The 116,973-nt window shown below is 41.3% G+C and overlaps 4 protein-coding genes across 11 annotated transcripts; 1 reads left to right on the top strand and 3 right to left on the bottom strand.

Moving 5' to 3' along the window:
• Nucleotides 1-556: 556 nt before the first annotated feature.
• On the bottom strand, nt 557-32,900 carry LOC139576305 (phosphatidylinositol 3-kinase regulatory subunit alpha-like). Its single transcript, XM_071402253.1, has 16 exons — nt 32,720-32,900; nt 31,538-32,136; nt 30,821-30,913; nt 30,632-30,706; nt 29,761-29,877; nt 29,322-29,523; nt 27,894-27,976; nt 9,982-10,087; nt 9,735-9,833; nt 8,378-8,558; nt 8,057-8,182; nt 7,832-7,974; nt 4,702-4,878; nt 4,528-4,602; nt 4,209-4,379; nt 557-3,555 (listed from the first exon to the last, which is right to left on the bottom strand). Exons 2-16 carry the CDS (start codon nt 31,863-31,865, stop codon nt 3,366-3,368), a joined length of 2,166 nt encoding a protein of 721 aa, XP_071258354.1. The 5' UTR covers nt 31,866-32,136; nt 32,720-32,900; the 3' UTR covers nt 557-3,365.
• A 15,855-nt stretch (nt 32,901-48,755) lies between these two features.
• On the bottom strand, nt 48,756-62,579 carry shld3 (shieldin complex subunit 3). 6 transcript variants are annotated; one of them, XM_071400092.1, is made up of 3 exons: nt 62,457-62,579; nt 52,119-52,395; nt 48,756-51,566 (listed from the first exon to the last, which is right to left on the bottom strand). In XM_071400092.1, the coding sequence occupies exon 3, from the start codon at nt 51,540-51,542 to the stop codon at nt 50,784-50,786; it is 759 nt and encodes a 252-aa protein (XP_071256193.1). In that variant the 5' UTR covers nt 51,543-51,566; nt 52,119-52,395; nt 62,457-62,579; the 3' UTR covers nt 48,756-50,783. The 6 variants fall into 6 exon arrangements, with proteins under 6 accessions (XP_071256193.1, XP_071256194.1, XP_071256192.1 ...); XM_071400093.1 differs by lacking the exon at nt 62,457-62,579 and adding an exon at nt 62,302-62,446; XM_071400091.1 differs by lacking the exon at nt 62,457-62,579 and adding an exon at nt 61,825-61,959.
• Nucleotides 62,580-71,617: 9,038 nt separating this feature from the next.
• Nucleotides 71,618-75,493, bottom strand: LOC139575090 (serine/threonine-protein phosphatase 2A catalytic subunit beta isoform-like). The gene is made up of 7 exons (XM_071400087.1): nt 75,013-75,493; nt 74,427-74,636; nt 74,127-74,300; nt 73,878-73,967; nt 73,626-73,787; nt 72,863-72,981; nt 71,618-72,733 (listed from the first exon to the last, which is right to left on the bottom strand). The coding sequence occupies exons 1-7, from the start codon at nt 75,112-75,114 to the stop codon at nt 72,661-72,663; spliced, it is 930 nt and encodes a 309-aa protein (XP_071256188.1). The 5' UTR covers nt 75,115-75,493; the 3' UTR covers nt 71,618-72,660.
• An 8,483-nt stretch (nt 75,494-83,976) lies between these two features.
• On the top strand, nt 83,977-113,677 carry LOC139575081 (interleukin-6 receptor subunit beta). Of its 3 annotated transcripts, XM_071400070.1 has the most exons (17): nt 84,733-84,796; nt 84,939-84,992; nt 85,251-85,301; nt 95,747-95,848; nt 97,490-97,613; nt 97,848-97,981; nt 99,140-99,273; nt 99,762-99,921; nt 100,179-100,261; nt 102,333-102,549; nt 103,111-103,296; nt 103,405-103,506; nt 103,772-103,915; nt 104,171-104,311; nt 105,286-105,370; nt 112,518-112,599; nt 112,724-113,677. In XM_071400070.1, exons 1-17 carry the CDS (start codon nt 84,781-84,783, stop codon nt 113,021-113,023), a joined length of 2,115 nt encoding a protein of 704 aa, XP_071256171.1. In that variant the 5' UTR covers nt 84,733-84,780; the 3' UTR covers nt 113,024-113,677. The 3 variants fall into 3 exon arrangements, with proteins under 3 accessions (XP_071256173.1, XP_071256171.1, XP_071256172.1); XM_071400071.1 differs by lacking the exons at nt 84,733-84,796; nt 84,939-84,992; nt 85,251-85,301 and adding an exon at nt 94,782-95,123; XM_071400072.1 differs by lacking the exons at nt 104,171-104,311; nt 105,286-105,370; nt 112,518-112,599; nt 112,724-113,677 and adding an exon at nt 103,584-103,684 and having other exon boundaries at nt 83,977-84,796; nt 103,772-103,897.
• The last annotated feature ends 3,296 nt before the right edge of the window (nt 113,678-116,973 follow it).

Below are 116,973 nucleotides of genomic sequence, written 5' to 3'. Positions count from 1 at the left end.
AGGTGTGCCAAGCTTGTAGCCTCCTACCCAAGAAGACTTGAGGCTTTAATCGCTGCCAAAGGTGCTAAAACAAAGTACTGAGTAGTGTCTGAATACTTACGTAAACGTGATGTTTTTTTTATTTTTTATAAATTACCAACATTTTCTTAAAACCTGTTTTCACTTTGCATTATGGGATAGAGTGTGTAGATTGAGGATTTAAAAAAATAATATATTTTAGAATAAGGCTGTAACGTAACAAAATGTGGAAAAAGTCAAGGGGTCTGAATACTTTCCGAATGCGATGTAGCCCTCGTCCTCAGAGGCTCTCCTCGGTTGCTCAGACTAGCTATGCTCGAAGTGTGACAAAAAGGTGTTTAGCTCATCGGGTAGGGCAGCTTTATTTTTGAAAATCCGATATTGTTAGAAGCCCTCGTGTCCAACCCGCTCCTCCACTTTGTCCCTATACTTGTGTCTGCCATATTGATCAATCTGCGTAGGTCGTATTTGCACTGTTGAAGCATAAAATTGTCCCAATTGGCAAATACATACAAAGTAAAAACATAACTCATTTAAATGATATTTCATGAATTTGGTGCTTTAATGTTCACTATGTCATATCAAGTCAGGCATGGCATGAATTACACAAGAATAAAAAAGATTTAACAGTTGCAACTAAAGAATTCAAAGTAAAGATTTTCTGATACAGAAAATACAGAATCAAGGAATGACATTTTCTCTCAGGGACACAATACTTCACTGGCCTTTCTATGAGGAAATCGGGTGGTTTATATGCATTCACAATAGGGAATATTAGTAACACAATAACACGACATAAAATTAGAGAAACAAATCATCTTTGCACAAGGTTTCTGAGTCAAAAGGAAATAAATAAAACCAAATATATATATATATGCATACCAGTCAAAAGTTTGGACAAAGCTACTCATTCAAGGGTTTTTATTTGAACTATTTTCTGCATTGTAGAACAATAGCTTAGACAAACTATGAAATAACACATGGAATCATGTAGTAAGCAGAAAAAGTGTTAAACACCTCCAAATATTTTATATTTGGGATTCTTCAAAGTAGCCACCCTTTGCCTCGATGACAGCTTTGCACACTCTTGGCATTCTCTTAACGAGCTTCATGAGGTAGTCACCTGGAATGCATTACAATGAACAGCTGTGCCTTGTTAAGTTAATTTGTGGAATTTCTTTCCATCTTAACGCGTTTGAGCCAATCAGTTGTGTTGTGACAAGGTAGGGGTCGTATACAGAAGACAGCCCTATTTGGTAAAAGACCCAAGTCCATACTTTGGCAAGAACAGCTCAAATAAACAAAGAGAAACGACAGTCCATCATTATTTTAAGACATGGTCAGTCAATGCGGAACATTTCTTCAAGTGCAGTCGCAAAAACCATCAAGTGCTATGATGAAACTGTTTCTCATGAGGACCACCACAGGAAAGGAAGACCCACAGTTACCTCTGCTGCAGAGGGTAAATTCATTAGTCAGATTGCAGCCCAAATTAATGCTTGAAAGAGTTCAAGTAACAGACACATCTCAACATCAACTGTTCAGAGGAAACTGTGTGAATCAGGCCTTCATGGTCAAATTGCTGCAAAGAAACCACTACCAAAGGACATCAATAAGAAGATGAGAAGAAATACAAGAAATACAAGCAATTACATTAGACCGGTGGAAATCTGTTCTTTGGTCTGATGAGTCCGAATTTGAGATTTTTGGTTCCAACCGCCGTGTCTTTGTTTGACACAGAGTAGGTGAACGGATCTCTGCATGTGTGGTTCCCATCATGAAGCATGGGGGAGGAGGTGTGATGGTGCTTTGCTGGTGACACTGTCAGTGATTTATTTAGAATTCAAGGCACACCACAGCATTCTGCAGCGATACGCCATCCCATCTGGTTTGTGCTAAGTGGGACTATCATTTGTTTTTCAACAGGACAACGACCCAACACACCGCGTGGCTGTGTAAGGGCTATGTGATCAAGAAGGAAAGGGAGATACCTAGTCAGTTGTCCAACTGAATGTATTCAACTGAAATGTGTCTTCCACATTTAACCCACCCCCTCTGAATCAGAGTGGCGCAGGGGGCTGCCTTAAATCGACATCCACGTCTCGCTCAGGGGCAGAACGACAGATTTTTACCATGTCAGCTCAGGGATTCGATCCAGCAACCTTCCGGTTACGGGCCCAACACTCTAACCACTAGGCTACCTGCCACCCCTAAAAAGGAGGGTGATGGAGTGCTGCATTAGATGACCTGGCCTCCACAATCACCCAACCTCAACCCAATTGAGATGGTTTGGGATGAGTTGGACCGCAGAATGAAGGAAAAGCAGCCAAGTGCTCAGCATATGTGGGAACTCCTTCAAGAATGTTGGAAGGCATTCCAAGTGAAGCTGGCTGAGAGAATGCCAAGAGTGTGCAAAGCTGTCATCAAGGCAAAGGGTGGCTACTTTGAAGAATCTAAAATATATTTTAGATTCTTCAAACACTTTTTGGGTTATTACAAGATTCCATGTGTTATTTCATAATTTTGATGTCTTCCCTATTATTCTACAGAAAATAGTAAAAAAATAAAGAATGAGTAGGTATCCAGATTTTTGACTGGTACTGTGTGTGTGTCTATATATATATATATATATTTCTAATACATTTAAAATTACTCTAATGTGAATGCTTTTAACATTTTACAGACAAAGTCTAAACCAAATAAGTCTTGTGTGTAGAAGTAGAGAATGAAAAATGTCCCACACCATGTCTAGCTAATAGGTAGCCTACATTGATGGCCAATAATCATGACAAAAAAAAAATACAAATATATTTAGGGTACATATTAATTCTGAGGACGCAGACAGCATTGCATAGCACAACAAAAACTTACACTTGACAGTGTCAGGATGTTGAATGAAGATTTTGGTATTGAAAGCCAAACATTTCAGTTAAATGCAAACACTGAAAATGCAGTTTCCCAGACACAGATTAAGCCTAGTCCGGGACTAAAAAGCCATTTCAATGGAGACTTTCCATTGACCATGCATTTTAGCCCAGGACCAGGCTTAATCTGTGTCTGAAAAACCTGCTGCTTCAAGTCTCTCCTCCTTTTTTCAATTAGTAGGCTTGACTGCACATACCATGTTCACTCACACATACGTAATCATGGCTATCCAAAGGAAAAAGCTATATATTAAAAAAAAAAAGTTTAAACGAGGACCATCTCCTGATTTTTGAAATTTCCAAAATGTCAAATACCTGTACCAATGGTTCCCTAATTGAATTGATACCATCCTAGGCATTTGCATTTCCAAAGAAGTCATCTTGATTGTCCATCATGAAGTCCATGTCCTCACCATGACTTCATCACCGCCTCTTCTGTGTGTAAACTGGGTAGGCAAGCGTGACATTTAAAGAATCATTGTGCTGTACGAGGGACGTGTGGTGGTAGTGCAGGACTAGTTCTTTTAGGGAGCCATACAGGTTATACGGCTCTGCAAATCCATAGCCCGTATGACTCTTGTTGATAACACAATGCTTCACCTCACCCTCCACACTGCAAAGAAAGACATTTTAAATGAGAATACATCAAGTTCAGAATACATCCAAATTCCATGTATGGACTATTTTACATGGTTCCGAAAATAAAGAATGGCCTGGTTTTGTTACATGTTGTCAATTTGATCATTTAGAAACACACCATGGTCAACTTTTCCTTCTTCCTTCAGTCTCTCTCAATATGTAGCATGAGGTTAATCAGTTTGTTTATTATGAATATGATCTAGCATGACAATTCTAATCAATATGCTAATCAAGTTGCCAATATACACTCAATACTAATGCTGCAAATTAACATCATAAAATCTGTCAACACGTTAAGACTGAATAATCAGATCTCATTAAATAAGATGAATTAACTCTATGAAACGTGAGTGTTTAGGTCTTAAATTATCATGACGCTAAACTCAAATCATGCGTCTTCATGTGGAATTTTTTTCAGGGTGATTAGGTAGCCTAAAAATCTGTCGCTATGCCCTTGGGCAAGGCACTTAACCCTAATTGCAACAGCGGTGCTATACAATAGTGACCCTGGCCGTGGCCCCACTCCTTGCGGGTGTCTCAGGGGGGAGTTGGGATATGCAAAAAAACACATTTCCATTAACAGGACAAATATAAGCACCCCGCAAACTTGTATTATTAGATACATACACAACACTGCAGGCGTAGCAGCCAGCTTTGCTACTGTCCCGGACCAGGAATGTTCCGTCCTTCTTCCCCCGGAGCAGAGCTTCTGCCTGCAGCCGGTTGATGTTGCCTAGCCTCCACGAACGTTCATCATGATGTGGGAGGTCCTCGTCGTCTTCAACCATTGAGTACTCACTGCAATACAATAATCACATTAGTTTTATACAACACTAACTTGTGTTTGAATTACTCCTTTAAAAAGAAACATTCAAAAGGAGTCAAAACTTTGAAGTGAATCTTTAAAAAACAATCCAAAGTAAAAGCGTGGGAAATGGATACTTACTCCTCTGGGTTTTCATTCTTGATACCCAACCATTCATTCAGCTTCTTCTGCCTCACTCCCTTTTGTGTCAGCCACCTACCATGAGAAAATAAAAAAGGTTTAATGTCAGTCATTTAGTAACGGGACATAATAGACAAGATATTTGATAACAGCAAAGACTGGTGCTATACTTACATTAGGTATTGGTCTCTGGTCTTGCGGAGCTGAATCAGATCAGGTTTGATGCTGTTCATCTTCTTATCGATCTCCCTGTAATCCGCTGCTTGCTTTTTCAGATCGTCCTCCAGGTGCCGTTTGCTGTCCACAATCTCACTTATTCTCGATTTCAGTTTGTCGTAGTTTCCCATGATTCTAGGAGAAACAATTCTTGTTGTCAAAAATATATCACCCATTGTCAATATATGAGACAGCTGTTGTACTTCTATAAGAATGGCACATTTGGCTTCTCCAACAGTGAAGCAATCTGAGTAGTTGTGGCATCAACAAAACCCCAGTGATTCTGTGGGTATACAAACTTCTACCATTAGTGATGCACCGATATGACATTTTTGGCCGATACCGATATATTCCTTGCCAAAAAAACAATACCGATATTTAAAAATTTTGCGGCCTTTTAAGCATTCTAGTACAGTTAAATAGTTAACACACACACAGTGGTCTAAGGCACTGCATCTCAGGGCAAGAGGAGTCACTACAGTCCCTGGTTTGAATCCAGGCTGTATCACATCCGGCCGTGATTGGAGTCCCATAGGGCTGCGCACAATTGGCCCAGCGTCGTCCGGGTTTGGCCGGGGTAGGCCATCATTGTAAATAAGAATTTATTATTAACTGACTTGCCTAGTTAAATAAAGGTTACACACACCACACTGATCAACAAGTTATTTTGTTGGCATTTACGTATGTCCCCATTACCAGTAAAACATAATAAAAAGCTAATTCTTTCACTTACTTGCTGCGCTGTTTCGTTGTTCATTTGTTCAACCGTTTCATTCTCAACCAGGATTTCTATGGAACACCATTAGGGCCTTTGCGTGTCAAATAAGCTTGTTGACCAATCAGGACCTGAATATGACTGCACGTCACATAATAATTTAACACGTTTCATTTTTTTACGTAGTGATTATACTATCACTCGTATTTAATATGTCACAACGATTCATCGATATATATGCTACGATGCTTGTAAAGTTGTCTCGCGCACCTACATTGCTGGTCATAAAAAAAAAAGCTAGCTAGCTCATGGATGCACACAATGTTCTTCCCCCAAAACATAGCAAAAAAGACAATCGGTTTCAGTAGCTATAGTTGGCTGGCTAACTATATAGCTAGGTGTCACCATTTAAAATAACCCTAATTTATAAGACAGTTCTTATTTGATTAATGGTGGTCGGACCCATCTAGCCACAATAAGGATTAGCCACAATAGTGGACTTTGCAGTTAGCCTTCAAAATAAAAGTATGTCATTGACAGTGATGCAAATGAATACAAATAGTAGAATTATTCCATAATTGAATAAATCATGCTAAACAAGGATGGAATGTTATATAAAACCAACAAAAGACAATTTGTTAATTTGACAAAAATCTGTTGAAATCACACAATGTATTTTACTTTAGAATTGCATTGGGGGGAGGGGCATACTTATTTCACTGTACAGTATTACCTATGGATTGTGGATCAATGACATGGGGTATCAGTCTACTCCGTGACAGCCAGAGAACATTAGTGTCGTAGCTCTTATTGCGGGACTCTGAAACAACTGTGAATTGAGCCACATGTATTGTCAACCTATGTGTATTGAACACTATTCCCAAGGAAAAACCATACTGTGTGGATATTTTGGAGTCCGATAACTCTGAGGATGTTGGGAAAAAATAGCTTGGGTATTGAGTAATACCCCATTTCATTGATCCCCAATCCTTACATAACGCTGTACAATATGAATGTCAATACACACAATAGGCTGACTGGGGAGGTGATTTCACACAGTCACAGTCCTGCGATAAGAGCTACAACGCAAATATTTGCGTAAACTCTTCAGTTGTGTTCTGTGTGTGTCACCGAGTAGACTGATACCCCATTTCATTGCTTCACATTCCAACCTTGTTTAACATTATCTAGTCTAAATGTGGAATGATTACACCAATTGTAACCTTCTGCATCACTTTCAAAGGAGGTACTTTTATTTTGAAGGCAAACTGCAAATTCCACTATTGTGCCTAGCTTAACAACACATAACCCGGTCCCGTCGAGACTAGCCAGATGAAGCTATCTGGCTGCTTATAACGTTAACTTTGGGCAACAGGGTTAAGTAGCTGGCTGGCTATTTATTTTCATGAACTGAGGTTCAATTTCAATAGGCGAACAACAAGTGGCTACCTAGCTAATACTTACCAGGATTCCTAAATCATTGCTAAGAATAATGAAAATTACTGAAGTTTCGACTGGTCACTGTTTTCAGGCTGGTTGTATTGGTGCTAGCTAGGTACCAAGCTAAAGCTAGCAAACTACCCCAGAAGTTGCGGTCGAACAAATAATGCTTTATTACCAACGCAGTGTTTGTACAGCTTTGACAGTGCTACTGATAGTAGTGGTGGCGCTTGGCTTGCACGTGCAAATTCAGAACACACAACATTCTATAATATAACTGTTATTTGACATGTAAAATTAAAAGCTTATTTAACGCATCAAATAGTGTTATTGTCAAATAGTGTTATTTGACACGCAAAAGACCCAAAAGGCGTTCCATAGTATGTTGTGAAGCTAATAGCAATGACGTTATTACTGTGTAACTCCGGTAGGGCAACATCTGAAAAATAGCGCACTTGGTAGTGTGTGCCGGTGCTCGACCAGTCGCGAAAGCCAACATCACCCACGACAGAGAACAGTTGATTGTCAAGGGCAATGAATTCCATCATCTTGGCGTTAATGCATTTCGCCTTTGAGTTGTCTCGCTGAAATGTTCTTACTCTTTCAAATGACTGCTCAAATTGAACTTGTTGGAAGTGTGCGCTTAGTATTTTTCTGCTTTTGTTCTGTGTAGCGCTGTATTTTTCGTGGCGTCATTACATCATCTACTTACGTTATATATAGGTATGCACGTCAGCTTTGACATCGGTTTTGCACATCGGCGTTAAACTAGACATCGGGCCGATGCTGGCATTTTTAGCTAACGTAGGCCGATTCTGATAGGATGCACGATGTATCGGTGAGCATAACAGATATTAACCACTATCATAGAACTGAGATTAGTGTTAGCTACATCTTTGGTTGAAAAGATAGATTTATAATGTTCATTATTACCTCTGGATTTCTTTATCGTTACCCTCTCTCCTGAACTTTTCAATGTACTCCTTGCTATAGCGCTCTTGGGTTTGGCACTGCTCCTCAAAGATCTTAATGGTTTCATTGAATGCCTCAATGGCCGTTCTCTTCATTTGAATTTCCTGAGGAAAACAAAGAACCGGAGGTTGGATACAGTACAATCAGAAACGATTCAATCACAATTGAATGACAATAGCAATTCACCTGTGATGTTCTTGTATACTCCTCGTACAGACGATCGTACTCTCGGTTCTTCTCCTGGAACTGCAGGTGGTACTCCTGCAGCCTTTTACCGACAGCTTCAATGTTGTCCTCTTTAACAACCTGGTCCTGCAGGAGACAACAAAGCAGTTAGAGGAACAAATCTCACTCAGTCATCTGGCAAAAAAAGTTCTGGGTGACACTCAAATGCCGGATATGAAAATGAAGCACTGACTGTGCTCATAGAATAATCTGACCAAGGGATCTCTTATCTTTGAATATGTGTAGCTTCCATTTGTGTTTGAATTGTGGAGGCACTCTTACCTGCTGGAGCCTTGACACTGGGTACAGCAGTCTCACGTCCAGCTTTGGGTTGTACTGGGCTAAGGACTCGTGTCTGTAGTGATTGATGAGCTCAACCACCGAGTTGAATGTCAGTGGGTCTGAGAAGCCGTATTTCCCATCCCGATGGAATATTTTGATCAGTTTGTTATTTCCTCCTTTCCTATGAGCGAGATCAAAAAGGCAACTTTGAAAATGGCCATGTGTCTTTAGGCCAGGGTTTAATTTTAAATATACCGGACATTTGAGAAATATACGGGGCCCATATGCATTGTGTGATTAGGGCGTCCACCAACGGTGCACAGAATGACAGAAATCACATTTAGATTAGGGTAATTCATCTTAACAGAACATGCAACTCTAGGATGCAACGGTGTGTCCTCCTAACCGAATTCTGATGCGCACTTTGAAGACGTTAGAATAACTGCCACTTTTCCTCAGCCAACAAGACGAACAGCAAAATCACTAGCCTATGTCAATCTACTATTCTCCATAGTAGAAAAGTTGACCTATTCTCTTGGTCAGTTTGCAGTTCTAGCCTATTCCAAACAGACTAAGACAGTTGTGGGATCCCTAATTTATACAACCAGTTTAGCTACATAAAAAAAACGTTAGAAAGCAAATCAGGCTGATGCAACAGATGTGAACATTTAGCTTAAAATGTTGATAAACTACTATTTCTTCGCATTATAAGCTCATGAATGCTCGTTCCATAATTCAATTAGCCGGATTAGCCAAAATTAGCCAAAAGCGCACCGCATATAAGAGCGGCAGAGATCAAAATATCCGTTAGAAATGAAGAAAGAGGGAAGATCTAATGATGCAACAACTAGGCTTCTAATATGACTAGGATTGTGCCTTTGGCTACTGGACAATGAAAAAGTTTATTTGAAAACCATTTGAACATGACAAATAAAATAGGCCATTGGTTTCAATGGCATATGGAAGTCTTTATAAAATTATTGTTTCTATGGCCAGATTTTGGCTAGGCTACTTCAAAGAAAGGTAAGACATGCCTCATAATATGAAGCAAAACAATCATGTTTAAATCAATTAAGTTTGTTTTTAAAATGCATACTGCTCCAAGCTCATTGCAAAGTGGTGTGACACGATGACTTGCATGACCGATAAGCATGACTGGTAAAATGTATTTCCATCGACTGGTATTTCCATCAATTAATAGGCTAAAAAGCATCATTTTGCTAAGGGATTTTTTATTTTATTTTCAATTATTTTATTCAAAAATCGGCTATTACCGACTAACAGAAACCCTGCATTAGACAGAGCAGGATATTAAGAGTTCCATATTAATTTAGCAGCCATGCGATTCACAACGTACCTCAGAGTCAGTGTGTAGTCTCCATGCATTTTGGTGGATGCATCTCGGACCAGAAACGTACCATCAGCTGTGTCTCTCAGCTTCTCATTCACCTCCTCCCTACAAAAAAAATGAAGGGTTATGCTACAGTTTCTTCACAAATCCAATAGGACTCATTATCAAACTGGAAACCAAGAGATTTTCATCACAAGACACTGACCATTAATTCATTATTAATTGAATTATCATTAAGATCATAAGGGCTTGCCTTGAGATGTCTCCCCAGTACCACTCCCCGTCTTGCAAGGCCATGTTGTTGTTGAACCCGTTGTTTGGAACTGGAGTAGTGGCCTTTGGTGGTTTCGGGGGCAAAGCTGCGGCAAGAAGAGAGAATGAAGCTGTCAATTTGCAGTCTCACAGTGCATAACTTACCTTTTCTGAACTTGTGAAATTGAAGTTGACTTGATTAGGTGAGTGAGGAGGATAGTTATCAGCTACCAGAAACAGGCTTAAAATTCCTCAAAAAAGTGCAACGGTTCATAACAATATGAGTGTAATGGCTCAAAACTAATACCTACATGTAGGTGTGACAGGTTAAAGGAAATACTAATAGCCTGTTATACATTAAAAAGTATTAGTAAATTCATAGTATGTGAATATCTTAAAACATCTAAGGTTAAGATCATGCAGTCAGTATTAGTTGATAGATTGATAACATTTATATAATTCTGTTAAAATCCGTCAAGCATACAAAGGGTACGAATTGTGAGAGGAATGTGTAAACGTTATGTTGATTCCTTTATGTTGTCGTGGATAAAAGTGCTAATCTGTGATCTACTAAATGCTCTTAATCTATGAGCCTGAGATCGATTGCTCTGGTCTCCACTCAAGTTCACGGAGAATTCGCGGTCTTTTTCTCATTGCACTAAACGTTCAATGAGTAAACATTCCGTATCACTATCGTGATTCTTTCTACCCTTTTTCAGAGAGTAATGTGAGCCGTGCTCGGTTGCAGCTAGCTTCGTACTGCTAGGTACTGCTACGTAGCTGCCATTTTATGTCGATTGTGAATGAACGTGTGCGCTGTTGGGGTGTAACATTTTTGGAGGCTCCGCTGAGATAGCTGCTCAGATGTCCAGTTTCCACATCCTGGTTGCTGAATTCCGAGCCAGCTAAATCCCCACATAATAACTCAGGCAGGCTGCAGTGAGGAAAGTGTTGCTGTTCGAGGAGAGCTGGAAGTTGGTGGTTAAGTACGTGTCAACTGAGGCCATTGATCGACCATCAGAGACAGTAAGGACCATCTAATTCAGAGTCAACTCCTGCACAGTAAAAGTTCCTCCTGTTCTGTCAACATGACAACCGCCTTGGAAGAACTACAGGAAGAGGTAGTAGGAGAATTGCACACCCTGACTAAAGATAAGTTACTAGAGATATGTGATTTCCTTGACATATCAGGCGAACAGAGAAGAGATGTTCAAGACAAATCCCGCATATCATTGATGACTCACATTATGAGGTTCCTTGAAAGAGAGGAAGTTGCGGAGTTAGAAGATGGCGGCATGTCGGAATTGTTGCTACTTAAAGAGACAATGACAGAGATAAGTGGCAAAGATAACAAAACATGGCAAACTGACCATGATATTGAAACAGACGGAATACATCACAGAATAGAGGAACTGAGAACTGTAACCCCACAACAAAGGGTGGGAACTGAGCAGATTACTGCAGCCAAAGCCAGTGATTCTCTGCGTCAGCCCCAACCCCATGCCAATCTTCAGGGGAGAGTGCCGCTCTCACCCAATGCACAGCCCAGCTCATTCTGGCGCAAAGAGTTTAAAATTTCTGGTCAGATAGGTGAACCGGGCCAGAAAGATAAACTGATTTTTTCCAGCCTTGCCCATCAGATCGAGAATGGACTTAACAGAGGCTATCCTGAGGTAGAAATAGTAGATGCAGTAGTCAGGGCTATTTCTCCAGGCTCACAGCTACGCAGTTACTTGGAAGGTAAACCCCAGCTAACTCTTACCACACTTAGATGTATCCTGCGTTCCCACTTCCAAGAGAAGAGTGCAACAGAGCTTTACAAACAGCTAGCTTCAGAAGCACAGCATAGCAAAGAGACCCCTCAAAGCTTCCTGATGCGCATCTTAGATTTGAGGCAAAAAGTACTGTTTGCATCCCAGGAGTCAGAATCAGGGCTTAAGTATGACCCTGCTCTAGTCCAGCGCATGTGTTTACACACAGTCCTTACAGGTCTCCAGAGTGACAGTATCAGGATAGACATGCAGCCTCTCCTGCTAGATAGCGAAACATCAGATGAGGTTTTGCTAGAGAAGCTTAACATTGCTTGTGCTAATGAGATAGAAAGACGAAACAAAAAGCGGTTTCATGCCCCACAGCCTGCTACAACTGTAAGTGTAGTCCAGTTTGAAGATACGCCATCCACAAAGTGTCCTGTGAAGGAAGCCAAAGCTAAGATACCCGCAGAACTGTTAACAGAGTTAGCTGAACTTAAGACAGGTGTAGCTTCTCTAAAAGGTCTCAGTGCAGAGATTGCTCAGATTAAGGAGACATTACAGCAGCCTATGTTTCGGTCACCGCCTTGTGCCTATGCCCCACCTCCAGTTAGGAGGCCAGATAGGGACCCCCAGCCACCTGTGTCCCAGCAGCAGTATTACAGCAACTACAGCCAGTCCCAAGCACCTGACCCTGCGCAGCATCAATATGCACCTAACCGGTATGCCAACCGCTCTGCTCAAGCTCCAAGGAGGTGTTTTGTCTGCCAGCAGGCCAGAACAGATGCACGCTGCACACACTGCTTCCGATGTGGGAGTGGAGAACATTTTCAAGCTGGATGTAAAATCCGGGGAGTCAGACCATCAAGGGAGGCCCATTTAAACGGGGAAAGGTTACCGCTGAGGGACGAGTGTTAACCGTAGCTACCAAAAAGTCCCAGAAATGTGCAAATTGTGCCAGAGAAGATGCATTTGAGAACCTGAAACAATGTTCATCATGTAAAGAGACACTGTACTGTTCCAAAGTATGTCAAAACCAACATTGGATTAAACATAAGGAAAAATGCACTCACCTGAAAATTAACTCTACCAGTGAAAGGTTTTCCTGCACAGAGGAAAATGCCCACTCCTTACCATCCCTAGCTCAAGGTCGCTACCCCCGTAAGGTCACCTCGCTAGTCGGCAGACAGTGCCTTATTGAGTGTCACCTGAATCGCCACCACCTCCAAGCTCTATGGGACACAGGCTCTCAGGTATCGGTCATTGATGAACGATGGAAAGAGGAATCTCTCCCAAACGCAAGGCTGAGAGATGTTTCAGAAATCCTGGACTCACCTGCTGATCTAAGGTTGACTGCAGCAAATGGGACTGAAATGCCGTACCTGGGATGGATTGAAACAACTTTTCGGCTAGCCTCTGAAACTGACGAAACAAAGGAACTGATCATCCCAGTGCTGGTAATGAAAGGCTGTCACCTATCTCATCCCATCATAGGTTTCAATGTTATCGAGCACATCCTGACAATGACCGAAAAGACTAAACGATACAGTACAATAAAAACAGCGTTCCCAAGCCTCAAAAGAAACAAGGTGAGTGCTTTTATACAGGCTGTTATCGCAGAACAGACAGATGAATACGCAGTGAAAACCAAGAAAGAGAAGGTTGCTGTACCAAAACACAGTAGCATTCAGATTGAGTGCCGTGTAGCTTCCCAGCCTTTCAAAGAGGACATGACAATGCTTTTCCAGCCAGACCTGAACCCGCAGTGGCCAGACGACCTTGAGTTCTTTGACACACTAGTCAGAGTCAGGAAAGGTGCTTTTCCAGTTATCAGGCTTGATGTCTCTAACCCAACTGACCACGACATTGCCCTGCTAGGACGCACAATAATCGGTACAGTACAAACCATTATGACTGTGTTACCTGCCCAAGTCTTTGAAAAAACTGTCACCCCAGCCACAGTGAATCACACCAGCGTTCGAACCCCATGTACTGCTACTGAACAGTGGGATCCACCAGTAGGCTTAACTCACCTAACCGAAGAGCAGAGAGAGGTTGTTAGGCAAATGCTTAGAGAAGAGTGTCACTCCTTCTCCAGATCAGACAATGACATTGGCTGCATTGAACGATTGAAAATGACTATTTCTCTAAAGGACTCTGAACCAGTCAAGCGCACATACATGTCAGTGCCCAGGCCACTGTATCAGGAGATGAAGGGTTACCTTTATGACCTCATAGCCCAGGGCTGGGTTAGGAAGTCAAACTCTTCATATTCTTCACCTGTCGTGTGTGTTCGTAAGAAGGATGGGACCCTCCGATTGTGTATAGATTACAGAGACCTGAACAGAAAGACACATCCCGACCGCCAGCCCATCCCTCGGGTCCAAGACATCATGGACAGTTTAGGTGGTAATTCCTGGTTCTCCCTCTTAGATCAGGGAAAAGCTTATCACCAGGGGTTCATCTCTGAAGAAAGCAGACCACTGACAGCATTTGTGACCCCGTGGGGACTCTATGAGTGGATACGGATGCCATTCGGCCTCATGAACGCTCCTGCAGCTTTTCAGCGGTGTATGGAGGAGTGTTTGGAAGGGCTCCGGGATGACATCTGCATTCCTTATCTGGACGACACGCTTGTTTTCAGTAAAACTTTCGACAGCCATGTGAATGATGTGCGAAAAGTTTTGCAGCGTCTCAGAGAGTATGGCATTAAACTCAAACCAAGTAAGTGTGATCTCTTTAAACCCCAGGTCCGTTATTTGGGCAGAGTAGTGTCTGCAGAGGGCAACCGAGTTGACCCAGCCGATTTTGAAGCAGTAAGAGCATTGAAAGAAATCAGACCAGAGACTGTGGGCCAGCTCAGACAAATGCTTGGTTTACTCACTTACTACAGACAGTACATCAAATACTTTTCTAGGAGGGCCAGCTGCCTGTATGACCTCCTGAAAGCAGATTCAGAGAAATTACCTGACCACCCACGGAAAAGAAAAACAAAGAAAATAAGTCATGTGGTGCCCTCAAACAAGCCAATCCTGTGGACTGACCAGCATCAACAGGCACTTGAACAGCTGATTGAGTGTTTGCTTCACCCACCAGTCTTAGGTTTCCCTGATTTCACTCAGCCATTTGTTGTACACACTGATGCGTCACACCAAGGCTTGGGAGCAGTTCTTTACCAAAAGCAAGATGGGAAGCTTAGGGTCATTGCTTATGGCTCTCGAACCTTAACAGCAGCTGAGAAGAACTATCACTACCACTCGGGCAAGCTAGAATTTCTAGCTCTAAAATGGGCAATCACTGATAAGTTCCATGATTATTTGTACTATGCTCCGTCCTTCACTGTATACAGCGATAACAACCCGCTCAGCTACATTCTGTCTACTGCGAAACTGAACGCAACCACTTCCAGGTGGGTTTCAGAATTGGCTGATTTCCACTTCACAATAAAGTACAGGCCAGGCAGAGAGAACGGTGATGCAGATGCGTTGTCAAGGATGCCACTGGATGTAGAGTCACTGATGAGAGAATGTTCTGAGGAACTTCCACCAGACACCATTGCCGCCACGATACAAGCAGTTGAGGTACAGAAAGAGGCTGTTGTACCTTGGTCACTTTCAGCTGCAGCTATGTCAGTATCAGCTGAAGGTGAGACAACCACTGCAACAACCAGCTCGATCCCAAAAGATGGGATAAGAGAAGCACAAGAATCTGATCCGGTCATCCGTCCTGTGCTCAATTTCAAACTGTCGGGTTTCAAACCGCCAGTTAAAGAGCAAAAGGAATTCAGTCCAAAGACAAAATGCCTATTCAGAGAATGGGACAAATTGACAATAGACAGTGATGGCATTCTGTACAGAATCACTACAGCCCGCAAGCAGTTAGTTCTACCAGAGCAGTACAAAGGTAAAGTGATGGAAGAGTTGCACAATAACATGGGACACCAAGGTACTGACCGCACTGTATCACTAGTACGTGACCGCTTCTTCTGGCCATATATGCAATCTGACATCGAGCACTATGTGACTAAAACTTGTAGCTGTGTCAAGCAGAAAAAGCCAGCCCATGAAGCAAGAGCTCCTCTGACAAACATTGTGACAACACAGCCATTTGAACTGGTATGTATAGACTTCCTTCATCTCGACAGATGCAAAGGGGGATATGAGTACATCCTCGTGATTGTTGATCATTTTACACGTTTCACTCAAGCCTACGCCACCACATCAAAGTCAGGTAAAACTGCTGCAAATCTCATCTTCAATGACTTTGCCCTGAAGTTTTTGTTCCCGTCCCGCATCCACCATGACCAAGGGGGAGAATTTGAAAATCAGTTGTTCCATCAGTTAAAGAAACTCAGTGGCATGGCGGGGTCCAGAACAACACCCTACCACCCGATGGGGAACGGTCAAGTGGAACGCATGAACAGAACATTGTTGCAAATGTTAAAGACACTAACTGAGACACAAAAGTCAAATTGGAAGGAGTCTCTGAACAAACTGGTTTATGCCTATATCTGCACCCGTTGCGAAGTGACTGGCTATTCACCATTTTATCTTCTGTTTGGGAGATCACCCAGGCTTCCAGTTGATATGCTCTTTGGATTGTGCACAGAGGCAGGTTCCAGTAACCATCGAGACTACGTGGAGAACTGGAAACGAGGGATGGAAGAAGCATACGCCATTGCAAATGAAAATGCTCAGAAAGCTGCTGAAAGAAGTAAGAAGTACTATGACGCTAAAGTTAGGAGTTCAGTGCTACAGCCTGGCGAGCGAGTTCTGATTAAAAACCTGACACCAAGAGGAGGACCAGGCAAACTCCGTAACTATTGGGAAGATACAATTCACACAGTAGTGAGGCAAATGGGTTCAGACCTGCCGATTTATGAATTGAGACCAGAAAAGGGTAGGGGACGCTCCAGGGTCCTGCACAGAAACCTGCTCATGTCCTGTGACCACTTACCTTTTGAGACACAACCAGAAATGACCAAAGATGACAAAAGTCAGAAAAAAAGGAGACATCAGCCTGCATCACATCCTCTAGATTCTGATGAAGACAGCGGGGATGAATATGACCTTCATGAGCCGCTACAGGTTCCCACATCTCCTACAGTACCTGATGAGAGGAATGCTGAACCAGCGAGAGGGTGGGAACACAGGCCCCCACCAGTGAAACAGACAGTTGCGGTGCCAGTCCCTGATACGCTACCAGCACAGCCTCTTGTTGAAAAGCGGCTGGAGGAGACAACAACAGTTCAAGACCTGCCTGCTGAGGAGATGAACTTGCCTGCTGGAAATTTGCCTGATGATCGTCCACCAAGTGCCTTTCCTTCATTAACTGATGCTGCTGAACCTGAGGAACCAGCCTACCAGCTGCCACAAAGAGAGAGACACCCTCCAAGTCGTATCACCTATGATCAGCTTGGTATCCCTTCCTGCTACAGTATCCAGCCACAGTTGTTCCCTGTCTACTCTGCACCAGGACTGGTTCCATGGCTGCCATTACTACAGCAATGTTACTTTCAGCCACCTTACATGTATGGGCTTCAGCAAACATGAGGCTACAGAGTTGACATGTTTGACCATGGACTACTGACTGATTTCACAGACTGTCACAAGAGACAATTTGCAGACTATGCATTTAGATCATCAAAATTGATGGACTGTTGATCAATAGTATGAGAAAGGACTGTTTATGTTATACAGCTGGTCAACAGATATGGACTGTGAATAACTTGTTAGTTATATTTGAACTGTGACCCTTGACCTCTGCTCAAGTACTACCTTACAGAAGAGGATTTTCTAGGTCCAGTGCATACAGACTGTTGAAGAAGACAATGTTGGGACAACATTTATTTTGTCGGGGAGAGTGTGACAGGTTAAAGGAAATACTAATAGCCTGTTATACATTAAAAAGTATTAGTAAATTCATAGTATGTGAGGATCTTAAAACATCTAAGGTTAAGATCATGCAGTCAGTATTAGTTGATAGATTGATAACATTTATATAATTCTGTTAAAATCCGTCAAGCATACAAAGGGTACGAATTGTGAGAGGAATGTGTAAACGTTATGTTGATTCCTTTATGTTGTCGTGGATAAAAGTGCTAATCTGTGATCTACTAAATGCTCTTAATCTATGAGCCTGAGATCGATTGCTCTGGTCTCCACTCAAGTTCACGGAGAATTCGCGGTCTTTTTCTCATTGCACTAAACGTTCAATGAGTAAACATTCCGTATCACTATCGTGATTCTTTCTACCCTTTTTCAGGTACATTATTGATGATTAAAAAGAGTAATTTAAATGTAATAACTTGATAACATGTCAAGAGTGTTTAAGGTTTGTTTAGTAACATGTTGAGGAAGTTGGTTGGGTTTGCAGAGAGTAATGTGAGCCGTGCTCGGTTGCAGCTAGCTTCGTACTGCTAGGTACTGCTACGTAGCTGCCATTTTATGTCGATTGTGAATGAACGTGTGCGCTGTTGGTAAGATGTTTTGCGGCGTTATTTGTGTGGTTGTTTTTCAAACACTTTGTTGCCTGTTGATGAATTGTGTTATGGTTTACTGAGTTAAAGCTTTGCTTGACAGTTATATTGAAAACAGTATTTGTTTCAGTGATGTACAGTGTATACTGTTATGATTTGAATAAGCCTTGTACCCTACAAAACCTATCGTTCCTGTAGATCTGTTGTTCTGTAAAATGTGTTATTTATGTACAATGATTGCACTAAACGTTCAATGAGTAAACATTCCGTATCACTATCGTGATTCTTTCTCCCCTTTTTCAGGGGTGTAACATAGGCTATTGTTTGGTTTATTTGTGTCAACTACTGCATTACCAGTTAAGTAGCTACACTTTTCTGCATTAACATAATGACCAGAAAAAAAAAGAGGAAATGTGTTATTTGGCCACGTTTTAATGTAACAATATCAAAATATTATGATGACAGACTAAATAAATAAAAAAAAGGAGAAAATGAGGCCTGAATGCAAAGACATTAAATCCAAAAAGAAATACGCCTCTGTACACCATAACTACTCCTGTGTGTAATAGTAGTACTTCGCTGCAGTTCATCTGCTCTGCCAAGCTGTCAATGTAACATAGCCTAATCAACACAATGCACATCCATGTAGAAATACCCACAATGAAATTACGTTATACAGCCTAATGGTAACATCTCACAAAAAAATGATGTAGGAGGATGCCAAAGAAACACACGCAAACCACAGATGGCGAACAGATGTTGCGCTGGAGGGGATGGCTCCCGTTTTATGGGCTCTTAACCAACCGTGCTATTCGTTATTTATTTATTTTTCGCATTGTTTGTAAATTATTTTGTACATAATGTTGCTGATACCATCTCTTATGACCGAAAAGAGCTTCTGGACATCAGAACTGTGATTACTCACCTTGAACTGGACAAAGAATGTTTCTTTAACGAGTTGGATGAGAGGGATTTACTCCAGACAAGGCCCTCATCACCGTCATTCGCAGGAGAAAGAGACATATCGCGGAAGGAGGCCGGGGTGCCTTGTGAGGATACGGCGGCGAGCGGCTAATCTGCCTTTACCATCGGTACTATTGGCCAACGTACAATCGTTGGATAATAAAGTGGACGAACTACAAGCACCCGGGACATTAAAAACAATAATATCTTAGGCTTCACCAAGTCGTGGCTGAACGACGACATGAATAACATACAGCTGGCGGGTTATATACTGTATTTGCAGGATAGAACAGCAGCCTCTGGTAAGACAAGGGGTGGCGGTCTTTGTATATTTGTAAACAACAGCTGGTGCACGATATTTAAGGAAGTCTCAAGGTTTTGCCTGCCTGAGGTAGAGTACCTCATGATAAGCTGTAGACCACAATACCTACCTAGAGAGTTATCTATATTCTTCGCAGCTGTCTATTTACCACCCCAAACCGATGCTGGCACTAAGACCGCACTCAATGAGCTGTATATGGCCATAAGCAAACAGGAAAACGCTCTTCCAGAGGCGGCGCTCCTAGTGGCCGGGGATTTTAATGCAGGGAAACTTAAATCCGTTTTACCTCATTTCTACCAACGTGCAACCAGAGGGGGGAAGAAACTAACTCTAGAAGACCTTTACTCCACACACAAATGCGTACAAAGCTCTCCCTCGCCCTCCATTTGGCAAAACTGACCATAATTCCATCCTCCTGATTCCTGCTTACAAGCAAAAATGAAAGCAGGAAGCACCAATGACTCGGTCAATAAAAAAAGTGGTCAGATGAAGCAGATGCTAAGCTACAGGACTGTTTTGCAAGCACAGACTGGAATATGTTCCGGGATTCTTCCGATGGCATTGAGGAAAACACCAGATCAGTCACCGGCTTCATCAATAAGTGCATCAATGACGTTGTCCCCACAGTGACCGTACGTACATACCCCAACCAGAAGCCATGGATTACAGGTAACATCCACACTGAGCTAAAGGGTAGAGCTGCCGCTTTCAATGAGCGGGACTCTAACCCGTAAGCTTATAAGAAATCCCGCTATGCCCTCTGTCGAACCATCAAACAAGCAAAGCATCAATACAAGACTAAGATCGAATTGTACAACACTAGCTTCGATGCTCGTCGGATGTGGCAGGGCTGGCAAACTATTACAGACTACAAAATGAAGCACAGCTGCAAACTGCCCAGTGACACGAGCCTACCAGACAAGCTAAATTACTTCTATGCTCACTTCGAAGCAAGTAACACTGAAACATGCATGAGAGCATCAGCTGTTCCGGACGGCTGTGGGATTACGCTCTCCGTAGCAAATGTGAGTAAGACCTTCAAAACTCTTAAGGATCCGCCCCATTGTTTTTCAATTTTCGCCTAAAATGACATACCCAAATCGAACTGCCTGTAGCTCAGGACCTGAAGCAAGGATATGCATATTCTTGGTACCATTTCAAAGCAAACACTGAAGTTTGTGGAAATGTGAAAGGAATGTAGGAGAATATAACACAATAGATCTGGTAAAAGATAATACAAAGAAAAAACAAACCGTTCTTTTGTATTTTTTTGTACCATCACCTTTGAAATGCCATAATGTATTATTCCAGCCGAGCTGCAATTTAGATGTTGGCCACTAGATGGCAGCAGTGTATGTGCAAAGTTTTAGACTGATCCAATGAACCATTGCATTTCGGTTCAAAATGTTGTTTCAAGACTGCCCAAATGTGCCTAATTTGTTTATTAATAACTTTATGATCAAACTGTGCACTCTCCTCAAACAATAGCATGGTATTATTTCACTGTAACAGCTACTGTAAATTGGACAGTGCAGTTAGATTAACAAGAATTTAAGCTTTGTGCCAATATCAGATATTCTTGCTACTTACAACCGCATGCTAATCGCATTAGCCTACGTTAGCTCAACCGTCCCGTGGAAGGGACAGGTCAACATTCACAAGGCCGCAGGGCCAGACGGATAACCAGGATGTGTAGTCCGAGCATGCGCTGACCAACTGGCAAGTGTCTTCACTGACATTTTCAACCTCCCTGTCTGAGTCTGTAATACCAACATGTTTCAAGCAGACCACCATATTGCCTGTACCCAAGAACACTAAGGTAACCTGACTAAATGACCACCGACTCGTAGCACCCATGTCTGTAGCCATGAAGTGCTTTGAAGGCTGGTCATAGCTCACATCAACACCATTATCCCAGAAACCCTAGACCCACTCCAATTTGCATACCGCCCCAACAGATCCACAGATGATGCAATCTCTATTGCACTCCACACTGCCCTTTCACACCTGGACAAAAGGAACACCTATGTGAGAATGCTGTTCATTGACTACAGCTCAGAGTTCAACACCATACTGATGAGCTTTGAGGGCATTAAGCTAAGGACCCTGGGACTAAACACCTTCCTTTGCAACTGGATCCTGGACTTCCTGACGGGCCGCCCCCAGGTGGTAAGGGTAGGTAACACCTCCGCCACACTGATCCTCAACACGAGGGCCCCTCAGGAGTGCGTGCTCAGTCCCCTCCTGTACTCCCTGTTCACTCATGACTGCCTGGCAAGGCACGACTCCAACACCACCATTAAGTTTGCCGATGACACAACAGTGGTTGACTTGGAGCCTCAACTCGGGACTCGACTGATGACTTGAAATGATCTGGTCAGGTTTTGTAAAGTTGTCACTCATTGTGGCACACAGTCTTCGTGGATTACTGGTGTTCTAAAATGGCAGACGGAAGGGAGGGTGGTGCCGCTTCTCCTACGAATGCTGTTATTTTATCTAAAACATCAGGTGTACGCCGACCCCAGCTAAGTAACTCATGCAAAGATTTAAAGCACAATTATGTGTTTTATCTCCAGTACATTGCCATGAGTGTCAGTTATGTAGCTGCTCTACTGATAATCTGAGTGCGTCCTTGCTGGGATGACACAATCAATCTACTGGCAGAGAATATCAACACCAAACACATTGGTTCAATGTTCCATGGGAGCACAGTACACAGCATACCATTATGTTCTGAATAATGGCCAAGTCTACCGCACTCCCTATTCCACTGAACCGCTTAGGCATAACAAACACAAGTCCAACATTTATCAGAAACTACCCTCCTGCTCTCCGGGGATGTGCACCTCAATCCTGGGCCTAACATCACCGAGCCAGCGATACTCAACGGAGTGGATAGCAGTGGATGGCCTTGTCCACTGATCGATGCCGCTAAGGAATTGGGTGAGTGCTATGGTCCCATGGTTTCACTCGACTCACCCGGCTCCAGGATGGAATTTAACTCTTCAAACATACCCAAGTCGCTATATGCAATCCCTGACTCTGCTTCTGGTACGCAAGCTGTTTTAATTAGTTCCCCGCATCCAGTGCAAGCGGGAGGGATAGTTAATTGCGCTGCCGAACTTCCCCTAATGAAAACTAAACAAAAACGGCCTAAACCCAGCCGTCAGAAAACACAGAAAATGTTACTTTTTCAATGTGTCACTCTCGAGTCATCTGGGACCCACGAGCTAAGCCCAAGGGACTACTAGGGGGGCACTTAAACATTCGTAGTGTCATTCCAAAAAGTGATCAAATTCAACATCTTCTCACAGACTCCGACCTTGACTTCCTCTGCCTTTCAGAGACATGGCTCCATAAAAACTCTCCATATGCTGCTTTGATTGTGCCTGGCTGCAATGTTTTCAGGAGACAGGATTGAAGGAAGAGGGGGTCTGATGATTTACATTAAAGAACATATCTGATGTAAACAAATTGAGTGGTCATGTGATAATGAACTAGAATGTATTGGCCTGAACGTTACACTGTCACCCCAAATGTCTTTTACCCTTATTGGAATGTATAGACCCCCTTCCACCAAAAGTGTGTTTTTTCGATAAGTTTAATAACATGCTTAGGGAATGTGATTTTGGGAAAGAGGTCATCTTAATGGGAGATTTTAACATGAATTATCAAGACAAGTCTTGTAGGAAAACCCTCAAACGGATCACTAATACCTTTGACCTTACACAGCTAGTTAAAGGGCCAACCAGGCTGACTTGTTGCTCTAAAACACAGATTGATTTGGGCTATCTGATCATAATCTGACACTTACAGCCAGAAAGCTTTCTAAGAACAGGTTTAACTTCTCTATTGTTAGAAAGCCGGATCAACTAAGAATACCTAAGAGTGAATTAAATTACTTTGAAAACGCAATTAAGGGAATTAACTGGAATGATCTGTCCTATACAGATGTGGAAGCTGATAGAAAAACCTATACACAATCCAGACTGACTACAATAAATGGTTTCCTAAAAAAATCAAATCCAAACCTGGCCAAAAGAGCACTCTTCCTTGGCTAAATGGAGAAATCTGGAAATAGATGGAAGAATGAGATTATGCTCTAAAAACAGCCCTAAAATCCAAATTAGAGCATGACAGACGTAGGTTTACCATGTTGAGAAATAAGGTGATGAAAGAAATCACAGGCCAAGGCAAACTTTTTTATTAACATAATTGGCGAAGCAAAGGGAAATTCTAAATTGATCTGGGAGAATCTAAAAACGTTAACAGGGAAAGACAATAGTAACACTGCAAAAAGACTAGAAATCATGGTGAATAACAATCTAACACAGGATGCAATCGAAATAGCAATAGCCTTCAATTCCTACTTTATTGACTCTGTCAGGGTACTGACAGAACCCTCCACTGGTTTCTTGGGCTCAGTGCTAGTAAATGACGCTCAACCTGTCTTCATCATAAGGGAGGTTTCTGAGTCAAAGGTGAACAAGGTGATTAGCTCACTAAAGAACTCAAAAGCCAAAGATGTGTTTGGGCTGGACTCTACCTTTCTTAACTACAAAGAGTCACTCATTGGCCCCATTACTAAGGTCACCAACACATCTATTGGTCTGGGGGTGTTTCCAAGGGTATGGAAGTCAGCCATAATAACGGCCATCTTTAAATCGGGTGACCCTGCTGACGTGAGTAACTACAGGCCCATTAGAATAAAAACATATATTTTTTAAGTGTGTAGCAGAACAACTGATTGCCCACCTCAACAACAGCCCCTTCACATTACACTCCATGCAGTTTGGCTTCAGAGCGAAACACTGCACAGAAACAGCCAACTGCTTTCTTCTGGAAAATGTGAAGTCCAAGCTGGACAAAGGGGGCGTTGTTGGGGCTGTGTTTCTGGACCTAAGGAAGGCGTTTGATACTGTTAACCATGAGATTCTCATCACAAAATTGTCCAAGTTCAATTTTTCCCCCGATGCCTTGAGATGGATGAAATCATACCGTGAAGGCAGAACTCAGTGTGTCAGAGTGAGCATTGAGCTGTCGCCCACTCTTAGCTATGATGTGGGCGTGCCCCAAGGGTCAATACTGGGGCCCCTCCTGTTCAGCCTGTACATTAATGATCTGCCTTCTGTCTGTACTGGGTCTGAAATTCAAATGTATGCCGATGATAGTGATATATGTGCATGCAAAGAGCAAACAACAAGCTGCACTACTGTAATGGTCCAGGTTACCAAGTGGCTCAGTGACTCGTGTTTGCATTTCAATGTGAAAAAAACTGTCTGCATGTTCTTCACAAAGAGGGCAACAGATGCTACTGAGCCAGATGTCTATGTGTCAGGGGAGAAGCTCCAGGTGGTATCTGATTTTAAGTACCTTGGCATCATACTTGATTCCAACCTCTCTTTTAAAAAGCAGGTGAAAAAGGTAATTCAAATAACCAAATTCAACCTAGCTAATTTCCGATTTACATGAAAATGTTTGACTACAGAGGTAGCAAAACTGTACTTCAAATCTATGATACTCCACCACTTAACATACTGCTTGACTAGTTGGGCCCAAGCTTGCTGCACAACATTAAAACCCATTCAGTCTGTCTACAAACAGGCTCTCAAAGTGCTTGATAGGAAGCCCAATAGCCATCATCACTGTTACATCCTCAGAAAGCATGAGCTCCTGAGTTGGGAAAATCTTGTGCAATACACCGACGCATGTCTTGTATTCAAGATCCTGACCTTCATGTCTTAAAATAATGATGGACTGTCGTTTCTCTTTGCTTATTTTTGCTGTTCTTGCCATAATAAGGCTATTTTCTGCATACCACCCCTACCTTGTCACAACACAACTGATTGGCTCAAACGCATTAAGGAAAGAAATTCCCAAAATTAAATTTTAAACAAGGCACACCTGTTAATTGAAATGCATTCCAGGTGACTACCTCATGAAGCTGGTAGCTATTTGATTATTTTTTTATTTGGGGTTACTACATGAGATATATATATATTATATACACATACATTACCGTAAAAAAGTTTTGGAACACCTACTCATTCAAGGGTTTCTTTATTTTTACTATTTTCTACAGTGTAGAATAATAGTGAAGACATCAAAACTATGAAATAACACACGTGGAATCATGTAGTAACCAAAAAAGTGTTAAACAAATCAAAATATATTTTATATGTGAGATTCTTCAAATAGCCACCCTTTGCCTTGATGACAGCTTTGCACACTCTTGGCATTATCTCAACCAGCTTCATGTGGTAGTCACCTGGAATAAATGTAAATTAACAGGTGTGCCTTGCTAAAAGTAAATTTGTGGAATTTCTTTCCTTAATGCGTTTGAGCCAATCAGTTGTGTTGTGACATGGTAGGGGTGGTATACAGAAAATAGCCTTATTATGGTAAGAACAGCAAAAATAAGCAAAGAGAGACGACAGTCCATCATTATTTTAAGACATGAAGGTCAGTCAACACAGAACATTTCAAGAACTTTGAAAGTTTCTTCAAGTCAAGTTGCAAAAACCATCAAGCGCTATGATGAAACTGGCTCTCATGAGGACCGCCACAGGAATGGAAGATTCAAATGAACTTATCCTCTGCTGCAGAGGATAAGTTCATTGGAGTTACCAGCCTCAAATTGCAGCCAAATTAAAGGTTCACAGAGTTCAAGTAACAGACATCTCAACATCAACTGTTCAGAGGAGACTGCATGAATCAGGCCTTCACGGTTGAATTACTACTAAAGGACACCAATAAGAAGAGACTTGCTTGGGCCAAGAAACACGAGCAATGGACATTAGACAAGTGGAAATAAGTCCTTTGGTTTGGAGTCCAAATTTTAGATTTTTGGTTCCCCAACCACCGTGTATTTATGAGACGCGGTATGGGTGAACAGAAGATCTCCGCATGTGTATTTCCCACCGTAAAGCATGGAGGTGGTGGTGTTATGGTTATGGTGTTGGGGTGCAAACCAGATACGCCATCCCATCTGGTTTGGGCTTAGTCTGTCTATCATTGATTTTTCAACAGGACAATGACCCAACATACCTCCAGGCTGTGTAAGGGCTATTTGATCAAGAAGGAGAGTGATGGAGTGCTGCATCAGATAACCTGGCCTCCACAATCCCCCGACCTCAACCCAATTGAGATGGTTTGGGATGAGTCGGACTGTAGAGTGAAGGAAAAGCAGCCAACAAGTGCTCAGCATATGTGGGAACTCCTTCAAGACTGTTGGAAAAGCCTTCCAGGTGAAGCTGGTTGAGAGAATGCCAAGAGTGTGCAAAGCTGTCATCAAGGCAAAGGGTAGCTATTTGATGAATCTCAAATATAAATATATATTTTGATTTGTTTAACACTTTTTTGGTTACTACATGATTCCACGTGTGTTATTTCATAGTTTTGATGTCTTCACTATTATTCTACAATGTAGAAAATAGTAAAAATAAAGAAAAACCCTTGAATGAGTATATGTTCTAAAACTTTTGACCGGTAGTGTATTTACATATTTTCTATTTTTTGAAAAACTTGTGACTCGACTTGCTCTTAGAATGCACAACTTGGACTTGAAGCACTCAACTTGAGACTCAGACCTTGTGAATTGAGATTTGCTTGTTACTTGAATAATAGTGCCTTGGTCCCACCTCTGGTTGGTATGTTATACACCTCGGGAATAGCAGTCCATGAACTTAAATTGTGCATCGAAACGTAAATGTGTCTTTTTCTGCATGTTCTTCCAAATCCACAACCCCCGGACATTAAATGCACACCTGAGAGGCTGGAAGTAGCACAGGGTCAGCCGCAGAGAAGCTCCACTTGAGCAGGTTAAGTGCCTAGCTCAAGGGCACAAAGGCAGTAGATTGCATCAGAGATTCTGATACCAGCAACACTTCAGTTGTCGGCTCACTCCAGTTTACAAAGTGAACTCCGGTAACTGAATCGTTCTCAGTACCAAGATGCTTCTATATAACAATAAACAGTCATCAGTCACTATCATCAGTGAGCCATGCTCTTGTAGCCTGGGGTGACAGACTATTATATTGAGCTTAAAATAGACTACATCTTTACCAAATACCTACAATACTGTATGGTTACAGTATTCGCTCTCCCTCTCTCGCAAACACGGAACAATCATTCAACCTTAAATTCTCACAAAAAAAAGATCCATACATTACACTAATACACATGAGCATCTCAGAAAACAGTTTGTGTACTTGATAGTTTAATCCAGCACTAGAACATATACTGATACTATTTAGTAATTACTAAATGAAAAAGTAACCAGCTATGGCCCATGTAAGAGGTGTCCATCTTCGAGATCTATAGTCAGCAATTAGTTCAGCAGACATGAAAATCACATTCAACTCCAAATTTGAAACATAAAAAAATATGACTTGTATTACCTGGAGCAGCCTGGGTTTCACTCAATTCACTGTTGACCAAGATCTCTATAATCTTGATAAGGGAATCCAGGCTGGCCTCACAGCTGAGAGATAGGAAATGGTTACATTTATTATCTGCTGCATCCTTAGTTCATTGACCTGTCAAACGCTTTCGATACTGTTGATCACTCACTGCTAATTCAGAGGCTTTCCTCAATTGGTCTAGACCAGGATGCATGTAAATAGTAAAAAAATTACTTGACAGATAGAACTCAATGTATATCTACTGATGGTGTTAAATCCGGCTTCCTGGATATTACGAAAGGTGTGCCGCAGGGGTCGATTCTGGGTTCTGTAGTTTTTACAGTTTACATTAACAATATTGACTTGTCTGTAAAAAGTTGTAACCTGTACTTGTATACCGATTATAGTGTTGTATATGCCATTGCCCCCACGGTTGACCAGGCACTATCTGAACTACAGTCTTCCTTCATTGTATTACAGAAAAACTTTATTGACCTGAAATTAGTTCTGAAAGCAGGTAAAACTAAGTATATGTTGTTTTCTAGAGCGCATAAAAATACGTTTGATGATTAAAGCATGTGTACTTTAGATGGTGTCCATATTGATCGTGCCCGTTTACAGATATCTGGGCATCTGGATAGATGAAAATCTGTCTTAAAAAGCATCTTGATGAGTTAGTTTAAAAATGGGCTTCATCTATAGAAATAGGTCCTGCCTCTCACTAAATTGTAGAAAGCAGATTATTCAGTCGACGTTCCAATCAGTTCTAGACTATGGAGACATCTAAATGAATGCAGCTGCCACTTCATTAAAGCCGTTAGATGCAGTTTATCATGCGCTTTATTACGGGCAACAATTGTTGTACTCATCACTGCATTCTCTACCAGAAAGTTGGTTGGCCCTCTTTGATGTCACGTAAGTTGATACATTACTTTGTTTTCATTTATAAAGCCCATTTACAAAAAGTCCCACTGTACCTAACATCATTACTAAACTTCAGACATACAAGTAACCACACTCTGGAAATTCCTTTGGTTTTCTTGCACCTTATTTGTGGAACAATCTTCAAAATGTTCTTAAATATGATGTTCTCGTGCCTCTAGGGCAATTCAGAAAGATGATTGAGGATCTTATTACGGATGAATATGTTTGTTGTTTATGACCGTGTTTTTTCTTTCTGCTTGCATTTTGATGTCTATTTTATGTAATTTATGTAATTCAGGGCTCATCTGTAAAAGAGACCTTGGAATCAGTATGACTCCTTGATCAAATAAAGGTTAAATAAATGTGGTATGTGTATTTAAACACAGAAAATTATCTGTTCACATTCTACAGTTACTGTGAGTGTTAGCATAAAGCATTCCTGTCAGCATAATTGCACCTTGTGGGATAAATAAAGTATTTCAATTGTAATTGTATACTGACCTTGCTGGTTGAAGCCTGAAAAGCACAGGGCTAAAGATTTCCGCCAAGTCTCTGACACAGAGTTGGTTTTTGCTGGTGTTCTGAGAAATTCGGCAGAAATGTTTGATGAGGCAGTAGAACGTGAGGCAGTATTGGGGCGGATGGGTAGGTGAGCTGGCTATTCTGCGCAACAACTGGGCACAGTCCTTTGGATCCTTTACCTCTGTGAGCATGAAAAGAGGAAACAGTCACACAAGGTAAAGATTAAATCAATGACAACCACTGTTAAAATGTACTGCACAACATTGCCCTGGAAAACTTGCCACAAAAATACTATAACTTTATTTGTATGGTGAGCCACATAAAACCGGCCTGCGGGCCGGATTTGGTCCGTGGGCCGCTTCTTGAGTATACGTTTGGTTTGAGGGATTCTATTAGTTTTATAGCCATCAGGTCTTACCCTGTGCTGCATGAATCATCTCACTTTGGAGAGAGGTGGGAACAACTGGATTAGGCAAATCCTGCAGGTATCTCCAAAGGCCATCACATAGCGACTGTAGGTCCAAAGGCTCCAAATCTGTAAATGCATCAATAAACTTAGTAGATGGTAGAGATGAACGCAACAAATATGACAGTTACAACAATCACTTGGTTAAGAAAAAATCATATTTCTCAAGAACTATTAAAAATGTGAGAAGTAGTATGGTGGAAAAATTGCAAGATTATGTTATAATACTTTTATTGCATCAAATGGCTGTTTTATGCAACAGAATAGAGTATTCTGTTAACTATTGTGTGTGTGTTCTACTGAGGATGGGCCTCTGGGAGATAACACTGACAGGAGATTTACAATGTCTTTTGGGTGATAAAACCTAAAGAGCATTCCAGAGCATGAGTTAATGCTTCTGTTCTATACGGGGCCAGACACTGGTCTCTATACAATGAAAACTGTTGACACAGCAGATACTGTCTGCTATGTATTATAGGTATCTTTTATACAAATCTTGACCTTGTGACCCATTCTATACATCTGTTGTTCGTCATGTAGGTTGGAAGGGGTGAATCTTGGCTATAAAATACCTTTGTACTTTTGTCTCGGGGCTCTCAACGAATCATCTGAGCGTAAATTGTCAACCAGCCATGACCAGCCATCATTATCGTAGAGACCTCAATCAATTCAATGTATATGTGTGCGTTGTATTGACCTGCTCCCTTATTAATAAGTGATTAAAGACTTTGTTTAAGTATAACTCTAACTCTGATAAGTTTGTCTCTCCTCATTTGATAGTAAAGAAATTAACCACATTAGGCACAATCTGCCACTCACTCACCACAGTCAGTGAACTGTCTCATATCCAGCCCACAAGCTGCTGTGAAAGTTCTATAAAGGGTTGGACATTCCAAACCTGCAGGACAGAAAACAGGATTAGGAGGTGGATTTGATTAACCATTTCAATGTAATAGCAAAACATTCACCATCGTTAACTACTCCCATGCACCAGGCCACAGTCTCTTCTTACCTTTGCCTTCTATTGCCTCCAGAAGCTTGACCAGGATGGGTGATGCAGTCTCTGGAGGAGCAAACTGCTCTGGCAGATCTGGCAACATGAAGCCTGCACAACAGAAAGATGACGTACCTGAAACTTTCTAAACTGCTACCGGACAGTTGATTGTTACCTGATAACAAACACCCATCTTGCTCACCTTTCCTTTATAGGCATTCAATTAAAATGAAGATATTTTATTTTTAACACACAGCAATGGTTGTGTCGCATCTACTAACAAGCCTGCACAGATATTCATTTCTCCTTGCGGAGTCACGGCACTATTGTAGGTATAGGCCTGCCTAAATTATTAGTATCAGATCACAGTTACACACAAGCATTTCCTGTTTTGCCTCTTAAGCTTCCTTTGCAAAAGCTTATGATGCACTAATCCTCCACATCAGCGTTTTCATAGATCCGTAATCAGCACAGCTGCTCTTCCTTGGCTTGCTGCACATCTGCAGCTCAGTGCTTAATACTAGTTGGAACCAACTCAAACTGATGAAACAGTAAGCCAAGGAAGAGCTGAAACACAAACTACAGCCTGAAATTCATGTCTATGCACAATAACATTCATAATAAACAGTGCAAAAAGATTGGTCACAGTAATTTAAAATCAAAATTGGTAGTACAGTACTTTAAAATCGACAAGATAAAAACATCAGCAATGTAACCTGATGTACAACTACTCACCCTCTGATTCTGAATCTGTCCTGGCTAGATCTGATGTGGAAGGAAGAGGCCTAGGTGGCCTTGGTTTTGGTGTTGGTGGTGAAATTGTTTTTCTTCCCACAAACTCAACGTAAGTCCCGGGGAAGTCACCTTTTTCATGAGTTGTCTCATTGAATCCTGGCAGCCACCCAATCTCATCTGGTTTTTCTTCAGCCCAATTAGGGCAGCCTAGGGCCAGCAGAGCACCCTTGCTCACCACAAGTATATCGCCTACATGCAAATCAATGTCCTCCTCCCTCTCCTTTTTATAGTCATACAGTGCTCTGTACTGGTATCCTTCTGAAGTCATCTTGATATATGATATCTGTTTCCCAATACACAATTTAAGACCAATAAGATTTGGCCTGAGGTTAAAAATGGACTATATTCTTTCTAACAACGCATGTTTCCTCCATCTTCATTTTATGCAGATCTTCTTCCCCCCAAAAGTATGCAGATTCAGCACCTCCAAATGTTAACATTAAGGTTCTGTCCTGTTTTTCAATACACCCTCATTATGCTTCATGCAATACAATCCCATCAAAGGCATCGGCATCTGTAGTCCCATGAAAGCATCGGTCCTGGATGGAGACAAAATTTATATTCAGAAATCAAAATTAAAGAACTGTGGTAGCTAGATTGTTGAAATCATTTGTTGGTTCACAAGCTAACGTTTTCAATGATTTCAATCACCAACAAAACGGTGATTGTCTATGAATAAGAAGCGTTCATATCTAGCTAAAGTTACTGTATACTTGAAGCTATATAAGTTCCACATTGGATAAAGCTGTGTGTCTTTGTTCGTGACATAGCTAGTTAGCTTGGACATACTGTACTAGCTATACACCAATAGTCTAGCTGGGGATTGGGGAGAAGGGAAGTAGCTAACGTTATTAGCTAGCTGGGTAGCTACGTCTATTAAGACACATCCACAAACCGGGTACACACACCATCCAAAGGACAAACGCAAAAGTAATTTAAAAATACAAATGATAAAAACATTTAGATTAAAGAAGCCATGTGTTGTGTAGCTAGTTAGTATGTAACATCAGTAGCTAACGTTAGCTAGCATGCACACAGGCCCGTGAAAATTTGGAAATTCCACTGCCTGATCAGATTTGGCAGATGGCTACTTTAGCTAGCTAACGTTAGTTGAATAGCTACCTTATTGTTATTTTCCTCTGAAAAAATCTTCAGAAAAAACAAAGATCAGATTTCATTGGGAAGTGCAGGATAGACGCGGTCTCCAAACTATGCGACATAGCTAGCTATGATATCGAAAATACATCCGGGTGCAGTAACAGCTAGTAGCACACCGCAGTGCAGCTAGTTAGCCGGTCGTCACTAGTTAACACAGCCACAAAGTCAAAGTTAAAAGTAGTGGATATTCGGTTCTCTCAACAATAGCTATTGAACCAAGCATGCCATGACAATAAAGATATTCTGAATAAAGGGAGGATGGACAACAATCCACAACTTTTTTTTAGAGACATTTCATTGTACTTTTTGTTGTTGCTTTCAATCTTCCATAGCTCTTACACAAAGCATGGCATGACTATGAAAATTATATATTCTGAAACGGGGAAGGATGGACAAAAATCCACAGCTTTTCCCCCTATATTTTTTTACCAATTGTAATGTCAATAAAATAAAATAAAATTGCAGACAAGTATATTTCTATAATATGTTTGAGATTGTAAATTGATCATGAAAATTACATTTGTGAAAAGACAGTAAAAAGAATAGTCACGAGCCTCTATTGAATAGGTGGCCACTAATTATTTCTGGTGATGTGGGAGGGGTTTTGTGGTCAAACAACAAAGAGAAGAGGTGCGTAACTTGCTACAGTATACAAACGTGTCGGTCTCACAACCTTCATGAGACAAAGGTCTAAAGTTGAATGATGGGGGGAAATGTAACCAAACTCTTAAACAGAGCTCTAGATGCAAGGACTGGCAGTCCCTGATAATGAATTACACTATGAAACATAAATCAAATTAAGATAAAGGGGGGCTATTAAGGAACCATTCAGCAATTGTGTGATTTTGTTAACAGAACCGCTTCACTCGTTCTGCTTCCACTGTGGGATGGAGAACCTGGAGGGCAAAAATATATTTGATTGGGTAAGCGGCTACACAAGTGTATATATTATATTGATGTCATTACATACAGTTAGGAAAGCAACAAATATAATTAATGAATCTTATAGAGAGATACTGTAGTTAAGGATAATGAGTATAATATTGGAATACAGTAGATAATCTGCAAATGTACTGAGTTCTCCCCTGCTTGGTACAGAGGGCAACTCTGATTAACCCAGGAAGCACACTAGCTGACATATACCACAATTTATCCAGGTACACTAACGTAGCCCATTGCCATTGCATTCTACCACTCTGGCGAGCATGGCAACAGGGTTATCTCATCCAGCGATAAAGCCAGTTACGGAAGTCTTTGAATGCAATATAAAGTCAGTTTGATTATCTTGTCTCTATGGTAAACTCAAATACATTTTTGTAGACCTTACAGTGAAATGCTTACTTACAAGCCCTTAACCAACAATTCAGTTTTAAGATAATACCACCAAAAAAAGTAAGAGATAAGAATAACAAATAATTAAAGAGCAGCATTCAATAACAATAGCGGGGCTATATACAAGGAAGTACCGGTACAGAGTCAATGTGCAGGGGCACCGGTGTCGAGGTAATATGTACATGTAGGTACATGGGGGGCAATGCAAATAGTCTAGGTAGTCATTTGATTAGCTGTTCAGGAGTCTTATGGCTTGGGGGGTAGAAGCTATTTGGGAGCCTCTTGGACCTAGACTTGGCGCTCCGGTATCGCTTGCCGTGCGGTAGCAGTGAGAACAGTCTATGACTAGGGTGGCTGCAATCTTTGACAATTTTTAGGGCCTTCCTCTGACACTGCCTGGTATAGAGGTCCTGGATGGCAGGAAGCTTGGCCCCAGTGATGTACTGGGCCGTACGCACTACCATCTGTAGTGCCTTGCGGTCGGAGGCCAAGCAGTTGCCATACCAGGCAGTGATGTAAGCTGCAAAACCTTTTGAGGATCTGAGGACCCATGGCAAATCTTTTCAGTCTCCTGAGGGGGAATAGGTTTTGTCGTGCCCTCTTCACCACGGTCTTGGTGTGCTTGGACCATGTTAGTTTGTTGGTGATGTGGACACCAAGGAACTTGAAGCTCTCAACCTGCTCCACTACAGGCCCGTCGATGAGAATGGGGGCGTGCTCGGTCCTCCTTTTCCTGTAGTCCACAATCATCTTCTTTGTCTTGATCACAATGAGGGAGAGGTTGTTGTCCTTATACCACACCTCCTTGCATCCCTATAGGCTGTCTCATCGTTGTCGGTGTCGCTGTTGTGTCATCAGCAAAAGTGATGGTGTTGGAGTCGTGCCTGGCCGTGCAGTCATGAGTGAACAGGAAGTACAGGAGGGGACTGAGCACGCACCCCTGAAGGGCCCCTGTGTTGAGGATCAGCTTGGCGGATGTGTTGTTAAATACCCTTACCACCTGTGGGCGGCCCGTCAGGAAGTCCAGGATCCAAATGCAGAGGGAGGCATTTAGTCCCACGGTCCTTAGCTTATTGATGAGCTTTGAGGGCACTATGGTGTTGAACTCTAAGCTGTAGTCAATGAATAGCATTCTCACATAGGTGTTCCTTTTGTCCAGGTGGGAAAGGGCAGTGTGGAGTGCAATAGAGATTGCATCATCTGTGGATCTGTTAGGGCGGTATGCAAATCCGAGTGGGTCTAGGGTTTCTGGGATAATGGTGTTGATGTGAGCCATGACTAGCCTTTCAAAGCACTTCATGGCTACAGACGTGAGTGCTACGGGTCGGTAGTCATTTAGGCAGGTTACCTTAGTGTTCCTGGGCACAGGGACTATGGTGGTCTGCTTGAAACATGACGGTATTACAGACTCAGACAGGGAGGTTGAAAATGTAGAAGACACTTGCCAACAAGTAAGTCGATAGGCTACTAGTGGAACTAACCTTTGGCCGTTGTGCCCTTGGGCTGAATTTAATAATTAGAATTCCCTTCTCCCAACTGCCGTGCTCCGAAGCACCTCTTGCTCTCTCAGATATCTCAATTCTTATTAGCTAACGCCCATCATGTGATGGGGTCCTTTTCAAAGGTATCTCAGCTAAGTAGGCTACACGTGAAGAAAGACACATCAGGGACGCAACTGTGTGCGTCCCTTGTATCGAATTCTGAGGTGCATATTGAAGACTTCCACATTTACTTTGTCAGCCAACAAGATGAGTAGGCCTAACGAACAGCAAAAGCACTAGCCATGTCAAGCTACTATCCCCCATAGTACGAAAGTTGACCTATTCTATTGGTCAACTTGTCCTTCTGTGCAAAAAAAAATATTCCAAACATACTCTGGGACAGTTGTGGGATGCGATAGATCCCAAATTAATACAACCACTCCCATAATTTTTTTAAAAAAAAGCAATGAGGCTGATGCAACAGATCAGAACATTTAGCTTAAAAGGTTAAACTATTAGGCTATTTCTTCACATTATAAGCAAGAATGTGTGAAAAATGCAATCAATTAGCAGGAAAACACTGTTCTCAAAAATGACCGCAAATGCCATTATGCATGCAATGCTTTATTATCATTGAGCATTTTTATGGTGAACATGTTCTTCCCCAAACTTGAAACTGTATGCCAGTAAGGCTCTACACCAGTTATAAAGTAGATTAATGTGCTTATTTGTAAGAAGTTATTTGGCCACTTTAGTTGTGATACAAACCTAATCAAAACATATACAGTGCCTTGCAAAAGTATTCATCCCCCTTCACGGTTTTCCTATTTTGTTGCATTACAACCTGTAATTTAAATGGATTTTTATTTGGATTTCATGTCATGGACATACATTTTAATATTCCAAGTTGGTGAAGTGAAATGAAAAAAATAACTTGTTTAAAGAAATTCTACAAAATTAAATGGAAAAGTGGTGCGTGCATATGTATTCACCCCTTTGCTATGTAGCCCCTAAATAAGGTCTGGTGCAACCAATTACCTTCAGAAGTCACACAATTAGTTAAATTAAGTCCACCTGTGTGCAATCTAAGTGTCACATGATCTGTCACATGATTTCAGTATATACAGTGGGGAGAACAAGTATTTGATACACTGCCGATTTTGCAGGTTTTCCTACTTACAAAGCATGTAGAGGTCTGTAATTTTTATCATAGGTACACTTCAACTGTGAGAGACGGAATCTAAAACAAAAATCCAGAAAATCACATTGTATGATTTTTAAGTAATTAATTTGCATTTTATTGCATGACATAAGTATTTGATCACCTACCAACCAGTAAGAATTCCGGCTCTCACAGACCTGTTAGTTTTTCTTTAAGAAGCCCTCCTGTTCTCCACTCATTACCTGTATTAACTGCACCTGTTTGAACTCGTTACCTGTATAAAAGACACCTGTCCACAACCTCAATCAAACAGACTCCAACCTCTCCACAATGGCCAAGACCAGAGAGCTGTGTAAGGACATCAGGGATAAAATTGTAAACCTGCACAAGGCTGGGATGGGCTACAGGACAATAGGCAAGCAGCTTGGTGAGAAGGCAACAACTGTTGGCGCAATTATTAGAAAATGGAAGAAGTTCAAGATGATGGTCAATCACCCTCGGTCTGGGGCTCCATGCAAGATCTCACCTCGTGGGGCATCAATGATCATGAGGAAGGTGAGGGATCAGCCAGAACTACACGGCAGGACCTGGTCAATGACCTGAAGAGAGCTGGGACCACAGTCTCAAAGAAAACCATTAGTAACACACTACGCCGTCATGGATTAAAATCCTGCAGCGCACGCAAGGTCCCCCTGCTCAAGCCAGCGCATGTCCAGGCCCGTCTGAAGTTTGCCAATGACCATCTGGATGATCCAGAGGAGGAATGGGAGAAGGTCATGTGGTCTGTTGAGACAAAAATAGAGCTTTTTGGTCTAAACTTCACTCTTCATGTTTGGAGGAAGAAGAAGGATGAGTACAACCCCAAGATCACTATCCCAACCGTGAAGCATGGAGGTGGAAACATCATTCTTTTGGGATGGTTTTCTGCAAAGGGGACAGGACGACTGCACCGTATTGAGGGGAGGATGGATGGGGCCATGTATCGCGAGATCTTGGCCAACAACCTCCTTCCCTCAGTAAGAGCATTGAAGATGGGTCGTGGCTGGGTCTTCCAGCATGACAACGACCCGAAACACACAGCCAGGGCAACTAAGGAGTGGCTCCGTAAGAAGCATCTCAAGGTCCTGGAGTGGCCTAGCCAGTCTCCAGACCTGAACCCAATAGAAAATCTTTGGAGGGAGCTGAAAGTCCATATTGCCCAGCGACAGCCCCGAAACCTGAAGGATCTGGAGAAGGTCTGTATGGAGGAGTGGGCCAAAATCCCTGCTGCAGTGTGTGCAAACCTGGTCAAGAACTACAGGAAACGTATGATCTCTGTAATTGCAAACAAAGGTTTCTGTACCAAATATTAAGTTCTGCTTTTCTGATGTATCAAATACTTATGTCATGCAATAAAATGCAAATTAATTACTTAAAAATCATACAATGTGATTTTCTGGATTTTTGTTTTAGATTCCGTCTCTCACAGTTGAAGTGTACCTATGATAAAAATTACAGACCTCTACATGCTTTGTAAGTAGGAAAACCTGCAAAATCGGCAGTGTATCAAATACTTGTTCTCCCCACTGTACATACACACACACACCTGTTCTGAAAGGCCCCAGACTCTGCAACACCACCAAGCAAGCGGCACAACCAAGCAAGTGGCACCATGAACACAAAGGAGCTCTCCAAACAGGTCAGGGACAAAGTTGTGGAGAAGTACAGATCAGGGTTGGGTTCTAAAAAAATATCAGAAACTTTGAACATTCCACGGCGCACCATTAAATCCATTATTAAAAAATGGAAAGAAAATCGCACCACAACAAAACTGCCAAGAGAGGGCCGCCCACCAAAACTCACAGACCAGGCAAGGAGGGCATTAATCAGAGACGCAACAAAGAGACCAAAGATAACCCTGAAGGAGCTGCAAAGCTCCACAGCAGAGATTGGAGTATCTGTTCATAGGACCACTTTAAGCCGTACACTACACAGAGCTGGGCTTTACGGAAGAGAGGCCAGAAAAAAAGCCATTGCTTAAAGAAAAAAAATAAGGAAACACATTTGGCATTCGCCAAAAGGCGTGTGGGAGGTACTCTGGTCAGATGAGACTAAAATGTAGCTTTTTGGCCAACAAGGAAAACGCTATGTCTGGCGCAAACCCTACACCTCTCATCACCCCGAGAACATCATCCCCACAGTGAAGCATGGTGGTGGCATCATCACGCTGTGGGGATGTTTTTCCATTGGCAGGGACTGGGAAACTGGTCAGAATTGAAGGAATGATGGCGCTAAATACTGGGAAATTCTTGAGGGAAACCTGTTTCAGTCTTCCAGAGATTTGAGACTGGGACAGAGGTTCACCTTCTAGCAGGACAATGACCCTAAGCATATTGCTAAAGCAACACTCGAGTGGTTTAACCTCTCTGGGATATGTGGGACGGTAGCGTCCCACCTCGACAACAGCCAGTGAAATTGCAGGGCGCCAAATTCAAAACAACAGAAATCCCATAATTAAAATTCCTCAAACATACAAGTATTTTACACCATTTAAAAAATAAACTTCTTGTAAATCCAGCCACAGTGTCCGATTTCAAATAGGCTTTACAGCGAAAGCACACCAAACGATTATGTTAGGTCAGAAATAGCAATTAAATTAATCCCTAACCTTTGATCTTCATCAGATGGCACTCACAGGACTTCATGTTACACAATAAATGTGTGTTTTGTTCGATAAGGTTAATCTTTATGTCCAAAAACCTAATTTGAAATTGGTGTGTTATGGTCAGAAATGCATTGTCTCAAACAAACATCTGGTGAAAGTGCAGAGAGCCAAATCAAATTACAGAAATACTCATAATAAACATTGATAAAAGATACAAGTGTTATTCATGGAAATATAGATAAACTTCTCCTTAATGCAACCGCTGTGTCAGATTTCAAAAACGCTTTACGGCGTTTGGAAGGCGCCAAGTCACAGAAAAACATACAGCCATTTTCCAAAGAAGGAGAGGTGTCACAAAAGTCAGAAATAGCATTATAAATATTCACTTACCTTTGATGATCTTCATCAGAATGCACTCCCAGGAATCCCAGTTCCACAATAAATGTTTGTTTTGTGGAGCACGTGATGCTGCGGAGCTGAGCAGACAAAACAAACCGAGCTCTTCAAAGTTATTCTATTATTACCTAAATAACAACGTTGAAACAATATTCTAACATCGGCTGATAAATTGTCAAGTACTTACCTTCCCAAAGAGCCATGGACCTCCGACCGAGAGGCAAGAAGGACGACCAAAACGTTGTTGATTCCCAAGATAACGATAACGCTACAGCTAGCAAGATTAGCATTAGCCTTCATAACTCAGACGACAGTTCCAGACTGTTGCTCTTGGCAGCCTCTTGCGAGCCTGCCGACATGCTGGCTACTCTCCTCCGGGAAATTCAGGATGGTAACAAAGGTCTTTCTATGAAAATTGATAAGAAAACGGCTGAACTCCATTCTTCCATTGAAGACCTGAAATCCTCCATGAATGATCTCCTTTTGAGAACGACTGAGGCAGAGTTGCGCATTAGCACAGTTGAAGATAGCATCGCTCGACATGACCAGGTCTTGATACAACTGCAAAAGGACAATGCCTACCTAAAAAACAAGGTAGATCAGATGGAGAACCAGAGCAGACGTAGTAATATCCGTGAGGTGGGATTGAAAGAGGACAGCGAGGGCCGTGAGCCGGTCCGTTTCTTCACTCAATGGATCCCGGATGTCCTAGGCATAATCAACTTCACCAAGCCACTGGAAATCGAACGCGCCCACAGATCAGCGCCGAAACCCCGGCCAGATGAGCCCCCACGGGCCGTCCTGATCAGGTTCCTCCGTTTCCAAGACAGAGAGAAGATACTGCAACTCGCAAGAGCCAAAGGGGACATCACCATCGATGGCAGAGGGTCAGCCTTTTCCCGGATATGAGCGTGGATCTCGCCAGACGTCGCAAGCAGTTCAGACCTGCCGCCAAAGCACTGAAGGAGAAGAACATCACCGGCTACCTCATCCACCCTGCGCGGATGAAAGTTCAGTACAAAGGCCGAAGCCATCTCTTCAACACACCGGGAGAAGTGTACACTTTTCTCAAAGAACTGAACAACGTCTGAGCCAGGACGGTCTCTCTAGGGGATAAGATGCAGTTTGTTTGTTTTCTCTTATCCGGACTGAACTGCTGATATCCTCCGGTCGCTATAATTGATTTGTACATCTTCAACTAACCGTATCTCTCCGGGGTGAGTTCTATTACATTTACAGGAGAGTATATTTTGGTTTAGTCCATATCCACTGGGCGAAGCAAATAAGTGGGTTTAGGCCCACTGCTTTCCCCCTCATTTATGTTAATCTTTCGAAAAGAGACTCAAGCAGCCCTTACCGTGGGCAGTAAATATTCAGCCATAAATGTCTATTCACAACGTTTGTTTTCAATTTTGAGAGCTCGCAGGTTTTAGTTTACGCCAAGGTTTAGCTAGTAAGAGCAAGATGGAAAGTGAGCAGCAACGTATCTCTACAAGTGTATTCATGTTTGATTGTTGGGATTGTGGTTTTAGTCTAACAATCGGGGTGGGTGGGATTCTTTCTTTTTCTTTTTTTTTCTTTATTGTTTCCTTCCTAAAGAGACACATAGGTCACTTCTGTGTTCAAACCAAAGTTGAAACATTTCCTAACTATCTACATATGATAGATTTCCATTCAGTTACATATTTGAAACCCAACCTATGCTTAATCCACTAAAATATGTCACATTCAACGTAAAAGGTCTTAACAGCCCGATTAAAAGGAAAAGAGTCTATACATACCTTAAGAAATTAAAGGCTGACATTGTGTTTTTACAAGAAACACATCTTACAGCCAGTGAACACAAGAAATTGAAGAGGGAATGGGTAGGACAAGTTTTTGCGTCCTCTTTTAACTCCAAAGCAAGAGGAACTGCAATTTTCATAAGTAGACACATCCCCTTCTGCGTCAACAACACCATCTCTGATCCCTCTGGCAGGTTTGTTTTGGTGCAGGGGCATATGTTTTCAGAGTCTTGGACCCTATTGAATATTTATGCTCCTAACTTCGATGACCATATGTTTATTCAGAATGTCTTCCTTCAGGTTGCTCAAGCACCACCAGGATGGCTACTGGTTGGAGGAGATTTTAATTTTTGTTTAGATACAGTTCTTGATAGGTCCTCTGATAAACCCTCACTTCTTACCAAAGCCAGCAAGCTCACCATGTCATTCATGAAAGATCTCAATTTACTCGACATCTGGAGACAGTTGCACCCACAGGATAGGGACTACTCTTTTTATTCACACCCACACAAGACACACACACGCATAGATAACTTTTTACTATCGACACAACTGTTAGATGTCGAGTATCTCCCCAGATTGCTTAGTGACCATTCTCCTCTGGTATTATCAATCTCCATTCCTACCAAGGTAAATGGAGCATATAGATGGAGACTAAATTCTACACTCCTAAAGCAACCAGAATTTTGTGCATTCATCAAAGAGCAGATCAATATTTTTAATTTGACAAACAAACCCTCCGCTCCTGGCAGTTTCATTCTTTGGGACACATTGAAGGCCTATCTGAGGGGACAGATCATTTCCTATACTAAAGGGCTGAAGAGAAAACACGGTGCGGAACTGAGTGCCCTTGAATCTGAAATCTCCGAGCTAGAGAAAACCTACCAAAGAGGCCCGACTAAAGATCTATACAGGCTTTTGGTAAATAAAAAACTGAAATATAATATTCTGAACACATATCAAGCTGAGAGGGCCATCACTAAATCAAAACAGAGTTATTACGAGCTTGGAGAGACAGCCCATAAAGTATTGGTATGGCAACTGAAAGCAGAGGAAAGTAAGAGGACAATTAATGCTATAGAAACTCTTACTAATGAGATATCTTTCGACCCTACTGAAATTAATAATACTTTTAAGAAATACTATGAAGACCTCTACACTTCCCAATCAAGCGATGATCTATCAGAGATCGACTCCTTTCTCTCCTCTCTCATCCTCCAATGCCTGTCAGGGGAAGACAGCGAGCGCCTGAGTGAACACTTCTCAGTTCCTGAATTCTCAGTTCCTGAGGCCATTAAGTCCTTACCTTCTAATAAATCTCCTGGGGAGGATGGCTTCCCTCCAGAGTTCTATAAAGAATTTAGGGAGCTGTTGGTCCCCTACCTTATCGAGGTACTTAAAAAAGCCAGGGAAGACAACTGCTTTCCAGAGTCTTTCTCTCAAGCAGTGATTACTGTAATCCACAAGAAAGGGAAAAACCCACTAAAGTGCGCCTCCTATAGACCAATCTCTCTCCTTAACACAGATTGTAAACTGGTCACCAAGATGCTATCTAAGAGACTGGAGTCATGTCTTCCCCTGTTGGTCAACCCAGATCAGACTGGCTTCATAATTAATAGATTGTCCTCCAATAATCTCAGAAGGTTCTTTGATATAATTCACCTTGCTAACAAAAACAAAATACCTAGTGTCGCAGTCTCCCTCGACGCTGAAAAGGCCTTTGATAGGGTTGAATGGCCATACCTCTTTCGCGTCTTGGAAAAGTTTGGTTTAGGTACCGTGTTTGTAAATTTGATAAAATCACTCTACAAATCTCCTAAAGCTAGGATTGCTGCCAATGGGATTACTTCCTCCTCTTTCCCTCTCTATAGGGGGAACAGACAAGGTTGCCCAATTAGCCCCCACCTCTTTGCCCTCGCCATCGAACCGTTGGCTGAGGCTATTAGAACGTGCCCTGACATACATGGCTTTGAGGTGGGCCCCCATACCCATAAATTATCACTCTTTGCGGACGACCTTATCTTATCTCTAACAAACCCAGAACACTCCCTCTCTCACTTGCAGATCCTACTACAGTGTTATAGTTCTTTCTCTGGATATAAGGTCAATTTTGATAAAAGCGAAATCTTACCGTTGTCTGTCTTTGACCATCATACCATCAAGCACAAGTTTCCTTTTAGATGGTCGCCTATGGGCTTCACATATTTGGGCATAATGGTGGATGGTAATCTGAACAACCTCTATAAACTCAATCTGGCCAGTTTGTTGCAAAAGGTGGAGGGTGACCTTTGTAAATGGATGGACTTACCTCTCACTCTACTGGGTAGAATCAATGTAATTAAAATGAATGTCCTGCCCAGATTTCTATATCTGTTTCAATCTCTCCCTATCCCTGTTCCCGCAGCATTCTTTTCCTCTCTCGACAAGCTGACCAGATGATTTATCTGGCACGGTAAAACCCCTAGGGTTGGCCTGGATAAACTGACCCTTGATTACAGTCAAGGGGGCTTAAACCTCCCCAATTTTAGAATGCACTACTGTGCAGCACAGTCTAGGTTTCTGGCTCAGAGGTTTGACAAGGGTCCCTCTCCCTCATGGTTGAACATTGAAAAGCTTGAGGTAAATGATGACACTGGGGCAGAATTGTTTTACAAATGGGACAGAAACTCTATAAAAACCATCACAGACAACCCTTTAATCATACATTCTGTCCTGGCATGGTGCAAACTGCATGAGCTGTTCGGACGAGGGGGATTCCTTTCCCCTAAAACCCCTTTATGGAACAATAGAGTGATTCCTATGTTTTTCCAGAATAGTAACTTTAGACCATGGTCTGATAAGGGGATCACTCTTCTGGAACATTGTTACGAGGAGGGAGTTCTTATGTCTTTTGATCAGCTGAAACAGAAATACCACTTGCCTAACAGGGACTTCTTTAGCTACCTACAACTACGAAACTTTATTAGGGTGTCTCTCAAGGGACAATGGAACCTACCTAAGATGTCACCTATTGAACAACTCTGCCACGCAGACCAACCACTGTTCAAGACCATTTCCCGTGTTTACGATGCTCTTATGTCAGGACTAACACTGCCTGGGCTAGATAAACCCCGACTTAGATGGGAAAAAGATCTGGGTATTGATCTTGATGAGGGTCTATGGAGTGACCTATGCAGGGATGGTGTTACATCCACATTGAACTACAGATACAGACTGATCCAGTTTAATTTCCTCCATCAGCTCTATATCACCCCATCTAGACTGCACAAGTTCAACCCTGATATCTCCTCCCTATGTTTTAGATGTGGCTTAGATGAAGGAACATTCCTCCATTCCACTTGGCAGTGTTCAAAACTACACGGTTTCTGGCAGGGGGTATGCGATACCATATCCTCAATTCACGGGGTTGCATTCCCTTTAGACCCGGAGGTCTGTCTACTGGGCAACTTTACTAACACCAATCTTAGGCAAAGCCATACTATAAAGCTAACAGAAATATTGCTAGCGATTGCCAAGAAATGTATTGCCTTGAAATGGAAATTGGATTCCTCCCTGCCAGTTGCAATGTGGCTATCAGAAGTTAATAGTTGTATCCCACTGGAGAAAATGACTTACTGCTTGAGGAATAAGTTAAAGACATTTTACAGAATTTGTCAACCTTTTATTGACTATATGGAGAATCTACCCCCACATCACATTGAATTAATCTCTATATTATCCTTATATAATGTTTCACACGTAATGTATAATATGTAGCCTACGGCAGGCGACCATATGATCCAATGTCTCATTATTATTTTTTTTATTGTATGTTTGTATATATAATTATAATTTGTTTGATTTTTTCTTTCTTTGTTACGCTCGTCTGTTACTGTCACTTTGTCCTATTGTTGTCTAATATCTTTTCACTTTTGTCTTGAATGTTGTTAATTGGAAAATGCAAAAATAAAATATAAAAAAATTAATAAAAAAAATGTTTGTTTTGTTCGATAAAGTCCATAATTTATGTCCAAATACCTCCTTTTTGTTCGCGTATTTAGTTCACAAATCCAAACTCAGGAGGCGCGGGCAAGTCCAGGCGAAAGTTCAGACGAAAAGTCATATTACAGTTCGTAGAAACATGTCAAACGATGTATAGAATCAATCTTTAGGATGTTTTTATCATAAATCTTCAATAATGTTTAAACCGGAGAATTCCTTTGTCTTTAGAAATGCAATGGAACGCAGCTAACTCTCACGGGCGCGCGCGAGACTGAGCTCATGGCACTCTGCCAGACATCTGGTTGAAACAGCTCTCATTCTCTCCCCCTTTACAGTAGAAGCCTCAAACAAGGTTCTAAAGACTGTTGGCATCTAGTGGAAGCCTTAGGAAGTGCAATGACTTGAAAAACTACAAACCTCATATTTCCCACTTCCTGGTTGGATTTTTTTCTCAGGTTTTTGCCTGCCATATTAGTTCTGTTATACTCACAGACATCATTCAAACAGTTTTAGAAACTTCAGTGTTTTCTATCCAAATCTACAAATAATATGCATATTCTAGCTGTTGGGCCTGAGTAGCAGGCAGTTTACTCTGGGCACCTTATTATCCAAGCTACTCAATACTGCCCCCCCAGTCCCAAAGAAGTTAAGGGGAAACATTTAAATGTCTTGGAATGGCCTAGTCAAAGCCCAGATCTCAATCCAATTGAGAATCTGTGTTATGACTTGAAGATTGCTGTACACCAGCAGAACCCATCCCACTTAAAGGAGCTGGAGCAGTTTTGCCTTGAAGAATGGGAAAAAATCCCAGTGGCTAGATGTGCCAAGCTTATAGAGACATACCCCAAGAGACTTGCAGCTGTAATTACTGCAAAAGGTGGCTCTACAAAGTATTGACTTTGGGTGGGTGGGTGGGTGGGTGGGGGGGGGGGGAATAGTTATGCATGCTCAAGTTCTGTGTTTTTTTGTCTTATTACATGTTTGTTTCACAAGAAAAACTATTTTGCATCTTCAAAGTGGTAGACATGTTGTGTAAATCAATAGATACAAAACCCCCAAAAACTATTTTAATTCCAGGTTGTAAGGCAACAAAATAGGAAAAATGCCAAGGCGGGTGAATACTTTTGGAAGGCACTGTAGATGCATTTAAGAATCAGCTGACAGAGCAGCTTACCGATCACTGTACCTGTACACAGCCAATCTGTAAATAGCACACCCAACTACCTCATCCCCATATTATTACTTACACTCTTGCTCTTTTGCACCCCAGTATCTCTACTTGCACATCATCATCTGCACATCTATCACTCCAGTATTAATGCTAAATTGTAATTATTTTGACTCTATGGCCTATTTATTGCCTACCTCCTTACTCTTCTACAAGCTGTTAGACAACTTACAAGTCCTCAACTGGCAGCTTCATTAAATAGTACCCGCAAAACACCAGTCTCAACGTCAACAGTGAAAAGGCGACTCCGGGATGCTGGCCTTCTAGGCAGAGACTCAAAGAAAAAGCCATATCTCAGACAGGAGAATAAAAAGAAAAGATTAAGATGGGTCAAAGAACAGAGAAACTCTGCATAGAAGACCAGCATCCCGGAGTCGCCTTTTCACTGTTGACGTTGAGACTGGTGTTTTGCGGGTACTATTTAATAAAGCTGCCAGTTGAGGACTTGTAAGTTGTCTGTTTCTCAAACTAGACACACTAATGTACTTGTCCCCTTGCTAAGTTGTGCACCGGGGCCTCCCACTCCTCTTTCTATTCTGGTTAGACAGTTTGCGCTGTTCTATGAAGGGAGTAGTACAGTGTTGTACGAGATCTTCAGTTTATTGGCAATTTCTAGCATTGAATAGCCTTCATTTCTCAGAACAAGAATAGACTGACGAGTTTCAGAAGAAAGTTCTTTGATTCTGGCCATTTTGAGCCTGTAATCGAAACCACAAATGCTGATGCTCCAGATACTCAAGTAGTCTAAAGGCCAGTTTTATTGCTTCCTTAATCAGAACAACACTTTTCTGCTGTGCTAACACAAGTGCAAAAGGGTTTCTATTGATCAATTAGCCTTTTAAAATTATAGATTTGGACTAGCTAATACAACGTGCCAATGGAAAAAAGGAGTGACGGTTGCTGATAGTGGGCCTCTGTACGCCTATGTAGATATTCTTTCTTTTTTTATCTGTCGTTTCCAGCTACAATAGTCGTTTACAACATTAACAATGTCTTCATTGTATTTCCGATCAATTAGATGTTATTTCAAATGGACAAAAAAAATAAGGTTTTCTTTCAAAAACAGTACATTCTAAGTGACACCAAACGTTTGAACGGTAGTGTATATTACATAATATACAGTTGAAGTCAGAGGTTAACATACACCTTAGCCAAATACATTTAAACTCAGTTTTTCACAATTCCTGACATTTAATCCTAGTAAAAATTCTCTGTCTTAGGTCAGTTAGGATTTTTTATCAGACCAGAGGACATTTCTCCAAAAAGTAGGATGTTTGTCCCCATGTGCAGTTGCAAACCGTAGTCTGTTTTTTTTAATGGCGGGTTTGGAGCAGTGACTTCTTACTTGCTGAGCGGCCTTTCAGGTTATGTCAATATAGGACTCGTTTTACTGTGTATATAGATACTTTTGTACCTGTTTCCTCCAGCATCTTCACAAGGTCCTTTGCTGTTGTTCTGGGATTGATTTGCACTTTTCGCACCAAAGTGCGTCCATCTCTAGGAGACAGAATGCGTCTCCTTCCTGAGCGGTATAACGGCTGCGTGGTCCCATGGTGTTTATACTTGCGTACTATTGCTTGTACAGATTAACGTGGTACCTTCAGGCATTTGGAAATTGCTCCCAAGGATGAACCAGGCTGATTTCTTTTGATTTTCCCATGATGTCAAGCAAAGAGGCACCGAGTTTGAAAGTAGGCCTTGAAATACATCCACAGGTACACCTCCAATTGACTCAAATTATGTCAATTAGCCTATCAGAAGCTTCTAAAGCCATGACATCCATTTTCTTGAATTTACTAAGCTGTTTAAAAGGCACAGTCAACTTAGTGTATTGTATGTAAACTTCTAACCCACTGGAATTATGATACAGTGAATTATAAGTGAAATAATCTGTCTGTAAAGAATTGTTGGAAAAATTACTTATGTCATGCACAAAGTAGATGTCCTAACCGACTTGCCCAAACTATAGTTTGTCAACAAAAAATTTGTGGAGAGGTTGAAAAACAAGTTTTATTGACTCCAACCTAAGTGTATGTAAACTTCCGACTTCAACTGTACACACACACAAAAGTATCGTGTTGATGAAGTAACACTTTTTCGCAAAAACCTACATTGGCTAGGTTCCCATCCAATTTGCAGCAGATTTGGATGCATATATTTCTAAAATCTGCATAATACAATATGAGCATATTCCTACCAGATGTTTCCATCTGATTGACTTTGAGGATAAAAGGCTGTGGGGTGATGATACTGCACATAAAATAAACAATTTCTGTTAAATTCTCATGTACAGAATGAAAAATACAAGTTAAATGGGTTTCCATCAAATGTTCAACTCTACTGATGGTTTTGTCGCAAAAACTTTTGGTTATATAGCAAATGTGCCCACTCTGGTCTTGGCACATGCGATCTAGCCAACAGCTCGCAGATACAGTGCGGCTAGGCTACCTACATTGAGATTATTATGGATAAGAGTTATATTAATTTGCATTTGTTAAAACGGCAGCCAAGCATCGATCATCTTGTCATCAGAGTAAGACCCTCGATATTTATTGGAAAGGAGCATCAAGCTCATCACCTTGTACTTTTACCCCCCTGTGAAGGTTATCATAACTTATTTCATCTGTAGCCTAATAAACTGCATGCTTTCCTGAGTCTTCGTGGGAGGACCACACAACATATCGCATGACTCCAAGTTTACTTCAATATGGTTATTATATGAATATTTGCACATCGAGGTGTTTCCACCACCATTTCTTGCATAATACATTTGACCGACACAAAAAGATCCCACCATGTTGAACAATATATTGGCATAAAAAAAAAAAAAAACATATTTCCATCACCCTAGTCATGACTTTTTTCATGCGTCAGGTAATTCATCAGCATTAAATGGTTGGATGGAAATGTAGTTGAAGTGTTTCCATTGCCCATTTAGGCAAATTACACATTAATAAATTGTAGCACGTCACAGGTAGCACATCCAGTCCCAGACCTGCTGTTTTCAACTCTCTAGAGACCGCAGGAGCGGTAGAGATACTCTTAATGATCGGCTATGAAAAGCAAACTGACATTTACTCCTGAGGTGCTGACTTGCTGCACCCTCGACAACTACTGTGATTATTATAATTTGACCATGCTGGTTATTTATGAACATTTGAACATCTTGGCCATGTTCTGTTATAATCTACACCCAGAAGAGGACTGGCCACCCCTCATAGCCTGGTTCCTCTCTAGGTTTCTTCCTAGGTTTTGGCCTTTCTAGGGAGTTTTTCCTAGCTGTGCTTCTACACCTGCATTGCTTGCTGTTTGGGGTTTTAGGCTGGGTTTCTGTACAGCACTTCGAGATATCAGCTGATGTAAGAAAGGCTATATAAATAAATTTGATTTGACAGACTGTATGCCCTCCCACCTATCTGTTTTAAGTCTTAGGTAGCCCGCGAAAGCCAGCATGGATAGAATGCAGTAACTAATTTTTGCCATATTGTAATACTTATCATGTGCCACGGTCTGTGCCATGGGGAAATTTGCACTCCTATAGAACTGAAATAATTGGTTGGTGAAACTTACCAGCCAACCAGAAAATCAAGGTGAAGCAATTCAGGCATTCTTGAAAGTTAGGACAAGCGGTGTCCTGCAAAAACCCATTTTTATAATTTAATGTTTATTTTGCAATTCAATTGAGGACGGGAGCTTTATAGTTACGTGGTGACATCACGTTCCTCGCATACCTTCCAAATGATTTAGCAATCATCATTTATTCGAAAAACAGTTTCCAGCATCATTTGCCGCAATAACAAAAGTTCGACAGAAGAATAATCCACCCCTGTCAAATGGAGAAAAATGTTGTAGATCTTTATAAAATGTCTCCTCTATCTGCCGTTTCCATTACACATCTCAGAATTTTTTTTGCGACATTGCTTTAAAAATCGAATACACCTAGGTCAATGAAAACCTGCCTACTACAGTAAACAAAAGATGGCAGTGACACACGGATCAAATTCTGACAATCACTAATTTCTATAAAGTGAAAATGTCTCCAAGTCTATGAACAAATAAAGTGATATGTCCAGTGACTTGAAATTCTTCCTTTAAATAATTTCCAACATATTCACAGTATAATACATCGCAGAACACACAGATTTGTGTCAGATCCCTCTGAATGTTGGCATTGCAAGTTGGAAGCATGGAGTTCCTGATGGCCCGGTTCAGTCCTCTCCATGTATGTTCTATGTCTCCAGTGACAAAGTTCAGTTTGTCAATAACCCATTTTGCTCTCTGGCGCATGTGAAGTCCGTGCCTCCAAACAACCTTGTGGAATTGTTTGGAGAATGTTTGAGTGTTGTGAATGTATAAACCTCTCTGTGAAAAAACACTCCATGTTCTTCTCACTTCCCTCTCACTATGGAGAGTATCTTTATGCTGTGCTGACGTTCCAATCTCAGAGCATGCCTGTACATGCAAGGTGGATCTCCCCAAACTGGTTAGAGCCAAGTTCTGAATGCTTTCGGCACAGGGATGGGAGGTTAGTAATGGCTCAGCAGACTGCAGATGTGTTTGGATATTTTCCAAATCTTCCAGAGAAATTCCCGGCGGTGACTTTAAGGGTCTAATTGGCAGCAATTTGTCACTTTCAGGTGGGAACCATGGTGTAAATATAGGCAAAACACGACAGGGGAAGTCCTCCAAGGCCTTTTCTGTTTTGTCCACTAAGATTTTCAAGCCGCCATCGGTGCTTTTGTAATGCAACAAGACATCCATAAGGTTTTGCCATCTCATTCCTCACAAGTCCATATCACAGTCCTACAGAAGATAAGAGAAGACGTGGTTAAAATCAGTATTGAATGACTGTACATCAAAAGTGCTCTTTGTAAAAATTGGGTGTAACAATCTGTTGGTTTTTTGAAGAATACTGGTTTAGAAAAACCTGAAATAGCTCTGTGCTACTTTCATAGCCCAGACTGGGATCTGCCATCAGCATCTGTTATTACATTGTTGTAATGTAACACAGATATGCTGATAGGGCTGGGCGATATAGCCAAAATATCATTTTACCCTATTTTTCAAAAGTTTCACAGAATGATGATATTTAGTGTTTTTACATAATAAAAAAGGTCCAAATATGCTTTGAGTACTTAATGACCCTAGGATGGCAGGACATACAGTGCATTCAGCAAGTATTCATACCAGATTACTTTTTCCGCATTTTCTTACTTTACAGCCTTATTCTACAATGGATGAAATAATTCCCCCATCTCAATCTACACACAATACCCCATAATGACAAAACAAAAACTAAATTTTTATTATTAAGAATGCAAAACTAAAATATCACATCTACAAAGGTATTCATACCCTTTACTCAGTACTTTGTTGAAGCACCTTTGGCAGAGATTACAGCCTCGAGTCTTCTTGGGTATGCTGCTACAAGCTTGGCACACCTGTATTTGGAGAGTTTCTCCCATTCTTTTCTGCAGATCCTCTCAAGCTCTAAGGTTGGATGGGGAGCTTCGCTGTACATCTATTTTCAGGTCTCTCCAGAGATATCATAACCGCCATCGATAAAAGACAGTACTGTGCAGCCGTCTTCATCGACCTGGCCAAGGCTTTCGACTCTGTCAGTCACCGTATCCTTAAATTGCAAAAAATAAAAAATAAATTTAAATTAAATAAATAGCTGAAGCTGGAGACTTACATTTCCCTCACTAACTTTAAACATCAGTTATCTGAGCAGCTAACCGATCGCTGCAGCTGTACATAGTCCATCTGTAAATAGCCCACCCAATCTACCTACCTCATCCCCATATTGTTTTTATTTACTTTGCTGCTCTTTTGCACACCAGTATACCTACTTACACACCATCATCTGCTCATCAATCACTCCAGTGTTAATCTGCTAAATTGTAATTACTTTGCTACTATGGCCTATTTATTGCCTTACCTCCACATGCCATTTGCACACACTGCATATAGACTTTCATTTTTTTTATTCTTCTATTGTGTTATTGACTGTATGCTTGTTTATTCCACGTGTAACTCTGTGTTGTTGTTTCTGTCGCACTGCTTTGCTTTATCTTGGCCAGGTCACAGTTGTAAATGAAAACGTGTTCTCAACGAGCTTACCTGGTTAAATAAAGGTGAAATTAAAAAAATTAAAAAAGATGTTAGATTGGGTTCAAGTCCAGGCTCTGGCTGGGCCACTCAAGGACATTCAGAGACTTGTCCCAAAGACACTCCTGCATTGTCTCAGCTGTGTGTTTAGGGTTGTTGTCCTGTTGGAAAGTGAACCTTCGCTCCAGTCCGAGGTCCGGAGTAGGTTTTCATCAAGGATCTCTCTGTACTTTGCTCGGTTCATCTTTTCCTCAACCCTGACTAGTCTCCCAGTCCTGCCCCAGAAAAACATAACCACAGCATGATGTCGCCACCACGTTTCCTCCAGACGTGACGCTTGGCATTCAGGCTAAAGAGGTCAATCTTGGTTTATTCAGACCAGAGAATCTTGTTTCTCATGGTCAGGGTCCTTTTGGTGCCTTTGGCAAACACCAAGCTGGCTGTCATTTGCCTTTTACTGAAGTGTGGCTTCCGTCTGGCCACTCTACCACTAAGGCCTTATTGGTGGAGTGCTGCAGAGATGGTTGTCCTTCTGGAAGGTTCTTCCATTTCCAAAGAGGAACTCCGGAGCTCTGTCAGAGTGACCATCAGGTTCTTGGTCACCTCCCTGACCAAGGCCCTTCTCCTGCGATTGCTCAGTTTGGCCGGGCGGCCAGCTCTAGGAAGAGTCTTGGTGGTTCCGAACTTCTTCCATTAAAAGAAGGCTGGAGGCCACTGTTCTTGGGGACCTTCAATACTGCAGAACGTTTTTGGTACCCTTCCCCAGATCTGTGCCTCAACACAATCCTGTCTCGGAGCTCTACGGACCTCATGGCTTGGTTTTTGCTCTGACATGCACTGTCAACTGTGGGACCTTATATGGACTCTTGTGCCTTTCCAAATCATGACCAATCAATTGAATTTACCAAAGGTGGATTACAATCAAGTTGTAGAAACATCAAGGATAACCCATGTAAACAGGATGCACCTGAGCTTAATTTCGAGTCGCATAGCAAAGGGTCTGAATACATATGTGAATAAGGTATCTTTATTTGCAAAAATTTCAAAAACCTTTTTCCACTTTGTTATTATGGGGTATTGTGTGTAGATTGATGAGGAAAACAAATAACTGAATCCATTTTAGCATAAGGCTGTAACGTAAACAAAATGTGGAAAAAGGTCTGAATACTTTGCAAATGCACTGTACATAAGTGATTTCAATAGGCTTGATTCATTTTGATTGAACAGTATAAAACAATCCAACTTCAAACTAAAATAATTTCCAGCATTTTTATCAATTTCTGCACTATTGTTATCATTGCCACACTGTGCTACATTATATGGGCCAAAAATCTAAGCCTAGTTAATTGGTGAACTGTTGGAAGCATGGAAATATGATTATTATAATTATACACTTTGAATATAGTGGGTAGCATCTTTAATACATTTATGTTTGGCATAAACGAACGAATAAGCCAGGGAGGAATTATTTACAGGGTAGGAACCAAAATGTTGGTCACTGTTTCCAGGGGACCCTAATTAGATGTTACATAACATGTTTTCTTACCTCATGTAGCTAACTAAGGTTGCACAAACAACATGCTTATCTAGGCCTACACCAGCACTAGGCTGTATTAGTTAGCTACGCTTGCTCCAACTTTAATAAAGCTAGCTAGCCAGCTAACTAGCGATTAGCATCTAATACAATTTATTTTAGCCACAACTTGCTAAGAAAAGAAACTAGTAGACAGTAGATTGCAGATAGTATGATACACAAACTAATTGTGTATTTATAGATCGCTTGTGGAAAGCAGCATCATTGTCACCAACATCTTGTTGCATCTGACCATGCAGACTGCAGAGTGCATGGCAAGAAAGTGCTCATGACTCAGTGCTTGAGCAATTACTCTCTCGAGCCATAGGGGGCAGGGCTTGGGGGGAAGCTGCATGCAGCAAGCAGGAGAGGGAGAAAGATGAGTCAAGTAGAGTAAACTATTAAAACGGACATTACATGCACCGGAGTTGCATGTATGAACTGGGTGGTTCGAGCCCTGAATGCTGATTGGCTGACAGCCATGGTATATCAGAGCGTATACCACGGCTATGACTAAACATTTCTTTTTACTGCTCCAATTACGTCGGTAACCAGTTTATAATAGCAATAAGGCACCTCGGGGGTTTGTGATATGGCCAATATACCACACTGTGCCTAAGAACAGCCCTTGGCCGTGACCACACCCCCTCATACCGTATTGCTTAAATACGGTACACCGCCCAGCCCTAGATGCCGGTGACATACTTCGCCTGGCTGTTAACTAGGGCATGTGCACAACAGTTAACCACAGAAACAAGATAATTAAGGTAGCTATGCTTTTGATGTTGAGCCAGCTTGGCTATTGTTTATAGTTGGGGTGTCAAAAGCATGGCAATGGCTGTTTCTTCTCAATATCATAATTGGAGGCAGAAGTTCTATATTCGTACTGCTCTACCCTTCCCCACAAAGTGTGTATTTTTGATTTGTTTCTAACTTTGACCCAACTGTCAAAACTTTATTAGAAGAGTGCTGCCCCCAACTGCTTTGCAATATCTGTGCTGGATGCATCTTGAGAGCAGTAATATTGTGGTCTCCCTGTAGAGGGTTGCATTCCCGCGGGACCTGCGGATCCCGACAGAGGTCATTGGTTGGTATATTTTTGTTGTCCCACAGTTGATTTGGAAACTGTCGTCCTTCTGCTTTCTATTCGTTAGCCTAAATAACTATTCACATGGGAATAGTATTAGAGAATGTTGGTTATGTTATTCCAGAGGATGATTTGGACAGGATCATTATTTATTTATTTAACAAACTGCCCTATTGTAATTGTTATTTTTTTAAATAAATTGACAGTTATGACAGAAGCCTGGAGGATTTTTTTCTAGGGGTGAAGATATTACAACTCCAGGCGATAACAGGCTACCCTGATAAAATCGGGCTTGGCTCCCAAGTTTCTAAACCATCTTTGGTATAGTGTCACCATATTTGAATTGAGGAAGTGTGATCATAATCATTAGGATATTTTAGTGATCTGCAGTAGAATACGCCCTAGATGCCCACCAGCCTTCAGATGATATGCGTTTTAGGCTATGTATGAGAAAGTGAACTTGTAATTTCCTAACTTTTAGCTCAGTTGCATGCTGCTTTGCGATCTATTAACACAAAAGGGTTGCATTAAACTGGTCACAATATTATTTTATTATGCATTTGGCGTTGTTCAATTATCCACACAAAACATAAAAGCATTAACTTTGAAAGTTGATACATGTAGGCCCATCATATATACAGTAGACTATGCGCAGCACATTATCAAATCAGTTGTTTTCTTGCTCAAACAGCAAAGCAACACCGGTCAAACTCAGACATTTCTCTCAAAACACAGGGATATCGATTCACATGAGACTAAGTTCAAGTGTAGATCCAAAAGTCTCCTTGACAGCTCCTTGACAACCTACTTTTTTTTTAACTTGAGCTTATTTAGTAAATATTTTCAGAATACGGCATTGTTGGTTTAGGGCTTGTAAGTAAGCATTTCATGGCAAGGTCTACTACACCTGTTGTATTCGGCGCAAGTGGCAATTTTTTACTTAATTAAAAAACAACATATAACCATCATTGAAAAGGAACAACGCAATGCTACTTTTCATTTTCAATAAGTATTAACAAGCAATGCACCGATATGAAATTTTGGGCCAAAAACCAATGCAAACAATGTTCTTACCCCAAAAAATAACAAAACGACAATCTGTTTCAGTAGCTATAGTTAGCTAGCTAACTCAGCAAAAAAAGAAACACATCTGTTTCAGGACCCTGTCTTTCAAAGATAATTCGTAAAAAGCCAAATAACTACACAGATCTTCATTGTAAAGGGTTTAAACACCGTTTCCCATGATTGTTCAATGAACCATGAACAATTAAGGAACATGCACCCGTGGAACAGTCGTTAAGACACTAACAGCTTACAGACTGTAGGCAATTAAGGTCACAGTTATGAAAACTAAGGACACTAAAGAGGCCTTTCTACTGACTTTGAAAAACACCAAAAGAAAGATGCCCAGGGTCCCTGCTCATCTGCGTGAACGTGCCTTAGGCATGCTCAAGGAGGCATGAGGACTGCAGTTGTAAATTGCAATGTCCGTACTGGGAGACGCCTAAGACAGAGCTACAGGGAGACCGGATGGACAGGTGATCGTCCTCGCAGTGGCAGACCACGTGTAACACCTGCACAGGATCGGTACATGCGAACATCACACCTGCGGGACAGGTACAGGATGGCGGCAACAACAACTGCCCGAGTTACACCAGGAACGCACAATCCCTCCATCAGTGCTCAGACTGTCCGCAATAGGCTGAGAGAGGCTGGACTGAGGGCTTGTAGGCCTGTTGTAAGGCAGGTCCTCACCAGACATCACCGTCAACAACGTCGCCTATGGGCACAAACCCCCCGTCGCTGGACCAGACAGGACTGGCAAAAAGTGCTCTTCACTTACGAGTCACGGTTTTGTCTCACCGGGGGTGATGGTCGGATTCACGTGTAACGACGAAGGAATAAGAGTTACACCGAGGCCTGTACTCTAGAGCGGGATCGATTTGGAGGTGGAGAGTCCGTCATGGTCTGGGGAGGTGTGTCACAGCATCATCGGACTGAGCTTGTTGTCATTGCAGGTAATCTCAGCGCTGTGCTAAAGTTACAGGGAAGACATCCTCCTCCCTCATGTGGTACCCTTCCTGCAGGCTCATCTTGACATGACCTGCCAACATGACAATGCCACCAGCCATACTGCTCATTCTGTGCGTGATTTCCTGCAAGACAGGAATGTTAGTGTTCTGCCATGGCCAGCGAAGAGCCCGGATCTCAATCCCATTGAGCACGTCTGGGACCTGTTGGATCGGAGGGTAAGGGCTAGAGCCATTTCCCCAAGAAGTGTCCGGGAACTTGCAGGTGCCTTGATGGAATAGTGGGATAACCTCTCACAGCAAGAACTGGCAAATCTGGTCCATGAGGAGATGCACTGCAGTACTTAATGCAGCTGGTGGCCACACCAGATACTGATTTACTTTTGACCCCTCCCCCGCCCCCTTTGTTCAGGGACACATTATTTCATTTCTGTTAGTCACATGTCTGTGGAACTTGTTCAGTTTATGTCTCAGTTGTTGAATCTTATGTTCATACAAATATTTACATGTTAAATTTGCTGAAAATAAACACAGTTGACAGTGAGAGGATGTTTATTTTTTTTGCAGAGTTTATATAGCTAGGTGTCATCTAAAACAACCCTAATTTATAAGACAGTTCTTAGTTGATTAATGGTGGTCGGACCCATCTATGTGAAGCTAGCCACAATAAGGATTAGCCACAACAGTGGACTTTGCGGTTAGCCTTCAAGATAAAAAAAATATGGCATAATTATACTATTTGCATCACTGTCAATGACATACTTTTATTTTGAAGGCAACCCACAAATTCCACTATTGTGGCTAATCCTTATTGTGGCTAGTTTCACATAGATGGGTCACAGATATCCAAATGCCACCATAGGTATGCACGTCAGCTTTGACATCGATTTTGCACATCGGCGTTAAACTAGACATTGGCCGATACCGGTGTTGCCGTTTTTAGCTAATATCGTCTGATTCCGATATGTTCACCGATATATTGTGCATCCCTAGTATTAACCATTTGTCTCTGCCTGCAAATCGTCCACCTAAAAAAGGTAAAAACTTACCAAGTGTCGTTGTTATTCTTGCTACTTTTAGTTCAGTAGCCATACCTGTTAGATCAGGCACCTGTGTGGTCTCAATTAAATAGAATAGGCTATAGCCTATGTATGGGCGGAGAAGCACGGGGCAGTTATCTTTCCAAGATACACTTGACAAAATTATAAAATGCAACAACTTCAAAGACCTTACTGAGTTACAGTTCATATAAGGAAATCAATCAATTTAAATAAATGTATTAGGCCCTAACCTATGGATTTCACATGACTGAATACAGATATGCATCTGTTGGTCACAGATACATAAAAAATGTAGGGGTTTGGATCAGAAAACAGTATCTGGTTTGACCACCATTTGTCTCATGCAGTACGATCTCCTTCGATCAGGCTGTTGATTGTGGCCTGTGGAATGTTGTCCCACTCTTCAAATGGCTGTGTGAAGTTGCTGGGTATTGGAGGGAGCTGGAACACGGTGTCACACACGTTTGGGATGCTCTGGATCGACATATTTAACGGGTGATATGTCTGGTGAGTATGCAGGCCATGGAAGAAATGGGACATTTTCAGCGACCAGGAATTGTGCACAGATCCTTGCGACATGGGCCGAGCATTGTCATGCTGAAACATGAGGTGATGGCGACGGATGAATTGCACTACAATGGGCCTCAGGATTTCGTCAGAGTATCTCTGTGCATTCAAATTGCCATCTATAAATTGTAACTGTGTTCGTTGTCCGTAGCTTATTCCTGCCCATACTATAAACCCAAATGCCACCATGGGGCACTATTTTCACAACTTTGACATCAGAAAACTGCTCACCCACAGGACACCATACACATTGTCTGCCATCTGCCCAGTAGATTTGAAACCGGGATTCATCCGTGAAGATATCCCTTCTATTCAAATAAGCCTCACATAGCAAATAAAAAAATTCTACAGTCTCTAACTACCTCATTTCATTGTCTTATTTTCGTGGACAGATGTTGGGTGGAGTAAACTGTCACGTCTCCTCTTCCTCTCTGTTGAAGCCCTCAATTGCAATGTTCATGTTAAAACGTTTTTATTTTATTTTTTTAATCCAGAGTCGTCTAACTCGGCTCGTAAGTAAGCATTTCACAGTTAAGTCTACACCTGTTGTATTCGGCGCATGTGACCTGCACAATTTTATTTGATCTCTGAACTTTCATACCAGAAATCTTCATCACAGGCGCCGGAGTGGATGGCCACCGTTTTATGGGCTACTAACCAACTATGCTACTTTGTTACTCGCACTGAGGCAAGCAACACTGAAGCATGCATGAGAGCACCAGCTGTTTAGGACAACTGTGTGATCACGCTCTCAGTAGCCGATGTGAGCAAGACCTTTAAACAGGTCAACATTCACAAAGCTGCGGGGCCAGACGGATTACCAGGACGTGTACTCAAAGCATGCACGGACCAACTGGCAAGTGTCTTCCCTGACATTTTCAACCTCTCCCTGACCAAGTCTGTAATACCTACATGTTTCAAACAGACCACCATAGTCCCTTTGCCCAAGAAAGTGATGGTAACCTGCCTAAACAATTACCGCCTCGTAGCACTCACATCGGTAGCCATGAAGTGCTTTGATAGGCTGGTCATGGCTCACAACACCATCATGGCAGAAATCCTAGACCCACAGATGACGTAATCTCAATCGCACTCCACACTGCCCTTTCCCACCTGGACAAAAGGAACACCTATGTAAGAATTCTGTCCATTGACTACAGCTCAGCTTTCAACACCATAGTGCCCAAAAATCCCATCACTAAGCTAAGGACCCTGGGACTAAACACCTCCCTCTGCAACTGGATCCTGGACTTGCTGTCGGGCAACAACATCTGCCACGCTGATCCTCAACATTGGGGCCCCTCAGGGTTGCATGCTTAGTCCCCTTCTGTACTCCTTGTTCACCCACAACTAAGTGGCCAAACATGACTCCAACACCATCATTAAGTTTGCTGACGACACAACAGTGGTAGGCCTGATCACGGACAACGATGAGACAACCTATAGGGAGAAGGTCAGAGACCTAGCAACAACCTATCACGCAATGTGAGCAAGATAAAGTAGCTGATCGTGGACTATAGGAAAAGGAGGGCCGAACAGGCCCCCATTAACATCGGCGGTGCTGTAATGGAGCGGGTCGTGAGTTTCAAGTACCTTGGTGTCCACATCAACAAACTATCAGGGTCCAAACACACCAAGACAGTCGTGAAGAGGGCACAACACCACCTTTCCCCCCCTCAGGAGACTGAAAAGATTTGTCAGGGGTCCCCAGATCCTCAAAAAGTTCTACAGCTGCAGCAGCGAGAGCATCCTGACGGGTTGCATCCCCGCCTGGTTTAGCAACTGCTCTGCATCTGACCGTAAGGCGCTAGAGAGGGTAGTGTGTACAGCCCAGTACATCACTGGGGCCAAGCTTCCTGCCATCCAGAACCTCTACCAGGCGGTGTCAGAGCTCTATGATATCACATTCGTTCTGAAGTTATGGGGTGGGTCACACAAAGACATAACATTGATCTTGTGTTTAGGGGAAATCTTAGTATAAAGTGACGCGAAAGGGCAAACAACTATGTAATGACACACTTAATTGTTCAACGAGTGGTCTGATGAAGTCGTTAAATAACGAGCGTTTTCAAGAGCAACTTTAGTAACAGTACAATGGTTTCGGAAAACAGCTCGGAGATGTAACAATGCTCCTACTAAGGGTCTAACGATGAACGTAGCCTTAAGATGCTTTTGGGGAACCGGACCCTGGACCAAGACAAGTGCGCTTGCACTATAACATCAGGAGTCGCAGGTTCAAGCCCTACTACTCAACCCTTAATTTATAGTTAAAAAACGATGTACCGGTACTCATTGTTGTTAGCAAGCAAGCAAACTATTAACGTTAGCCATCTAGCAGTGAAACCCATGTTATTTAACTGTCACTCGCGGGGCAATGCCTTCAATTGCAAGTTAACTTAATATAATTTGAGAAAATAAGTTAGATAACAAGCATTCTTTTCTCTCTTTGTTTTGGTTAAATAGTAAACGTTAACGTTAGCTAGCTAAGTTAGCAATTTAACGTTAGAAAGCTACAACTAGCCAGCTAGCTAGCCAAACTGAGTGCAACAACGTTAGTTTAAATGTTTGATTACTATGCATTTCGCTACTTTATGTGGTACATACATTCGGGTTATCAATATTCGATACTAACCAGTAGTTTTGGTTCAATATCCAAAAGGAGTCAGTAACCAAAGAGTTTTTCCGCAAGCGTGTAGATCCAGTTCACGCCACCGTCTCGCGAGCCTTGTTTATACAAGCACAGAAAATCAGGTGGTCGTCACTAGTTACAACAGCCACAAAGTCAGAAGACCCACCTACTCGACCAATCAGATGAGGGAGTGTGATGACGCGTATGCCGATTGGCTAGCCGGGGCAGACGAGAAACATGCATTTATTTTATTTTGTGATCCATCAATGATTTGATTGTTTTTATTAGCTAATAAATAATATTTCTAAATGAAGTGGTAATCGGATGTCTTATTAAAACTCAGCTTGCAAGCGTATCATTACATTTGCCCATATTCATAGTTTACTTGTCTTAAGCCAAAATAGGTTTACGCCAATATCTGCATTGTTTTTAAAATGGCATGTAGACAAACAAACTGAACCTAGGTTCAAATATACTTACTGGAGTAGCTCAAACTGCACATGTTATGTTTCCATGAGACGCCATTTTAACCGACTTCATTATACAAACCGTTATACCTCATGCTCTCAAATGATGGCGTCTCATGGAGACATAACATGCGCAAACAAACTGAGCTTAGGTTCAAATATACTTACTGGAGTAGCTCAAACTGCATGTGTTATGTTTCCATGAGACGCCATTTTAACTGACTTCATTATACAAACCGTTCTTAAAATACCTCATTGCTTTCAAATGATGGCGTCTCATGGAGACATAACATGCGCAGTTTGAGCTTACTCCAAGAAGTAGATGTTGAATTTGGGCTCAGTGCTGCCACCTCTCATTGAACAGCTCCAATTGAAGGCTGGCCGGGGTACTGCATGCTGCCAGTAGCAACTACATTATCCTCTACTTCTTTGTGCAATTTTAAAATAATCTGTTCAAGGACATACATCTGGTGTATTAGAAACAATTATTGGTACCATGATAGCCTAAATATTTTTTTGAATTTACACAAAAATTGACCACAAAGATTTACATTTTTCCATTCACTGTATTGGTGGATCCATTTCTCTGTAAACAATGCCTGCAACTATGACCTGCAGTACTGAAGTCACCCTTGAATTTACGTGGCTTCAACAAGAAGTGGCAGTTGTTCTCCCCTGGGCTAACCCCATGACCATCTGATTGACTTGTGCTTGTATCAAAAAGGCTTGCAAGAACATGATGTGAACTCAATCCATATGTCTACAGCCTTTAACTCTCCGGAAACCGACTGATCTAGCAACTCCTGTTGGATATTTAACAAAAACTACCGGTTTATGTTATACCTGGAGTCTTCACATAGGAATGAATGGTGTCACGTGATCAATGACTTTGTCCATTCACATACAATTGAAGTCGGAAGTTCACATACACTTAGGTTGGAGTCATTAAAATTCGTTTTTCAACCACTCCACAAATTTCTTGTTAACAAACTATACTTTTGGCAAGTCGGTTAGGACATCTACTTTGTGCATGACACAAGTAATTTTCCCAACAATTGTTTACAGGCAGATTATTTCACTTATAATTCACTGTATCATAATTCCAGTGGGTCAGAAGTTTACATACACTAAGTTGACTGTGCCTCTAAACAGCTTGGAAAATTCCAGAAAATTATGTCATTGCTTTAAAAGCTTCTGATAGGCTAATTGACATCATTTGAGTGAATTGGAGGTGTACCTGTGGATGTATTTCAAGGCCTACCTTCAAACTCAGTGCCTCTTTGCTTGACATCATGGGAAAATCTAAAGAAATCATCCAAGACCTCAGAAAAAAAATTGTAGACCTCCACAAGTCTGGTTCATCCTTGGGAGCAATTTCCAAACGCCTGAAGGTACCATGTTTATCTGTACAAACAATAGTACGCAAGTATAAACACCATGGGACCACGCATCTGTCACACCGCTCAGGAAGGAGAAGCGCTCTGTCTCCTAAAGATGAATGTACTTTGCTGCGAAAAATGCAAATCAATCTCAGAACAACAGCAAAGGACCTTGTGAAGATGCTGGAGGAAACAGGTACAAAAGTATCTATATCCACAGTAACACGAGTCCTATATCGACATAACTTGAAAGGCCGCTCAGCAAGGACGAAGCCACTTCTCCAAAACCACCATAAAAAGCCAGACTACGGTTTGCAACTGCACATGGGACAAAGATCATACTTTTTGGAGAAATGTCCTCTGGTCTGATGAAACAAAAATAGAACTGTTTGGCCATAATGACCATCGTTATGTTTGGAGGAAAAAGGGGGAGGCTTGCAAGCCGAAGAACACCATCCCAACTGTGAAGCACGGCGGCGGCAGAATTATGTTGTGGGGGTGATTTGCTGCAGGAGGGACTGGTGCACTTCACGAAATAGATGGCCTCATGAGGCAGGAGATTTATGTGGATATATTGAAGCAACATCTCAAGACATCAGTCAGAAAGTTAAAGCTTGGTCGCAAATGGGTCTTCCAAATGGACAATGACCCCAAGCATACTTCCAAAGTTGTGACAAAATGGCTTAAGGACAACAAAGTCAAGGTATTGGAGTGGCCATCATAAAGCCCTGACCTCAATCCCATATAAAATTTGTGGGCAGAACTGAAAAAGCGTGTGCAAGCAAGGAGGCCTAGAAAACTGACTTAGTTACTCCAGCTCTGTCAGGAGGAATGGGCCAAAATTCACCCAACTTATTGTGGGAAGATTGTGGAAGGCTACCCAAAACGTTTGACCCAAGTTAAACCATTTAAAGGCAATGCTACCAAATACTAATTGAGTGTATGTAAACTTCTGACCCACTGGGAATGTGATGAAAGAAATAAAAGCTGAAATAAATCATTCTCTCTACTATTATTCTGACATTTCACATTCTTAAAATAAAGTGGTGATCCTAACTGACCTAAGACAGGGAATTTTTACTAGGATTAAATGTCAGAAATTGTGAAGAACTGAGTTTAAATGTATTTGGCTAAGGTGTATGTAAACTTCAGACTTCAACTGTATACAGTGCATTCGGAAAGTATTCAGACCCCTTGACTTTTTCCACATTTTGTTACGTTACAGCCTTATTCTAAAATATATATATTTTTAAATCCTCATCAATCTACACGCAATACCCCATAATGACTAAGCGAAAACAGGTTTTTAGAATTTTTTGCAAATGTATTAAAAAACAAAACAGAAATACCTTATTTAGTATTCAGACCCTTTGCTATGAGACTCGAAATTGAGCTCAGGTGCATCCTGTTTCCATTGATCATCCTTGAGATGTTTCTAAAACTTGATTGGAGTCCATCTGTGGTAAATTTAATTGATTGGACATGATTTGGAAAGGCACACACCTGTCTATATAAGGTCCCTCAGTTGAAAGTGCATGTCAGAGAAAAAACCAAGCCATGAGGTCGAAGGAATTGTCCATTGAGCGCCGAGACAGGATTGTGCCGAGGAACAGATCTGGGGTAGGGTACCAAAAAATGTCTACAGCATTGAAGGTCCCCAAGAACACTGTGGCCTGCATCATTCTTAAATGGAAGAAGTTCGGAACCACCAAGACTCTTCCTAGAGCTGGCCATCTGGCCAAACTGAGCAATAGGGGGTAAAAGGGCCTTGGTCAGGGATGTGACCACGAACCCGATGGTCACTAAGAGAGCTCCTCTTTGGAAATGGGAGCACCTTCCGGAAGGACAACCATCTCTGCAGCACTCCACCAGTCAGGCCTTTATGGTAGAATGGCCAGACAGAAGCCACTCCTCAATAAAAGGCACATGACAGCCCACTTGGAGTTTACCAAAAGGCACCTAAAGGACTCTGGTCTGATGAAACCAAGATTGAACTCTTGGCCTGAATGTCAAGCGTCACTTCTGGAGGAAACCTGGCACCATCCCTACGTTGAAGCATGGTCGTGGCAGCAGCATGCTGTGGGGATGTTTTTTAGCAGTAGGGACTGGGAGACTAGACAGGATCGAGGGAAAGATGAACCGAGTAAAGTACAGAGAGATCCTTGATGATAACCTGCTCCAGAGCGCTCAGGACCTCAGACTGGGAAGGCGGTTCTCCTTCTAACGGGACAACAACCTTTAGCATAGGGCCAAGACAACAAAGGAGTGGCTTTGGGACAATGACTGTCCTTGAGTGGCCCAGCCAGACCCCAGACTTAAACCTGATCTAACATCTCTGGAGAGACCTGAAAAAATCTGTGCAGCGACGCTCCCCATCCAACCTGAGAGAGCTTGAGAGGATCTGCAGAGAAGAATGGGAGAAACTCCCCAAATACAGGTGTGCCAAGCTTGTAGCGTCGTACGCAAAACTTGAGGCTTGAATCGCTGCCAAAGGTGCTTCAACAAAATACTGAGTAAAGAGTCGATATACTTATGTAAATGTAATTTTTCCATAAAAAACAATAATACTTTTAATCCATTTTAGAATAAGGCTGTAACGTAACAAAATGTGGAAAAAGTCAAGGGGTCTGAATATTTTTCAAATGCACTGTACAGTCATTGAGTACCACAGTATGAGTCTTAATACCCATAAAACTCATCAGTAAAACCCGGAGATGGTTCCAATCGTTTCCCCCCCCATACATTTTTGCATCTGGAGTTTTAGAACTACTGTGTTTCATTTAGGTTTCACCTTGCGTGACGTTTTGATAGCAATGTAATTCTCTCTCGGACAAGGTGAGTTTTCTCAATATATTCGCCTCAATTTACTCTCAATAATTCAAAATGCTAATTAGCAACAGAGAAGACCTCAGCAAGACTACAAATTCCTGCAGGAATCTCCTGCACATCATCTCTAGCTGACACCGTCAGCTACCTTTCACAATCCAACCCAACCAGCATGCCCAGAGGCCTTCTGTGCCCAATTCATGAATTTGCGTCCTCTGCTTTAGCTAGCCATTGACTACACTTTAGCTAGATAGTTAGCAGAGCAGTAGATCAAAATATGTGTTTTACTTAGCCTAGATAATTGTTTGTACAGTATGTCGACTTAGGTGTCTATTTCTGACCTTATGGCATTTTGCAAGGATGAGCATAAGAGCATTAAAAGGGGAGAAGACCACTAAATCTGTCCATGTTTAGAACTACTTCATATTAAGGTATGTTTTGTGTAGGCTTACCCTGGCGTGACGTTTTGATAACTGCGCAAATCTCTCTCGGACAAGGTAACTTTTAGCAATATATTCGCCTATAACTACACCCCCAAAAACGAAATGCTAATTAGGCACTAATGTGGTTATCATACAGAACATCTTGTCACAAGCTTTGATGTCATCCCTCAAGCAAATTTCTCAACGCAAACTCATTGACTAGAAGCATGTAACCTAGCAAGTAGATATTATAGCCTTTTAAGTTTCTCTGTTAAATTATTGTTATCGTGTTTCTCGTGTGTATTCTTGTTTAGCATTTTTTCAAATGACCTAGCTAGCTACTTTAGCATGTTTTAATTACTCACCTTTTTTGAATTACCCTCTGCCTGGCCTTTTGTAGCGAACTAGCTAACATGAGTTAGGTCTCTCCACTAATCAGAAGCAAAGATGGTTCTGTGCTATGTACCGGATTGTAACCGCTACTCCGATAAGCACACTTGCATTTTATTGTTTTCTGTTTTCGAGAGGCATCGCTGGAACAGACTGGGCTAGTAGACAATGTGCCAAAATAGCCTGACACAGCAGTGAATTTTTGCCTTTATAAACATTGCATGCCACAGATTTGGGACCAGAATGTAGAAATCGTGGTCTGTTGGCCAGTGCCCAAAATCCTTACGTTACATCCCTGCTTATCAGTCCCTTTCAGGCGATCCCCCTATCCCTGCTGGCTCTCCTCAGTGGCCTCATGGCTGAGGGTTTTAACTTTCCTCTTGAGAATTCGAAGTACAGTCGTATAGCTCATCGTAATTCTTCACCTCTTCGAGCAAATAGCAACCTACACTATCCTGATCATCTAGTTGAGCATTCCAGATAATTACTCCATCTCAGCAGAAATGTCCCATCCACATAGTAGGATTTTAGATGTGCAGATAGACCAAAGCCCAGTCTATTTTACTGTTACTATAGTCAAGTCTGTGGGTTATGGTATTTAAATATATGTTACCATTTAGTAATCAACCTAGCTAGCTAGTAAAGTAAAATAAAAAAAGTGTCTTTTAGACACTAACCGAAAACACTTGGGTCTGCAGCTGCCATTTTCTGTTGGGAAAGACAAATGTTCCTGTATTTACCAGAAAAGGTAGCTCATCCACCACGGCGGAAGAGGAGGATCCAGACTCATCCACCATGGCAGACGAAGTGTAGGAAGCTGCTGTCTGCACAGTTGCAGTATGTTCTCACTGAGGCATCTTGAAGAAACATTAGCGCAGGAGAATCAGCTGTATACCTGCAACAGGTATTCAGCATCACAGCTGTCTGATAAAGTACTTAGGATGGAAACAGGACTTCCAGACAAAGACATGTTCAACATCGTTGTTGAATACTTGGAACGTTACACGGAATGGGTTGTCTACTTTGCCATGTGGAGGGTTCGAGATGCTGTCATTTGAGGATCAAGTGTTTATGGCGCTTATGAATTTGCGTCACAGCTACACCAACTTGCATCTGGCTCAACTATTCCATTGTAGTGCAAGCACTGTCAGCAACGTTACCATCACTTTCATTAACATCACAAAGACTGTTCCAAGTCGGGAGAAGAATGTGCTTGCCTGTGACTTTTCAGGGGTCCAGAAGAAACTGCAGGTTGGTCATTGACTGTACTGACATAGAAGTTGCTTCTCCAAGTCCGATGGATCTGCAGAAGCAAACCTACTGTGCAACTAATGTGGTGATAACATACTGCAGTGATCTGTATCCAGAATCTGTGTCGGACAAAGCCATTGACCACAATTCAGGGTTTAAGATCTTCAGGTCTGGAGACATGGCAGACCGTGTCTTATGACCGGAAATAACTTCTGGACATCAGAACTGCGATTACTCACCACGAACTGTCAGAATCATTTTTTTCCATTAACGAGTCCGACGTGAATGACATGCTGCTTTCCCAGGAACAGGCCCAGATCCCCGTCATTTGCGTGAAGAGAAGGTGGAGAAAAAGGGTCCGGAGCGCGGGCTGACTTCTGAGAATTCGCAGGCGATCGAATAAACCCCCACTGCACGTTTGCTAGCAGAATGGAAGGCAATCTTTGGTAAATAAAATAGATGACCTACGTGGAAGACTAAACTACCAACGGGACATTCAAAACTGTAATATCTTATGCTTCACAGAGTCGTGGCTGAACGACAACATTATGAACATACAGCTGGCTGTTTATACGCTGATAGAACAGCAGCGTCTGGTAAGACAAGGGGCGGCAGACTATGTATTTTTATAAATAACAGCTCGTGCACAATATCTAAGGAAGTCTCAAGGTTTTGCTCGCCTGAGGTAGAGTATCTCATGATAAGCTGTAGTCCACACTATCTACCTAGAGAGTTTTAATCTGTATTTTACTTTAATGCAGGGAAACTTAAATCTGTCTAACCAAATTTCTATCAGCATGTTAAATGTGCAACCAGAGGAAAAACTCTGGACCACCTTTACTCCACACAGAGATGCGTACAAAGCTCTGCATCGCCCTCCATTTCGCAAATCTGACCATAATTATATCCTCCTGTTTCCTGCTTACAAGCAAAAATTAAAGCAGGAAGCACCAGTGACTCAATCAATAAAAAAGTGGTCAGATGAAGCAGATGCTAAGCTACATTACTGGGGCCAAGCTTCCTGCCATCCAGGACCTCTATACCAGGCGGTGTCAGAGGAAGAACCTAAAAATTGTCTGACTCCAGCCACCCTAGTCATAGACTGTTCTCTCTGCTACCGCACGGCAAGCGGTATCAGAGCGCCAAGTCTAGGTCCAAGAGGCTTCTAAACAGCTTCTACCCCCAGGCCATAAGACTCCTGAACATCTAATCACATGGCTACCCAGACTTTGCATTACCCCCCCTCTTTTACTCCGCAGCTGCTCTGTTGTTATCTATTCATAGTCACTTTAATAACTCTACTTACATGTACATATTACCTCGACTAACCGGTGCCCCCGCACATTCACTCTGTACCGGTACCCCCCTGTATATAGTCTCGCTATTGTTATTTTACTGCTGCTCTTTAATTACTTGTTACTTTTATTTCTTATTCGTATTTTTTTTTAACTGCATTGTTGGTTAGGGGCTCGTAAGTAAGCATTTCACCTTTTGTATTCGGTGCATGTGACTAATATTTGATTTTAGAACATTAGGCTCACCCCACGAGAAGCAGTGCATGATGAACGCCACCCTCAGCAAGGAGATCTGCTGGAAGTGATGTCTCTCCCATCCTGCATTTACCAGAAAAGGAAGCTCTACACAACAAAGGGAACAAGAAATAATTTAAACATCACGGATATAAATTCCCACTGTGCCCATGATAAAATGCAATGTGAATTGTGTTGTACTACTGAATGAAACTGAGACCACTCAGACCAGTCTTTGTGATTGGACTTACGTTAACTACATTACATTAGTTGGCTGCTTTGAGCAAAACTTGTATGTAATACAACCTATTCTGTGAGCCTAGTGTGTGTGTGTATGAACTGTGGAATATTTTTGGATCACTGGCTTCCCTGAAAACAGGTACAGGAGGCGCAACGAACGCTAATGCAGTGCTCCCCCCACACAAATTTTTTTTGGAATAAAATCAAGGTAAGAACAAAAACGGATTGTGCCAAAACACAAGATATTTACAGATGTTTACTGTTGCAGTGCCAATTTTGGGAGTATGTGGTCCTTGAAAACTATTGTAGTCTGCCAGATGTCACGCTGGATGGGGATGGAGGCTTTGGTGGTCCACACAATGAAGAAGCAAGTGTGCCTTCCAGTGATGTGGATCTGCCCTTGGACCTGGTGCCAGTAAGGATGGTCTTCAGAGGCTATAAGACCTTCCCTCCTCCTGGATATAAAAATCCTTCGACTTCACTGCCTCTTCAATGGTAAGGTCCCTTGCACCATACTTGACCTCCACCCCCGCTGTGGTGCCCAACAGACCATACGGTGAGGCACCCAGGATTCCTGACCCCATGACCCAAAGCCCCAACTCCTGCACATCCATCCCTGTAGCTATTTTGATGTCTGTAAAGTGGGAGGCATAACGAAGAGGACAACACCCCATCCAACGACTGATCTGAGGCCACTTTTTAGCAGCGTCAGAGCAACGTGCTTGGCCATTACCACTGCTACAAAATTGCTGGCCATCAACTTCCCTCTATTCATGGTGTGCCAGTTAGGGTGGCCCTGACCAGTTACCCCCCCACTATAGCTGCACTTCTTCACATGGCCAGTCTTAGTGGTCTCCTCCCGTTTAATGCTTTTATGCGCATCCTTGAAAAATGCCGTAAGGCTAGTTTGATAAAGGACATTTTACCACAACCGTGCTCAGGGCTTGCTAGTGGATTTTTTATTTCCACTTTTGCCAGCGAGGCACTTGATTGGTACTTATCATGGATATAGCAACGCCAACTCCTACAATCCTTGATTGGAGAAAGGGGTATAGCAAAAAAGCGGTGTGCTAACTTGATAGTCAGGAAACAGTATAGGGTCAGCAAAGTTTCAGCCTCAGTGTGAAAGGATATTTTCATTTCATTGTCCTTTTCATAATTTGGCAAAACTTACCCCAGCTCAGTGTGGCTTAATGTAAAAAGCCCTCAAGTACCTTTATTCCAACCTCATTACTAACTGAAACAGGAAACTGTAAAGCTGACCCGAGTGATAACTGACAATAAGAGGACCGTTAAATGTTAATTATCTTTATTCAAATTATAAGGTTGCTGAGATGTTCAGCAGAGCAAGTCATCTTTATGAATGCCACTTGGCCTAAGAAGCTAAATGACTAAATTACTTTTAGGAATCTAAATGTACAATCTAGCAACAAAAAAATAATTTCATACCATAGTGAGTTTGAGTAGCTACAGATAACATTAGCTGGTCTACAACCAAAGATTGTGTCCATTACAGGAAAGCCCCACACAAACCAGCCCATATATTTAACTAACCTGTTCTTGGCGATACTGTCTTTGTTCTCAATTAGGTGAAAAAAAAGACTTTGTCAATTTCCAGTTGCTTCTATAAAAACTAGATAATTCAGAAAATTACATTCATGTTTTGTGTCAAGTGAGATGCCTCTTGCATGTGTGTAGAGGTTTGTTGGTCACACTTTAGAAGCAACTAGTTCCTGCAAAGGTGCTTGGAAATGCTAGATATGCAGCAGTTAAGATTGTGAGAAACCACAGAGTGGTACAAAACATGGATTTAATCTTTGTTGGCTTTTATTTTTTAGAACCAACGAAACTAAGTGTACTTTTTTTTTTACCCTGAAATGAATGAAGAAAGTGTCAATAAGAACACGTTAGTTAAATCTATGGGCTGGTTTGTATGGGGCTTTCTTGTAATGGCCACAAAATACTTGGTTATCACATCTTGCGTACAATCTGTAGCAACATTGGCCAAATAGTATTCTATTGAAGTAAAAAAAAGAAAAGAACATAAAGGCAAGTTTTACATGTCTTAAGATTTTATGGCACATTTTGGTCCATGTTGGTACTTTCATATTTCAATCACTTTAAAACATGTATAAAAAAAAAAAGTTAAACATGTATTGTAAATGTTTATCAGCACAGCATTATGACAGCATTTTCTAAACTGCAGAGGGGGTTCTTGCTATTATTTTGTAGGTTTCCTATACCATTATCTTCTGTAGAATGCATTTATTAAACCCCTCTTGTACAGTATATTCAAATCTAGATGTGCAGTACTTGAACAAAGGTGGCTTCAAATTTACAGAAAGTAGTCAGGGGTGCGTCTAGTCACATGAGGTTCTCCGCGTCGAGGAGCCGGGTCGAACTGTAGGCTGAAGGGGTTTGAGAAAAAAAAATATGGTCAGATTGTTTTCTGTTGCTCAACACTTCTGTGCAAACATTGGATGTCTGATCTACCCAATTTGAATAGTAGGAAAGTCACTAGAAATCCTCATACTTACAAAGAATATTTGAGTGTATCATCCAGCTCCATGATGGCTGCCTGGTTGCCACAGCGATAGCAGTAATTTGGTGCACTGAAAATGGTGACAACATTTTTGTCATGGCCCCAGTTGTATCCCTGAAGAAAAACAATTAAGAACCAGTCGTTAGGCATTGTTTGCACCCTTGTATAATATACAATCCTAACGATGTGGCAGGTCTCCAAACATCCCTGGTAATAACAATTAGAAAGAAATACTTCAAGTCGCTATTCACGTCATAAACAAGTACAATGGCCACCGTGTGGGAACCCAAATGCCATTCGCCATCTGCGCACATTCAATTTTGCCTAGATATACACCATTTTTTGGGTTGTCATACGCTTAAAGTTTTGATTATTTATTGAATGGTCGCTAAGATTATTTGGTTGATCATTGCAAAATACCTATTTTGAATGCCGCTGTTAGTTAGAATGCTAAAGCTTGACAGGCTAGCAAAGTAGCCAAATAACCTTTCTGGTTGAAGTATAATGCAGTTGATATGCGATGACACAAACATTAAGCAGGACATTCATAGGCTCACAAACATTCATTGCCTTACAAACCAATCATAAGCCCAAAGTAGTGTGAAATGCACTCATAAGCAACATGTAAATGGGGCTTTTTTGCTGGCAGTCTGAACTCCTGTGTTTTCTCCCAAGGTGGGGAAATTGTGAATACTGACTCAGATTATTACACAACTTTGATTGAAAATGTAAAAGCAGATTAACAAAATATATTGTACCTCCATAACCAATTGGTGGGCACGGGACACAAGGGTGAGTCCGTTGGCATGGTTGAAGGTTTCAGAGATGTCTTGACCAAAGGTGTAGCCAGCACCTCTAGGGGAGATACCCCAGCCACCACGGTCATCTGGGTCTGACCACAGAAGGTCACACATTGGACCCTGAAATAAAAGGAACACAGTTAATGTTGGCGCGCCATGAAAGACTTTGAGAATGACACCTATGCCCTTTGTGCAACATAATATATCTACCTCGTGTGGGACCTCTTGCAAGCGGTCCAGAGCCCGTATGTGATCAAGAGTGTCTATTGAAGGAGAGAGGCCTCCATGTAGGCAGAAGATCTGGCAATATAAAAAGTACCATTTGGATTAGAAATTAGCCACTAGTGTGGAGGACTTAAATAGAACATATTCACATCCATTAAATATTGACTATTCAAATATAGAGTTGGTGAAACTGTACAAATACAGATTTAATAGGGAAACTCAAACCAAAAATACCTGTTCATCTACAAGTGCAGTTAGTGGGAGATAGTCAAACAGGTCTGTGAAGGATTTCCACACGTTGGCATTGCCATATTTCCTCAAGCACTCGTCATAGAAGCCATACACCTGTGTGATTTGCCTGCTTTCGTGGTTTCCTCGCAGAATTGTGATTCGTTCTTGGTACCGGACCTGTAACATTTCACCAAAAGTAATCTGTCATCATATACAGGTCTTAGCTACTTGAGCAACAGTGAATTATCATCATAAAGGTGTCTGGTGCACCTAGTTGTGTAACGTGAGTTGTGAAAAGCATACCTTTAATGTGACGAGAAGAGTGACAGTTTCCACTGAGTAGTAGCCTCTATCCACGTAATCCCCCATGAACAGGTAGTTGGTGTCAGGAGATTTCCCCCCAATCTTGAAGAGTTCCATGAGGTCATGGAACTGCCCATGAACATCCCCACAAACTGTGACCGGACATCGCACTTTCTGCACATTTGATTCTTTGGTAAGGATTTCCTTGGCCTGAAAACACAAAACGACAATATGTACATTTAGCTAGATCATTAACAGATAGCTAGCCTTGCACATCCATAAATAGATTGATTGAAGGGCGTCCTGAATAAGTACGTTAACTGTGGTTAGTCATCTTGGTGTTAATCATCTGGATAGTTTAGTCATTCCATGTAGGCTTCAGTTTGGCTAGCTGAATGGTTAGGCCCAATTCATGCTAACGAGAGTTAGCTAGCTAAACCGGTAGCAAGTATGCTTTGAAGCTATCTGGCTACTGTTAGTTAGCTATGTTAGCTACCTATTGTTAGCTACCGTTAAACTAGCCACCTAATCTCGTCGAACAATAATTTCAGCTCTAATCTAACAAATTGGGTTTAGTTAAAGTTACCTTCTCACAGAGACTCCTGACTTGATTCTCCGTAAGTTGTTTACACTCGTTTAGTTGTTCGATCCATTGATCTAATTCCTTCGTAAAAGATTTGTCTTCCATGACAGCCGTGGTATCAATCGACGCCTTGATGGGAAAAAAATGTATTAGCTAAATTGACTAGCTAACTAGTTAGCTGGCTGACTTGTTAGCTGCTCCTGTCCCGGCAAAGTGACGACTCTAAAATTCAGATCTAATGACCTAACTATCTACTTTCTAATCATGGTAAAATATATAAAACCAAAGTCTCGTAAACAAGCGAACAGAGTATTAACTGAGGGGAATCAGAGTGGATTAAAATCCCTCGGTGCGGCAGAATTTTACCGGCGACGAAGCGCTGTAGCTAGCTGGCCTACAACAATAACATACGGGGTTTTAAGGGAGTTCTAATGCCACCATTTATTACACACCAGCCACCTTGTGGCGAAGAAGACGAATTACACGCACAAGGCATTAAACGAGAAGAGTGTAATTGCAGAACGCAATTTGGGGCGTTTTCTCGATGTCAAGTTACACCCATTGATGTACGCCATTGGTCCCAACGAAAAAGAAAGCTGCAGTCAAAATAGATTTTGACAATGTTGGTAATTACTTCTCAACGTGTCAATAAGACACTACCTACACAATTGTCAACATAATCGGATTGCTACAGATAACTAGGAAGCTGTTATGTTAGAAACTAGCTAGCTAATTGACATGGAACATTCCCGACGAGTACAAGTCACAAGCTTTCAAGCTAACAAATGCCAAAGTTTGCCGATGACACAACAGTGGTTGGACTGATCGCCGACAACGATGAGACAGCATATAGGCAGGAGGTCAGAGACCTGGCCGTGTGGTGCCAGAACAACAACCTCTCCCTCAACGTGACCAAGACCAAAGGAGATGATTGTGGACTACAGGAAAAGGAGGACCGAACACGCACCCATTCTCATCGACGGGGCTGTAGTGGAGCAGGTTGAGAGCTTCAAATTTATTGATGTCCACATCACCAATGAACTATTATGGTCCAAACACACCAAGCCAGTTGTGAAGAGCTGGCTCCCGAGTGGCGCAGCGGTCTAAGGCACTGCATCTGTGCAAGAGGCGTCACTACAGTCCCTGGTTCAAATCCAGGCTGTATCACATTCAGCCGTGATTGTGAGTCCCATAGGGCAGCGCACAATGGGCCCAGTGTCGTCCAGGTTTGGCCGGGGTAGGCTGTCATTGTAAATAAGAATTTGTTCCTAAAACCTCTTAAGGATCGGACCATTTTTTCCATATTTCGCCTAAAATGACATACCCAAATCTAATTGCCTGCAACTCAGGACCTGAAGCAAGGATATGCATATTCTTGATACCATTTGAAAGGAAACATTTTGAAGTTTGTGGAAATGTAGGAGTGATATAACACATTAGATCTGGTAAAAGATAATACAAAGAAAAAAACATGCATTTAAAAAACATTTTTTTTGTACCATCATCTTTGAAATGCAAGAGCACAGGCACAATTTAGATTTTGGCCACTAGATGGCAGCAGTGTATTGGCAAAGTTTTAGACTGATCCAATAAACCATTGCATTTCTGTTCAAAACTTTGTATCAAGACTGCCCAAATGTGTGTAATTGGTTTATTAATAACTTTTCAAGTTCATAACTGTACACTCTCCTCAAACAATGACATGGTATTATTTAACTGTAATAGCTACTGTAAATTGGACAGTGCAGTTAGATTAACAATAATTTGACCTTTCTGCCAATATCAGATATATCTATGTCCTGGGAAATGTTCTTATTACTTACAACCTCATGCTAATCGCATTAGCCTATGTTAGCTCAACCATCCCGAGGGGGACCCACCAATCCTGTAGATTAACTGTCTTGCCTAAATAAAGGTTCAATAAAAATAAAAAGAGGGCACGACAAAGCCTATTCCCCCTCGGGTCCTCAGATCCACAAGTTCCACAGCTGCACCATCGAGAGCATCCTGACTGGTTGCATCACTGCCTGGTATGGCAACTGCTCGGCCTCCGACCGCAAGAGGGTAGTGCGTATGGCCCAGTACATGAATGGGACAAGCTTCCTGCCATCCAGGACCTCTATACCAGGCAGTGTCAGAGGAAGGCCCTAAAAATTGTCAAAGACTCCAGCCACCCTAGTCATAGACTGTTCTCTCTGCTACCACATGGCAAGCAGTACTGGAGCGCCAAGTCTAGGTCCAAGAGGCTTCTTAACATCTTCTACCCCCAAGCCATAAGACTCCTGAACAGCTAATCAACTGGCCCCGTGCTACTGTTATTTTACTGCTGCTCTTCAACTATGTTATTTCAAATAAAAAAATACTTAACACTTATTTTTCTTAAAACTGCATGGTTGGTTAAGGGCTTGTAAGTAAGCATTGAACTTACTTTTTTTTAACCTTTTATTTAAATAGGCAAGTCAGTTAAGAACAAATTCTTATTTACAATGACAGCCTACCGGGGAACAGTGGGTTACTGGCCCAACGCTCTAACCACTAGGCTACCTGCCACCTCACTGTAAGGTCTACTACACCTGTTGTGTTCGGCGCATGTGTCAAATACAATTTGATGCTGTAGCAGTTGCTAGCCAGCTCCAGTTAGTCAGCTGATGTACGCTATAATTTATCAACCGGTTTCAACTGTAGCTAATTAGATTAATTTGTACACTGTTATCAGTGTTTTTTCCCGAATGTATTCTATATTTGCTACAAGTTAAACTTATGAAATACTAAGGTATTCTGACAGTGGTTTGATATTTACACTACCGTTCAAAAGTTTATGGCCTAGAAATGTCTTTGTTTTTGAAAGAAAAGCAATTTTTTTGTCCATTAAAATAACATCAAATTGATCAGAAATACAGTGTAGACATAGTTAATGTTGTAAATGACTATTGTAGCTGGAAACAGTTGATTTTTAATGGAATATCTACATAGGCGTACAGGGGCCCATTATCAGCAACCATCCAATGGCACGTTGTGTTAGCCTTTTAAAATTATAAACTTGGATTAGCTAATTGATCATTAGAAAACCCTTTTGCAATTGTTAGCACAGCTGAAAACTGTTGTTCTGATTAAAGAAGCAATAAAACTGGCCTTGTTTAGACTAGTTGAGTATCTGGAGCATCAGCATTTGTGGGCTCGATTACAGGCTCAAAATGGCCAGAAACAAAGCACTTTCTTCTGAAACTCGTCAGTCTATTCTTGTTCTGAGAAATGAAGGCTATTCCATGAACATCTCGTACAACGCAGTGTACTACTCCCTTCACAGAACAGCGCAAACTGTCTCTAACCAGAATAGAAAGAGGAGTGGGAGGCCCCGGTGCATAACTGAGCAAGAGGACAAGTTCATTAGTGTCTAGTTTGAGAAACAGACGCCTCACAAGTCCTCAACTGGCAGCTTCATTAAATAGTACCTGCAAAACACCAGTCTCAACGTCAACAGTGAAGAGGCAACTCCGGGAGGCTGGCCTTCTAGGCAGAGATGCAAAGAAAAGCCATATCTCAGACTGGACAATAAAAAGAAAAGATTAAGATGGGCAAAAGAACACATACACTGGACAGAGGAACTCTGCCTAGAAGGCCAGCCCCCCGACACAAACTATTGCAGCATAAATACTGGAGGCTGAGACAGCAGGGGTTGGGAGACACTGTGGCCCTGTCTGACGATACCCCCGGACAGGGCCAAACAGGCAGGATATTATAACCTCACCCACTTTGCCAAAGCACAGCCCCCACACCACTAGAGGGATATCTTCAACCACCAACTTACCATCCTGAGACAAGGCCGAGTATAGCCCACGAAGATCTCCCCCATGGCACAACCCAAGGGGGGGCGCCAACCCGGACAGGATGATCCCGTCAGTGATTCAACCCACTCAAGTGACGTACCCCTCCTAGGAACGGCATGGAAGAGCACCAGTAAGCCAGTGACTCAGCCCCTGTAATAGGGTTTGAGGCATAGAATCCCAGTGGAGAGAGGGGAACCGGCCAGGCACAGACAGCAAGGGCGGTTCGTTACGCTAGTGCCTTTCCGTTCACCTTCACACTCCTGGGCCAGACTACACTCAATCATAGGACCTACTGAAGAGATGAGTCTTCAATAAAGACTTTAAGGTCGAGACCGAGTCTGCGTCTCTCACATGGATAGGACCAAATCGTAAAGATAGGTAGGAGCAAGCCCATGTAATGCTTTGTAGGTTAGCAGTAAAACCTTGAAATCAGCCCTTGCCTTAACAGAAAGCCAGTGTAGAGAGGCTAGCACTGGAGTAATAAGATCACATTTTTTGGTTCTAGTCAAGATTCTAGCAGCCGTGTTTAGCACTAACTGAAGTTTATTTAGTGCTTTATCCAGGTAGCCGGAAAGTAGAGCATTGCAGTAGTCTAACCTAGAAGTGACAAAAGCATGGATACATTTTTCTGCATCATTTTTGTACAGAAAGTTTCAGATTTTTGCAATGTTACATAGATGGAAAAAAGCTGTCTTTGAAACAGTTCGTCAAAAGAGAGATCAGGGTCCAGAGTAACGCCGAGGTCCTTCACAGTTATATTTGAGACGACTGTACAACCATCAAGATTAATTGTCAGATTCAACAGAAGATTTCTTTGTTTCTTGGGACCTAGAACAAGCATCTCTGTTTTGTCCGAGTTTAAAAGTAGAACATTTGCAGCCATCCACTTCCTTATGTCTGAAACACAGGCTTCCAGAAAGGGCAATTTTGGGGCTTCACCATGTTTCATCGAAATGTACAGCTGTGTGTCATCCGCATAGCAGTGAAAGTTAACATTATGTTTCGAATGACATCACCAAGAGGTAAAATATGTAGTGAAAACAATAGTGGTCCTAAAACAGAACCTTGAGGAACACCGAAATTTACAGTTGATTTGTCAGAGGGCAAACCATCCACAGAGATAAACTGATATCTTTCCGACAGATGAGATCTAAACCAGGCCAGAACTTGTCTGTGTAGACCAATTTGGGTTTCCAATCTCTCCAAAAGAATATGGTGATCGACGGTATCAAAAGCAGAACCAAGGTGTAGGAGCATGAGGACAGATGCAGAGCCTCGGTCTGACGTCATTAAAAGGTCATTTACCACCTTCACAAGTGCAGTCTCAGTGCTATGATGGGGTCTAAAACCAGACTGAAGCGTTTCATATACATTTTTATTTCTTCAGGAAGGCAGTGAGTTGCTGCGCAACAGCTTTTTCAAACATTTTTGAGGGGAATGGGAGATTTGATATAGGCCGATAGTTTTTTATATTTTCTGGGTCAAGGTTTGGCTTTTTCAAGAGAGGCTTTATTACTGCCACTTTTAGTGAGTTTGGTACACATCCGGTGGATAGAGAGCCGTTTATTATGTTCAACATAGGATGGCCAAGCACAGGAAGCAGCTCTTTCAGTAGTTTAGTTGGAATAGGGTCCAGTATGCAGCTTGAAGGTTTAGAGGCCATGATTATTTTCATCATTGTGTCAAGAGATATGGCACTAAAACACTTGAGTGTCTCCCTTGATCCTAGGTCCTGGCAGAGTTGTGCAGACTCAGGACAACTGAGCTTTGGAGGAATACGCAGATTTAAAGAGGAGTCCGTAATTTGCTTCTAATGATCATGATCTTTTCCTCAAAGAAGTTCATGAATTTATCACTGCTGAAGTGAAAGCCATCCTCTCTTGGGGAATGCTGCTTTTTTGTTAGCTTTGCGACATTATCAAAAATAAATTTCGGATTGTTCTTATTTTCCTCAATTAAGTTGGAAATATAGGATGATCGAGCAGCAGTGAGGGCTCTTCGATACTGCACTGTACTGTCTTTCCAAGCTAGTTGGAAGACTTCCAGTTTGGTGTGGTGCCATTTCCGTTCCAATTTTCTGGAGGCTTGCTTCAGAGCTCGGGTATTTTCTGTATACCAGGGAGCTAGTTTCTTATAACAAATGTTTTTTGTTTTTAGGGGTGCGACTGCATCTAGGGTATTGCGCAAGGTTAAATTGAGTTCCTCAGTTAGGTGGTTAACTGATTTTTGTACTCTGACGTCCTTGGGTTGGCGGAGGAAGTCTGGAAGGGCATCTAGGAATCTTTGGGTTGTCCGAGAATTTATAGCACGACTTTTGATGATCCTTGGTTGGGGTCTGAGCAGATTATTTGTTGCGATTGCAAACGTAATAAAATGGTGGTCCGATAGTCCAGGATTATGAGGAAACACATTACGATCCACAACATTTATTCCACGGGACAAAACTAGGTCCAGAGTATGACTGTGGCAGTGAGTAGGTCCGGAGACATGTTGGACAAAACATGTTTTCGGAGTCGATGATGGCTCCGAAAACCTTTTGGAGTGGGTCTGTTGACTTTTCCATGTGAATATTAAAGTCACCCAAAATTATAATATTATCTGCCATGACTACAAGGTCCGAAAGGAATTCAGGGAACTCAGTGAGGAACGCTGTATATGGCCCAGGAGGCCTGTAAACAGTAGCTATAAAAAGTGATTGAGTAGGCCCGTATAGATTTCATGACCAGAAGCTCAAAAGACGAAAACGGCGTTTAAAAAAAAAAAAAAATAGAATTTTGCTATCATAAATGTTAGCAACACCTCCGCCTTTGCGGGATGCGCGGGGGATATGGTCACTAGTGTAACCAGGAGGTGAGGCCTCATTTAACACAGTAAATTCATCAGGCTTAAGCCATGTTTCAGTCAGGCCAATCACATCAAGATTATGATCAGTGATTAGTTCATTGACTGTAACTGCCTTGGAAGTGAGGGATCTAACATTAAGTAGCCCAATTTTGAGATGTGAGGTATCACAATCTCTTTCAATAATGGCAGGAATGGAGGAGGTCTTTATTCCATTGAGATTGCTAAGGCGAACACCGCCATGTTTAGTTTTGCCCAACCTAGGTGGAGGCACAGACACGGTCTCAATGGGGATAGCTGAGCTGACTACACTGACTGCTAGTGGCAGACTCCACTAAGCTGGCAGGCTGGCTAACAGCCTGCTGCCTGGCCTGCACCCTATCTCATTGTTAGAGCCCTGTCTATGTTCGTAGATAAGATGAGAGCACCCCTCCAGCTAGGATGGAGTCCGTCACTCCTCAACAGGCCAGGCTTGGTCCTGTTTGTGGGTGAGTCCCAGAAAGAGGGCCAATTATCTACAAATTCTATCTTTTGGGAGGGGCAGAAAACAGTTTTCAACCAACGATTAAGTTGTGAGACTGCTGTAGAGCTCATCACTCCCTGTAACTGGGAGGGGTCCAGAGACAATTACTTGATGCCGACACATCTTTCTAGCTGATTTACATCCTAACATCCTAACATTGTTGGTGCCGACGTGGATAACAATGACTAGGGTTTTCAATTTGTCAGAGCTAATGGTGGGAGGCTTCGGTGTCTCAGACCCCGTAATGGGAGGAGTAGAGAGTCGGCCTCTGACTCCGACTCGCTGCTTAATGGGGAGAACCGGTTGAAAGTTTCTGTCAGCTGAATGAGCAACACCGGTTGAGCATTCCTACAGCATTTCCCCCCAGAAGCCATGAGAAAGTTGTCCGGGTGAAGGGACTGTGCGAGGGGATTTATACTACTATCTGTACTTACTGGTGGCACAGACGCTGTTTCATCCTTTCCTACACTGAAATTACCCTTGCCTAACGATTGCGTCTGAAGCTGGGCTTGCAGCACAGCTATCCTCGTCGTAAGGCGATCGTTTTCCTGTATATTATGAGTACAGCGACTGCAATTAGAAGGCATCATGTTAATGTTACTATTTAGCTTCGGCTGGTGGAGATCCTGACGAACCACGTCCAGATAAAGCGTCCGGAGTGAAAAAGTTGAATGAAAAAAAAGTTGAGGGAAAAACAAAAAATATAAACGGTAATTAAAAAGTAAAAACCGTAAAGTTGTCAGGTAGCAAAGTAAGGTTAGCAACAAAACGCAAAACGCACAGCAGCACGTAAACAAGTCTACAAGTTGTGACCGGAAATGACGTGATCAAGCTCCGTACCGCGTGTGCCTCTCAAATTGTAACAATGCAGAGGGCTCCATATAGCTCCACATTGGCATGATTGGTTTGACGGTAGGAGGGGGCGGTACGTCCTGTATAAACACAAACTCACTTCCTTGACAACTTCACAATAGCTCTGCTCTGCTAAGGTCAAGAAGTATGAAAGCCCTGACGTCTGCGGAGGCTGTGCGGCCACCAGCTGACGGACTGACAATACAGAATCTTTAAATCCTGCTGGAGAATTTGAGGCCAGCAGATAAATCGAATTACTAAAATAACGAGTCACTCAGAAAAACAAATGTGACTCAACTGTGACCAACTGATGCATATCCGTATTCCCAGTCATGTGAAATCATAGATTAGAACCCATTTATTTCAGTTGGCTGATTTCCTTATATAAACTGTAACTCAGTAAAATCTTTGAAATTGTTGCATTTATCTTTTTGTTCAGTTTATATTGAAAACAAGTTGAATAGCTGGAAAAAAGTTGAAAAGTTGCAACTAAAACACTTTGTGTATACCTAAGACATTCCATGTACTATACACAGTAGTGCACAAAGTACCCAATAGCCATACTTGAGTCAAATTAAAGATACCTTAATATAAAATGACTCAAGTAAAAGTGAGTCACCCAATAAAATACTACTTGAGTAAAAGTCAAAGTATTTGGTTTTAAATATACTTAAGTACCAAAAGTAAATGTAATTGCTAAAATATATTTTATCAAGAGTAGAAATATAAATAATTTAAAATCCCTTATATTAACCTTTAAAAAAAAAAATGTACGGCCACACTCCAACATAATTTACAAAATGAAGCATTTGTGCTTATTGAGTCCGCCAGATCAGAGGCAGTATATCAAGGCACAAGGCGAGACCCTAATGCAGAGGCAGGAGGCAGATGGTTAGAGTCTTACAATGTTTATTAATCCAAAGGGGTAGGCAAGAGAATGGTCATGGACAGGAAAAAAGGTAAAAACCAGTTCAGAGTCCAAGAGGTACAGAGCGGCAGACAGGCTCGTTGTCAAGGCAGGCAGAATGGTCAGGCAGGCGGGTACAAAGTCCAGAAACAGGCAAGGGTCAAAACCAGGAGGACTAGGAAAAAGGAGGAGAACAGAAAAACTGCTGGTTGACTTGGAAACATGCAACACAAACTGGCACAGAGAGACAGGAAACACAGGGATAAATACACTGGGGAAAACAAGCGACACCTGGAGGGGGTGGAGACAATAACGAGGACAGGTGAAACTGATCAGGGTGTGACACAGTAGGGATGACCAGGGATGTTCTCTTGATAAGTGCATGCATTGGACTATTTTCCAGTCCTCTAAGGAGCATTCAAAATGTAACAAGTACTTTTGGGTGTCAGGGAAAAAGTACATTATTTTCTTTAGGTATGTAGTAAAGGTAGTCAAAAATATAAATAGTAAAGTACAGATACCCAAAAAAACTTACTTAAGTAGTACTTTAAAGTATTTTTTACTTAAGTACTTTACACCACTGACAATACGTCAATAAAAGTTAATGGCATATATGCACAACAACAATAAAGCCCAATCTGCATGTTCTTTGTAGTCTTGTGAAACGTTCTAATGTTTCTGTTGTAACGAAAGAGCTTGATGCTCTAGTAGATATGGTATGGATGTTATGACTCACAGATATGGAGTAATATCCTCTATAAAACCTCAGCTACCGCCTTCCTACTTCACTGGCTAAACTTTGTCACAAAATATTACTCAGAATGGACTTTTTGTTATGTAAGTCACTAAGTATAGTTTTTATACTGACAGTGAGTAAAAATAATTGATGCTTGCATGTTTGCAACTTTGAATTGCCCCATGAATGTAATTATTTGCATGTTTAAAAAAATATATATTTGCATGTTTTTTGCATTTACAGTGTACAGGGTAAACCATTCCTGGATAGTTACTTGCCTATTAACCTTTTCCCATGGTAAGTGCATTTACACCGTTATATTTCCTTCATGTTAGAGTAGGCTACTTGTTACAGTAGATGTTTTATCTGGAAGCTGTAATCATAATGCTGAGTAATGTTGTGCATTGCATGTAAGCCTGACAGATATTGACACAAAACAGTGGTGTTTGGTGTTGGAAAGTTTTTTTTTTATTCTCCAAAGTAAGGATACTAATTAGTCTAATTTCCATTTGCACTTAATATAGCATTTGTTTTACTGAAATACTTACATTGCAGTTATGATGTCTTGTCATACGGAAGAACATTCTGAGAGGCGCCAACTTCATGGTAAATACTTTTCAAATACTACATTCTAAATATTTATTGCTCTGGGTCCGGTTTTCCCGATAGCGATGGAACTTAGGCTTACGAGTGTTTTAACGATGTATCTTTCCAACGACCGCCGAAGATGTTTCCCTAAACACCATGCAGAGAGAACGGTTGCTTAGTACATTGTTGGATCATGTGTTGATTTTTTTTTTTTAAATATATATATACAGTATATATATTTTTTTATATATATTTTTTTACCCCCTTTTTCTCCCCAATTGTTAGTAGTTTTACTATCTTGTCTCATCGCTACAACTCCCATACGGGCTCGGGAGAGACGAAGGTCGAAAGCCATGCGTCCTCCGAAGCGCATCCAACCCGAAGCCAGCCGCACCGATGTGTCGGAGGAAACACCGTGCACCTGGCGACCTTGGTTAGCGACCTTGGTTAGCGTGCACTGCGCCCGGCCCGCCACAGGAGTTGCTGGTGCGCGATGAGACAAGGATATCCCTACCGGCCAAACCCTCCCTAACCCGGACGATTGTGCGTCGCCCCACGGACCTCCCGGGCGTGGCCGGCTGCGACAGAGCGTGTTTATATGCTGTTAATATGACATGCAGACGATTTGAAATTATGTACGCTTCTTACATTCACCTTTTCATGTTTATTCATGTTTATACTTCAAAACCAAATGGTCGGTCCAGGTAGTCACAAAAATTGATGGGTGTTGGTTAAATTGTGATTTTAATGAATGGAGCGAATTTGTAGCAGTATTCTTTTTTTCTGTGATGCGGTGGGCAATCACTGCTCCCTGAGTGATGAGGGGGATTTCCAACCACTCAACTCAGCCCACATGCTGTGTTCCAGAGGAACTCGGTAGTGAGTGTTGTAACCGAGAACAGATGATTTTTACATGTTACGGGCATCAGCACTCGGTGTTCCCGTTTTGTGAGCTTGTGTGGCCTACCACTTCACGGCTGAGCCATTGTTGTTCCTAGACGTTTCCATTTCACAATAATAGCGCTTACAGTTGACGGGGTAGAAATTTGACATACTGACTTGTTGAAAAGGTGGCATCCTATGATGCTGCCACGTTGAAAGTCACTGAGCTCTTCAGTACGGCCATTCTACTGCCAATGTTTGTCTATGGAGATTGCATGGCTGTGTGCTCGATTTTATACACCTGTCAGCAACATGTGTGGCCAAAATAGACGAATCCACTAATTTGAAGGGGTGTCCACATACTTTTGATTCTCATGATTCTGTAACCAGGTGGGCAGGCCTCATTTAGGGCCGAGTAAGATAAGACTCCAGGCTTTCAGGTTTCAGTTAGGCACATGATGTCAAGCTTTTCAAGTGTCAAAAAGTCACATGAAGTCACATGAAAAGTACAGTGAAATGCCTTTCTTGCAAGCGCTAAACCCAGCAATGCAGTAATCAATATCAATGTAGTACAAAAAATATAAGGTCGAAAAAAAACATGAGAAATAAAAACAAGAAATAACAGAACAGGAGAAAGTAACAAGATATATACAGGGTCAGTTCCAGTACCATATTTAAAATGTGCAGGGACACTGGAGTGATAGAGGTAGATACAGTATGTATAGAGGTAAGGTAACTAGGCATCAGGATGTATGATAAACAGAGTAGAAGCAGCGTAAATCAAGATCGTATGTGAGTGTGGTTGTGTGTAGAGTCAGTATAAATGTGTGTGCATGTTATGTGTGTGTGTTGGAGTGTCAGTGAGTCTGTAGTCCTGTGAGTGTGAATAATGTATACTGTTGTGACGTGACTACCATTAATGTGATGACTGTTATTTTATTAAATCAATTAACTAGGTTTAATTATTATGTGATTACATTAACCATGTAACAATTAACTCCTTAGCAATCTTGGGGCACCACAGGAAAGAATCTTGTTAAATAAGTTATCTCCCGACTTAAACTATACATTTCTCTTACATCAAGAAACGTAAATTATTAATGATTACCTCATCAATCTCATTCTGGATGTCGTTGACTTCGTGAATCTGCCCGAACCCTAACCTAAATGATGAATCATCGATTCACAACTTGGCTTAATTTTTTATTTACTAACTAACTAAATAATCACACAGAAATACAGAAACACACACAGTATAGGTTGAATTGATTACTAACATAATGCAATGAAAAGTCCCTAGTGGACTAACCCGATATGACGGCTTGTTACACAATGAAATGGGTGGGGAAAGAAAGACCGGGAGAGACAGAGAGTGGGCTTATTGTTCATACATGTGGAAAATACGCTCATCCTAAATATGGATATTTAGCACTCTAACAACCACTCATTCGGATTTAGAAATGCAACACTTATTTACGCTTCTATGTCTTTGTCGTCTCTCTGTTGGAATCACCTGGTCCGTCTATTGGGAGTAGTTTGACAGAAGTCTCTGGTTTATCCACCAGAGGCCACAATGTCCTTTGTAGTTGTAGTAGGCTTCTTTGTCTCTGAGTGTTCGTTAGACTGGATCCTTCAGGTGTTCCACATGCGGTGGTCTTTGGTCGAGTTTACTAGACTAACAGTACTTAAACAGTTGCAGACTGAATATTCCGGTATAGTCTTTATCTTCTTCACTCGATAGTTTCAGAGGGTCTTACCATTTCTGGTGTTGTAGTTTTAAACCATTTGTCACGTTTTCAGCTCGCTCTGCACATAGACTGGTCTCAATGGTTGTTTATTCAGGGTACAGCTAGGACCACTTTACACACCGGCAGCAACCCGGCATGTTTTGGTCTCCTTTTCATAGGTTCCCACCATTTCATAACGTTCAGCTCACGCTGTCTGTCACGCTGGTCTAATGTAAATTTCATTAGCAGTCCTTTTATGCACTCTGGAAAAAGGGGAGTTCCATCATGTGGACACAAACTCTGACCTCATTTGGGGCACTGACTGGCACAAGTTTTGCAAGAAAAACAATTCTCATTTAGAAGGCTAAAATCACATTGCTATCTTTTCACAAATAGTTGAATTTTTAATCATATAAGTTTTACAACATTTAGATGCAAACCTGACCCCTCGAATGTGTACACTTTCAGAGACACAGTTATTTAATTATACCGTCCTTAATGATATCACAAAACAATACACTTTTGACAGGATTTATTGTTTGGATCCCCACCAACCATTCCAAACGTTTGGATTTGAAAACTAATTTTGGCAAGAGTCTCTCTTCACACACACAGCATACTATTTTGTTCAATACTGCAGGGCGAGAGAGAGAAAGTTTACGACCGGCGTTAACTTCTTGACGCACGGATCCCTTTAGCGGGATCATTTTCGTAAACAACCGCTGAATTGCAGAGCGCCAAATAAAAAATAAAAATATTTATTTTCATGAAATCACAAGTGAAATATACCAAAACACAGCTTAGCTTGTTGTTAATCCACCTATCGTGTCAGATTTGGAAAATATGCTTTACAGCGAAAGCAATCCAAGCGTTTGTGAGTTTATCGATCACTAGACAAAACAGTAAGAACACCTAGCAGCCATGTAGAATGGTCACGAAAGCCAGAAAAGCAATACAATTAATCGCTTACCTTTGATGATCTTCCAGTGTTTGCACTCACGAGACTCCCAGTTACACAATAAATGTTCCATTTGTTCGATAAAGATTTTTTTTATATCAAAATACCTCCATTTGTTTGGCGCGTTATGTTCAGTATTCCACAGCCTTAGGCAAGTCATCAAGGCTTGACGAAAGTTCCATATAGTATCCGTAAAGGTCGTAAAAACATGTCAAACGTTTTTAATAATCAATCCTCAGGTTGTTTTTAACATCAATAATCGATAATATTTCAACCGGACTGTAAACTATTCAATACTGGAGAGAAAGAAAATGTCGAGCAACGAGTGTCTGGCGCAACAACTAATGGAGGGACATCCGCCTATCCACTGACGCGTTTTGATAAATCTCGCTCATTTTTCAAAATAGAAGCTTGAAACTATGTCTAAAGACTGTTCACACCCCGAGGAAGCCACAGGAAAAGGAATCTGGTTGATATCCCTTTAAATGGACGAAAGGCAGGCAATGGAACAGTGATTTTTCAAAATAGAAGTCACTTCCGGGTTGGATTTCCTCAGGTTTTCGCCTGAAAAATCAGTTCTGTTATACTCACAGACAATATTTTGACAGTTTTGGAAACTTTAGAGTGTTTTCTATCCTACTCTGTCAATTATATGCATATTCTAGCATCTGGACCTGAGAAATAGGCAGCTTACAATGTGAACGTTATTTTTCCAAACATAAAAATTCTGCCCTACTTCCCCACTTCTTCTCCCGTGGGGGGCTATCTTTGATCCTCACCCAGGAGTGAGAGTCATGACAGTCCCCCTCTGGTGGTTTCAATCTTGGAGTTATCCTGCAAGTTACACACCACCATAAAAATGACCACTGGATGTCCTGGTTGTGGATCATTGTTGCGATCCACCTCTGGTGGTTTACCCTGATAGGCTTTCTGAAAGCTGCAAACCACCACAAGAATGGCCAGGGGATGTCTTGGTTGGTGATCGCCATTGCGGTCCCCCTATGGTGGTTTACCCTGGTAGGCTTTTTCCCTCACATTCCCCTCTCAAGAAACTCAAGTTTCTTCTAGAAAAATTCAAGTTTGTTAAGTATACATTTAAACTAACAAAATACATCCCTCTGGTGCCTGACATTTCATCCATGGTAAACAACCTTCCTCTGGGTTGCTGAGCTTAATACCTTCTTTATCAAAACACAGTCAATTTGGAACATAAAACCCATAAAATTAACATCACACACAAGCTTCATTTCAGCAGATAGGACAGTCATCACGCTGGCACCACGCACAAAGGTAGGGGTCAGCATGACGAAAATGTCCACCCCATTTAGAACGAACCCTTCCTACACCAGTGACAGACACATCTCTCTGGGCACTTTGTACACTCAGTAGGAACATGAGCTCCACATCTGGGTCCTTATGCTCAGAATTGGGGTCTTCATCAGAGATGTAGCCAGGAATAGGTCAGGGAAATCCTCCAGTTTCCAAATCAGAATTAAAACCCAATTAATTATCCAACCAAAATCCGGAATGACATTGCTCAGTGATTCACATTGGTTATATCACTCAAAATGAAAACCCTCAACTTAACACACATCAACACTGGCAGAATGTACTAGAGGTCGACCGACTATGATTTTTCAACGCCGATACCGATTATTGGAGGACAAAAAAAGCCGATACCGATTAATCGGCCGATTTATTTTAACACATTTTTGTAATAATGACAATTGCAACAATACTGAATGAACAATGAACACTTTTATTTTAACTTAATATAATACATAAATACACACACACACACACACACACACAGCTCTGAAGTGACAATGATACTGAAGAGTCTGCTTAGGAGACAAATACTCTCAACTGTTTGAATAAAAATAGAGTTTAAGTTACCTGTGATGAATGTTGAAAACAAAAACTGTAATTTCTATATGCAGGAAATCCTATTTTAATAATGGGCATGGTAAGAATTGACGACCAAAGTGCGAGTCATAATTCCCATGACACCATCTAGCAAAATCTGAAATGCGGTTCCTTCATTTATTCCATAGGATATTTTTAGATTCACTTAAAATAAGGTCTGTGTTTCGTGTAGGCTTACACCACCGTGCCAATTTTATAACTGTGTAGATATCCATAGGACAAGGTAACTCTGATCAATATTGGCTAAATATAAGCCAAGATAAATTTTTTTGTAGAGTGAATTTATGAAAATATGTTGACAAACGTTACCTTATCCTAGTGAGATTTACACGGGTATCAAAACGTCGAGGCGGTTTAAGCCTGCACGAAACGCAGACCTTATTTGAAGTAGATCAAGACATTCTCTATGGAAGACATGAACGGTAAAATAACGAAGGAACCCCTTTCAAGTTCAGCTGCAAGTTATTACAGGAATTATAACGTGTCGACTATTTCTCGCTAAACCATATACCTTTGACTAATCCGGAAACTATCACCTCGAAAACCAAACGATTTTCCCGTTCCGTATTTTATCTAACGGGTGGCATCCATGAGTCTAAATATTCCTGTTACATTGCACAACCTTCAATGTTATGTCATAATTACATAAAATTCTGGAAAATTAGTTCGCAAAGAGCCAGGCGGCCCAAACTGTTGCATATACCCTGACTCTGTGTGCAATGAACGCAAGAGAAATGACACAATTTCACCTGGTTAATATTGCCTGCTAACCTGGATTTATTTTACCTAAATATGCAGGTTTAAAAATATATACTTGTGTATTGATTTTAAGAAAGGCATTGATGTTTATGGTTAAGTACACATTGGAGCAATGACAGTCATTGATTGATTGTTTTTTATAAGATAAGTTTAATGCTAGCTAGCAATTTACCTTAGCTTACTGCATTCGCGTAACAGGCAGGCTCCTCGTGGAGTGCAATGTAATCAGGTGTTAGAGCATTGGACTAGTTAACTGTAAGGTTGCAAGATTGGATCCCCCGAGCTGACAAGGTAAAAAATCTGTCGTTCTGCCCCTGAAGGCAGAGGCAGAACGTTCCTAGGCCGTCATTGAAAATAAGAATGTGTTCTTAACTGACTTGCCTAGTTAAATAAAGATTAAATAAAGGTCTAAAAAAAAAAAAACGGCAAATCGGCGCCCAAAAATACCGATTTCCGATTGTCATGAAAACTTGAAATCGGCCCCGATTAATCGGCCATTCCGATTAATCGGTTGACCTCTAGAATGTACATTCATATTAACATTCAATATAATTATCCTATAATTCTAGTATTATAACTTTCTCATCACGATTATAATTACAGATCAGTATCTCAATGCATTCTTAGCCTAAATTACTATACATTTAGCAGTGTATACCTCCACAATCAACCTGATACCCCAAAACAACAACTTTAGACAAGTCTAAATCAATTACGGGCACAGTTGACCAACCCCTCCCTTTCCCAGCACTCAATCTTCAGGCATTTCTTCTTCAGATAGCTTCACAGTTCAAAGTGGATGGCCCATGACAATGTCCCAATTTCAATGTTTCACCTGAACCCCACCACAACTCATTATGTCTTGTCCATTTGCCAACAAGTTTACCAGCAATATGAGAGAAGTTTTGGAATGGATATCTCCATGCTCACTCCACGTGGACTTTGGTCAAATGATCCCTTCATGTGTCTAGATACCATCTCCACCATAACCCCGAGAAAGGACAGATCAGAACAACAATTCAGTTCAGTGCATCTCTGATTCAGGAAATCCTGACAGGCATTTCAAGAAATCCAAACTACTGTATGTCAAATTATTACTACTACCAATATTCTATAATCAAACTCTAAAACACATGTAAAAGAAAAAAAATAACATCACATTCTGTTGAAACAATTTAACCAAATTGGTTTATACTCCCTTTATCACACTGTCAACCTCATCGCAGAGTCATAGGATCAGTCACAGGGTCAGGAAGTTATCCTGATTATCCAGCAGACCCAATCTGATGAGATTTATCAAACCAAACAAAACAAACAATGCAACAATATACTCCTTCATATATCACTCGATACATTCCTACATATCACTCAAGGTGTGTAAACTTCAATCCAAAAACCTCAAAAGACTGGTAATTCTCACTCTGTTTTCATGAATTTATAATCTGGGTCTATAAGTGTTGAACATCCAAAATATTTTAGGAAAATAAAGCTCAAGCACCAAGGAGATAAGATAGCATTTGTGTGTTACATAAATTGCATAGTTTATTTTCAAAAAAGTAAATTTACAAAAAAAAAACACTGCAATTTGACATACCAGGTATCAAGCAGAAACTAGAAGAAAAATATATAATTTTGGTGCCCATCAATATTACAAATGTACAGTATCATAATTATGCTCAATTATATTATGTTAACTAATAGCAAAGAAAATATTTTGAATTGGCCTAATCAAGACCAAATTAAATCTGTGTGACATGATACCCTTTATATTTATCATTTTAGAATGTAAGTGTGCTAGCTAGTACACAGTGCAGGTTCTAATCATGACCAGAGGGACCGCCTAAGTGCCACACAGTGTGTGTGTGTGTGTGTGTGTGTGTGTGAGAGAGAGAGAAAGGAATTTAGCCGCAGTTCCGAGGTTGAGACAGTGACTATTCATAGTATGTCAAAGAATTCTAGTGAAGTAACCCTTTTGGACCACACTATCTGCCAAATTGAACAACTCCGGGTTAAGTGAATTATCACTTCTACCTCTAATCAGCAATCATAGGATTCATTCATGCTCCTTAGATGCCAGGTTAGGGTTACACACACATTTTCTGTCATGGTCTATGGACCCCCTGAATTAGCTTTTGCCACCCCATGTATAAAACTCTAGTTCCGCCACTGGCCACACTGCCAAGTCTCATCGTAGCCATTGATCAGGCCTACCACCGTCGTGCCGTTAGCAAACTTGATGATGGTGTTGAGTGAACAGGGAGTACAGGAAGGTACTAAGCACAACCCCCCCCGTGTTGCGGGTCAACGTGGCAGAGGTGATGTTGCCTACCCTCAGGAAGTCCAGGATCCAGTTGCAGAGGGAGGTGTTCAGCCCCAGGGTTCTAAGCTTGGTGATGAGCTTGGAGGGGACAATGGTTTTGAACACTGAACTGTAGTCAATGAACAGCATTCTCACATAGGTATTCTTTTCATCAGTGTGGAGTGCAATTGAGATTGCGTCGTCTATGGATCTGTTGGGGCGGTATGAACATTGGAGTGGGTCTAGGGTGTTTGGGATGATGGAGTTAATGTGTGCCTTAACCAGCCTTTCAAAGAACTTCATGAATACAGATGTCAGTGCTACAGGGCAGTAGTCATTGTGCCATGAAGCCTTAGAGTTCTTGGGAACAGTAATGATGATAATCGTCTTAAAACGTGTGGACAGTAAAAGGCCAGTCTAAAATGTGCAGTTTTTTGCACATTGCCACAAGTTGAGGGAGCGTGCAATTGGCATGCTGACTGCAATAATGTCCACCAGAGCTCTGCCATAAGCCACCTCCAATATCGTTTTAGAGAGTTTGGCAATACGTCCAACCGGCCTCACAACTGCAAACCATGTGAAATCATGCATTCCAGGATCTTCACATCCGGCTTCTTCACCTGTGGATTCGTCTGAGACCAGTCACCTTGACTGTTGATAAAACTGCACAACCGAAGAAACCATTTCAGGGAAACTCATCTGCATGCTTGTCGTCCTCACCAGGGTCTTGACCTGACTGCAGTTCGGTGTCGTAACCGACTTCAGTGGGAAAATGCTCACCTCGATGGCCACTGACACACTGTGCTCTTCACGGATGGGCAAACCCACAAACCCACCGGGCAGATGTCAGACAGCGTATATGACATTGTGTGGGTGAGCGGTTTGCTGATGTCAACGTGCGACCCATGGTGGCGATGGTGTTATGGTATGGGCAGGCATAAGCTATAAACAACGAAGCAATTTGAATGCACAGAGACACGGTGACAAGATCCTGATGCCCATTGCCGTGCCATTCATCCGCCGCCATCACCTCATGTTTCAGCATGATAATGCATGGCCCCATGTCTCAGGGATCTGTGCACAATTCCTGGTAGCTGAAAATGTCTAATTTCTTCCATGGCCTGCATACTCACCAGACAACGTGTTCCAGTTCCTGCCGATATCCAGCAACTTCGCACAGCTATTGAAGAGGAGTGGTTCAACAATCCACAGGCCACAATCAACAGCCTGATTGAAGGAGATCATGCTCCATGAGCCAAATTGTGCTCACAAGCCCCTACATTTTTAAGGTATCTCTGACCAAAAGATGCATATCTGTATTCCCAGTCATGTGAAATCTATAGGTTAGGGCTGAATTAATTTATTTGAATTCACTGATTTCATTATATGAACTGTATCTCAGTAAAATCGTTGACATTGTTGCATGTTGCGTTGATATTTTAGTTCAGTGTACTTAACTTATTCATCTGTAAATAAAGATGAATACGGAAACATACATATGTGTGATAGGGTTTGCATGACATCCAGGGAACTCTTACCACTCTTAGTACACTACATTTGACTAGGGCCCATAGAGCTAGTAGTATGCTATGTACGAAATAGGGTCCTATATGGCACTCCCCACTGGGTAAAACTGGTTGAATCAACGTTGTTTCCATGTCATTTCAACAACAGAAAATCTATATGATGACATTGAATCAACACGGAAAACTGTTTGGATTGCAAAAAGTAATCAACATAAGGGAATTTCATATTTATTTCGCCCAACTTTTAACCTAAATCCAATACCATGGTAACATTTTTGTTGATTTTACATTGAATTCACACTAGTTGACAACTCAACCAAATGTAAATCAAAAATAGACGTAAATTGTAAATTTAAGATGTTTCTGTTCCAATTCTATATGTCCAGGGTTAACTGTAAAGAGGACAGACCTGAAGCGATGTGACAACGATAACCGCGTATGCGTCACTGACGATAGTGACTGTGTCCCCAGATCTCATGTGTCTCATGGTAGGAAGTTGACTCTTTCACCTTCATGATATCAGATTGTTTTTTACTATTACTCAACTAGTACTTTTACTAGAAGTAGTACATTTATTAGTACTGTTACTACTACTTTGAGAGAGAGTACATTTGCTGAGACTAAAAGTAATGTACACTGCCTTCGGAAAGTATTCAGACCCTTTGACTTTTCACATATTTTGATACGTGACAGCCTTATTCTAAAATGTATTAAATAAAAACATTTCCTCAGCAAGATGTTTCTACAACTTGAATGGAGTCCACCTGTTGTAAATTAAATTGATTGGACATGATTTGTAAAAGCACACACCTACCTATATAAGACCCCACAGTTGACAGTGCATGTCAGAGCAAAAACCAAGCCATGAGGTCGAAGGAATTGTCCGTAGAGTTCTGAGACAGGATTGTGTCAGGGCACAGATCTGGGGAAGGGTACCATAAATGTTCTGCAGTATTGAAGGTCTCCAAGAACACAGTGGCCTCAATCCTTCTTAAATGGAAGAAGTTTGGAACCACCAAGACTCTTCCTAGAGCTGAGCAAATCGGGGGAGAAGGGCTTTGGTCAGGGAGGTAACCGAGAACCCGGTGGTCACTCTGACAGAGCTCCAGAGTTCCTCTGTTGAGATGGGAGTACCTTCCAGAAGGACAACCATCTCTGCAGCACTCCACCAATCAGGCATTTATGGTAGAGTGGCCAGACGGAAGCCGCTCCTCAGTAAAAGGCAAGATTCTCTGGTCTGATGAAACCAAGATTGAACTATTTGGCCTAAATGCCAAGTGTCACGTCTCGAGGAAACCTGGCATCATCCCTACGGTGAAGCATGGTGGTGGCAGCATCATGCTGTGGGGATGTTTTTCAGCGGCAGGGACTGGGAGACTAGTCAGGGTCGAGGGAAAGATGAACAGAGCAAAGTACAGAGAGATCCTTGATGAAAACCTGCTCCAGAGCACTCAGGACCTCAGACTGGGGTGAAGGTTACCTTCCAATAAGACAACCCTAACCACACAGCCAAGACAACGCAGGAGGAGGCTTCGGGACAAGTCTCTGAATGTCCTTGAGTGGCCCAGCCAGAGCCCGGACCTGAACCCGATCGATCGTCTCTGGAGAGAGCTGAAAATAGCTGTGCAGCAACGCTTCCCATCCAACCTGACAGAGCTGGAGAGGATCTGCAGAGAAAAATGGGAGAAACTCCCCAAATACAGGTGTTCTAAGCTTGTAGCGTCATACCCAAGAAGACTCTAGGCTGTAAGGTGCTTCAACAAAGTACTGAGTAAAGGGTCTGAATACTTAAGTAAATGTGATATTAGAGTTTTTTATTTTTAATAAATTAGCAAAAAAAAATTGTCAACTGTTTTTACTTGGTCATTATGGGGTATTATGTGTAGATTGATGAGGGGAAAAAAGCAATTTAATCAATTTTAGAATAAGGCTGTAACCTAACAAAATGTGGAAAAAGTCAAGGGGTCTGAATACTTTCCGAAGGCACCGTATCTACTTATAGCAATATATTCTCTCATGGCTCTGGTTTCCACTATCATATGTTTTATGCATTTCTGACTTGATGTCAAATCTTCAAATAATTCTAGTACTCCACTGCCTTTTCTTTCTCCATTTGTCTCCATTTTCAGAAATGGTGAATATATCATGCTTTTTTCTACTCACGGACTATGCTCTGACTCCGTATCCTCAATGCCTTTGGAGTCAGGAATATAACATCAATGTAGAAAGCATGCACTCTCTCATTTTCAGTCAGTAAGTACATCTTAAATATGGCACCTTTTATACTTTATTGAGACATACATTTTTAGATCAAGTGTAATCAATGTTATATCAATTGACTTTGCACCTATGTTGAATTGCTCCAACACCTGGGTGTCCTTTTATGCTCCCTTTCTGCTGGACAAAATACTGTATATCAGAAATAATGCTTACCATGACAGCATTGACATTTAAAATTGTCTTATTTATTATTAATATTAATTTCAGGACCACTCCGATTTATTCTTGTATGGGAATCTTCAGCCTTGGTGGACGAATGAATGTAACTTTAAAAATGAAGAACAACATGAACGGAATGGAGTCGTGGTCAGAGCCCTACGAAGTGGCAGTACAACAAGCAAGTAATAACCCTTTAATTGCTCATTTTAGCACATAATCTGAGATGAGGGACACCTTGTCATGTGTTGTTTATTTCAATTATTAACAGGTGTCTTGTTGAATCTTGAATTCATAAATGCATTTATAATTGGTTTATACATTTATGGAATTTATTTAAAAAATGTATTTATTTATTAGGATCACCATTACTCTTCCTGGCGTCCAGATAGTGTTAAAACAGTTACATCATAAATAAAACAATACATCATACATTACATTATTGCTCTAATATTACACATGTACTATACAAAATCCACAATACCAAAACATTCCAGTGTGTGTGTTTGTATGTGTGTGTGTCTCCTCACAGTCCGCATTGTGCCTTGAGGTATTGTTTTATCTGTTATTTAAATCTGATCTTACTGCTCGCTTGAGTTACTTGATGTGGAAGAGTTCCATGTAGTCATGGCTTTCTCAGTCTGTTCTGGACTTGGGGACTGTAAAGAGACCCCAAGTGGCATTTCTTGTGGGGTATGTACAGTATGGGTGTCTGAGCTGTGTGTTAGCTGCTTGAACAGACAGTTCTGTGTTTTCAACACGTCAGTACCTCTTACAAAGACAAGTAGTGATGCAGTCAATCTGCTTTGAGCCAGGAGAGATTGGCATGCATATGTGTTTGATATTAGCCCTCCGTGTACATTTAAGGGCCAGCCGTTCTGCTCTGTTCTGGGCCAACTTTAATTTGCCTATGTCTTTCTTTGCAGCACTTTCAGGTGTGATAAAACTAAGGCCTGTAGACCTGTAGCTTTTAGATTTTTTATATGTATTTAGGACTAGCTTATTACTTTCCACCCATTCTAAAACTAACTGCAGCTCTTTGCTAAGTATAGCAGTGACTTCACCTGCTGTGGTAGCTGCCGTATATAATGGTGAGTCATCAGTCACACAGGCTTTGTGTGTGTGTGTGTGTGTGTGTGTGTGTGTGTGTGTGTGTGTGTGTGTGTGTGTGTGTGTGTGTGTGTGTGTGTGTGTGTGTGTGTGTCTGTCTCCTCACAGTCTGCGTTGTGCTGTGAGGTGTTGTTTTTTTCTGTTCTTTAGTATGACTGTGAGGAATGTGGGGACAGTAAGAGGGGACGTGAATTTGGCCTTTCATTTAGTTTTCTTTTTGCTAAATGGAACAGTAAAAGCACCTTGTCCTACCATCACATCAGTCAATGGCTCTGACAACTCACTGGAGGTGACATGGGGGATCAGCAAGTTGCACACTAGATGTCGGGTCCGTTACCGAATGGCCACCACTGACAAATGGACTGAGGTATTGACTTCATTCTCTTCTGCTCTAACCTCACTACCCAAATGGACTCAGGTATTGACTTCCATCTCTTCTGCTTTCACCTCACTACCCAAATGGACTCAGGTATTGACTTCATTCTCTTCTGCTCTAACCTCACTACCCAAATGGACTCAGGTATTGACTTCATTCTCTTCTGCTCTAACCTCACTACCCAAATGGACTCAGGTATTGACTTCATTCTCTTCTGCTCTCACCTCACTATCCAGAAATCTTCAAGTCTCTGACAGTCCACATGTTGTTATATGATGCATATTTTAATCCAATGTTACATTTATTTGGGTAGTTAAAGCCTGAACCCAGACTACGTCCAAAATAGCACTATATTCCCTATATGGTGCACTTCTTTAACCAGGGCCCATAGGGCTCTTTTCAAAAGAAGTGCACAATGTAGGGAATAGGGTGCCTTTTGGGACAGAGACTCAGTGGTATACTGCCATCTCTCACACCAGACCCCAGCCTATGTTCTTGTGGAAAACGCTGAAAAAGCAGTCTACACGATTGAAGGCCTCAAGCCTTTCAGCAGCTACATCATTGCCGTTTCCTGTATTTTGTCATTTGGTCACTGGAGTGACTGGAGCATGGAGACAACTGGAACAACACTGGAGAGAGGTAATAAAATGAATGATAAATCCAAGTCATTCCTTACACATGCTTCAACATTTCGAAACCTTACTGAGACTGTCAACTACCCTGGATAGCTACATCGTGGGAAATAGACTTTATGGAATCAGAAAGTATGTTAGTTCAGTGGTGTGTGACAAAGCTACATTTGAAAACAACATATGGATGCCAGAGTAAGATGTTGTGTGCAGGAGGGTTCCTGATACTGCCACATCATGCTAGGTCTTATTTTTGTGTTTTCACAGCACCCTCTAGACCGCCAGATATCTGTTATCATGTGGAGACGGTGAACAAACAAGGACCTCATCACCTTATGCTTATGTGGAAGGTCATTTGAGTTTAAAACATTGTTCTCCGGTTTATCCTCAACTTTTATCTTGCTGTCGAAATCTATACTCAAGATTTGCTTAAAGTCAGCATCATGATCCGATCTGAGGCCTTATCTGATTGACCATGTACAGTCATGTACAGCTGAAGTCGGAAGTTTTCACAATTCCTGACATTTAATCCTAGTAAAAATTCCCTGTCTTAGGTCTGTATGTAAACTTCCGTCTTCAACTGTATGTATAGTGGGGTCCGAAATGATTGACACCCTTGATAATGATGAGCAAAAACTGTAGGTTTGCTGTTTTAAGGTTTATATGTATGCATGTATGCATGTATGTATGTATGTATGTATGTATGTATGTATGTATGTATGTACAGTACCAGTCAAAAGTTTGGTCACACCTAGTCCTTCAAGGGATCTTCTTTATTTTTACTATTTTCTACATTGTAGAATAATAGTGAAGACATCAAAACTATGAAATAACACATATGGAATCATGTAGTAACCAAAAGATTGTTGAATAAATCTAAATATATATTATATATTTTAGATTCTTCAAAGTAGCCACCCTTTGCCTTGATGACAGCTTTGCACACTTGGCATTCTCTCAACCAGCTTCACGAGGAATGCTTTTCCAACAGTCTTAAAGGAGTTCCCACATTTGCTGAGCACTTGTTAGCTACTTTTTCTTCACTCTGCAGTCCAACTCATCCCAAACCATCTCACTTGGGTTGAGGTCAGGTGATTGTGGAGGCCAGGTCCTCTGATGCACACCATCACTCTCTTTCTTGGTCAAATAGCCCTTACACAGCCTGGAGGTGTGTTTTGAGTCATTGTCCTGTTGAAAAACAAATGATAGTCCCACTAAGCGCAAACCAGATGGGATGGCGTATCGCTGCAGAATGATGTGGTAGCCATGCTGGTTAAGTGTGCCTTGAATTCTAAATAAATCACAGACAGTGTCACCAGCAAAGCACCCCCACACCATCACGACCCCTCCTCCATGCTTCATGGTGGGAACCACACATACGGAGATCATCCGTTCACGTACACTGCGTCTCACAAAGACACGGCGGTTGGAAGCAAAAATCTCAAATTTGGACTCATCAGACCAAAGGACAGATTTCCACCAGTCAAATGTCCGTTGCTTGTGTTTCTTGGCCCAAGCAAGTCTCTTCTTATTATTGGTATTCTTTAGCAGTGGTTTCTTTGCAGAAATTTGACCATGAAGGCCTAATTCATGCAGTCTCCTCTGAACAGTTGATGTTGAGTTGTGTCTGTTACTTGAACTCTGAAGCATTTATTTGGGCTGCAATCTGAGGCTGGTAACTCTAATGAATTCATCCACCGCAGCAGAGGTAACTTTGGTTCTTCCTTTCCTGTGGCGGTCCTTATGAGAGTCAGTTTCATCATAGTGCTTGATGGTTTTTGCAACTGCACTTGAAGAAACTTTAAAAGTTCTTGAAATGTTCCAGATTGACTCATCTTCATATCTTAAAGTAATGATAGACTGTCATTTCTCTTTGCTTATTTGAGCTGTTCTTGCCATAATATAGACTTGGTCTTTTACCAGATAGGGCTATTTTCTGTATACCACCCTTACCTTGTCACACCACTGATTGGCTGAAACGCATTAAGGGGAAAAAATCCACAAATTAACTTTTAACAAGGAACACCAGTTAATTGAAATACATTCCAGGTGACTACCTCATGAAGCTGGGTGAGAGAATGTCAAGTGTGTAACACTGTTATCAAGGCAAATGGTGGCTATTGAAGAATCTCAAATATAAAATATGTTTTGATTTGTTTAACACTTTTTTGGTTACTACATGATTCCACATGTGTTATTTCATAGTTTTGATGTCTTAACCATTATTCCACAATGCAGAAAATAGTAAAAATAAAGAAAAACCCTTAAAGGAGTAGGTGTGTCCAAACTTTTGACTAGTACTGAATGTGTATTTAAAAAAAAAAAAGTATTTCAGTGAAGGTACATATATTATCCAATCAATAGATATATTCTTAAATCTGAATAGGCCATTTGACTTTTAAAAATGTATTTGTTTTTCAGGCCCTTGATGTTTATGATGCTCACGGACATATTCTTGGGTACCAAGTGAGCTACACACAAACAAAGCACCCCTCTCTGAGTGTGACCACTAACACCACAGATCTGAAGGTGGTCCTTGTGGTGACCGAGGATGAGTTGGAGGTCACAGTTATGGCGTACAATAGCGCTGGTGGATCCCCTTACTCTCATCTAAAGATTGACCTGAGTCTTCATCAGAGTGAGTTAAATGTCTGTTTCCATGCATTGATAATGACTACAGAGGTGTTTGACTTTTTCATTTTAATGGGTGTTAATCTCAACACCCAGAACCAAATATCTGCGCTAGTCGAATAACCGCTTGTCACAAGAGGCTAAATGCGTGGTAAATGGTAATGTAATGTACTTCTGAGAAAATGAGGTAGAGAAGAAGTCTCTAATCTTAACAACCATCTGGTTGATTAGACTCCTCCACCCCTGGCAAAATTGTGCAATATCCTTTTTGTGTCAATATCACCCATTTCTGTAGAAGCCTGAGGGAAGTGAGAAATGGCAGATGCATAAGCCCTCTGTCTCCAGCCTTTAATTCAAATTATTTTACAGCGATGTTATAGGTATTTTTCTAGATTGCCCTTGAACAGTTCATTCAAAAATCAAAACTGTTTAGTTAGACATTCAACATAGGTGTTTTACATTACTGACATGAATTACAGTAGGCCCTGAAGGGGCAAGGCTTTTCACCTTGTGTAATTGGTCAGATATTAGATCAATTAACTTATTAAACAGTGGATGTTGGTGTTAGCTCTACCCTCAGTGAGAAGACTTTGGGTGAATTCTGAAGGTGATAGGCTAGTGCTTCAATGGGATGTGGGACACATATCCCTGCCAGTTAGTGAGGTTGCCAATGAGTGGGCCACTGATGCTGCACATCCCATATCCAGTCACTGGAAACGAGTGAATGGCTCCACCAGATCAACAGTCTTGAAAGGTAAATGCATGGGCATGATGAAGTAGACAAAGCATTGATACCACATGTATCACAGTTCGATCGCAATAAGACACGTTGACTGTGCAAATGCATTCACCTCTGTTTCAGACCATCTTCAGCCTGGGACAACATACAGAATCAATGTTTACCCCATATCTAATCAACTGTGTGGTCCACCCAAGTCAATCTTTGCCAACCTAGAGTATGGAAGTAAGTAGGGCTAATGTTAAAGTCATGACATTTATTCACTTATTGTTTATGTGAAATGGGGTTCCTACTATTCCTAGAATATGTCGCACACACTGGTGGCAGCTTTATTGGGGAGGACAGCCGCAGAGTAATGGTTGGAACGGAATGAATGGAAGCGTATCAAACACATGGTTTCCAGGTATTTGATCCCATCCCATTCACTTCTTTCCTGCCTATATTATGAGATGTCCTCCCCTCACGAGCCTCCGATGCTATGTTGCTTCAGCTCTTTTAGGTGCAGTCGGAATGCACGTTGTGGATGTGACTAAAAACACAGTGACTGTACAGTGGGAGTGGCAGAGAAAGGAGGTTCACCCCAAGGTTCTCAGATACAGAGTGATACTGCGCCTGGGGGAGATACAGGTCGAATGTAAGAGCGTTTCCTCTATTTACATATTAGTCCAGGCGATTTGTGATTTTTAAAACTTTTTCATTAAACATGAAACGTGCTACACTTGTACAGTTTGAATTTATATATTTGAGGGATTTTGCATGAATGTTTGATCTCAAGTTAGGATTTGGTCCTATGTGATAAAGTCATTGTTTTGTCCCTGGGTTAACAATCAGTCTTGAAACTATTGTTGATATACAGACAGATCAATTGCTATTCTATTCACCATCTCAGCTATCCCTGTCTGGCCAGATGTATGGCAGCACACATTCTTCAAACTTCGCGCAAACACAGGCTATTCTGTTCATTTACTGGCGGAGACTTCTAATGACAACATTTCAAGAGAAATTATTCCTATTAAAACACATCTTTTTGGTAAGTACTTCTTTAAGTACAGTATTGTTGAGAACATACACTACCGTTCAAAAGTTTGGGGTCACGTAGACATCTCCTTGTTTTTGATAGAACATTTTTTGTCCATTAAAATAACATGAAATTGATCAGAAATACAGTGTAGACATTGTTAATGTTGTAAATGCCTATTGTAGCTGGAAACGGCTGATTTTTAATGGAATATCTACATAGGCCCATTATCAGCAAACATCACTCCTGTGTTCCAATGACACGTTGTGTTAGCTAATCCAAGTTTATAATTATAAAAGGCTAATTGATCATTAGAAAACCCTTTTGCAATTATGTTAGCACAGCTGAAAACTGTTATTCTGATTAAAGAAGCAATAAAACTGGCCTTCTTTAGACTAGTTGAGTATCTGGAGCATCAGCATTTGTGGGTTTGATTACAGGCTCAAAATTGCCAGAAACAAAGAACTTTCTTCTGATCAATTAGCCTTTTAAAATTATAAACTTGGATTAGCTAACACAACGTGCCATTGGAACACAGGAGTGATGGTTGCTGATAATGGGCCTCTGTACGCCTATGTAGATATTCCATTAAAAAAATCTGCCGTTTCCAGCTACAATAGCCATTTACAACATGAACAATGTCTACACTCTATTTCTGATCAATTTGATGTTAATTTAAAGGACAAAATGTTTTGCTTCTCTTTCAAAAACAAGGACATTTCTAAGTGACCCCAAACTTTTGAACGGTAGTGTATATGATTAGTCAGAAAGCCTTACAGTATTAAGATGGTAGTGTACAATATCATTAGAATTGGGCAATTCTAATTATGCCATCTAGCTACAGGCTTGATTCCGTCCAAAGCTGCTTGCTTGTGCATTGGTGTATTTTAATGCAGAATATTAAACACAAGGTTATTTTGTCCACATTGGTTTTGATTTACAAAATAAACATACGTCTGAATATATGAAACTTGCTCCATTTTCAGAACATTATTTCATTATGTTCACCTTCCCTCTAATCGTCCTGCTTACCCTTGGCCTTGGAGTTTTCTTCATCTTATCCAGAACTTTGTAAGTCATACACATACATTACTTTTGCTTTTCTCATTGCTTATGTGAACTTAGCTTCATCAGTATCATAACATAAGGCTCAAGGCTCTTTATCATTAATGATCAGGGATGATGCTTGTTTTTTCCTGTTGCTCTCTGTGATATGTGAATAGACCTTATCTGACTGTCCCTCGGGTTATGTGTATGCAGCTGTAGGATGTTAATTTTTATCAGTATTGTCGTAGCAAACTAATCATGCAGCAACAGGATTTGAACATTTAGTCCATAATGTTGCTTGATCAATGGTTAGGCTATTAGCTGGACAAAAATAGGCAACTGTTCATGAAAAGTGCAATACTGTTAATATAACCTTGTATTAGTGAGGGTTTTCAGTGAATTTATGTAAACCATGAAGCTCATCTGCATTTACTGCTGCGCAGGAAAATGATCTGCACTAAAAGTGTCATCAAATTAAGATCCAACTTCTGTATATGAATGACGTGATGGCCAATCAGATAATGCCTATACACATATCACCGAGAGTAATAGAAAAAAATGGCACTAATTCGTGTTTTTTTCTTTTCTTATTATTTTCCGCTTGTCTGTGTATGTTTTTGTATGTATGTATTTGGCTTTTTTATGCTGCACAATAATTTTTGTTTCGGGGGACAATCAGGATACACTACCATTCAAAAGTTTGGGGTCACTTAGAAATGTCCTATTTTTTTAAAAGAAAAGCAAATTTTTTGTTCATTAACATAACATCAAATTGATCAGAAATACAGTGTAGACATTGTTAATATTGTAAATGACTATTGTAGCTGGAAACGGCAGATTTTTTAATGGAATATCTATATAGGCCCATTGTCAGCAACCATCACACCTGTGTTCCAATGGCACGTTGTGTTAGCTAATCCAAGTTTATTATTTTAAAAGGCTAATTGATCATTAGAAAACCCTTTTGCAATTATGTTAGCACAACTGAAAACTGTTGTTCTGATTAAAGAAGCAATAAAACTGGCCTTCTTTAGACTAGTTGAGTATCTGGAGCATCAGCATTTGTGGGTTCAATAATAGGCTCAAAATGGCCAGAAACAAAGAACTTTCTTCTGAAACTCGTCAGTCTATTCTTGTTCTGAGAAATGAAGGCTATTCCATGCGAGAAATTGCCAAGAAACTGAAGATCTCGTACAATGCAGTGTACTACTCCCTTCACAGAACAGCGCAAACTGTCTCTAACCAGAATAGAAAGAGTGGGAGGCCCCGGTGCACAACTGAGCAAGAGGACAAGTACATTGGAGAGTCTAGTTTGAGAAACAGACGCCTCACAAGTCCTCAACTGGCAGCTTCATTATATAGTACCCGCAAAACACCAGTCTCAATGTCAACAGTGAAGAGGCGACTCTGGGATGCTGGAATTCTAGGCAGAGTTCCTCTGTCCAGTGTCTGTGTTCTTTTGCCCACCTTAATCTTACATTTTTATTGTCCAGTCTGAGATATGGCTTTGTCGTGTCTTTGCTATGCCGGATTAGGAAATATGACATACTATTCTATAAAATCCTTTCTCTGTAATTGTTATTACCTGATTGAACTAATCATGTAAATGTAATTAACTAGAAAGTCGGGGCACCACGAAATAATGTATATAGAGCTGTTATCTTCCGAATAAACTCTTAAAGACCTGGTCATCTTTTACATCAATAGTAGTCAATTCTTAATCGTCACCTTATTCAGTCTCATATGAAGCCGTAGAGATCTTGGTTATCTTCACGAACCCTGGCTAACAAGTTTAATCAGCAATACAAAATTTGGTTTAATCATTTATTTACTAAATATCTAAACAATCACACATACACACGATGGGTCATACATTGATTACTAATTATGTCATAAAAGAAAACGTCCCTAGCGGACGGAACAGATATGACGGCTGGTTACACAAAGAAAGAGTGTTGGGTTTTGAATGAAAGCGCGAGAAGACTGAGGAACAAAGAAATTTGGTCTCTGATCGGACCTTGTAAAGCTATGCTATCGTAAATACAGAATCTTATGCATTCTAAATAACCGGCCATTTGGAAAAGGAAAATGCAAGAAATATTTATTCAGAGCTGTGCTTCAATAGGTTGGTCGTAGATGGAAGGCCGTGTTGCCCAACAGAGATATTCCTGTCCTCTGAAGAATGTCTGGTCGAACGGATGCGTTGTAGTACCGTTGTGTGTTTGGTAGAAGAGATACTTTGTCCGTCCTTTCCTAGCCCATGTTTACAGCTGTTGCTGCTCACTCAAAGGCTAGGAGGTATCACTTCTTTAGTGAATAAGAGTTCAAAGTTCATACCAAGTTGCCATACTTTAAGCTCACGCTGAAGTTGGCTTAGTTCTGTAGTTTGATATTAGCCCTTTTAACATATGGACCATCGTCCTCACGAACACAAACATAACATTTTCGTAAAGGGCTTATGTAGTAGGGGAGAGAAGGGCGTGTTTCATAGTTCACAACCAATGTCTGTTCACTTGGGCGGGGCCACTGAGTGAACAGAGTTTACCTTATGGAAACAATTCTCTCATTTAGAAGCTAAAATTACATTTCATGTTTTCACAAATAGTTTCATATTTAAACATTTAAATTGCACAACAATTCCATGTGAATCTGATAACTAGAATGTGTAGACTTTCCAAGATACAGTTTATGTCATCCTATCATCAGTAATAATGTCTCAGATGACAACTGATCTGATATCATATTCTTAAAGTACCAACGCATATTTTCTACTGGTTGGATTACCAAAATATGGTTCTGGTCCCCACCCTTTTGATGTTTTCAGACTCTCTATGTTAACAATGGGCTTTCCAAGAGTCACTCTGTATAGCAGAGAGAGGAAATGTATTTATGGGGGTCATAAACCTCACCAACAGGCCAACGTCATGACAGCTTTTTCTTTGCATCTCTGCCTAGAAGGCCAGGATCCCGGAGTCGCCTCTTCACTGTTGACGTCGAGACTGGTTTTTGGGGGTACTATTTAATGAAGCTGCCAGTTGAGGACTTGTGAGGCGTCTGTTTCTCAAAATAGACACTCTAATGTACTTGTCCTCTTGCTCAGTTGTGCACGGGGCCTCCCACTCCTCTTTCTATTCTGGTTAGAGCCAGTTTGCGCTGTTCTGTGAAGGGAGTAGCACACAGCATTGTACGAGATCTTCAGTTTGTTGGCAATTTCTCGCATGGAAAAGCCTTCGAGTTTCAGAAGAAAGTTCTTTGTTACGGCCATTTTGAGCCTATTATCGAACCCACAAATGCTGATGCTCCAGATACTCAACTAGTCTAAAGAAGGCAAGTTTTCAGCTGTGCTAACATAATTGCAAAAGTGTTTTCTAATGATCAATTAGCCTTTTAAAATAATAAACTTGGATTAGCTAACACAACGTGCCATTGGAACACAGGAGTGATGGTTGCTGATAATGGGCTTCTGTACGCCTATGTAGATATTCCATAAAAAAAATCTGCTGTTTCCAGCTACAATAGCCATTTACAACATGAACAATGTCTACACTCTATTTCTGATCAATTTGATGTTAATTTAAGGGACAAAATGTTTTACTTTTTTTTCCAAAAACAAAGACATTTCTAAGTGACCCCAAACTTTTGAACGGTAGTGTATAGTCGTGGCCAAAAGTTTTGAGAATGACACAAATATACATTTTCACAAAGTCTGCTGCCTCAGTTTGTATGATGGCAATTTGCATATACTCCATAATGTTATGAAGAGTAATCAGATGAATTGCAATTAATTGCAAAGTCCCTCTTTGCCATGCAAATGAACTGAATCCCCCAAAAACATTTCCACTGCATTTCAGCCCTGCCACAAAAGGACCAGCTGACATCATGTCAGTGATTCTTTCGTTAACCTGTCTAGCCCCGGCGTTCCGCTAGCGGAACTCCTCCCACATTCCACTGAAAAGGCAGAGCGCGAAATTCAAATTTTTTTTTTTTGAAATATTTTACTTTCACGCATTAACAAGTCCAATACAGCAAATGAAAGATACACATCTTGTGAATCCAGTCAACATGTCCGATTTTTAAAATGTTTTACAGCGAAAACACCACATATATTTATGTTAGCTCACCACCAAATACAAAAAAGGACAGACATTTTTCACAGCACAGGTAGCATGCAGGAAACCAACCAAACTAACCAAGAACCAACCAAACTAACCAAGAAACAACGTCATCAGATGACAGTCCTATAACATGTTACACAATAAATCTATGTTTTGTTCGAAAAATGTGCATATTTGAGGTATAAATCAGTTTTACATTGCTGCTACCATCACAGCTACCGTCAGAAATAGCACCGAAGCAGCCAGAGTAATTATAGAGACCAACGTGAAATACCTAAATACTCATCATAAAACATTTCTGAAAAATCGATGGTGTACAGCAAATTAAAGACAAACATCTTGTGAATCCAGCCAATATTTCCGATTTTTTAAGTGTTTTACAGCGAAAACACAATATAGCATTATATTAGCTTACTACAATAGCCTACCACACAACCGCATTCATTCATCAAGGCACGTTAGCAATAGCAATAGGCACGTTAGCGTTAGCGAATAAACCAGCAAAAGATATTAATTTTCACTAACCTTCATAAACCTTCCTCAGATGACAGTCCTATAACATCAGGTTATACATACACTTCTGTTTTGTTCGAAAATGTGCATATTTAGAGCTGAAATCAGTGGTTATCCATTATGCTAACGTAGCATCTTTTTCCCAGAATGTGCGGATATTTCTATTAGACTCTCACCTATTCTGACCAAATAGCTATTCATAAACATTACAAAAAAATACATGTTGTATAGGAAACGATAGATTCATTAGTTCTTAATGCAATCGCAGTGTTAGAATTCTAAAAATATCTTCATTACAACATAAGGCTTACGTTATGGCGAGAGATGCCCAAAACATGGGCGCAAAACTACTAGTACACAGTTCGACAGATATATGTAATAGCATCACAAAATGGGTCCTACTTTTGGTGATCTTCCATCAGAATGTTGTACAAGGGGTCCTTTGTCCAGAACTGTCTTTGTTTGGTATTAGAACGTCGTTTTCCCTCTTGAATTAGCAAGCACACTGGCCAAGTGGCGCGAAGCTATCCTTCCTGAACATATGCAGACAAAGCAACACGCCTAACGTCCCGAAAAAAATTCAATAATCTAATAAAACTATATTGAAAAAACATACTTTACGATGATATTGTGACATGTATCAAATAAAATCAAAGCCGGAGATAGTATTCGCCTATAACGACAGCTTTTCAAAAGGCAATTACAGGTCCCTCCACGCGCCTTCCAGAAAACTGAAAATGGAGGACACGTCATTCCAAGAGGATTCATTCCATCTCAGACCAAGATAATCAACTCATTTCTTCTCTCACTTTCTCTTGACATCTAGGGGAAGGTGTATGACGTGCACGTATAGTCATACGTATCATGCCCATTTATAGGCAGGTCCTTGAACAGAGCATCGAATTCAGACTTTCCACTTCCTGGTCAGAAAGTGTGCTGCCAAATGAGTTCTGTTTTACCCACAGAAAAAATTCAAACGGTTTTAGAAACTAAAGAGTGTTTTCTATCCAATAGTAATAATAATTTGCATATTGTACGAGCAAGAATTGAGTACGAGGCCGTTTAAATTGGGCACGAATTTCCCCCAAAGTGAAAACAGCGCCCTCTGTCCTCAACAGGTTAACACAGGTGTGAGTGTTGACTAGGACAAGGCTGGAGATCACTCTGTCATGCTGATTGAGTTCGAATAACAGACTGGAAGCTTCAAAATGAGGGTGGTGCTTGGAATCAATGTTCTTCCTCTGTCAACCATGGTTACCTGCAAGGAAACATGTTCCATCATCATTGCTTTGCACAAAAAGGGCTTCACAGGCAAGGATATTGCTGCCAGTAAGATTGCACCTAAATCAACCATTTATCGGGTCATCAAGAACTTCAAGGAGAGCGGTTCAATTGTTGTGAAGAAGGCTTCAGGGCGCCCAAGAAAGTCCAGCAAGCTCCAGGACCGTCTCCTAAAGTTGACTCAGCTGCGGGATCGGGGCACCACCAGTACAGAGCTTGCTCAGGAATGGCAGCAGGCAGGTGTGAGTGCATCTGCACGCACAGTGAGGCAAATACTTTTGGAGGATGGCCTGGTGTCAAGAAGGGCAGCAAAGAAGCCACTTCTCTCAAGGTAAAACATCAGGGACAGACTGATATTCTGCAAAAGGTACAGGGATTGGACTGCTGAGGACTGGGGTAAAGTCATTTTCTCTGATGAATCCCCTTTCCGATTGTTTGGGGCATCCGGAAAAAGCTTGTCCGGAGAAGACAAGGTGAGCGCTACCATCAGTCCTGTGTCATGCAAACAGTAAAGCATCCTGAGACCATACATGTGTGGGGTTGCTTCTCAGCCAAGGGAGTGGGCTCATTCACAATTTTGCCTAAGAACACAGCCATGAATAAAGAATGGTACCAACCTTTCCCCGAGAGCAACTTCTCCCAACCATCCAGGAACAGTTTGGTGACGAACAATGCCTTTTCCAGCATGATGGAGCTCCTTAAGGCAAAAGTGATAACTAAGTGGCTCGGGGAACAAAACATTGATATTTTGGGTCCATGGCCAGGAAACTCCCCAGACCTTAATCCCATTGAGAACTTGTGGTCAATCCTCAAGAGGCAGGGGGACAAACAAAAACCCACAAATTCTGACAAACTCCAAGCATTGATTATGCAAGAATGGGCTGCCATCAGTCAGGATGTGGCCCAGAAGTTAATTGACAGCATGCCAGGGCAGATTGCGGAGGTCTTGAAAAAGAAAGGTCAACAGTGCAAATATTGACTCTTTGCATAAACTTAATGGAATTGTCAATAAAAGCCTTTGACACTTATGAAATGCTTGTAATTATACTTCAGTATTCCATATACAGCAAACTTTGTGAAAATTAATATTTGTGTCATTCTCAAAACTTTTGGCCACGACCGTATATTGAATGGAATTGAATTAACCATAAAGTCGAAGAACTGTGTCGTGTCGAAGGTTAAGGGCTTTTCTCTATAATTCCACACTGCATATTTCGTTTAAACACATTGTGCATACTATTATTGTGTTATTTTCTCTGCAGCTACAAAACATATTTCTTTCCAAAAATTGCTAACCCTGGGGCCAGTGTTGTTGGACGATGGCTTTTGGAGTCACACCATGAGGTAATTTTCATGGCAACGCACATGTCGGAAATTGTTGTGTACAAAGAGAGAGTGTCGTGTTAGTTAAGCTCCTTAAAACCCTAGACCACAGTCTAATGTGTATAATGTACATTTTCCCCAACAGAAAAAACGTGTGAAGAATGTACTGAAGCTGGAGGAGTTCTTAGTCACTGATCTCTCAGGAGAAAATGGCTTTGTTGAGCTGGGGCAAGAAAGGCCACCTGTGAGAGAGGATGGGATTTTTAACCCTGGTTCATCTCACAGTACCCTCAATATAAAACATATTTTTATTCCGCAAAATACAGAATACATTGAAAATACTCCTAAAAGTAACAGAGAGAACAGGGATTCCTCCCTGATGTTTAACAATGTTGCCCACATAGAGAATGGCCAGGGTACACACATAGAAAATTACATTTTGTAAATGTATACCATTTTAAGTGCTACTGTTCTTCATAATGTTACAGGCTTTGTTTTTTCCACTTATGTTATGAGGTTGGACTTTAGCATGTATAGCTCGTTAGCACGTAGGGCGCACCGATTGGCGTCACCTCGTTAGTCAGTATGTGTTACACCTGTGCCGACCTAGTGCTCTTGAGAGATGTGGGGGGTTAACACTTAGTTGGTGCTCCTCATTTTTGATTTCTAGGCAAACAATCCTTTATCTGATCATCCCTGTTTTCGTTTTGCTCCACTTTTTGGTTTACTTCCTGTATAAGTTTGGTGTGTTTTTTTTGTTTTTGTTTGCCTCTTCTTAGGCAAATTTAGTGGGCTCTCATGGTGGGTGTCTTTAAGGTTCCAGTTGTTGATACTTGTCAACTTTCAGTGGACACCCCCACGTCTTTCAGAACTCCCCCTAAAACCCCACTTGTTTCATTTTGGTTGTTGTCAGTGACTCATTAGTTCCCCCTTCTGTTTGAGCTACATTTTAGGTTTTCTTGCTGGGGATCTTAATTAACAATGTCTACAGTATTTGTTCTGCTGTAAAATATATTGTACATATATTTTTTACATTTTATATTAAACTTCAACCCTATCCCATGTCATTTTATGGGTTAACTATATGGGTAAACAATGAGAATGATTGATATATTGTATGTCATTTTTTGTATGTAGTATTCTGTTTATGTATTATGGGGAGTTTATTTCAATTTAAATAGATACAGTGGGGCAAAAAAGTATTTAGTCAGCCACCAATTGTGCAAGTTCTCCCACTTAAAAAGATGAGAGAGGCCTGTAATTTTCATCATAGGTACACTTCAACTATGGATTTTTAATGAATTTATTTGCAAATTATGGTGGAAAATAAGTATTTGGTCAATAACAAAAGTTTATCTCAATACTTTGTTATATACCCTTTGTTGGCAATGACAGAGGTCAAACGTTTTCTGTAAGTCTTCACAAGGTTTTCACACACTGTTGCTGGTATTTTGGCCCATTCCTCCATGCAGATCTCCTCTAGAGCAGTGATGTTTTGGGGCTGTTGCTGGGCAACACGGACTTTCAACTCCCTCCAAAGATTTTCTATGGGGTTGAGATCTGAGCTTCTTACGAAGCCACTCCTTCGTTGCCCGGGCGGTGTGTTTGGGATCATCGTCATGCTGAAAGACCCAGCCACGTTTCATCTTCAATGCCCTTGCTGATGGTAGGCTTTGTTACTTTGGTCCCAGCTCTCTGCAGGTCATTCACTAGGTCCCCCCGTGTGGTTCTGGGATTTTTGCTCACCGTTCTTGTGATCCCCAGATCGAGGGAGATTATCAGTGGTCTTGTATGTCTTCCATTTCCTAATAATTGCTCCCACAGTTGATTTCTTCAAACCAAGCGGCTTACCTATTGCAGATTCAGTCTTCCCAGCCTGGTGCAGGTCTACAATTTTGTTTCTGGTGTCCTTTGACAGCTCTTTGGTCTTGGCCATAGTGGAGTATGGAGTGTGACTGTTTGAGGTTGTGGACAGGTGTCTTTTATACTGATAACAAGTTCAAACAGGTGCCATTAATACAGGTAACGAGTGGAGGACAGAGGAGCCTCTTAAAGAAGAAGTTACAGGTCTGTGAGAGCCAGAAATCTTGCTTGTTTGTAGGTGACCAAATACTTATTTTCCACCATAATTTGCAAATAAATTCATTAAAAATCCTACAATGTGATTTTCTGGATTTTTTCTCTCATTTTGTCTGTCATAGTTGAAGTGTACCTATGATTAAAATTACAGGCCTCTCTCATCTTTTTAAGTGGGAGAACTTGCACAATTGGTGGCTGACTAAATACTTTTTTGCCCCACTGTATATAAATAATTACCTGAATTCAGCTTACCTGACTGATGGTATCCTATACGAAAATAATATACTATGGAATCACTGATAGAGAAAATTATGAAAGGAAAAATACACACCGAGATGGGACAGTTAAAATATTTTATTAAATAGATGTAGCTGCAGCTCTTAAATAACTTGTCAGTAATTGTATTGCTTAGTAATTTATATTACCTGTATAGAGGGCTTGAAGTTGACGTACGACGCCTGCTGGTGGTCATTCATTCCTTCAACGAAAACAGCCCAGGGGCTACCCCAAACTGTATGATAACAGTGCTTAACCCCAAACTGCATGATAACAGTGCCTACACTAGTTGATTCATCACCACGGTCCTTTTCAGTGTAGTATTTGGCTGCTCTAACAAGACAGGAAAGACAACGTGCAAAAATATGCTTACAGATTCCCTGAAATCCTAAAAATACCATTGTTGATACCAATGAGATGAGAGTCAAGAACTGTCAGAAAGGCGAAGAAACCTTTTGGCCCATCAAATTAAATCAAATTTTATTGTCAAGACTTTAACCCAGACAGCTGCCAGTACAAGACCTGCTACTATCATTTCATCACTGGTAAGTACAGTTGAAGTCGGAAGTTTAGCCTTAGCCAAATACATTTAAACTCAGTTTTTCACAATTCCTGACATTTAATCCTAGTAAAAAATCCTTGTCTTAGGTCAGTTAGAATCACCACTTTATTTTAAGAATGTGAAATGTCAGAATAATAGTAGTTAGAATTATATATTTCAGCTTTTATTTCATCATATTCCCAGTGCGTCAGAAGTTTACATACACTCAATTAGTATTTGGTAGCATTGCCTTTAAATTGTTTAAACTTGGGTCAAACGTTATGGGTAGCCTTCCACAAGCTTCCCACAATAAGTTGGGTGAGTTCTGGCCCATTCCTCCTGACAGAGCTGGTGTAACTGAGTCAGGTTTCTAGGCCTCCTTGCTCGCACACGCTTTTTCAGTTCTACCCAAACATTTTCTATGGGATTGAGGTCAGGGCTTTGTGATGGCCACTCCAATACCTTGACTTTGTTGTCCTTAAGGCATTTTGCCACAACTTTGGAAGTATGCTTGGAGTCATTGTCCATTTGGAAGACCCATTTGCGACGGAGCTTTAACTTCCTAACTGATGTCTTGAGATGTTGCTACAATATATCCACATAATTTTCCTGCCTCATGATGCCATCTATTTTGCACAAAGTACGCTCTTCTCCAGGAGACAGAACGCGTCTCCTTCCTGAGCGGTATGACGACTGCGTGGTCCCATGGTGTTTATACTTGCATTCTATTGTTTGTACAGATGAACGTGGTAACTTCAGGCGTTTGTAAATTGCTCCAAAGGATGAGGTCTTGGCTGATTTCTTTTGATTTTCCCATGATGTCAAGCAGAGGCACTGAGTTTGAAGGTAGGCCTTGAAATACATCCACAGGTACACCTCCAATTGACTCAAATTAGGTCAATTAGCCTATCAGAAGCTTCTAAAGCCATAACATTATTTTCTGGAATTTTCAGAGCTGTTTAAAGGCACAGTCAAGTTAGTGTATGTAGACTTCTGACCCACTGGAATTGTGATACAGTGAAATAGTCTGTCTGTAAACAATTGTTGGAAAAATTACTTGTCATGCACAAAGTAGATGTCCTAACCGACTTGCCAAAACAATAGTTTGTTAACAAGAAATTTGTGGAGTGGTTGAAAAAAAAAAGTTTTAATGACTCCAACCTAAGTGTATGTAAGCTTCCGACTTCAACTGTATGAGTTAAGCTCGTCTATGCTTCAAATGCACAATTTCAAGGGATCCATTGGAAATGCCCATAAGGCTAATGGTCTAAGACACTGCATCTCAGTGCAAGAGGTGTCACTGCAGTACTTGGTTCGAATCCAGGCTGCATCACATCCGGCCGTGATTGGGAGTCCCATAGGGAGGCGCACAATTGGCCCAGCGTCGTCCAGGTTTGGCCGGGGTAGGCCGTCATTGTAAATAAGAGTTTGTTCTTAACTGACTAGTTAAATAAAGGTTAAATGTCAAAAATTTTAAAATTTAAAAAAAATTAGGTTTG

This window comes from Salvelinus alpinus, chromosome 5 (assembly GCF_045679555.1).
Source record: "Salvelinus alpinus chromosome 5, SLU_Salpinus.1, whole genome shotgun sequence".
Taxonomy (NCBI): domain Eukaryota; kingdom Metazoa; phylum Chordata; class Actinopteri; order Salmoniformes; family Salmonidae; genus Salvelinus; species Salvelinus alpinus.
This window is presented reverse-complemented; position numbering and strand designations above follow the sequence as displayed.

Coding starts and splice junctions, on each gene's coding strand:
- shld3 (XM_071400092.1), bottom strand. CDS start 51,542: ATGAGATGGCAAAACCTTATGGATGTCTTGTTGCATTACAAAAGCACC.
- LOC139576305 (XM_071402253.1), bottom strand. CDS start 31,865: ATGACTTCAGAAGGATACCAGTACAGAGCACTGTATGACTATAAAAAG. Junction 30,707..30,820: donor GGAGGCAATAGAAGGCAAAG/GTAAGAAGAGAC, acceptor TCTGTCCTGCAG/GTTTGGAATGTCCAACCCTT. Junction 8,183..8,377: donor CAGTGTCAAGGCTCCAGCAG/GTAAGAGTGCCT, acceptor TGTCTCCTGCAG/GACCAGGTTGTTAAAGAGGA.
- LOC139575081 (XM_071400070.1), top strand. Junction 99,274..99,761: donor CCACTGACAAATGGACTGAG/GTATTGACTTCA, acceptor CTCTCACACCAG/ACCCCAGCCTATGTTCTTGT. Junction 99,922..100,178: donor TGGAACAACACTGGAGAGAG/GTAATAAAATGA, acceptor GTGTTTTCACAG/CACCCTCTAGACCGCCAGAT.
- LOC139575090 (XM_071400087.1), bottom strand. CDS start 75,114: ATGGAAGACAAATCTTTTACGAAGGAATTAGATCAATGGATCGAACAA. Junction 74,301..74,426: donor CTCTTCTCGTCACATTAAAG/GTATGCTTTTCA, acceptor GAAATGTTACAG/GTCCGGTACCAAGAACGAAT. Junction 73,788..73,877: donor TGCAAGAGGTCCCACACGAG/GTAGATATATTA, acceptor CTTTTATTTCAG/GGTCCAATGTGTGACCTTCT.